This window comes from Electrophorus electricus, chromosome 8 (assembly GCF_013358815.1).
Source record: "Electrophorus electricus isolate fEleEle1 chromosome 8, fEleEle1.pri, whole genome shotgun sequence".
NCBI classification, from domain to species: domain Eukaryota; kingdom Metazoa; phylum Chordata; class Actinopteri; order Gymnotiformes; family Gymnotidae; genus Electrophorus; species Electrophorus electricus.
Window position 1 is genome coordinate 15,557,272 of NC_049542.1, and position 144,179 is coordinate 15,701,450.

The following is a 144,179-nucleotide window of genomic DNA, read 5'->3' on the forward strand; positions in this document are numbered from 1 at the left end:
CCAAATCCACTGTATGGTAAACCTTTCACCTCATAGCTTTAGCTGAGCTCTAGGTCCTAAATATGTTCCATATAAACATAGGAGTCATACAGTGTGCTATCCCTCAGAAAAGTGGCCTCTGTATCTGTGTTCTTCTGATGCAATGGTCACAAAAAAGAATGTAACTCATCAATTCAAGATAGTGGGGTCTCCCCACAGACTAGCTGTCTTGTGCATTACAGTGGTGGTGTCCAATATCCCACTCACAATAAGACTCATATTTCATCTGGCCAAAATCCATCCTTGGTTAATGGTATCTCTAGTATCTCTACACTACAGCAAGACAAAGAAGGATCTTCCCACCAATAAAAATCCTGCAGAGGACATCCTCTGGAGTGGTATCCCCTAGCAGAGGAACACATAGCAGCTTCTGAGGGGCCTCGGGGGCCCCTTGCTCTCACTCTGCCTGTGACCTGTAATCCCAACAGTGCTAGCACAGCCATGCTGGGAGAATAATGTCACCACTGCCTTCTGCCAAGGCCCCTTTGAATTTAGTGTGGCCCTTCTTCATGCAGCTCCACAGCCTGAAACAAACGCTTGACCATGGGTGATAGAGTTGCTCAGCTGACTCCAGGCTTCTTCTTCAGTCTGTGGGTGACTTACACAAATTAACCTGTGTTGTTTTCTTATTGGTCATCCAAAGACTTTGGTGTGGATTATGAGACCTATCTTACTGAGTTCCCCAGATGATACGCATACCAATTGGCTTTGTAATTTGGAGTAGTGTGGATGGGTTAATAGGCATTTATTGCAGAGGTTTGGAGGCCAGTGTGTGTGTGAGCATGCCAACTGCAGTTGTTGTGACTTGTGCTTTGTTTCCACCATGTCTAATGAATTATAGGAAAATTTAGCAATGAACTGGATGACCAAACTGGCAGTGTGTGGAGGTCAGATTTCACCCAAACTTGCCCAGACTTGTCCAGTTGAATTGATGCTCAAATGAGCATCTAGCATACAGTGCAGAACTCAACACAAAGGGCATGGTAATGAAACAGCTCAAATACTGTGCACACAGACTCATTCACTTTTGCGGCACAAATACTCTGTTCCAAAGTACTATTGTAATTTTAAAGTGCAAGAGAGTTTTCATTGAGCTCAAACCTGGCAAATATTTATCATGCAACAGTATTACTCTACAGTGCACCATCATAAATGATTTATAAGTGTTTAGAAATGTCTCCATGGTACTATAGCACAACTGCAATAAGAAGTTATACATGTCATATGAGTGTAATGTAAGACTTCATCCACACAGCATGCAGACAGAGGATGATTTGTGAATGGTTTTCAGGCTGAGAAAAAAGAAGGAGGTTTTACTGATGGGAAAGTGGCTGTTTGGCTGTGCCTCTATAGCCCGGGAGCAGAGAAGACTGGATGGTGACTGTCTGTGGCTGGATTGGCCAGAGAACCCACAGAAAAGCTTTTCTTTAACCTGCACCACTCTCTTTTGTGCATGGCCACTACCTTGCTGAGCTGGACAATGGAGGAGCCATTGGAAACTGAGCCATGCTTCTGAGCTGCCTGGGGGCCATTACAGCACTACTGTAGCTCCCTCATCAGATCCCCATTCTTATTCAAATGTCTCAGCCCATCTCAATGGGCCACTAGAAGCAGCCACTGCATACCAACAGTAAATGAGAGTGTGGTTTAAACGTGTGTGCTCAGTCTTTCTTCTGTTCTCTTTCTCTCCTTCATTCTATCTTTCTACTCTCTTTCTTTCTTTATTGAAAGTCTAATTATAGTTAAGATGAATAGATTTATTTATCTAATTCTTCTTGATACTGCTATTAACCATAATATAGGCCAGTCCCTCAGAGTAATTGCCGTGTTTTTATAAAAATGTAATTTACAAATTACAAAGGTAAGAGACATTGTGGAAATGAGGCAACATGGAGTGGGGGTGGGGGTTATCGAGAGTAATGAGTCTTTCTTGAGTCCTCTTGGGAATGCCAAGATGTCTCATCAAAGAGATGACAGGAGATCTCATTATGCAGATAACCTGTTTTTATACTACAATTGTATCTAATGGAGAGATAAATCTATTCATATTCAAATGCTGCCCTGGCTGATTGGCTGAGTTCCTCCCTAAATAGAGCCATGGAGAAGAAGAGGAGTTCTATGGATGTAACAGAGATTGTTTCATGTCTCTTCGGGTGTGTGGATTGTGCAGCAGCTAAAAGAAAGACCACCACCTCACTACCTCCTCATGGTAACCTCATTGTGAGCTCATTGCACCTCACAGCACATCACTGCCACATGACTGCACCTAACTGCCACCTCACAGCCACCTCACTGCCACAGTAAGACTGCTGAGTGTGAGGTGATACTTCCCACATTACAAATTAAATGTTGTAAAATGTCATTTGAAGCTGGTGAGGAAGGTATCACAAGACAAGCATGAAAGTGTGAAACACACTGTGTCCAGTGCAAAAACACACAGCTCTGTTAAGTGAACATTGCCTATCAACTTCAAAGCCTGCAGACACCAATTAGCCACAACAAATGTCAGGAAAGTCTTCTAATCTGTTTGCTTGGTGTGTTTGCTTTCACCGCAAAGGAAAGAAAAAGAAAAAGAAAAACACTGTATTTATTTTGGGATTTTTTTTCCTTCTTTTTTTAATGCAGTCATTTTGTGGACATTTTGTACATGACAGTATATTATACAGTACAGTGCAATCTTACACATCTCTCAGCAGGAAAAGCTGACATGCAGCAATTAATGAACTGCACTGCTATTTGGAGCAGGACATTTGCATAACTGTACTAGGGCACTGAGCTTCACCCAACCTCCAACCCCTTCACTGACACCTATTTTTCTCATAAGTCCTTCTTTGTGTCTAACCCCTTATCCCTGGGAAGCCCCTACTGATGAGTGCGTGTCTTGCAGCTGTGGGTCAGGAAGCTTTGCAGTACCTTAATTGGGACTGTAGTGCATGTGGGATAAAGAAGGGCCTCGACTAATGAAGATACTGCATGCTTGTGTGTACAAAAGACCTGAACTGAGGCTGTCACAAAGGGGAAGGATTGGAAGTGCTAGGAACTGATACTGTAGGCAAACAGAGGGTAGAAAGCAAGGGAGTGAGAGAGAAACAGACAAAGAGAAAAAAAAAGAGAGACAGAGAAAGACCACAACAGAGGAGAATGACATGGAGTTGGTGGTGTATGAGAGTCTCTCAGGGATTTCTCCCAAAGTGCTGAGCTGGAGAAAGTGTGTGTTCTGGGAAAACGCTGAGTACTCTGGTGTGTGTGTTTATTGTATGTGATGCTAATCATGTAGTTCACACATGGAAGGGAGAGGCATGGGATGTGGGAAAAACATGACCCACAAATAGGGGTGTCTAGTGAATACGCTGTTAGCCATTTCTATAGACCACTTCCAGGAACACCTAACATTTCTATTCAATCTAAGTGAGTGTAAGGATATCTTTACTCATTAAGAAGCAATGAAAATATTGCTTGTCCTAATCCTTTTTAGTCTATGCTGTATGTGTGATTCATACAATTTTTAATGATTTAGTACTAGTTGTATCAACATAATTTTGTGTAGCCACAAAACTGGATATCTTTATAAAATTGGACATCTTTATATATCAGTGAAAATACAAGCTGAATTCCAGCTAAATGCATTGATGTTTTTGTTTTAGTTTGTTTTGTTTTCTTAATTTTAGTAAAATGAATGGAATGACTGCATTAACGAGAAAAATTAGACAGTTCCTCCTTTCAGTATTTGTAAATATTATTGTAAAGTCTGCTTTGAAGAACTGCTCTGGTACACATGGATCATTTGTTTTTTGTCATCCTACTTTGTTTGCATTAATAATGAAAATTGCAGTAGATCATAGTTTTAGAAAAATTCCTCTCAAACTCAAGGGTCTAAAGTGAGGCCCTGTGCGTCCATTTCCCTCAGCCGTCTTTGTGTCACCGGCCTGACCTGCGGTGGTCCTTCCATGACTGTAAATGTCCCGGGTCTTGCACAGTCCACAATCCACCTCTCGCTAACTATGGATCCCTGATTCCAGTCCCCTCGAGGGCTGGCTGGGACATGCTAGTGGACCCATAAATGACCACAGCACCTCTATGGCCTATTAGCCAATGCCCAGATGCTGAGATACTGTGATGCTGAGGTCATGGGTCCCAATGACCTGTCATTCTGCTCTACATATTGGAGGGAGGGAGAGTATGATCAATTTAACCCAACACAGTCATTATTCCACAAATTCAATAATAATGTATAATCCATTTTGGATTAAACAAAACAAAGTTTTGTTCTTCCTGTTTTCCCCTCTATAGTCACATTCTTAGATTTCCTTCCTTCCAGAGCTCTTGTTATATTTTATGCATGTTTAATTTATTGAATGCCTATTGTCTTAATTCACCAAATTAAAAAAATCTAGAAGCAAGGCAGAAGAAATGCAGACACGATCTCTAAGGGAGCACCTCAGTTTTGGACCTGTAAAATGATCCTTGAGTTCCACTCTTTGTTATTCCCGAGTGTTTACTAAACCCTTCTTTTGGCTCAATGGACCTGGCCCAACAGACCTGATGTGTGGAGAGACAGAGTGAGGTTTATGTGTAGCTCTATGGGAGGCCCAGGGAATTGCATTCTGCCAATATGAACCAGATGTGATGGCAAGGCTGTTCAAAGACTTCACAGCCATATAAGCCGAATGCAAGGGGCATAACATGAGGAAGCCAAGAACACATAGAGGAGCTGACCTAGAAAATCACCTAAGACCCAAAAACAGAAGCTTATGCCCTCATCCTCCCCATCTGTCCAAATGCTTACATCACCAAGACACGATGCAATGAATCAAATTTGGAGAGTTTTGGGTAATCTACCATGCAATGCTGCACTTTGAAAGTAAACTCGGTCATGTTGGATGCAGACCATAGCTCATATTTCACTTCAGTTTATGCGGGCTATGCTCTCAGGCCCATCAGGAAACATATCCTAACACCCATCTAACTCGGCGCCAGACGAGATTCTGATTTGGAGAGAAGACAGTGTTTGTCTGTGTGACTCACCTTAACTGCACCATATTGCTATATTCACATGGTACCACAGTTCTGGAATTACTTCTATCATAATTAACTCATAGATGGCTTGAGAGAAAGAAAGGAGGTGTGTTAATAAATGAATCAGCACTACATAAATGAAGACCCTTTTCCATGAGAGAAAATGAGGTGCAGTAGCAAGGTTAGAAACGCTACTTGTTACGCATTGATTTAGCCTGTCTGCTCTTTGGCACCTCCTCCTCTTCACACACACACACACACACACACACACACATGCACATACACCTTCTGGCTCTGTTTAAGGTAGTCTGCTGCTCTATTTGAGGCTCATATCTGGTACCCAGTTCATTCCCAAGGTGAGCAGTAAATATTCAAGTCCATTCTCACCATCCACCAGGACTCCGGTGGGTGGATCCCAGCTGCTGCCCCGTCATTGAGTGTGCTCAATGGGACCTGACAGCCTTTACTGAGCCCCTTTTAAAGAGAACAGGGGCCTGATCCGTCCCCTCAGTTAACCAGGGGACCTTTTGTTTGCTTTTGTCCACTTAACACCGTTGCCACTCAGGCACAGTACCTATGTAGCTTCCAGTTCCTTTTGCTCAGCTGTGTGAAATCTGTTACACTTGATCAACTACAGAAATAATCTAGTGAACCTCCCAGTCTGAGGTGCATGCCCTAATTACATTTAAGCAGCACTGACGTATCCTGCCTCCTCCTTTACAAGGGTTGACATGGGCAGCCAAGAGTAGGCAGGCTCACATGTACAGGACTGTGCTGTCCTTGTCCAGTGACCGTGGGAAAGGTGGTGTGTAGACCAGGCTCCAGGCATGCCAGTTTCCCACATTGGGAGCTGCCGAAGAGCTGCTTACCTCCCTCTGCATTTGGAGCTGATAGTTGAGAACTGAGAGTGTCTGGGGATCACACACACAGGAGGAGTAGCTCAGGCATGCCATAACCAAGGGTAACAACATGAGCAGGACCCTCTGGGTAAGCGGTGGTTAGAGCTCGGGAGGGGCTCAGAGTTCCATATGTTCTTTATAATAGCAGGTGTACATGCTACGGCATTCTGCTTGTGGCAAGCACCTTTCTTGTCTGCCTACAGATGTGAATCATAAATAGAAAACAGAATAAATCATCCTAAGATAGGGCATGGGGACGTGGGCAGAGGGGACAGTAATGGGGAACAAGCCCAATCAACGGTGTTTAGCAGGAAGGCAAAGAGGCAACAGTGTGGGGATTACAGAGGTTTATTTCTAAGGGAAATAAATTTATTTGACCTTGTCAGCGAGCATTTTCCACTGATCACAAGCCTGAAAGCAGCCTCAGCGGCACCGAGCTGAGCTTTTAACCAGAGCTCTGTCCATGGAGTGACCACACACAGCAGCACACATGATGTAGCTCTCACACTCAGCAGCATGGAGGCTGCACTGCAGTTTGGCAAACAAGGCAGAAAGAATCCACATGGAAACTGTATAGAGCTGTACTGTACAGCCACTGACTTCTCACCAGGCTTTCATTTGCCTGTCTCACTCTGTCCATTTGTGACAGAGTAAACACAAATGTTTCTGTTAACATGAGGGCCTTTTTCCCAAAATGCCTTCTTTTATTCCGTTTTAGGAGCCAGCTGCTAGACTAGGGTGTGATCCCGAGAGATCATTCAACTGTGCTAAAGCATCATGTGATTTGTGTGTGTGGGAATAACATCCCTCCAACTGATGTTTACTGCTTCTTAAAATGTTTCTTCTTAAGATTGCCAAGATAAGACTCTCTGCTTTGACACTGCCAGTTTTACCTTTCATCCTGAGAGTCCGATTACAAGGGAAAACCTATGACATTGTGGTGTGCACTAGCCATGTTATCCACAGTAATATTTTTAACAACACACTAAAATCCACCTGTGAGTGTTCTACTTTTATTTTGATCCATAATGGTTGCTCTGCATTACTGTTAGACTCGTGATGTAGCCACATATTGGATCCCTTATATGTGAACGCACACTCACAATCAAAAACGGTCATCTGCTAAAGCTGCTTGAGGCTTTGCTAGTCTAGCCAACCCAGTCACATGTCTCCTAAACCCTTTTTATGATTGGCCAAACCAATGGGGCCCGAGAATCAATAACGCTGGCTCCTATTCAGTTAGGGTGGCAGCAGCCCCAGTTGAGACCACGCCTGCTCTGTGCCCCTTTCCCACAACCTCCAGGCACCTCCAAGGAAGTCACCCGTTCCTAAATGCGCCTCCTTAATCAAAGCCTGAATGCAGAAGTTGTCCTGGAGGCCGGCTGCCGCGGGTACAGCATTAGCAGAGCACATGCCCACACTTTCAGCCCCCTCCCTCCAACAATGAGGCCCATTGTGTGGCTCCCGGGCTGTCCTCTTGCATTTGGGATGCGTCTGCAGCAATGAGACAATACAGGAGATATGGCTTGGGGCCCTGGAGGGACAGCCGCCCCTAATGAGCACTGCTGAGCCAGAAAGGAGATCGGTCTGAGGCCAGATACCAGTCCACATGCATACAACACAACAACACAGGAGAATATTTGGACTGGGTTAAAAAAAAAAGCCCCCTTTCCTTTGATCTCCATAGCCATACTGTATTACATCAGCTGCCAAAACAGCATGTGGGAGGCCATTTGGGAACCCTAGAGCCTATTTGTGGAGGCCCCATACTATAAACTGCTGAGGACTGCTTTGCTGTTGTGTGTTAATTCTGTGGGTTTATGGTAACTGATACAAGCTGTACTGTTTAAATGTTATGAATATGATATATTAGAAAGATTGTTTGTGTTATATGAGCTACAAGACAGATAATGTCTGTTACTTTATTCCATCAGTAGTGAATTGTTTCACCACATCTTTTTTTTTAATGACATGCTTTTACAAGCCAAAACTGGACTGATTCCTTCTTTACTGGTTAAATCAGACTGTTTCCTTCCTTACTGTTTAAACTGGACTAATTATTTTCTTACTGTTTAAACTGTTACCTTTTCTTTCTTCTCTTTACTTAATGTTCTTTTAAACAAATGAAGGAAAACATAAATATTAAACAATATTTTCTTTATTACAAACTAAATAGATTTTTATAGATAATATTTATAAAATAATATCTCTTGCTGTTTTTCAATGTTTTATTTTCTTTTTTGTGTTTCTTTTTTTCCCAGGAGATTGATGGCCCATGTCCAATATGCACACATCATGTTGTAATCTGTAAACCCTGTTCAGTATACCTTATTCTGGCAATGGAAGTGTCACTGTCCAGGGATTCCCTGGTTGCTAAAACACAATAATGTGAACTCGATTTCTTTATCTGAATAATAGCTGTGGAAATGGAACAGCAGTTAGATGACATTTTTGTCTGTCTGTATTAATTCAGTTTTTATTGGATAACAAACATTACCTGGGTTAGTAAGCAGATAAAGTGCATATTGAAATTCAATATATTGCCTATTACTTTGTTTGTTTGCTATATATATAGCACCTTTCTCATACCCTAGGTCACTTATTGCCAACATTACTGCATGTCAGAAAATAGGCATGGCTCTGATTATTGTTTTGGAAACAAAATTCTGTTTTTCATTGTCTCAGCCAAGATGTTCTAATAATAACAACAGCCTGAGACTAAATTTGCTTTTCACTGTCATTGGTGCTCTCAGTCAACTACTAAATAAAATGAACTTTTTTGTGAGGTAAACATTCTGCCTGACAATTTCTGTGACACCTGCCCTTCTACCACTTAAAGACAAGACACTGCTGCCTCTAGAAATAGTGTCCCTGTTTATAAAATATAATAGTGCTCCAAATAGTAAATAAAAAAGCTGAGTGCTGCAAGATCTAGTGCTATTCTCATCTGTCTTAGTAATTCTTGTTTTCCTGGCTGTGGTTGGAAGTAAATTCTTACCCTCTGAAGTCTGAAAACAACAGCTCAAGGATTTTAATAGTCCCCAATTTATTCTGTTTTTATTTTGTTTGGTCGTCCTCCTGGTGGAGTAGCTGTAAGACATTAGCCGCGGTCTCAGACCTGCATCCGCCATTACAGCTGGCACGTGTAATAACAGCACATCCGGTTCCAGCCTGCCTTACCACAGCCTTCATAAGTATGCACTGAGTCAGCAGAAACTGGATTAGCATTGACCTGCCAAACCTTGCTATCTAGCTTTGTTTTGATCAAACTCTCTTAGAGAGCAGCAGCGTTATATGTGCCCTGCTGTTTTATTTGCTGTGTCCTTGTCTGCCTATAGCTGCGGAAAGCTGTTTCTACCCTCTAGATCAGGATGCCTTCCCCTCACTGTGGTACTGTGTCACTGTAGCAGTTTACAGTGTGTCACGACAGAAGTGTTAATGCAGAGGGGGACTCTACTTCACAAGGCTTAAACCCCCATGCTAAAGTAGAGTCATGGCCTCTTTCCACTTTCCTACTCTGCATTATTATCCTGTGTGTCAGGCTGGTTAAGGGGGTGGTGGGGAGGTTATCCTCTCCAGGGGGGGTTGGGGGCTTTGTGCCATGGGTACGGTGGTGGCTCCTTCCTCCCTATTCTGCTTGCAGGCCATTTTTATTGAAATGGAGGCCATCTATCAGAGCACTGAGAGCCTCTATTCAGCATCTCAGAAAGGCTGTGACACAGGCAGACCTGACAGGGGGACATGCCCAAACACGCACACAGCAGATGGGTTAAAGAAAGAACAGGAGCTGGCCATCAGTGGGCACCCAGAACCAGCTAACCTCCTCCTGCAAGAGACAGCTTTATGCTAATTTCCACACCGAGTCATTTGCCATCAGAACTCCCATTTTTGTGGCAGATTGGCACTGGTAGCATAGGTCCAACATCCCCCCTCCCCCCAAAAGATTATCATGAAATGATCACCTGGCAACAGCTTGCTGCTGGAGCAGTCACTAACAATAGCCATATACCATAGTGTTTGTAACTAGTAGCATGTCACCTCCAGTGTGTTAAGGCTAAATGTTTTTACAAAGAATTGTAACCACTCATATCACATCATTCTGGATGTCTGTTGCCTATGATTGTTGTAGAGAGCTGATCTCTGAGATTGTGATAGTCATGCTGTCTGAACTTCCATCTGCACTTCTATCAGACTCATAGTGAAGAACACAGTCCCACTTCAGCCATACGTGTAGTATTTGTACACAAGGAGACTCTCATTAGCATGCTGTGTAACTGCAAACCATCAGTGCCAAACTGTTAAGACTGGCAACTCTCTGTTTATATGCCACTGAGGCATACACCACTTAAAGTGATTGAGCTTTTCATATGTGCCCACAGAGATAAGATCTATGGTCTCCTGGTGTAACATTGAGAACAAGACAGAGAAAGGCTGAGTGATGGTCTGTGTGTGTGTGTGTGTGTGTGTGTGTGTGTGTGTGTGTGTGTGTGTGTGTGTGTGTGTGTGTGGTTGCATCAAACTCAGGGATAAACAAAGGAAGCTTGGCTTGGACAGCTCCAGGCAAGCCATCTGCCACAGTCTGAGGGAGGCTGATATTGTCTGTGGTGGAGGAATGTTCAGACAGCCTGATGAAGTCTTGAACAATTCCTTCAGGGATGTCACTATGGCCAAGGGGGTCAATATTGCAGAGATGCATTGCCACTGTCAATTCCCCTGGGTTATTTCACTACAAACTGAATGTGGATCATTTCAGATGCTCTGATGTCTCACTGCACTTTCAGTTGGCCCATTCCTTTGGGCTTGCTTTGTGCACAAGGGACACGACATACTGGATCAGCCGTGAGCATGAGGAATGTAGTTTTCAGGTCCTTTATGAAATGGGCCTCTGCTACCAATTTCATATGAAAGAAACTGAGGAATTAATCCTCTTAAGCCTGAAGTCAGGACTTGTTTGAAAGTGCCTTTCTTGCCTAATGGCTTTTGCTTCCTCTGAGCTCCTTATCCTTGGCCTACTTGTACAGGATGGGAGGGTTCTTGATGTCAAATGATGTGTTACTGAGTGTACTCTGTCAGATGTTTCTGCAGGCACTGCCAGCACTTCTAATGTTCCAGTGAACGATCAGCTTCTCTGTTGGAGGCACAGTGGGGTCCACTGACAAATTTAAAGCCTTGCTTTCAGCTAAAAGAGCGGGAACTTTCATTCAAACTGGACGACAAAGGCATACCCTGGGGCTGTGATAGAGCTCTGAGAGACCGCAGTTGAGTAGAGCTCCTTGTAATGCATGCTTGCTAAGAGAACGACCTCTGACCCTCTCAGCAGGTGTGTGCGCTTGAGCTTTTAAAGGAGTTGAGCTCTCCCTGGCCCCTAGAGTGCGCTGGGTGGGGCAACTGAGAGGGGCAGATGTTGTATGGGGAAGCCCCTGGGGGAGCGTGTGCCACTGCTCCAGAGGGCAATACAATGGAGTGGGGCTCTCACAAAACCCATGAACAACACACAGCTCTGTCGCCATGGTGACTTGTTGCTGTGACAGCAGCACTGAATGAATGAATGAATGGTGGTATCTATAGCCTGAATGCTCCCAGGATTTCAGTTCCACCCCCTTTGAATAGGATCTCTCAGAACAGGTCAAAACTGGACCCTTTGTTTAGCTTATTGTTTACAAGACAAACAGTCATGCTTCAATCATTTGAGGTTGAATCGTGAACTCATCAGTTTGACTAGCTAAATTTGAGTTTTGTCACAAGAAACACTAACATTAGGTATTGTTTATCTACATATTAGTCCACAGAAAAGCTTGCGTGGTATATTTCTATATTTTAGCTCTGTGTTTTCAGGCTGGCATTTGGTATGGAGAGACATCAGTCAGGTCCCCCTGCTTCTTTGCAGAAAGCAGGGTGATCAGCAGGGGTTAGGGTTAGCGGCTCCACAGAGTTCACCGCTGCTCCCACAAGCAGCCAGTGTCCGCTGCCTAGTGACTGGCACACATTGACAGAGAGGTCACAGAAGGCACTGGCCAGGAGTTTCTCTGTCACCAGTCTGCACTCTCTCACTTCACTGGCAGGGGCGGTGAGGTCAGGAGGTTTTGGGGGAATAGGGGTGGCACAGACACAAAACAAGGGTAAAAGACACGATGTGTCGCACATGCAGTGTGCCAAAGGAAATTTGCTGTGCAATGTGAGATTTCACCAATGTGACATTCTCCTGCCACTGCACTGGACAACCAGAAATCAGCAACTAATTGGTGATCTGCCTAAGTGTGTATAAGTGGACATCAGGTAGTCATTATCATGTTTTCATGTGAAACATGGTTAAAGTAACATCAACTGAATTATGCATTGAATTATGCATTGAATTATGCGACACCGCCCATAATTCAATACCATAATTCAAAACTCAAAGAGGTGCTCAGAGCATTGGTATTGTCCAAACTGACCTTCATAAATCAATAAACTGGATGAGCTAACCAAATTTTAATGTGTAAAATTACTATCTGGCTAGGAACCATCTCCACAAACCCACAGAGAACATGTGTGCCTGGGTAAATTCAACATGTTTTATTAGAAAGTTTGAAACCATACAGTATGGGTTGAAAAGTGAGGGCAGGGGATGAAAGTAATTAGAGTATTAATCATTCCTGCTGCAGAAAACTTGCAGTCTACACTGCAGCACAAGGTTTAAAACTCCAGAAGGATCTGTGAACATTGGGTATCTGGAGCATGGTCAGTACCACACCAGTCCATTCAAGTTTATTAATTACCAGAGGGCTGTGGAACACTTGTTAATGCACTGGGAGGAGTAGTGTCATTCTAGCTTCATATGCAATTGTTACTTTAGGCCATGTTTTAGATTCCATGGAGAATCAGGGGAAGACATGAATGTTTGCATTCAATAAACAAAATGTGGCAGGAGGAATAGTCAGGCATCCCATACAAACAAAATTCCTGCACTCCTCTTATGAAGTGGCTAGCTTGTCCTCTTTCTCCTATTCACTCTCAGAATCAATGTTCAGGATAGAAAAACAAGTAAGAAAAGGAGTACTCCCCCAGTAAAAATAGATGGCTGGGTGGGGTCATGGACATTCCAGGAAAGGCAGTAAATTGTGGAGGGAAAGGAAAAAACACTGCCCTGAAGACATCTCCCCATCTTTCTCAGTCTGTGGACAGATGCCATTGTTCTGAGCACCAGGCCTTTGCCCAGGATCTCGTCACAGCCGCAGTGGGGTGCTCACAGGGGCCGCTTGTGTTGTGTCTGTCAGCCACACTGAGACACAAGAGCGGGGCCTCTCTGGCCAGGTCATAGGTGAGCCACAGAGGCCAGAAAAGCTTCAGCTGGGCCTAACGAATGCAGACAAGCTGAAATCTTGAACTCCAGCCAGAGAGTGAAAGCCCAGGTCAGGTCAGGCTTATTGCCCCAGAATTAACTAGCTGACCTTTTCCAATGAGTTCACTAGGATCACTTTCAAGATTTCCACCTCAAGAGTGAAGGACGTACAGCAGAGAGAGAAATAGAAAGGGTGAGAAATAGAGAGAGAAGAGAGAGAGATGCAGCTGTTACGATGGTGTCCTGCTGAGCGATGCCATGGAGAAGATGAGAGAAGTCTAAACCTTCATCTCTGTGAACCAGCAGGCTCCTGTCCCTTAAAAGACTGCAGTGTCAAATGGAACCTGATCACACTGACCCTTTCATGCTGACAGATGCTTTTGGACAACGCGCAGTTTAGGAAGCATATAGATTTCGCATGGTCTCAGGTGTCTGCTCTGGTCATTTGAGCTGCAGGTTTATGTGCTTGGTCAGATTGGAGAATGACACAACTTTGATTCACCATATAATTTGTTTTACATGCCAAGTCATAGATGGAAGCCTTTTTGGCAGCACTGCCTGGTTTCAGGGTGGCCCCTTGGTGTGACTTCACAGTATTTCTTAAGAGCATTCAAAGGTTTTTGTCTTATGCCTGAACTGTAAAATAAATCCAGGGAAAGCCTTCCAGCAAAGACAGGCCATCATTTCAGTATCTGTAAAAGTTTAGATTTGATCCAAGACAAAAGGCATCAGTGGAAGATTTGAAGCAGTTACTGCTTCATCTGCTGAACAAAATTTCCATTCCAAATAACTCCAGGCTGCCTGATGATGTTTTTCCCCTAAATATCACTATTTGACATGAAAGTCTGAATTTTCAAGAAGCAGTTTCTCGCTGAGAGCTACTTACTAGTTACTAATGTGCTCAGTGTGTTTCAGCTGTAGCATATCTCTGAATTGGTGACTGAGCGACATCGTCAGTGTTGACAATCGAGACAGGCCAGAGGTCAGAAGGCCCCTTTGTATTAGTTACCAAATGGCAGCTGCAGCCAGTGGCTTTGTTCTATGAGATGCTGCTAGACCATTTTATGAACTTTAAACTCACTCCTACACTGCCAATGGAAAGTAACCCTCTTGATTTATATAGAACCAGAATACACATTTCCAATCAACACAGGCTGATATGTTATAAACAAGCTTAATCCATTGATTAAGGAACTTGGACTTAGGGGATCACTTATTCTGATCAGAAAGTAATTTTTTATCCATTACAGCCTGAAGACCTGGATAGTGTGTTGTCCCAGTACTCAAAGCTGGTACTGGAGGTCACAGCACTGCACAACATAGGCAAGGCAAGGAAAGGCAAGGTGACTGTTTAAAGTTAAAGTGTTGAGTAAAAGGGAAGACACTGAACTGTGTTAAACATTAAAATGTTCGAAATAAAGCAACATGTCTCATTATCCTCTCTTGCTCTTAAATGTTTTTGCCATGGCCACTGCTGTTATTGTCCACTTTTTAAGGAACATCCAGAGATTCTGAATGCCATATTCATAGCTTTTATATGATGGATTTTGAAGAAACTGGGAAAGAAAATGGCACAGTTTTGAAATCCTTCACAATTTTTCCTTGTAAATAATTTTAAAACAAGCCAGTATGTCCAAATAAATCCTCTTCCTCTTGTTTTTCATCTGAGGCCAACACAAACACAGAGCTCTTATCTCCATCATGGTCAAGCCATTGGGATTTGGGAGGAGGCTCTGCTTCCTAGCCAGGAGCTGTCTGATTAGCAGGACACGGCTGTCCTCCTCTGATATCCTAGCGCTGTTCTGAGAGAAAAGATGAAAATCTGTCCTATCCGGTTGGAGGCACACAGCCAAGAAGAGGCCACAGGTCAGGGCATCCATGGGAAGCTCCTCGGGGCATGCTCGTTATCAACCTGTCCAGATCCTGCTCCACTGACCCTCAATGTGAACACATCCACATCTGCAGGAAGAATCCTGATCACAGCATTCCACATTGATCAGACACATTCCACCTTCAACCCACCTTAACCTCTCCAAAACACAGGAAATGGATGGGTCTGTGATGTCAGAAAAACTTCCTCATGTGCTTCCTATTTCCAACATGTGCAATATCAACTGATTGGACAGAAACTCCCAGATAACTGCCGAAAAATTTAGAAAGTTTCTCTTTTTTTGATGTGGCCAGCTGTCTGTGTACAAAGCTTTTTTCTGCTGCTGATTCCCACCACTCTTTGCGGCTGCTTTCTAGACAGCACCAAGAGAATAATTTATCACATTGTTGCTGCTTCTTGGTCTGCTCAGGCCAGGCTGCTAAACATATTTGCTTAGAGAATAAATTTTGCACTGCAGATCCCTAGCGTGTCCTCGAGGAGACTCTTTATGGCTCTGCAGTCATCAGTGGAGAACTGAACTTCTCCCAGTTTTCTTTGTTCACCAAAGTGCTTGCATTAAAACCTGACCCAGTGACCCTAAGGCACCAAGCTATAGAACATCAGCAGCAGAGGCATTTGAACAATACCACAGAAAGATGACTAAAACATCCAAGATAGCTGTGTTTGTCAAGCTCTGTGTTCATCCGTCCAGCCTTGGTATTGTGTCCCAGTATTTGAGGCTACATTTCCTCCTGAATGTAACATCATTGTGGTATTCAGTGGTCTCTAATCGAGCACAGTAGTGCTAGGAGCCTTTTTTTTTTTTTTTTACAATACTAATGCAAGCTTAGCAGTAAAACCTGTGCTAACTGTTCCCATGCATTTAGTTGAAGTGATATTTTATAATAGACATCCCAGGACATAAAGCATAGTTTGTACTGTGAAATGTGGTAGGCAAGATGACAAATAGATCTTGTCATGGCATGGTCCCCTGTCCATGACTCCTCCCCATGTCAAAGTAATGTCCTGTTGGTGTTTGCCTGTGTGTTTGCCTGTGTGTGTGTTTATCTACCTGACTATGCCTCTCCTTGTTACTCGATTATGTGTTACACCTGTTTCTTGTCATTAGCATGTATATTTAAGTGTTTGTTAGTAAATCAGTCATTGTTGGTGTTTGGCCCATGTATGCTTTGCTTCAGCTAACCATAGTTGCCTACTTTGTTTTGTGTTGTGCACGTCCAGTGATTATCTTTCATCTTGTGTGTTAATGAACGTTTATCATGTCCTGGCTCATCTCAGTATCCTGCCTCCCATCACAGATCTGAGGCCAGTTTCCCAAAAGCATCTTAGTGTTAAGATCATCATAAGAGAGAGAGGGAGTGTTTAGGGTAATACTCACTCATCCATTTAAAGGTTATCTTTGTGTTGTGATGCTTTTGGGAAACAGTCCTGACCTGTAATGTGTTTACACATACACTTCTTTGGAAAGAAACTGTATCATGTTCTCCATTAGAGAAATAACAAATTTCTTCATGGATGAGCATTTTCAAATCAAACACATTCCTTCATCCTCTAGGTTTTGACTCAGCCTGTGATGGGTTCTGAGAGCCTTGCTGGTGCACTGATAACTAACCTTACAGATCACAGGCCTAGCCGTTCCTGGAGATCTCTGACTTGAGGAAGTCCTACTATGTTCTTGTCGTTCACAGGCGTGGAGAGTAATGGGGGTCTGGTGTAGCTGGTTGCCTCCTCCACATTTCCACTCCCTGCTCCCTGGGTGGGACTCCCTCAGGGTCACACGAAATCACATACACCATCTCTCACACAGAGTGTTAGCATTGTTCTGCGGTCCCGCTAACCGTGAACTCTGACTTGACTGAGTAGGTCCAGCAGAATGGAGAAGGCCTGCAGATTCTGCTGATTGGTTGCATTAATAAGGAAGAAACTTGTCTGAGGATGTTTCACTTGGATCTGTGCCATGGGAGATATGAATCTGCCTCTCTTAGGGTAGGAAATGAAAAATTGCCCTTTAAACACTTAAGTGCACTGATTAATCAGCTCAAAATTGCAAGAAAGATCAAAATTGGAGGCAAGCTCTTGTTGGAATGTCAGCAATTTCTAAAATGGAAAAGCACTTTCAGATAAACAAATGGCAACCATGAATTGTTGGTTGTGTAGTACTAACCCCAGCCTTTCAATAGCCTGAAAAAAGTTAACAGATGTGGTGTTATCTGAGTTCAGTGGAGATACCAGTCCATCCTGCAGGATGCATGTGTATTGGTGTATAGAGGGCACGTTTACCCAGCACTGCTGAGGAGAGCTGTGTTTATGCTGGGGGCCAGCTCGGGGCCAAGGCAAACAGGGGAGCTGGGTTTTGACTCTCAGAGTCACATTATGAGTCACTTTTTCCACTTGATAGTGGCAAAGCAAACGGAGCAGCACTGCTGGATGCGGAGATAACTGCATTGCACAGGATGTGCTTCTGTGGATCGTCCAGGGGACTTTTTCCCCCTTGTTCTTTTTCCACTGGTTTGTCTAATAAAAGTCCCACTGCTGTTATTCTTAATCACATTAATTTTTAATCACAAAGAAGATCTTGGTTCGTTTCTTTATGTTTTCTGCTGTTCTTGTTCTTCCCCTTATGTTTTCTAAGTTTCTGTTTCAGCAACTCATTTAGACTTATTGTGGTCCCATATATCTGAATCTGATTAGAACTGTGTCCAGCTCCTACTTACTAATCTGGTTCTCAGCTTCATGTATCATTTCAGAACATCTCAGGCCAGGCCCCACTGTCTTCTATGCTACATTCATGGTCACTGGGTAAGTGTCCTAACATCACAGTTCCATAAACAATGCAGCATAAATCTTCCGTAATGGCTGCTGGGACACAGTCAGAGAAAGTTAGTAAATGCACGGCTGCTGTTAGCCACACCTCACCACCCACCCCCTGTGCAGGGCAGATTGTGAGCAGATGCCTGGCCAAGCTGATAAGGGCATGGAGCCTCTGGATCAGACCAGCTTCCTGCCCAAAAGTATCAGCTCATCAGTTTCAGTCACAGAGCAGTGAATATTTAGTTTTGCTCTTTTTTCTGCCACTGTTTGTTCTTCCCATACATCAGCAGCAAGCGGTGAGGACTCACTGATGTGCTCCAATGTGTTGTTTAGTTCATAACATGTGTTTATGATTATTTAGAGTGGTTACTGTGCATTTTAAATCTTAAGCTTTCAGAGAAAACAGTTAGCTAATATCAACTTTCCTGGCCCTGAAGATATTGGGTTAATATGAAGAGATCTGATTGGCTACTATGAAGATTGCAGTCTCAGAAATGTTATCTTCATAAGATAATGCCATCTGCTGTTTGTTGTGACACTGGAAAAGAATGAGGCTCCTCTTATCTTGCTTCTACATGGCTCACAAGCATAATTATCTTTTGTTTCCTGGCAACAGCAAGTGAAGAGCCGGCGAGACTCTCACTTTACCTGGATTCTCACACCTCATGCTCCCTGTGTAAGCAGGTGTGGCCATGAACTGGGCGTGGCTGTGGGGCTGTTCCTCACTGGCAGTGGCTCAGTTGACACTTGAAGTTGTGAGGATCCCTAGCATCTCCCATTGCAGTATAGATACACGACCCACTGGAGTCATTATTACTATACTTCCACTTGGCATCACTACAACATGCACATTGTAATTGTCTCTTGAACACCACCCATTAAAAAAAAAAATTACAACATTATTTACCTTGACTGCATTTACATTTTTTTGGTTAAAAAAAAATATTAGACCCAGGTTTTGGTTAATATTAGACCCAGTTTGATGTGGTTATGATTTCCCAATCTTAAAGATGATTTACATCTTTAAGATCCATTTACATTTGCAATTAAACTGTTACTTTTTGTTGTCATGCATGCCTGTTTAATTAAAGCATAATTTAGTGACCACAAATAAATCTGCAGCTATTTAAACAGGCAATATCTCAAAGGAAAAGCCAACACAAGTACCCAGTCTTAGCTGTAGCATCACACTGAGAGCACTAATAGCTAAGATACCAGTATTCATGGACTGGGTGTGGTTAGCAATGCGCCTGTAGTTTTCCTCCTGGGTTCATATACAGCAAACCAAAGTCAGTGACCAAGATGAGGTCCAAGGGGAAATGACTGGTTTTCTGTCTCATCGGTCAGTACTCTCTGGTCCTGGACCATGGCAGGGATTTAAAGATGAATTTCAGCTCTTAATGATCTAACTATATGAATTCACATATATGAATAAGACCAAGGACCTCTTTTCTGATCCTCTAGATGACAGTCTGACTATCTGACTAATACAATACAGTAAAGTACAACAACAATAACAATAATTATCGTGAACACATTACCTATCACCAAATTCTTAATTTTTTATTTTTTGCAAAAATGTTAACAATAGAATGGTAAACTCTCTTCAAAAGCAATGTTAAAAGGCTGTGGTGCTTCTTCTCTGTGGGATCAGACAGCAGGTGAGAAGCTTTCCATTTCCCGCCACCTCTCTGCCTGCTCCTTTGTTCTCTGGAATGGGATCGTGACCTAGGCTCTCTCCCAGAGTGCCTGGGCGTGCTTCAATGATTTGATCCTCTGGACACAATGTCTTCTGTTGTTTGGCAAACATTAATTGTGGACTAGGAGCAGTAGCACATTGTGTTGTGTGAAGGTATTTGGTATCACCTAGGGAGATCTGGTCAATGCAGTGCATTCAGAATGGGCTACCTGAAAGAACTTTGAGCATTGGCAGATTGTGTTTTACCTGCAGAGCAGATACAGCATAAGCAGTACATTATATAAAATGTAGCCATAACATGCCATAGTAATGACTTCTTAGTCACTGCCTAATGTAGTCATAAATTCTTATTTGCAGAGTCAACTTTGGAAGGCTTTGTGTGAAAGATTAACTTGAACTGTACGATCTGACCTGACCCCTGGTTCTGGCGCATTTTGGGCAAGGGTGAAGTTTAAAGTGTGTGTGTGTGTGTGTGTGTGTGTGTGTGTGCGTGTGTGTGTGTGTGTGTGTGTGTGTGTGTGTGTGTGTGTGTGTGTGTGAGAGAGAGAGAGAGAGAGAGAGAGAGAGAGAGAGAGAGAGAGAGAGAGAGTTTGTTAGTGTGTATGTGTGGATGCACATACATGCATGTTTGAATGTGAGTGTGTGTGTGTGGCAGGAGGATCAGTGACACTCTCTGCATTGAGGCATGCTGTGTCTCTGTGTTATATGTTTATGATTGGCCCTGTCTTTCTGGCCTGTGGGTGACGATCGTGATGCTCAGCTGGAACAAATGGCTTATTTAATAGCAGGGAAAGCAAAGAAGAACTGTAGATGTACTGAACATGTCCAAGGAGGACATTTCTCATGCTCAGTAATGTGCGAAACCATTATACAGGCTTTAGAGAAGCATAATCCAGTCTCTTCATGGACACCAAGGCCAGTCTGTAAAAATGACAGCAAATTGCATCTGTAGATGACTGGACATCTAAGCTCCAGAGCAGATCTGTGCACTCTCCAGTCATCTGAAAGAGCTGAGATGGAGAGATTGTGCTGATCACTGAGACATTCTCAGGGCCGTTCCTCTCCAGGGAGATGCTTGCGTCACTTCGGAGGTCTCTGCTCTGTCATTACAGTCACAGAGATGCACAATAGGTCAGGGAGATGAGATAACATTGTCTTCCTGCAAGCCGCAGGTGGGAAGCTCAACAAGGCATTATTGGGCGTTCTGGTCCCAGGGTATAACATTGCTCCTATCCCCAAAGGTTCTGCCCTACCATCTGCTTGTGCTCTCTCTCTCTCTCTCTCTCTCTCTCTCTCTCTCTCTCTCTCTCTCTCTTTGTCTGTTTGTCTCGAGGTCTGGCTCTCTCTGGCGCTCTCTCTCGAGGTTTTTCTCTTCTAAGAGTTGCTCTCAGTCATACTGTTGAATACACACCCATGCAGCTGGCCTTCCCACACATCCAGAGACACCTAAATACTGAGACACAGATGAATGCTGCGTTCCCCTCAGATGGAGCACTCTCTCGGACGTATCCTCACCCCTCACTCTGTGTGAACCCTCGCTATAAATATACGCAAAGAAAAAGAAAGGCAAAAAGATAACAAAACTTATAGCACTTCTGAAACTTATAGCACGTTGAATTCCAAAAACAGTTATTATAACCATGCAATGTCACAAGAGGTTAAAGCCTATTATTGTAGCTTGACCTGTTTTAGTATTTGTGTTACAAATACTGACTGTGACATAGGCAAAGTGGAGTAGAATAGAGGGCTAATTAAAGGCTCTAACAATATCTCAGATGGATTACATTACTGCAGGATACATGAAAACTTTAAAAGGAAAAAAAAGACTTCATAAACTATGGAATATGAGAAAGATCAAGAAAATCTGACATTTTGTGAAAGATCACAGTGATTTCCCATTGTAAGAGCAGTTCCATCCTTCATATGCCCTCTTCCGCCTTCCCACACACTCACTGTGACACAGTCAAAAGGAGATTGTAATGACCACAATCTCTCTACAGTGATGTCAGTGATGTTCCTTCCTTCATTTTAACTGTCATCAATCATTACCTACAGAGGTATCTTCCATTTCAAAGCTCCTCTTCATGCTAGAACAATGGTCTGATTGAAAAACAATTAGCAGAGATAGTGACAGCTTGGCACAGTCTCGTGCTAAGAGGAAAATGGGATAGTGAGAAAACTGCAGTAGGATAAGTGTCAGAATTAATACCATAATGGACAAAACCAGTTAGAGATGGTGAGGACAGGGACCACCTCAAAACAAAATAGAATTACTTTTTGGACACGTAAGACAGATTTACAAGGAATTTGACTTGGCCATTGCTAACAGTACACATGAAAGTCAGATTTTAAATAGTAAATAACAAGAATATGTCACAAGATGTAAATAGTTCAGTTAGAAGTTCAGTTCAGTTAGTATAGTAAAGCAGCCTGAGAAAACAACTTCTCTACTAAGACCTCCCTGAGTAAAGAGGCATGAGAAACAGTCAAAGAGACATAGCCTGGCTTGGAAATGAAGGAAGATAGTAGTACCTACCATATCCAGGTCGTCTATATGGACTGTGTTATCATGCTTGTCACTCAGCATGATTTACAGGCTGAGGTGCAATAGCACCCTGCTTTGAGGGGTCACCCTGTCACGGATTGGAACTGTAATGCAGGCAGGATGGCTCAGGATTGACCCCGCTCATGAACCGCATCATACACACCATGCCAAGACCTCTGGCCCATGTTCTTCTTTGATCTTGTGCCAAAGCGTCAGCTCAGCAATGCCCCTCTCGCACACGTGTGAGCCATCACTCTGGGCGGACGGACGGAAGGCTCACCAGGCATATTAAATTAAGGCCTGCTGCCATGTGTGCAACTTCAGAGGAGCAGGGTGTTTCGGCCTCACCCTAACAGGCAGGATAAAACACTGTTAGCTTCCTTTGGAGATAAGGCAGGGATGCCAACAGCAGCTTTAAATATAAAGCATTTGGCTAACAAGTTTCAGAAGGAATGTACTTCCCTTGAAATCCCACTAGCCAAAGATTTTCCTCATCATACTTTTAACTGACTTCCTTCGTGGGTTTCAGATAAAAGTTCTCTTCCTGAGCTGATCATTTAATTAAGTTTTAAAAGTTTTCATTTCCTCTTAAGACTTAAAATCCTGAATGCAATTAATTTCTTACAAAAACCACCTCACATCATACAGTATAATAAAAATGTAGTTATAGAGAAGTTTGTATATCTTAAATCACAGATTAAAAAAACAACAAAAACAGATTTCCTGAAAGCATGCTGTAAGCAGCTAGAACATGACATACAGCCATCATCTGGCCATCAAACTCCAAAAATAACCAACAGCATCATAACTGCAGCTTTACAAACTTCACTCATGTGGCCAACTCTTGCTCTATGGCTCCACAGAAAGCAAACTACATCTGGAGAAGCATTCAGAATCATTTAAGCTGAAGCTGCTGACCTCATGCTACTACATGTGGTGCATTTGTCAGTAACAGACAACCTGAGCCACGGAGCCTGACCTCTGTGCTCTTAGCTAACATGCTTGGAGACTCTAATTATCAGCATATCACCCTTTCTGAAGCGTATCACCATATATCCCAGCTTGCCCCAATGTCCCCTCCTCTGCCTTCATTCAGTAACACCCATAGCATAGAGTGAAGGTACTCTGGGTGCATGCTTATCTCTGGTAGCAACGCTGGGGGGTGGAGGGGTGAGGTGGGGGGGGGGGGGCGTTAATGGTTTAAGCAGATGGGGGGGGTGACCACACTCTGACCGAGCAAGCCCCCAGAGCCCCTAAAGACCTGCAGTTAGAAAATAAACCAAAAGACATGGTGATCAACATGGGCAAAAGTCATTAAAGCACATTCAGTCTGCACCAAGCTCTTGCTTTCTTGGGGCAGGCTACAATATGCTGTAGCCTTGTGCTGTATTTTGAACTATAAACATGGACCAGCTGGTATTTGGATAAATGTTGTCCATCAAGTTCTGAATGCAATACTCCATATGTCATAGAACAAGGGAGTGTGTACTTTAATAGGTTTATTTCACATTAAGTATTAAAATATTCTAACATTTGCAACAGACCTAATTTGTGGAAATGTGTAGATCCACAGAACAATAAAAACCCTGCCTTATAAATGATAAACAGAAATATCTACCAACATTCAACATTCTCCTATTAGTTAAAATTGTTTGTATATCAATAGGATTATAACCAGGGATATGAAGCAGGTGATGAAAGTACACATATTACTGCACTATGGTCAGAGACAGCAGCTGACAGAAATCTAGTGTTGTTTGACATAGTACAAGTTTGCTTGTTTGATTAAAGGTTGTTAATCCTATCAGAAGGATAAAAATAGAGAGAAGAGCATCTGTCTGATAGCCCCTGCAAGTGGCAATTGTCACACAAGCTGTGCTGGTTGCCACACTCTAAACAATGGCTTTCAACAGTCTGCATGAGTTAATGTGCTGCTTATCCAAATTCCCACTGTCCACAGTTGGACCACAGCTCCTGACACATAATAAGTATTAATCAATTTCAGTCTGATAAATATGAGCAATTTAAAGGCCAACTCAGGCTTACATTACACTAAAGTATTTGCACTGTACATCTTACAACAAGAGCTGTGATTCTTTACTTTATTTTTTATTCCTTGCCACTGGCAGTAACTTTGAGCGACTGCAGTGACAGACTTCTGAAGACAGCCAGGTTTATGGAAGGACATTATCTACCATTTAAAGCCTCAATGCTGCTCAGCCATGCCGCTGGAAAACAGTTTGCATGTGTCTGACATCTCTTAACAAACAGAGGGGTAGAGGGCTTAGTATACCCCCATGACCTCTCACACTGCTGGCACCCCACTGAGCACCATAAGGCCTCTGTTTTGCTTGCTGCTATTACCCTCTTGGAGATGGCCCTTTAAAAGCTGAGCAAACAGAGCAGCTACCCCCCTGAATTAACAACTTACCCATCCAATAATGAAGCCACCAATGGGACAAAATTACAAGCACACTCCATGCACTCATAGTATAAATGCATAAGTGAAGCTAGCACTAAATGACTGTAATTGTTGAAGTGGTGACACAGGCCAAAAAGGTGCACTAATGGTAGGAGCTGTCTGCAATGCTTTGGCAGGTCCAGGTTTGCGTGAGGACAACTGGGTGAATATGCTCTGGGCAGCATAACCAGATGCTGGTGCCAGGGGAATACTTCAATGCTGGGCTTTCTTTGAACCACATCTCCCTCAGCCTGATGATATGGAGCCAGTTCACATGGCTCTTTGTGATGGGTCACTTCAGCTTGGCCCCTACACAAATGCACTCTTCCACCTTTTGGGAATGGTGCCAAGTGTGATTTTTTTGGTTTTTTGGAAAGGATATGGACTGACTCCCCTGGCACTATAGCAGAACACCCTCAGTGCCCTCTCCTCTCCTCTCCTCTCCTCTCCTCTCCTCTCCTCTCCTCTCCTCTCACCACCTCAGGGACTGAGTGGTCAAAACAGCGGAGGCAGATATATTTCTTGCTGAAAGGGTCTGTAAAGTTTCAGCAGAGCATGACAGAGTTTGCTTAGTTGAGATTTAGAGCTCGAAAGCCAGTAAGTCAACAAATGAATTTGCTGCAAAGCTACTTCTGGGTTTATGTCTCTATTCTCATTATCTTCCAAAAAGTGGAGAGTGGAGATAGAGATTAGATAACAACTGAAGAACATCAACCTAATCTTGAGAATAAGATGTGTGGTAGCAATGTTTAAGGCTTTGAAAGCTCACAGATCAGTCATATTTAGCTACATACTGCTTTTACCACATAGTGAACCACTTCATACTAATAGATCAAAATGAATGATGTCATTAAATGTTTGCGTTTAAAAGACCCAACTTTCATTTTATAATATAATTTTTGTGACATTGTAGCTGACAGCAACTGTTTTTATCATAAGATACATTGTTACATCACAGGTTTGAGGGTTTTTTGAGGGTTGTATGTGTTCTTATCACTGTGCCAAAAGGCTACATCTATGTTAATTTTTTGCTCTGCCCTTCAAAAGAAAAAGAAAGGGAAAGTTTCATACCTAATGAATTCATACTTCTGTGTGAATAACTGAGAGAAATAGCAAGGAGTGCTCTGAGATTGCTCATTTATATGAATTCTTTATTCTTGACAGGAAATGGCTAAACTACTAAAGATAAAATAGCCAGAGACCCATACAAGTCTTACCACCGCTTTATGACAATGAAGTATTAAAACACCAGCATCCTTCTATGTACAAAAAGCCTTTGATGTCCTTTCATGTATGCCGACTAGGACTTCATCGGTGGAAGCCAGAGCTGTGTTTATGAGCACTTATAAAACTATAGGGATTACTATGTATGGTGAAGTTTACAAGCTGTCCAACTGTTTAACAGTCTCTCAATTGTACACAGTTTTCACACAATATAAATGAGCCAGTGAATATAAGAGTATAACAAGAACTAAAAGAGCAATAGCCAATAAGTTCAGTGGGCATATATCCTTCCGTAAATATCTGTATTATGTGACTTAATATGCCTTTTCAATAATGGACAAATGGTTGGTTTTAACAAATAAAAGGAAAAAAAATTGTCAGAGTTATAATGTGACTAGTATGAACATGAATTTTGCCACATATCCTACTCTGTTCACAGAAAGGAACTCATACCCACATATAGTCCAGCAGTGTAATAAGTATGGCTAAGGGCAAACATTTAATAGTTTATTGCACAGACTGTTAAAATTACATTGTTCTACTTATTCACAAATTCCCTAGAGCTAAATTCTTTGTATCAAAGGGACTCCCTTGTATTTTTTTGCACCCCAGTCACAGGATTCATAAGTGATGGTGTAATTAAAGAACACTCCTCCCAAGTTCCTCTCATGGCCTTGTTCCATCCTTAAAGGAAACCTCCATCACAAACAACTCATATGTGATCAATCTGTGACATCAGTGACTTTCAAGGATTATTTTATTATGAACTTCTATAATTATTATTCTGCTTTAACTGTCTTCTGTCAACTTATTGGTATACCTATACTGTACTTCAGTGAAAGGTTTTCTGGGTTACCTTCAATGCCAGTCTCACAGGAAACCCCTATCTTAAATGAACAGTGCCATGCAGCTTCTGGACCTTTTGAGTCTGTAACTGTTATTGTGTCTTTTACTTTTGCTTTGAATTTCACATTAGTACAATACAGAACATCACTTGGCGAGTCAAGACAGAAGCCCTTGATTTTTTGTTGCAAGGAGGAACTGCAAGGAGAGCATTCATTGCTATTTTTCTCTGTGGGCTCTTCCGCAGACACATGATGGGTTCTGGTCTCTCTGGCTGGTGAGCAGTTGGGGAATGAAGTAACCTGTCAAGCTCTAGGGCCCTGGCTGTAAACAAACAGTGGCACAGGGGCATTCAGTCGAAATGTGACTGTGACTGATGGCTTAGCGTCTGGCCAGCATCACTGGAAAGAGAGAGTGCTCTGCAGAGACTTAACAAAGAGCTCATTTTGGGAGAATAAAAGAATAAACCTGTGCCAGGAGCAGCAACAGAGGAGATGGAGAGATTAAAATTGTATGAATCAAGGCTGCCTCTGAAGTGAGAATGATGATCATAAATAGTTCAGTGAGAGCCTTATACTGACTTAAAAGTAATGGATTTGATCTGCTAGAACTGCTAAAAGAGAAGCAAAATACATGATCTACTGCTGGGCTGAGGCTACATCTGCTCCTGTTCTGCATGCCAGAGCCAGAGTTAGTGTGGCGGCTGTGTGAACTTTGCATATGCCACAGGCTGTTGGCATGGGGCAGCCAATAAGAAAGTGCACAGTCATGCTCAAACCGAGCAGCTGTGCACAGTCTTAGAGCCAATATGACAGCCATCTGGACATACTTACCCTATCAATGTGCTGCTTGGCCTGAGGGAGCATGTGCATACATATTAGCATGTCAAAGTCTGCATGTGCATGTGTGTGTGAGTGCACATGCCTATGTGTATCACTGGTCATAAGTTACAGCAAAGATAACTGATCTGAGAATGTTTCAAATAATGCAGAGGCACACATTTGAAATAATGCCCTAATGCATGACATCATAAACATGTCAAATCTATCATTGGATAACATACCATTACAGCTCCATTTCATTTCCTGTGCTGTGTGCCTTGTGCCAGGTACACACTATCACAATATCCTCTGCTCTGCTCTTGCTTCACAAATAAGGGCCTGGGATGTCATTTTCCCCAACAAGGGTCTCATACCTATCTTCATTCTCTGCACACTGGGGCTCCTTTGAACAAGCTGTTCTGTGGTCTCTGTGAGCCACTGTGGGAACATCCACCCAGGGCACCATCGGGTGGCCCTTTCAGCAGTGATGCGGTGGCCCCGTCCCCCTCCACGCCATATGGCGCTCCATTCAGCAGACGCTGGGAACGCCGCATCTCCCAGCATCATTATGTAAATGGAGACACAGAGAGTGCAGGGCTTCATCACTCAGATATAGTTTCATTGCTACATGCTGGTGCCTATGGCAGGCAATGGACTGCAGCCAAATGACCTAACAGTGCATTCAGGGCCATTTAAAAATGGAGACCCCAGCATGGAGCACTGAGCAGAGGCCTATGCTTCTTGTCTGGACTCCTAGACACCCCTGGGAATGAATGAGCTGTGAACCCACATACAGGCACTATGACATCAACATCAGCATTGGGCTTGTTGGAAATGAGCGAGTGTCTCCCCAGTGTGTGAGGTCATCTGATTGCATTCAGCATGTATTCTTCCTCGTCTACCCCCTTAGTCAAGTCTTTCTCAGTTGCATATTTCCCAGCCAGCTGTAATTTCTTTTCCTCCTTAAAATGCTTGGCAAGGTATTAATTCCCAGTTCTGCGCTGATTGTACACAATCCCCAGAATCTTTAATTGTGCAAGGACAAAACATGTGATTAATATTTGGTTGCTCTCTCATCTTTCAACGATTTGACATTTGTTTGCGGAATTGAACCTTCGCCGCCATCGCTGTTCCGCTCGGCCCGCTGGGAGTATCAGTGACCCTGAGCACTAGGCCTGCGGCTCCCTCCCCCATGTCTCCCTGCTTCTGCGGGTCATGGGTGAGTTCATATGAAACCCGGCTCATTTGAACGGGAGCCAGCATGTCGGGTGCGGATGTATATGGCTGCCCAGATAAATAACAACATCAGGGCCCTGTTTGTTTGTCAGGGAGTCTGGTGTGCAAAGCGTGGGCTGAGTTGTGGTGATGTCCTAGCACAGATAAGGGCAGCATGATGGAGAGGGGGCTGATCAGCTCCATCAGGTGGAAATGTCAGCTGTCATAGACCACTGGCCTGCTGTTATTACCATACTTCTACGTGGGCAAATTTCAATAGGAGAGTGCCACTACTGGATGATGGGGTTGTGAATACCATAAGGGTAAGTTCATAAAAATAAAATAGTAATTTTTGAGTCCATATGTGGAATAGGTATCCTCACACACACACAAAAAAAAGGTGCAGTGTCTAAAGGAAGCAGTTCCTATAGTTAAAAAGGTTTATCATGCCATGATGTGTTTGAGAGCTGCTCGTTTGTATGCATTTTGCATAAAAGTGGACGTTGGTTGCCCTCTACTGGTGATACATAAAAAGGTTCTCTGATTAGGTAAGACTGATTAGAATAGCACTGAATTTCACAGATGCACTAACATTCTGTCTGAAGGTTTGCATATGATTATTACAATACTGACTGAATCTTTAATGACCTCCTTTATCCTGCAAGCACATAATGCTAGCAAACATCTACAGATTCTTTCATGCATACATCTTTGTTATATTGGTGTTTGTATATTCACCAAATATACACTTCTCTGACTATCTCAGTAATATTCTCATATCCGGCTTATTTCAAAGAGTATTGTAATACCAATATACATGCAACTCACTGACAACACCAGACACTGAGGAGTATGTCTGTGACTGACAGGGATGGAAGCATCTGGAAGACCCCCTTAGGAGCCCCTCACTATAGATCTGCCTGAGGCGAGGCCACAGTGTCACTACCACAGCATTTCCAATTGCCACAGCTGGATAACTTTCTCTCACCTGTCGACAATGCTGGACAGGATATGGCTGCCGGAAATTAAAGGCCAGTAGAGCAGTATGAAAGCTGAGCTGGGCGGAAGGGCTTCACAGACAATTAGTATGCCATACATCTCAATGAGCTCCACAGGTTCATGTTAAAGGATTGCCTTGACTAGAGTCATACAAGCCAAGACAGTTACTTTCCTTTGCTGGTTTTACTGGGAAGAGTTCTAGATGCAAGAGTTTTGCACAGTGAAGAAACAGGTAGTTTTCTTCAATAGTCTGTCAGTAATGGAATCTAAAGTATTTTACATAGTATATTATGATGGGACACTAGGAGTTCTCTAAGGTCTTAAAACATCTAAAAGTACCTATCTTAATGAGAATAGAATAGAATAGAATAGAATAGAATAGAATAGAATAGAATAGAATAGAAAATTACTTCAGGAACTGTAGTTTGACTTTTTTCTATTTACCCTTACCCCCACCCTGAGGTATAGTATGATTGTCACAGTTTGCGATTCTGTGAGGTCAGAAACATAATTTGATGTTTTGCTGCACATTAAGCATGAATAGTGTGCATAATATATACATAACCATAGCCTTAATTACATGCTGAGTGAATAGTTAATAGTTGTTTGTTTGGGTATTAGGAGTTGTCTGCATAGAATGGATATGGTGAGCTCTTCTCTGCAGGTGTGTGTCCATTGGCCATGTGCCATAATGGGAGAGTTTATGAGCTCTGGAAAATCTGGGCTCTGTGCCAGGGCAAACATTAGGATGATTAGCCCTGTGGATGTCAGACATGTTAACCTATATTGTTTAATTCCTGCAATTGAATTATAAGCAACTTCTGATATCATTAATAACAATTCATTTTCATATTTCAGTTATCTCTGAAATGTAATTTCCTATGTTGCTCAAAGTTTTGAAACATTCTTGGAAGTGATACAAAGACTATAATGCTCAGATATTGTTCTGTTTTTGCTTTTTGTCAATATTTTCACACAGTCCCCTCTGGGATGTGACTGCAGGACTGCTCCAGAATGGCAACTCTGATGAGGACACAACTCCTGGCAGCAACTGTAATCAAACAGCAAGACTGAGGAGTGTGTGTGTGTGTGTGTGTGTGTGTGTGTGTGTGTGTGTGTGTGTGTGTGTGTGAGAGAGAGAGAGAGAGAGAGAAAGAGAGAGAGAGAGAGAGAGAGAGAGAGAGAGAGAGAGAGAGAGAGAGAGAGAGAGAAGAGACAGAAAGTGCAGAAACAGAATAAAAGAAGAGAGATCCTCGTTAATCATGTTGGGAAGAGCAGCCATCCAGGCACACACACACACACAAACAAATAAACAAACACACACATACACACACACACACACGCGCTCGCATGACGCACGTACACGCGTGCACACACATGCACACACACACACACACACACATACGACAGGCACTTCACTGCACTTTCTGTATCCACAGGTGATGGGTAATGCTCAAAATATTCTTTCTACATTCCATTGAATGCGGACAATTCTGTGAGCTGAATTACATCATCCAGTATGTATTGTACATCTTTATAATTTATGAGAGACCATGTTTTATTCATAGACAATATATGTTCTACAAGTGGTGTGTATTTATTTTAACAGATAAATGCAGTGCACGTGCTCTGGTGGTGATGGGGTAAAGCCAAGCATTCTGCTGCTGTAAGCAGATGCAGGTCCAGCTCTGTCACAGTGTGCAAAGACAGGTGGGATTTGCAAAGAGCTGGCAAAATTCTGATGAGAAAGCAAACCAGACTCTCACATGTGCCTTCTGATCCCTGGGATTTGTGGCTAATGGTTCACGGCCGTGAAACGGTATATGGCTCTCTGCATGTCTCGCTTAGCGCTGACCCTCTCTTAGCACCTGTGAGCACTTTATGCTCTTCTGTGAGTCCACAATAGCTGAACAGGGTGCCCCAAAATCTCAGTGTCTTCTTTCAGTAATAGGCTGGTGTATGCTGGCACCTTAAAGGACTGATGAGCATTCAGCACTGGAGTAGCAGTGGCTGTGAGAGCCTCATCACTCTCCATTATCATCTTAAGGAGCAGTGATGGCTCATTAGCCATTATATGCCTCTCCATTTCCTGGGCTGTGATGTATGCAAAGGAGTTTAACCTAATATCTAATAAGAAATCTAATAAGAAAAAAACAATAATAAAATTGAATGCGTCTAATGAAATGAATGCAATGAAATTAATTATCTCTAAAGTTGCATGCAAGCATGATTTTGACTAATGCCTTTATGCTGCAGATGCTAACTTTGTCCAGGAAAGGCCACAGCAATATAGTCATCAATCAAATATGCAGTCTATCAGGGGCCTGAGTGTGTGTGTGTGTGCCTGTGTGTGACTGCACGTGTGTGCGTGTGGGTGTGTGTTTAGGAGAGACTTGGATCAGACAACAGTCCACTTCATCCTCCTGATCACAGCAAAGCCCCAGGGCTCACGTGGTGCTGCTGCCCCTTTTAAATGCCATCTGTGTTCCAAACCAGGCTCTGCTAAAGAGCTGATCAATACACAGTGACCTGAGTCGCACGCAACAAGATGACATAACGGGTAAGAAACGCAGCATGACTGCAGACACAATCAAAGCAAATCAGCTCATTCTGTCATGTAGGAGCAATAGCAGCAGTCGTTTATAGTTAAATTACCTGCTTTGCATAGGACCTGGGTTATGCATGACTCTTTTTTAGTTTAGTTTTAGTTCATAATGAATGCAGTGGGGATATTTACATATTTATTATAGGAAATAGTGTTCCACATGGTGGATTGTAAGTGAAACTGAAGTACAGTGGTCTTGTCCCTCTCTTTTTCTGATTCTCTCTCTCTTTCCCCCTCTCTCTGTCTCTCATGCTCTCTTTCACAGTCTGGATTCTGGACCGATTAATGTTTAATTATGTTCGATGTTGCTGTTCTGAAAGTAATGAGAATGCTATAACAGTTCCAGTGATTCTTGTAGGTTCTCATCATTACATGCAGAATGTCTTATACAGTTTGCACTCATTTATAGACAGGCTTAAAACATGCAGAGGGAATAGTAGTTAAAATACATTTTACACTTTACTGACAAGTGTCATTTTCCAACTCATTTAGCCTTTTATGCAAAGGAACTGGAGAAGAGAATGAGCAAATTTGTATGTCAATAAAAAGCTAAATGCAAATGCCAGCCTGTACAGACTCAGGTGGAAAATTATTAGAAGCTCATAGCTTCGGAATCTGAATTTGGGCCCTCAGTTATAGTGAGATCCATGCAAGACCTCCTCTTCCTCCTCCTCTTCCTCTTCCCATGACTCTGCTGGAGTGGAGAGGCAGTGTATAAGTCCACCTGGGGTGGTTAGGATTTTTGTGCGTAGTGCTCTTTACTGAAGTGTCTCAGATAGAACAAGCTTGAGGTCTGTGAAAATAATCCTGCCAATGCAAAGGATGGCTGCCTGGATTCTGATATCAACACAGTTTACATGGTCACCTTTATCCTGCTCTGCCAATATGACATGTGATTCATTATGTTATGCTTCTCTGGGTTTGATAGATATGGCTTTGATAGTCATGATCCTAGCCTGCTAGGCCATGTTCATTAAAGAAGATATTAGGCACCATAAAGCTTGTTATTAACGCACAATGCATTTCAAAGAACAGTTTCCATCTTAAAATATCTGTGATGAATGAAGCTTTTCTGTGGCCAAACATGAATCGATTTTGTTACCACTGAATACTAGAGGCTTTGTTGATTTAGAATTGCAATGACTGCCTTGATATATAGAGTGGATGTAGAACACACCAAACAATGAATCCTGCCATCAGTCCTTTTGATTCTAAATGTGTTAATGGAACATGCAGATTGAAAGGACATGCAAGTAAAAATAATTTAATTATAGTAATGTAATTCATCTAATCATATTCCAGTGCTCAAGACTTATTGCATTGCATTATATTAGTTATATTACATGCTGTAAAAATCCCTCAATTATATTTTTCACTTTTTAGCACAAGAAGCTCATGTTTAGCATAAGAAGTTCAAGAAATCATAATAGTCCCTCATCTACAAATGAAGGTTTCTCTCTATATTCTTAAAATGTTGTGATCATAAACATTTTCATCTCTCCACATCACTCATCTGTGCCTGTACAACACACTTTCAATGTATGTTCATTACAGTTCTGCTCATATTTGGTGCTGGAGGTGATGCGTTTCCCTAACTTGCAGTTTGAGGTCTCATGTCCTGGTGAGCTCTGTCCAGGATCAAGCATAATCCTGAAAAGAAAGACCTTCTCAAAGAGCTGTCAAGAATAAGTCCAGGAGACAAGTCCTGGAGTGTGGTGACATCCCCAGCCAGATCCAAGACCGACCTTGGGGCTATTAAGAAATCTACAAAATGGAAAAAAGACAGAATATGAATGATGGGCTTTCAGAAGTACACAGTTCACTTGATTGCTAGCAGATGTTCTCAGACCTGTGTGCACCACTTTAGATTAGAACAATCGCTGCTCTCGCTTTATGCCATGTGTCCAAGCAAGGCAGTCAACAGAGTGAGTCATTCAAACACAGGGGACTTGTTTCTATATTCCAGGGTGCAAAATAAAAGCCTTTAATTTAGCATAGGGAAAATCTTATTTCTTATTTTGTAGAAGGAAAATCATTCTGATTTTCTGATTTGAGCTTAAGAGAAATAGGCGCTTATTTCAAAACTTAGAAACAGAATACACAATAATGCATGCCATGTGTGTGAATCTAATGAAGCTGAGGCACATCAATATTTCAAAGAGACTTCTTCTAATTTCTCCTGAGGTTTTTCTTTTTTTTAAGTTCCTTTTCTTCTTCCAAAAAGTATCCACTTAGGAAGAGGAGGCGATAACAAGTGTGAAGACTTAATAACTCACCCTGTCCTCTGAGAGAGAGCCCATTTATCAGGCCATACATAAGAAATGTCCCCAGTGCCGACAGTTACACAAACAAGCAGTTACAATAAGGGGGGAGGGGGGTTAATGTGACAACCATACATGTGACAATTCATTTAGTGAAAGAACAATGGCTTTCCCTTGAGACCAGTCCTAGTGATGTGCATTCATACTAAATTTTTACAGACACCAGATTATTGTTTGTAATCTTTTCCATGTGGAATTCTCAGTGGGTAGAAGGACCAGCAGAGAGTGAGGGTGCAACAGCCAGACACAGTTGGTAGGCCATTACGCTGGTATATCTGGTGTGACCTGGCTGACCCAGTGCCATCAGCGTGATTGCTCCAGAGTTAATTGTCTTTGACACCTAAATGATTGCTGCACAAGCGCTAATGTTCTTTTTTGCCTCTACCAAGGTTCGAAATCAATTTTCTTTGTGACCGGGATGACAGGATAGCCTTCCGTTTCAAACTCCACTTTACTAAGTCAGACATCATCTGCAACTCCTTCACAGGGAACTGCTGGGGGCAGGAAAAGAGCTCTAGTAACTTCCACTTCAGCACCGACGAGCCATTCCAGGTGAACACAAACTGACATGCTCACCACAAAAGATTCTGGTATTTACTTGGGCCTTACAGAGACTGAACAGTCTCCCCACATCCCCCCTCCAAACAGGTTGAAATTTACTCAAACAATGATTACTTCCACATTTACTTTGCTGACACATTTCTACTAGAGCATGTAACCAGCCTGCAAAGCCCTCTGGAAAGAAGTGTCAGCAAGCTTTTGTCTATTTATCATGGGTTATTGTCTATTTTTGCATTTCCTGTTGATAATTCTGCTGCCAGTAATGATAATTATCTTCTTGGATCAAATTTTGCCTTGTTAGTCTTGTTTATTTAAATGTCATATTCCAACAAAAATAATTGCTGAATAAATGGGATTGCTTGGAGAAATTCCGAAAACATGGGTTAGGAAAATCCTAAATGAATAGGAATAGGAATAATGACTACCTCAGACTTTTGTCCATATCACTGAATGCAATTAACACATTAGTGTTGGTGTTAAATTGGTGTGAAAACATTTTACAAGTGCTATAGTGGAATAACACCCATCAAGCATCCATATCATAGTACCAAAGGGAAAAGAAAACTAATTATGAATGATACAACAACAAATAAACACTTTCACAAACACTTGTGCATTTTGAAGTGTAGAAAATCTTCTTTTTATGGAAATGTCCAATCCACATTATCAACTTATCACCCAAGTATTTTGACGCTCAGAATGGTCAAACACAATGCTAAAGAAAGGACAAGTTTCATTCAGGGATTTCCTTCAGTACTACGTAACCTCAGAATTCACACCAGCGCATCCGTACTTGTGCACTGAAAGAAACTGACACATAAAAATAATATAAAACATAATAGAAGCAATTAATAATTTTATAACTTGTAATTATTGTTGTTTTGCAGTTGTTAGTTGTCACGGTACGGCCCCTCCCCACTCAAATGTGTGTGTGTGTGTGTGTGTGAGTGTCTGTATTGCTACGCCCTCTCGTGTCGTTCACCTGATCCTTGTTGTGTGTAATTGTCATGCGTGTATATAAGTCTCGTATGGTCAAAGTTGTCAGTGTTTGGCCCAAGTAGTGTGTTTTGAGTTGTGAATGTTACATTTAAATTAAAATATATGTTTCTGTTCAACGTGTCCCCGCATCCCATTTAACTCTTCAACGTTACACAAACACCCACCGACCGAGGATGCCTGGGAAAGGCAAGAAGAAGAAGGGGAGGAAAGGAAGTCAACGCCCTCCCACAGCACGTGCAGCGAAGTATCCCGTGTTCTTGGGCACCCTCCTGACTCCAGGTGCGGAAGCAGGGGAGTCATATGGAACCCCGGCGGGCGACCGGGACTGGTATAACGTGTACCAGTCCTCGGAGTTGGACTATGTGGACTCCTACTGTCCAGCAGAGAGACCTTCCCTCATCCTGGCCTCGCTTTAAGGAGCCACAAGGAGGCAGGAACCCGCTGAACGATTTTGGGTGAGGCCCTGTGCATGGTCCGGGATCGGACATTGCGGAGTCCTATGGAGACCAGCCGGACCATGAGGACCGGCACTCAAAGATGGACTCTGCTGGGTCCTACGACCCCTGCCTGGATGATTATCGGGGCTACACAGATTATGGAGAGACAAGGGAATGTAGCGACGTCTGTCTGCAGTCGGATATGGGTTCTGATCGTGAAGAGGACCCTTATAGGTATCTTTCCACCCACAGTGGCGCCAAAAGCTCCAAGAGCTATGAGCCTCCAGCACCTAAGGCACCGCCCAGGGTATGCTGCCCAGGAGCAAGCAGGCTGCCCCAGATGGCTAGCAGGGAGGCATCCTCGTCAGAGAAGGACAGTCCTCCGTCTAAGGTGAAGAGCCCCAGAGCGCATGGGGGTGGGGGGTGGGGGGGGTGTAAGGTACGGTACGGTCCCTCCCCCGCAAACACGTGTGTCTGTATTGCTACGCCCTCTCGTGTCGTTCACCTGATCCTTGTTGTGTGTAATTGTCATGTGTGTATATAAGTCTCGTGTCGTATCGTCGAAGTTGTCGGTGTTTGACCCAAGTAGTGTGTTTTGAGTCGTGAATGTTTACATTAAAACGTATGATTTAGTTCAACGTGCCTCGTCCCCGCATTCTGTTTAACCCTTAACGTTACATTAGTAATGTGTGTTTATATATATATATATATATATATATATATATATATATAATTTTTTGAAATGCGTCAGTGTGATCAATTCAAGATTAACTACTTCATCTGCATATACTTTATAGCACATCGGTTTAGACTAAAGTAAGTAAATACATAATTGATAAATATCAATATGACTCACTTGCGCAATGACTAGTGTGAATAAGATTGCTGCTCCCAGAGTCACATGCGCATTTCCGCGTAAGGCACAGAGCTACCTCTCTTCAGCCAGTGGAGATTACCCGCTTAGAGAGAAATCATGTGTAATTCAATGCATGCTTCCATTCCGTGGGAGCAGGTGAAGAAGGAAGTCTAGTCTCTGGAGGCTACACAGAAAAAAGTGACACAGGATACGGATGTTATCGGAACTATTTTTCGCAACAATCGTGGTATGTGTTCACTTTCATAAACATTTATTGAAATTAGACATAAATGTGACTGCGACTCTGCTGCCATTTATTCCACAAATAAAATCACAAATTAAAACCACGAAAGTAGCTTAAAAAAAATTAATATCTAAGAAATTAGAGTATGTTTTGTATTTTAAGTGACTTTACGCAAACAGGCATCATGATGAGAAAATGTAGTTATTAAAAGCATTGTGAAGTACATGCTATAGTACTTAGTGCACCGCAGCCTGCTTGATACAATCACTGACATTCTCAATAAGCCTGCATTAAAACTCTAACAGGCAACATTATTTTTTTCCCCTAGGGTGACTGACTAAATTATGCAAAGATTCGAATTACTTCAGCTTTTTTGAGTGGATGCAAGTGAAATGACTGAATGCATCATTTACGTGGACTGCCACTAAGGAAACTCCGGCATCTTCGAATGTGAAGCCGTGGCAGTGTCGTCTCAGCGACTAACGAGCCAGAGCTCTCTGCTGAGTGATGTATAGAGCGGAGACCTTGACTCTCTCCACTGCCAAGCAGATTTTAAAACTCAAAGATGAATTTCTCTGAACTTCATCTCTCCGACTCGACACTGTCGGAGAACGGCTCTCTGGGGGGAGCTTGGGGCGACGAGCTGGCGAGACTGCTGCTGCTCACCATTCACGAGCCAAGCACGATCGCGCTGGCAACGATGTACTCAATGTCTTTCATCGTGGGCTTCGTAGGCAACATCCTGGCCATCCGCATGCTGGCCTGCCGCCGGAGTAGGCAGGCGCAGAGCGTGAGCGCCACCCGTAGCCTGCTAGTAAACCTAGCAGCGTGCGACCTGATGGTGGTGTGCGTGTGCATGCCCGTGACACTGGGCCACACCGTCTACACAGCGTGGGTGTATGGTGACGTGCTGTGCCGTGCGGTGCCCTTCGTGCAGGCGTTGTCCGTCTCTGCCAGTGTGCTCAGCCTCACTGTCATCAGTGTGAACAGGTACTACAGCGTCCACAGCCCACTCAACGCCCGCTCCTACTTCACCCGCCGGAGGATCTATGCCACCATTGGCGCTGTATGGGCCTTGAGCTCAGCTATCTGCATGCCGCTGCTCTTCATGGTCAAGCTGGATGAGATCCACCTGGGTGACATCGCCGTGCCCATCTGCCGAGAGCTGTGGCCGCACGCTAGACTGAAGCAGGTCTACAACGTTCTTCTCTTTGTGGTGCTCTACTGTGTGCCTGTGACTTTTAACCTTACCATCAGCTTCCTCACGGGCCAGAAGCTGTGGATGGCATCACAGCGCTTCAGCGACTTTGACCCGCACGGACAGGCCACGTATGCCTCGTGCCTCAAGACACGGAAGAATATCGCCAGGGTGGTGGTGGCGCTGGTGCTGCTGTTCGCCATCTCCTGGCTGCCCCTGTACGCTGCTGACATCCTGATTGACCGTGACACAGCCCCGCCCCCCTGGGTCCTGCAGGCCCGCCCATTCGCCCAGTGGCTGGGGCTCACCAACTCCAGCCTCAACCCCATCTGCTACTGTTTCCTGGGGGACCTACACCGCTCTGCCAAGGTTTTCAAAAGCAGGTACCAGCAGCGGATGCTCTCGCTCATCAGGACCTCCAGCTCCAGCAAGCTTTCCAGGCTGCTCTCCCTTAGGCAGCAGCCATCACGCCAGGCGCAAAGGGCAGAAGCCCAGGTGTCCGAGGAGACACTCTCAGACTGGTGCTCCCACACCAGCATAGGGGACTCCAGCCAGATGCTGTCCCTCCACAGCCTGTCAGACATAGTGGGCTCCAGAAGGACTCCTGATCTTCCTGGCCTGTAGACCAAGAACTCATGGTAAACCCAAGGACTCTGTGAATGTGTACAGCTAAGGGTCACTGATCTGCATTATATGCCATGAGGAATTGTGAAATTCGATCAGGGCTATGGCACAGGACATGGAGGAAGGCTCTGATATAAGCATGAAAGTTAGCTAAGAGATTTAGACAGTTAACTAAGACCACTGTCTATACTGTCTATTACTTTGTTTCTGACTCACAGCCTGATTGCTCAAAAATGGAAACCATAAGTCTGCAGTAGACAAGAAATGTGTTTTTGTGAATTGTAATGTAAGCTCATCATCCTGTGGTGCCACCACTGAGACAGCTGTGCATGAATCAGAAATTATGTCCAATCAAGACGAGCAGTATGTACACGGATTCCTAGTGAAAGCGCTGTAAAAGCCACCAGTGTAGTACTGCCCTACTGCAGTATTCCCTTCATTGTGTTTCCTCTGAGCTGGACACAAAATAAGTAGAAGTGGAAGTCAGTATTGGGTAATCAGTTTTTGATGTTTTACTGAGTGAAGTTCAATAGACAAAGCAGCAGAAGCAGAACATTCATGTGTTAAGCAACATTGCTTAGTCTACTCTGTTCATATTAGTCCCATTCAATTAAACTTATCATTGATTGTGATTACAGCATTTTCTACTTTGCATTAATAAAATAAAGGTCCATTAGACAATTTGAAGTAAATTACTGTATTGCAACAGATTATGATAGCTACAGCAGGAAAATAAAAAAAACTTGTCACATATGGGATAGAACATGTGTTTTCTCAGTGTCAGCATCCTCACAGTGTTTTCATGTGACAGCTTTTGTCAGCACAAGAAGTAAATGACATAATGAATTCTAGGGCTTGGATAGAGCATCACTGAGGTGCAAGATCGTTTCATGAAGATGGGCAAAGGATCAAAAAAGCTCAGGCTCTGATACGACTACACAAAGATCACAAAATACTGATTCTGCACCAAAGCATAGTGACACTTCAAGCGGCCAATCAAATATTCCTACAGTACAAAAATCTGGTGGAGAATAAACAGGAAATGATGCCTCTCAGAAAGCTCCCACACTCCTGTTTTTTTTTGTTTTCTTATATGCTGCAATTACACTTCATATTCATGATAATAATTTGTGATTAGAAAATGTAACACCTCAGTGACTCCACAGAATAGGATTTGATTGACCTATAATCTGGGTAAATTACATTTTTGGTGGAATATAGGACAAGAATCTGTCCTCTTCACCATTAGGACTAAACATCTCTAAATCAGATGACGCATTGCAAGGATCTGAGTATATTAAGCTGTGCTCCTTTATATATCCGATATGAACTGAACTCAGGAATACGTCATTCATGTGAACAAGGTGTTATGGTACATGTTCCAGAGAAACCAGCTCCATTAAGGAGGAGAAGAAAGTCCTCAGCAAGCCTGTCATTATGCAGACACCTGTATAGTGAGATGTATTTTAAATTAGGGCAAAACTGCACAAACTTGATGAAGGGTAAAGGGTAGCAGAACAAATTCAGCTTTTCCATCTTGTGAAAGCACCACCACAACAAATTTATTTCCTTTCAATTACCCAGTTAGCTGATTCCATCTACCTAGTCTTGGCAGAGTGCAAATGAAAGGTTTAGTCAAGCATATGAGGTTTTTTCTCCACCCTACTAAATGCCAAGCCATTCCTAATACAGACTGGATTAATGCGAGAAACAGAGCAGAACTGTGATTGATGTTTTTCTAGGGACATTTGGTAAAAACAGAGGTAAGCAGTACTGTGAAAATAAACTGGTATAAATTGAGTTTTTCTAGTCCTCTATTAGGACATCGACACAGAAGAATGACTACTTTAGGTTATTTTTGTTTCATTCATGTCAGAAATGTTTTGCTTTGGTGGGACATTCCTGGGGCTTGCCTTATCTCACCTATCTATGAAGGAATGAACTAATTGGATATAATTCCTCTCTCCCAAAGGGTGCTGTATGGTTTTAGGTAAAGGTCCATCCTTTTGCAGTTCATTTTGCCATATAGCCTAAAAGCCCTTTCACTTTGAGACAACACACATATTCAGACTGGTTGCATGGAATTATATGAAATTTAAAATGATCAGTTGTTCTAGTACAATTCTCTGTTCTCAGTTCTCTAAGTACAATATGCTGAAAAATTATGCTTGCCTAAGCAGCCTGTGCCGACAGGATGACAAGAACTATGCTGTGAGGCCCAATAGTGTCATGACATTGCAAAATAGCATTAACCTTTAACCAATCTTGTAAGGAGGTTGGAATAATGGGTAATATTGAAAATAAACCATAGAATGCACAGGTCCATCTAGAGATAAAGTTATGATTCTTACATCACCCTGCGCCATTAATTTGTGACCCTGGGTGCTCTGAGAGTGAGGCATGGAAGGGGTGATTTTTACAGGGACAGTACTGAGGGAGAGAGCCAGAGAGCACAAGCAGAGCTAAACCAGTGCCAAAGATACAGCAGATCAGCTGCATGTTCTTTCTTACTCCTCAGCTTCTCGCTGGCAACAGGTTTTAGCTTAATGCAGCACATTATCCATGCTCAGAAGTGTGAAGAGGTGATGTCCTAAGGATGAACAGCCCTTCATTATTGGTTATGACATCAGAGTAACACCGGCACAGTCCTTACCCCTCCCCCAAACCCAGGCCCCTCTGTTTCTCTGGTTTCTTCAGGTTATTTATATTCTAGTCCAAATGAAGTGGGGTGTTACCCCAGCCCTCAGTATTGTACAGCATCCAGTTCAACAGAATAATGAGAAAAGGAGGAATTGGAAAGCAGTGCATATAAAAAGTTTTTAAAAATGGCCCCGACAAAATTCTGATTGTGAATGAGTAATAGCATAAAATTATTTCTGATTGACTACACAAAATAGCTGATTATGTAATCAATTTAAAATATGTCTGCAGGTGTAAATGGTCATTAGTGACAGATGACATAGCTATTGCTGAATCTATGGTGATGGCTGAATCCTTTTAAGGGTTGACCGTACATATTTGGTTACTCATTTAAATGTCCGTTATGGCTTGTTTCAGTGGACGTCATATATCTCAATAAACAGATATTGCTTAATTATAGCTAATATATGAATTGTAATGTGATTTGTGAGCCAAGAAAATACCTTTATTTTCTTCAGAGCACCAAGTTACTTCCTCTTCAGATACTGAGTTAGGCAATGTGGTCGACCATGTGATTAGCATTAATATGCAATGTGCTCAGGCAAAGACAAATGAAAGCACATTACTACACATAATCAAATAAGTATAGCTGTGTACTCAAGTGCCAGTGGGGGTTTTTTTATGATGTGAGAGCAGTATTCGATTCTTGGTCATTACATAAGTCTAATTAAAATGGATTATATGGTGGATGATATATAGTCCATAAAATTAATAGTCATCTTGTTTAAACTCACTCATTTATTCACTCAATGCTTTCTAGTAAAAAATATTATAACATACAGAAATATTACAAACTGAACAGTCTGATTTTTTTTTTTAAAGCCTCAGAATGCAAAGCCACTGATCTGCTCACTGTATAATTACTGATATGAGAGTATGGAGAAGTCAAACTTCATCTCCTAGAGTAGAGTAAGGAACTTAGCATTCTTGTTTACTTTCCTTACATGTTTACCCAGAAGCTACATCCTCAGGATGAGAGAATTGGTAGTTTCTTTTGAAGCACTTGGAGGCTGTGTCGTATGACTCACTTTTAACCTTGACTCCATTTCCATTAACCCCAGCAGTGGAGGAATATAATGAAATATACATCACTGTGCAGAGTGTAATATGTTACCAGTGTTCAGGATTATAGCCTGCACATAAAACCTACATAGGTGTGTTATGTCCTCTGACCATGACTGAAAAACAGACTTTTGGTACAGGATGCTTAGATTTTGTGATTTCAAAGAGTAGAAAATGTTACTCTATATTTGAGTAAAGCATTGCATTAATGCCAGCAAAGAATCCCATTTACATCTACCGTAGGCCAGATATTCTGCAAACAAGATCATGTCGGATACAAGTGATTTCACCTTTGGTGAAACACTGTATCACCTGACAACTTCAGAAGAAGGAGATGAGATAAAGTCCCTAGAATCTCTGGATGGGCCCTATAACTTGATTCACTGGTTCACACCACATCAGTTCAACCTCACTAATCATCCCAAAATGGCAGCTCCAGTACTAATGGCTACAAATAGAAAACACCAATGTCATAGAGAAAGGAAAACTGAATGCAGAAGAACTGTCTGTAATTAGAGTGAACATTCCCCCCTAACCAATGCACTTACTGTACATCATCATAATGACCAGCCAGAGAAGAAAATCATTCAGGCAGTGGCAGTGGTTGCTCAGTGGTTAAGGTACTTGACTTGTACTTGACTCAATTGCTCAAGTTGTACTCAGTCATAATTGTAAGTCACTTTGTATAAAAGTGTCAGCTAAATGCAATAGTGTAAATTCAGTTTGATGATGCACCTGGACTAAAGGCTCACCTTGTCACCTTTCATTTACTGTGGTGTCTATCTTAAACACAAATCGCAGGCACAAATACAAGCTCTCCCACATGCTGTCTGTTCATGAGGAAACCAAAAGGGCAGAATTATGTAAGGACATTCTGCCCTTTCCTGTCACTTGTACTGATGGCGCTTCACTGTCATGGTTCCAGGCAGAGGGGCAGCTGACAACTTTTAGGACATTCATATCTTGAAATGCAATGACAGCAGCATCTAGAAAAAAAGAAAGTTCTGTATGTGCACAGGGGTCTCTAGACAGTGGAGTTTTGGCCCATGGCCCTCTGAGCAAGCAGCTCAGCTGTGACAGCATCTACCTGTCAGGAAGGCATGGCGGGAGGCTTGCCACGCATCTGCATCTGCATTTGGAGATCTGGCTCATTTCCTACAGATGAGAGAGGCCAGCTGGCTGTTCTCCAAAGCCTGGGTGAGTGGGTCAAGGGCAGCAGCACAGAGTGGCACTCACTAGAGAAGATATGGGCGGGTGGGTGTGCATGTGTCTGTGTGTGTGTGTGTGGGGGGGGGGGGTGTTAATGATGAGCTTCTGGTCTTCAGATTGATACACAGTGCACCATCTATCAGTCAGGGACTTCCTGGAAGTGCAGGCCTGCATCCTGTCCCAGGGAACACACACTAAAATTTCAGCTCAAACCTGAGACCATTAAAATTATTTGAAGACAAGTAGAGTGTGCCATTCTCAGATCCACTGGGGCAAAAAAAATGTTAACACCCCCTTAAATCTGTTCTTCCTGGTAGCTTGTGAAAGTGAAACTGTGGAAATCTACCAGGCCCCCTGCAGTCTTTAGAGCTGAGTCTAATCTAATAACAGAATACCATGGGTATAACACAGATCTCTCAGTCTAGCTACAATGCGTGCTGGCCTGATGCATCCATACCAAAAACACCTGCAGTTTTTCACTGACACTTCAGGTGTGGGTTCTTTCTTCTATAAATCTAGTGAATATTCATATTGCACATATTCAGTTTTCACTGTGCCACAAATTTTAGAACCCCTGCATTTAGTACTTCCTCCCTTTCCTAAGATGACAGCACTGATTCTTCATTCTTCATCTTGATGTACTAGGAAAAGACAGAACAGGGGACCAATTTAAAATCTCCTGGTGCTTCAAAGGGTTTATGATGTCATGGACCTTACAAGGTTCCCAAGGTAACAATAAAAAACACAGCCTGGGTAAAAACAGCCCACAACATGAAAGATCCAACATCACACATCAAAATGGGAATCGTGTTCTTTTCTCTATGACCATCCTTTTGTTTTTATATCAAACCATAGTGGAACCCTACAAAAGTCAAATGCGACCAAAGTAGTTTTTTGCAACAAACAACAAAGGTGGTGTTACCTTTAGCAAACTCCAGGAGCTTATGGCTCTTATGTTTCTGGGGTGGGAGGCAAAGTGGTAGCAGAGTTTGTTTTTTTTTCAGGCATGGTTTCCAAACTTAGTGAACCCAAGTTGCAGCAAACCTCTGCAACAGTCCGAGTGTGCAGAAATCCTTTTGGACTAGAATCAGTGGTTGAGAGCTGGAGCATTCAAGTATCATGACAAGCTTAAAGGTAAATGCAGCAGGCACATGCCTGAGAATGCCTCACTCTTACAGCCCTACAGTGGAGAGTTTCAGGTGTGTGGCTATGTTAGAAAATCATCGCCTGATTTATGAAGGTAAATGCACATTTTTCTCTTTGTAATCTGTGGTTTATTCCACATTGCTGGATGCATAAGAGTGTTCGGCTTGGGTGTCACCTTATATTTATACCACTTAACACTTCTTAACACTCAAGTGAAAAACAACAAAGACTTTTTCAGAGATTTTTTGCTTATCTATATCCAGGGTGTCAATGACCCTAGAGGGGCATTGTGTATATAATACATACACTGGCTACTTTGTTGAGTACACTTTGCAAGTACAGGATTGGACCCCATTTGCCATCAGAACGGCCTTAATTCTTCATGGCATGGATTCAACAAGGTGCTGAAAACATTCTTCAGAGATTGACATGATATCACAGTTACTGCAGATTTGTTGACTGCTCATCCATGATATAAATCTCTCATTCTACGATATCCCATAGGTGCTAGCTTTGTGACATGGTATGTTGTCCTGCTGAATAGTAGTGGCTACACTATGGTCATAAAGGAATAGGCATAGTAATAATACTCAGGTAGACTGTGGTGTTTAAATGATGTGGTGCACAACTAGCTGATTAGATATTTGCATTCACAAGCAATTGAACAGGTGTACCCTATAAAGTGATCAGTGAGAGTATGTCAAATGTTTTAAGTGTATGAATCAAAGACAAAGGATGTACTCCATTATTAAAAGTGTTGACTGAACACTGCTGCTGTGGTATATTCCAATTAAAATACTACAGCCCACAGGTAACAAATTCCAGATCTACTGTCTCCTGGCCAAAGAACCCTTGGGCAAGCAGCTCATATAGTTTATGATTCTTGCGCATTCCTGTGCGACCACATACATTTTTATTAAAGATAAACATATTTTGAATTACATCATCACGTTCCCCATTTCAATCTATTAGCATTTTTCATTAAAGAGCCATTAATAAATGATAAGCAGAACACAGAAGGAAACACCAATAGAGGAGGAATATTAGTGCTTGTCTTGGGAAGCATTTCCTCATTCATTAAGAACCATTCAAATGTCCTTGTGGTACTGAATGCATGTGTGAATGTGCATGTGTACATACGTGTGTAAGTGTTTGTGTGTGAGAGAGAGAAGATGACCGACAATCTTGATTCAATTAACAAGGCCCAAAGTACCAGCTGTGCATTATCATTTTGGTGTTCAAATGGATTAAAACGGTTCACGCCATTGGTTTTACCAATAAAGCCCTCTGGCCATTCTTCTGGGGTGCTGGGATCTTACGGGTTTGCTGTTTGGACATGGAGTCATAGGGATCTTTAACAAGGTTGCCCTTTTGTTGAGCAAAATTAAACAGTGTGAAGTGGTCCAGGTGTCATGAGCACCACAGACTAAAACAAAATCCCTGGCACAGGTCGTAGTGAAGTCTACAGATTAGCATTTGTCAGTCCCCTGTTAAACCAAATTGCATTTATATAGTGTAACTAGCTGCCTTGGCCCACTGCCAAAGCAATGCTTCCACACCCCAAAGTAAAGCAAGTGTTGGCATGTTTAAAAAGGGAAATACGGACATTTTTGACAAGCACAGAATTCATGTATGTTTAGGCATATATTTGTTATGAAGTAAGCGATAATGACCTTAATACAGCCTGTGGACCTGAACCCTTCCCTAAAGTCTGATTCAAATGCCATTGGCAATGTGTGCTTTCTCTTTCTCCCATTATCCTCAGTGCTTACATCTTGCTGCTGTCTGTGCATGATAAGAAGATTTGAAAATTATAACTTCCCTTCAGTTCACAGCAAAAGAAATGGGCAGTGTGTGGCAAGTCTATTGTGCAGCCTATGCAAAACTAATAAAACATTTATCTTAAGTCTTGAATGATAAAGAGGCTCTGTTAAAACAAGCAGAGATCAAACATCATGGAAGTTTCAAACACTCCATGGTTCCTGAAAACAGGCATGGATTCCTGGACGAAAAGCATCCGTCCCAGTTTTCTGAGTCTGGACTGACACGAGAACGCTAAATCAGCCCCGAATGTTCATTTCAAACTGGCTCATATAGCCAAACAAGGAAACATTTCCAATTGGACCCATAGTTTTCACTGATTTATGATTGCATGGAGAATAATCTGGGCTGCAGTGTCGGGTTGTCTTAACACCCCCGCGCCCACCTTTTTTTTGTTGTTGTTCATTTAAATATAGACACCTAAAGAAAGTCTTTGTGCTCTCCTTGACTGTGTACTGTGGCATGGAAGCATCTTGCCAAGGCTATGTCTGACCCTTCACCTATGGTTAGGTAAATGAGCACCAGCCACGTGGGTAGGCTGGGAACTGAGTACAGGCACTGAACTGCATGCTGGGGCTGCACAGAGGCCATGTCTGTCTCTGCCAGCCTCCCACCAGGACGCTTCCTACATTGACCTTTCATCCAGCCAAAACATGTCAAGCTCAGAGGCTGTCTGGGCAAGCAGGTCTACACGACAGCTTCTTCATCTAGGAGAACATGAAGGAAAACCTCCTACAGACAGATTAAGATGGCCAGAAACCAGAAGAAGGTTCTTATGGCTTCACTGGAAACAGAAGCTAAATGTTCCAATAGAGAATGCTCAGAACCTAGTTTAATCTGTCTGAGAAAACCACACCAACAGTGACAAGTCTTAAAAGTCACGTTTTCATAGTTGAGACTATCATTAGGTAAACAGTGTGACAGTTTGCTGGTCACAGGTGAGTGCTCTACTAAGCATTATAATTTAGCCAAAAAGTCAAGACTTCATTTATGTCTATGCACTTCAGATGCAGTACACAGCATGTCTTATTTCTGAACCAGCTGAGTGTTCATCTACTCCATATTTTGCATGCAAAGGCTGAGAGAACATTTCAAAGCAATCTGACTTAATAAGACCTATGGTAGCACCTGCTTTAGTGCAGCTGAAGACTAATACGAAAACAGACTTAGTGGCAAATAGCCTTTGCTGGATTTCTGGGCAATATGCTTCGCTGCCATCTAGTGGGGTTATTATGAAATACATCACCACAACATTATACAGATATAAATAATGGAACCAGTGACTCACTCATTGCTGCAAAATAATGGTCTGGTATCCACCACCTTTCTGAAATAGACATTAAAATCTTCATATACTGCCTAGTCATTTGTTAAAAGGTCAGAATGAAAACCAGAGAGTTTAAAGCTAGCCTTTATTTGAAGATGTTATATATTTACCCATGTAAAAGCAATCAATATAAGTGAGGAAAATATTTGATCTGATTCATTTTAAATCAGTGTCTTAAACTTTTCCCAACTCAGTTAATGAGATAAAGTCAGGATTTGTACCATGCACTGAGCTTTATTTATCCTCTTAAGATTGCCTAACAGAGTTTCATTTATTAAACTGTAATAAATATAAAGGAAAAAAACACAACCAAATGTAAAACTGTAATCAAGATAAGTCTTAGAGAATGTTTTAGTTTAGTTACAATCTGACAATGCTCAGAAGCACACCCCTTTTTTAAAATACAAACAGCAATTTCCCTTAAAACTTGGTTTCCCATGGAAACATAAATCCATTATGTCTGCTAAACATCTCAGGATAAATTATATATATTTTTAAAACTCACAGCAGTCACTAAAAGAACATGTATCTGTAATTCATCATCTTTCAATGCATACTGTGGCACGTATACAAAAGCACTGGGCAATATTTTACACAAACAATGCATACTATACAAATAAGTAATAAAAATGTGAAAAACAGCTAACTACTGATTTCTAGCCACAAAAAAATCCTAAGCTTACACAACACATACACCCTATTAAATTAACTTTCCTATCATTTAATGATGTTACTGTATCTTCTAAAAGGATCAAAATTAGACCCACTTAGCAAAAATACCTGTACTTTTTTTAAGTATGTGTAAACGCTTCATCCTCCTCTCTGCCAAAGGCACTGCTGGCACATGGTCAACCAGTATGGTGCCTCCCAGACCAGCTGATCATCACAATGTTGTCTGGGGCCACCTGGGGCCATCTGGGACTGTTTGGGTTAGGCACTCCAGCTTCCCATGTGCCACCACAGCCGGGAGCAAAAATACACGCACTCCTGTTTCTCATAAGCACGTGGAAATGTACACTATGAAAGGACTTGATGTGCAAAATGTAGCATGCAAAAACACCCTGATGACAACTGAAATTCTTTTCCAAAAGAAATAACCTCACATTTGCATATGCCCAAGTTCAAACATAGTTGATGCTACATAAAACATGCAGATACTCAAATTGGTAGATGTTTACGAGGTCGGACAGGTGTTTGTGCTTTAACCTTTGTCCTCAAATGTCTGCCTTCTAATCAGACTCACTCACACACTACTCAGTTGTTAAAGAGAATGCAAACCACAACTCATTGTTTATAAATGGAATGTCCACCAGAGCAAAAAACAAGTTTAACTTTGCCCACAACAGATCTTTCAAGAAATGCATATTTATAAATACAGGCCACAAGGCACACACACTAGCATCTATGAAGAGCTCCCGCAGCAGTGCCCTGCCAGGAAAACAGATGCTCAAACAAAGTGGAAAAGGATTTTTTTTTTTTTAAAGAATGAAACAAAATATGCCACAGTTGAACACGAGCTGCAGTCTGACAGCCTGTACACCAAACACTTTAAAGCCACGTCCTTTTGATGTTGATGAACACACAAAAAAAAACAAGAAACGGCAGGTCTAAAGTAACATTTGTTCACTACATGTAAGAGACAGAAATATCTAGAATGGAATGCTCATCAGCATTTTTGAGTAAATATCTGAAAATCCTTTTGAAACAGATATGTTTTAAACAAGGTCTCAAAAGTATGTTAACATTTGCATCCTGAGGTGAGTGAACAAACAAAAAATGTGGTGATGTCTCCATATAAATTACACTTGACCAGTGCAAAGAAAAATTAGATGTAAAAAGTAAAAAGCTAATTGACTGCTACAGGAGTGCAGGGAATCCTTCTGCAATGTAACAGGAAGCCATACAAAGTTTGCTCTTCCAAAATAGTAGCTATCGTAGCGCCTCTATATTTCACATTTAATAGCAAAAAAAATACAAAAATATCCTAAATATTCTATGTGCACTGCTCTAAAAGTGCAGTATATCTAGAAGATCTGCATAATTATTTTAACAGTAAGTATGAACTAGAATTAAATCTGCAAAAAGTAATTACAATAAAATTTAATACTTTACAAAAATTAAAAGCAAGACATTGTTACTACTGGCTGTGATTATCTATGATTACTTCAACCCATAGCATTATATAGTATTGCATGCTAACAGGAAACATTTTTGGAAGAGGAGAAAAAAAACAACTATGGATGTACTTCTCTATGTATGTGATTTCTATGTATGTAATTTCAATTTTGTCCCCTTGGTGCTTGTACAGTGTTCACAATGGTGCCCAAATCTGCTCCACTGCCTGCGTGATAAGAAGACAGATGGAGGGCGATCAGCGCATCCTACAGATTCCCTGTAAGAACCAAAAGAATTTATCCTCGATAAACCACAAAAAAATGTTGAACAGAAACAAATGTTTTTTTACTCATGTAAAAGTATACTGGGTTTAGAATATCCAAACAGTCTGAAGTCAGCTTCATAAAGCTTGTACAGTTCTCTCCGTGATTTGTATGGGATGTTAGCAAACCAATTCTCCTCCCAACTACTGACCGTCCTGTTATGATTGCCCCCTGGGAACTCCACGACATTGTCCACACGGAGGATCCGTAACAAATGCTCAGCATCCTCGTCCAACGTCTCCAGCTTTCCTACAAAGTCATAATTGATTTGGCAAGGGTGGCACAGGCGGTAGACCTGTCTCCAGTGCTCATTAAAGGGCATTTCCTTCTCAGTGTTAGCATCCAACAAATACTGGATGAAGTTTAAAAAGACTGGACGAACCCCAGCAGCAAAAGCTTCCACTGCCGAGGCCGGCGGCTTGGAATAGTTGCCATATCGTTTTAGCATGACAACAGCAAACCGCTTGTAGAAGTCTTCGTTCTCCTGCTCAAACTTGTTGCGGTAGGCCGATATAAGCCTTACAAAGGGGTCACGGACAAACAGGAACTTGGTGTACTTCTTCAACTTGATCTTCATCAGGTGACGTGAGAACTTGCCATAGCGCTTCCAGAATTTGTTGAAGGTGAAGTGCACACTGCCATTGTGGACAATCTGCTGGGGGATGTCCATCGGGTCCTGGTACGGTGCCCCGTCCACCAGCAAGCTCTCGCTCAGCACAATCAGAATGCGCTTCCAGTTGGTGCATGCCACCTTGGGCACATAACAATATATGATGCCGTGTCTGTCATCCACAATCAGGTGGTCAAGCTCCTTGTTAGGGATGTCATCGAATGTCCGGTTCTTCCCAGGGAAGTCCAGGCTGCTGTTACTCCTGCACATGTCATGAATAAGCTGCTTTCTGCTCTCCTGCCTCTGCTTCTTCTCTGCCGCTATCGGAGTCAGGTGGATCTTCCACTCACGTCGGGGGACAAACCTCTCCTCAGGTTTTTCCGAGGACTGGTTGCGGGTGTCTCCAGGTGGGGTCCCGCCCCTCACCTGCTCTGTTGGGTCAGCCGTGCCCTCCAAGAACTGATTCACGAATGCATCAATGTCAGACAGGAATGATCCTTCTTTGTCTTTGTCTGGTTTCCACTTTGGATTGGCGTGACCCTCCAGAGGGAGGTGGGAGGAATGGGGTCCAGAGATGGTTGTGTGCAGGTAAAAATTAGTGGCACCAACATCATCCCAATAGATGATTATCAGTAGGATCATGAAAACAGAGCCCAGGATTAAAAAGATGCGAAACAGCCTTGACTTGCCCATTTTGTCTGATTTGTAAAGGGGGGGGTCCATTCTCACATACGTTCCATATCACCATCAGTGAACTGTATATGGAGAAAGACACAGAGAGAGACATGGGGTTTCATTTAATATTAACTGTGTTTTCATTTAAATAATGTTCAATTTAAATACAAGCATGAATGTTGCATATACAAATTGGATGAGAGCCTAAGGTGATGAAAACTTATATTTAACTACGTAGGCCACAGTACTTACACAAGTCATAACAGACAAGGAAAGATTTCAAGTCAAACAGACAAAGTCACAGGCATCTGAGAGAAACCTGATTTAACAACTGTGACTGTGAATGCATTCATGGCAGGTTATGGTATGGTGGTGATACTTGAACAACATCTAATGCTAATAACTTCCACTTCTCGAAGGACTTCAAGAGTGACGAAATTACCGTTTACTTGTTCAATGCATTTCATCAGAAGAGAGCAAGAAAGTGACGTAGTGCAAATCCGTAACTGTAAGGCAAACTGAACTGTGTTCCTTTTTGTTAAGATTAGACTAGCAGAATAACTGCTGTAGCATGTGCTTCATGCTTTAAAATTACTACATAGCATGATCTTCACTGTTTGTGTACATACTACTATACTTAAAATTTACAGAATTTAGCAGACACCCTTATATAGCAGTACTTTGTCACCTCCATGGAACTTACCCTTATGCTAGCCCAACTATAGGAGTGAAGCTATGTATCTAAGCACCATCAAACAGACATCAAATAAGATCCTATTTAAAATAGATGCAACATTTTAGATACTTTACTGGTAACACCATGAGTAGTTTCGGCGGGAGTGAACAGTGCTACTTGCTTAAATGAAAAGGGAAACGTTTACCACTATAGCCACGCTTAGAATTTTTGTTTTTACGCTTATACGTTTTTTGGTTTTGTATATACCTGTAAAGCCGGACAAACAGGAAACAGATCACACAGTATTCTATAAATTAACTAGCTAATGCCTACAAATAGACAGTACGCAACAACAGTGATCTAGAAGCCTAAATATATCAAGTTTATTGGGTCACATCTCACCGATTATAATATGACAGTCTACACTAAAGATATGCTAAAACCACGACGGAGAGATAATACATAAGATCACAGATTTATAGAAACCTGACCGAAGGGCTATTGTGATGTTGACGGTCTGACCAGCATCACTCTGGGCATTTGCGCTATTATTTTCCGCAAAATGAATTTTGGTCATAGCCTACAGCTAGCCAGTCTATCCCTAAGACGCATATTCAACATTAAACTAACATTAGAAAATTAGGGATGATCACGACAACCATCAGTGCACGGTGTTATACTTCATGTGCAAGGCTACCCAATAATTCTACCGAATACAATGTAGCTCTTTGACACAGTCTCTTACAGAGGGACTTAGCGAGGTTCGAGCTTATTCGCGAAAACTAACATTAACCTTAAACATTTTCGACACTTGAATAGTGATTACCGGTCTACAACACAGCGATGTCGTCTTTATTTAATAACGAACATATGAACCTAAATTATATTTATCAAGTAATATTACTCACACGTTTCAGAAGCACTTTTTCCTCGCTGGAAGTCACTCCAACACAAGGCAAGTTGCGATGTCCGCTGCGCTTTTGAATTTCACGTCAAGCACAAATAGCTCCTTTTACTATTCAAGTTGTATGGTATGTACATTAGAATAAATAACATATTTAAATATGGCTGAGGAAAGGCTCACCTCGCCTTATGAATTATTTTCTCCACCCAGACAGCCTCAGCTAAAAAAAAGGATGTACGACCGCGGTTTGACACCCAACCAAAGGCACAAGCGGTCGAGAAAATATGATATCGCGAGATTTCTGTAGCCGCTGTATTCATTAGCTGTCTACAGCGAATAGCCTAAATATTCAAAAACAATCCCTCAAACCATTTTAGCGACAGAATTTAGCTTTTTGATCAAAAGGTTTATGGTTTAAATGACGGGAACATAACCAAAGAGCAATTATAGAAGCGGTACTGTATGCGTATCATTTTTGTACAGGGCAGTATCCGTGGTGGTGTACTTCGTTTTGTAATTTACTGTGTAAACTAAAATTATAAACTAGTACCAACATATTGTCCCCATGTTTTATATAAATATTGGTTGTCTGAAACGAGCTTTCGTGAAAAAGGGTCTAAAGCAGGAGTCCGTGGTAGCTCAGTGGTTAAGGTACTTGACTTGTAATTGGAAGGTTGCTGGTTCATGCCCCACCACTACCAGATTGCTACCATTGGGTCCCTGAGCAAGACCCTTAAGCCTCAATCTCTCAAGTTGTACTCAGTCATACTTGTAAGCTGCTTTGGATAAAAGTGTCAGGTAAATGAGTGTCCAATTCTGGTCCTGGTGAGCAGGTGTGTTTAAGAATACACCCCTATCCCAGGTGAGCTACTGAAAATAGAACAATCATTGATTATAGCTACAGCATTGCACCAAATCATGCTGCTGTTATATGCATTAATTGAAGTCTTTACAAGATAGAATAACATGCTAATTTTAATTAAATTAACTGCCATGAGGCAAATGCAAGAGCAACCACTTAATTCCATTTTAGTCTATCACTTCAGTGAGGTGAAATCAAAATCTCTACTCTGAAGCAATGGTGTGAAAGAAGACATTGAACAACAATGTTAAACATGGCATACATTTGGATCACAGAAAGGCTCATGTCCGTGGTATTAAAAGAAAGAACTTAACCATGCTTCAAAAGAGCAAGGTATTTATGAACCCTGCCATGGATCAAGCAAAACATCCAAGAGCTTGACATGACCACTCAACTCATTGGTTACACAAACATTCCAAAAAATAAAATTCAGTTAAGAAAGTGAAAAACACCCACCAGAGTTAAATTTGTTTTTTTACTTTATTACCTTGCTGTGCATTTAATATCAGGTAATCTGAATGGAGGAGGATATAGCCCACTGTAGTGCACGTTAGAGTACGTGTTAACCTTACGGAAAAAAGCCACTGGGCAGGAAGTGTCGTCCTTCCATGCTGAGATGTGAAACCAATATGTAGCCTGCTGTGTCATGGTAAGAGCTTTTGGCCGAGGTAAATGTTCAACTAAAAAGGAAAGAGCCAGAGGGTAGAGCTGTTGGGTGCTGGCCGGGGGTATGGTGGCTGGGTGACCGGGGGTGGTTCCCAGAGCTGGGTAAGGAGACGAAAGCAACAACGGCCAACAGTGGCACCAAAATTCTCCCTCCACAGCAACCAGTATTAAAAGGCACTTGGCTGGATGGTAACAAGGAATATGCTGGAGATGCCCAATTTGTTCTCCAACAAAATGCAACCACACTCCTTGATAAAGCAGTTCTGAGAAAAGGGACAAACAGAAGAAAGAAATTCATTATCAGTACTGAGATGACACAGCAAAGGTCTCAGCTCTAAGACAGTGAAAATTCACTACCTGCTATTGCGACTACAGATCTCCGATTGGAATGATTTCTTCATTGATGAAAAACTCAATGGTCTCCTCTTCCCAGTCATCTACATTGCTGTCCAGATCGTCAGTGTCCACACCTATCAAAATGTATACCCACATGACTCTATACCAGACAGGTTATAGGCCAATGTGACCCAATTTCACCTTTTAACACCCAAAACTCTACAGATTCTTCTCATATCTGAAGAACATGCTTTGCCTCCACATTGCACCCAAGACAGATGTACCATGTCCCAAGGACCAATGCTGTCCCACTTTACCTCATTTCCCCCATCTACTGAGAAATATCACCTCCCAACAATGGTGTCAGTAAGGAAGGTGGCAAATGGTGGGAGCCAGCACACATTAGTTAACTCTTGTTCAATGCATCAGCATTTGCAGACACATAAATGATGACCATAAATACATGCAAGAGCTGTGCAGTTTTCATACAGTAAAAAGAAACAGAAAGGAAATACTATTCATATCCCAAATGACAACAGTCGGTTATAAATAAGTTCAGAATGTTCTGCATAAATCAATGTTATGGGTTGGTTTGGCTCACAGAAAAGAATTCCTGTTGGCCTAGACATCAGGTTATATTTAAATCATGTGTAAAGTATAGCCCCATTAAATTCCCTTCACTTATTTGCTTGGAACCTTGCTTGTGCTAGATGATGAGAAAAAGTTTTAGGATACACCTATGGTTAGGACATACCTCCTCTGAGTTCAAGGCGGAGAGGTCTCTGCTCCTGATACATCTTCATGGCACTCTCACGGTACTTGCGATACTCCTCCATCATTGTGCGTCTCTTGTCGACCAGTTCCTGCAATACATGGCAATCTGAAGTGAATATGCAGATTCCAAATAACCACGTTAACCCCCATCCTCCAAAAAGAATAGGAACTAAACCTGACCTTCGAAGCCTTGGACTGGCTGAGTCGATCTTTCTGCTCAAAGATCTTGGAGTACTTCTTCAGGTCCTTCTTGATGGCCTGGGGAGATTAGAGAAAGAGCAGAGCTGAGTGCTTGTCTGTTTGGAGTTCTAGATGTTGGAGCTCCAGAGCCAATCTGCATGCATTCCTTCATCACCTTTATCTGCTCCTGGGACAGGAGTGAGGGGGGGCGGGGCCTCCAGAGGAGCTGGCAGAATCGGTCTTTGTTGTTCTTCTGTAGCAAGCGGCCCTGGAATGTCCACAGCCAGTAGGCATTGTCCACCTGGATGAACGAACATCAGCATTTAGTAATAGGGCACATACCTGCAGTTAGGTTTTCTTGGCATTAACAGGTCATGCACGATAATTGGAGATGAATAATGACCTTGTGGCTCCACCAGGAGACAGAGGTCACAACAAATCTGCCAGTAGGGTCCCACTCCACATCTGAGGCCATGTAATGCTCAGCAATGTTCATCATAGTGCAGTCAGAGGTGTCCACAAATGCCAGTGCACCATTCATGCTGTCATCACAAAACAGAAATGGGTGAAAAGTAAAGGGTAAACCTAAATGTGTTTCCATAAATAAGCACTCTTTCAGAGTACAAACCTCCTCAGTCCAGCAAGAACGAGGAACTGGCCCTGAGGGCTCCAGAAGATGCTGTTTGCTTGCTGTTTGTCAAACATTTCTAAAAACCACAACAACAACATTGTGAGGCTTTCTACTGTACTTAAACACTTTTAACAAAAATAGAGTGTAGTTAAAGGAAATTAAAATGCAGTAGTGTGTAAACATATCAAAAAATACTCAACTGATCAAATCAATTTTGCCATTGCTCTTCACATGGTAAAAAGATGCATTGATCCTGGGGGATTCCCCATGGAGCACTGCAAACCTGCTCCCATTGGGTTCCCAGGCGAAGGCGATAATGCCCTCTGGAACATAGACATGAAGCATTAGACCAGATCAGGGATGGAAAAGAATCAGAAATTAAGTTCTGCATTTCTCCTTACCTTTCATCTCCACCACATCCACAGGAACCTGTTTCTCCCTCATTCTGAATATCTCAAAGTTTGTGACAATTCCCTGAAAGAAAAGTTAAGTGGAAAGGAAAAATAGATCTTTACCCAAAATTCAGGGAACATGCTGACATTTTAAACTATCTGGGGCATCGGGGCATTTCATACCTGTGTTCCTTTAGGGGTCCTGTCCACCTTGACACACAGATAATCCCCATTCTTCTGCCAGTGAAGCTTGCAGTCCACCACATTGAACAAATTTCGTACTCGAATTTCATTCCTTGATGGGAGCTGCATGAGGGTTACCCTTGCTGGGATATCTTTATCCTCAGGAACCCAGAAGGCAATGATGTTGTCACCAGGTGACCAGGAGAAATCCCTGCGCACACATTACACAATTTGTGTGCACTGATAATTGACATCTTTATTTCTGTTTAAACGTATGCCATTGACTGCACTGTTGTGTAAACAACACATTTTAGCTATACTGCAAAACCACTCATGCTAAAAAGGTATCATTTTTTAAATTCAGCACTTACTTAATTCCATTTATCTTCAAACTCTTCTTATCCAAAAGACCCATGGACTAGAAGCAAAAATAATTTACTCAGCATTTACTAAGATTAAGATTCCATTTATTGTCATTGCTATTAAATGCAGTCGTCACACACTGAATCATTTGTGAACAGTAAAATGAAATTCAATGTGTAAATAAGCCAGCTTAATTCTAAAGAATATATGATATCTTACAACTGTCTTAAAAACTTACTGGTGTCTCATAGATGCTGAGAGTGTCTTGAGTCATTCGAGCAAAGAACTTGCCATCTGGACTCCACCTTAAATTTCAATGGAAAATTTTAAAAGTGCCCAAGTTATCATAACTGAGTGCATAATTTAGAACTGCTCATGTTTTGCCTTCCACTCAAATCTTGCTTATCCATACTTACTTGAAGATTGGCCAATGGGCAGAGCTCTCACAATGGAAGCCTCTCTTCTTCTGCCCAGTCAAAACATCCCAAATGATGATGGCCTGTGGGTCATCTTTCGTATCCATGAGAGGGCTAAAGGTAACCACATACCTGCAAGATATTTGAGTAGGGGATTACTGGAACAACAAAGTTTAATATAATGCAATGGTAGACACAGGTCAAATTTATTTCCTTATATATACACATGCATGTCATTTTCATTTTGTTACTGTACTGAAATATTAATTCAGTACATTACCCAGAAACCAAAAGGGGGTTCACCAATTTATTCAGGTTCTTGCTGTTTTTTGCCCAAACGGAAAAGACAGACATTGTATGAATGTGAGGTGAAGATGAGATTAAGCAGTGAATTAATTTTATTTCTTATGCCAATAAACTACAAGTTCATGACCTTAACGTCTAAATGAATTTAAAAGTAGCCAAGTTTCCCTTTGCTGGTCCCTGGCAGATAAACCCAGTCATGATCACATTCTACCTTTGAATAAGTAAATTACACACAACAAAGAAATTTAAAAAAAATAAATAAAATAATTATTTTGCAATTTGTATGATATGCCCTTTGTGTGACAAAAGTAAACAGAATTTAATGACATTTGTTTATGAGCTTAAGTGACAATTTAATAGAAAATATGACTGCAAACAAAATTGACGGATCCACGTAAATAAATAAATAAAATCACAACCCTTCTAAAGCAGAACATTCACTTCAGGAGCAGTGTAGCTATACCAAGATTGATCGGTCTCTATGTGTGGCACTTTCCATACCTCTCACAGGGTGAGAAGTCAATAAGCTGAACTCCTTGGTGGCTGAACCTCTGAATCTGTTTGAACTTCTCACCGCCCCACAGGGCGATGCCTCTCTGATGAAACGTGGCCAGGTAAGTGCCTTTAGGAGACCATCGCACATATGTTTCTGTCCAGCGCTGAGAGACACACATGCACACAGATTAGACACATATGACCCTGAACACCACATCAGTATCATTTAGAGGGAGAGAAAAGTTAGGGAAAAAAAAAAAAAAACCCTCCTCACCGCTCTCTCTTCCACCTCAATAGGTTCCTTGACGTCATTGGAAAATATGCCAGTTTTTTCACCAGAATCATAGATCACACTGTACTGATCCCGACAGTCAGGGTCTTCCAACCAGTGGCGCAGATTTCCCTGAGCAGACAGCAGAAAGAGCACAGATTTAAAGCATGCATAATGACATGCATGGGGCAGTCAACTTCTAAGCTGAGAACCTGTATTGAGAAACATTTGACAACAGCTGTGCACTTGCTCACATTCACACATTTGCAGACATGCAGTGAAAACTGATGTCTTTGATGCTTGTAGAGGACAAATATTTATAGGCTGATTCAGCTTTTCTATGGTAATTGTCATATCAACAAGGCATGGCACAGAAAGTAAACTGGATAAGTATAGGCTACCACAGTTTAACCTGTGGCTTGTGACAATACACAGAAAAAATATGCTTCACAGCATGTTTACTGTTTTTTGTTTTTTTACATGTATAGTGGCTGTGCAAATATTATTGTTAGGAGCAAGCTCAACCTTACATTCTAAGACACATGTGTGTTTGAGAGAATTAAGCACTAGAAAGGGATGTAAACCTATGAAGTTCGAGCTTTAACATTGCCCAGGGGCCCAACAGTGGCAACTTGGCAGTGGTGGGGTTTGAACTAGGGACCTTCTGATTACAAGTCAAGTACCTTAACCACTGAGCTCCCACTGCCCTTATACTGGTCTACTGAGATATTCTGTAACAAATATTTAAAGTAAACAATCCACTAGGCAAGAGAAAAGAATATCGATTATCTGTACTGTCCGTTCTCTTGCTGAAAGACACTCACAAAATCTTTAAAAGGCTGCTTCTCAGGAGGTTCCCATTCATCACTGATTGTCATGTACCTGTAAAAAAGAGGGGGAAAATCAATGCAGTGTTTCCATGTGAAAACCTTAATACAATGCAGTAAATTCCCTGTAGGAAATTCTGTATTCATCTTAACATACTTGTCAAAATCAGTAAATAGGTTGACACGAAACGTATGCTGCTTATCCAACTTGTAGCCATCAGCATTCTTTACAGCTTCATGTGCATGACTTGGAATGGAATACTCCAGAAAAATGTACCTAAAAAGTGACATGGAGGGATGAGATACTCTACTCAGGTAGACGTTCAATATATAAAAAAAACATTCAAAAATGCCCGAGTTTAATTACCCCTTGGTCTTGCCATCAGCTTCTGGGTAAAATTCATTGGTTATTTTGCCAAATTTTGAGAAGATCTTGTGGATAACATTTTTTAGTTTTTCCAGACGATCTGGTCCTACTTGAGGGACATTGTCAACGACAATGACAGAGTCAATTCCATCAGCTTCTTGAGGTTTCTCTCTGAGAACATCTCCCAAAAGTTCTGCAGGTTGCAAAAATAATTCACAAATGTTAAGAAAAAATTCTGATTTTCAATGAGACAGGGATGTATGGCAGAAAGAATAAACAGTCCAACAAATATCACAAAGCAGCTGATACATTAAAGCACACACTGATGCAGTCTGCAAGTGCCCTGCTTTTAATTTATTGTCTGGTATTAATTGTATTGAAATAGAAAAATTATTAACATTTTAGAAGGTTAGAAGCTCAGTAACTGTATTCATCACGTAACAGAGAAAAAAAGTTTGAGTTGAGTCAGTTGTTGCTCATTCTGGCCATTTTACCACTAAATGGCTTGCAAGATAGGATAGGCATCTTCACCAACTGACGAGTCCCATATGCACGCCTTAGATATCCAAGCCTCTACCTAACCGTTAGCTAGCTAGCCTACTAGCTAAGCTAGGCTGCTAGCTAATTAGTCGCGCTAGCCTGATAGCTTTTGTCATCGCTTGCTAATATGCGTAGTTAGTTAACAAAGACAGCTAGGGTAGCGGGCTAGATATTTATACACCCGATTAGCCCAAAGTGGGTTTCTAAAATAAATATTCGATATACACTTGAAGGGAATCTCTGCGCGTACGTTATTTAACCTAACTAGCTAGCCAGCTGAGGTAACGCGCTGCTAAAGAATCAGCGGGGTAGCGTATCTAGCTAACCTAGAAACAGTCCAGTCTTACCTCTGTGGCCTAACTATGGCCTAGATAACGAGCAGAATAAAATAATGACCGCGTTAGCTATGCTAGCTAGCTACTAAAGTATTGCAGCTGCAGTTTTATAACAGACCAAATGAGTGTTCAACCGAAAATATTTAGCAGTCTCATGCTGGTTGCGTAGTATAAACGGGCTTTTAAATCGTCCTGGTTCATGGTTGTAAGGCCTTGATGAAGCCGGCCAGTCTCCTAAAGCAGCCTACCCTGATCACTGATGTCATCTACGAAATCCTCCGGATCACTGAATGAAGGCTCTTCGCCTTCATCAAACTCAACCTCATTCTCCATTTCTTCCGTATCTCTCATCGAGAAGTCGTTTTGGACAACGAACGATTTGCCGTTAACTGTAATGGTCGTAATATAGAGATTTTTACTTGCAGGACCATGTGCAGAACACCCGGCGCTAACCACCTGGCAAAAAGAAAAGGAACAAGCCATGTGTACAAATCCGATTTCAGGCGGCCAACAATAAATAGCAATCAAAGCACATTTCTCAAATAAATTTGAAAAAAACAATATATGCCTTTTAAACATATTTAGAGAATACTTTATTACTCAATCATATAATTTACTTGGAAGAAAAAAAATATACATGTTAAAATCTTGAGCTAACCGTACTACCCCTTTTATGGAACTTGGTATTTCCCTGTGAAGGCTAGCTTCCGGCGCGAATGCGCGTGTCTGTTGCTATATCAAGTGCGTGCACAATAATCTGAGTAAAATGGGATTTGAAGATCTGGGAGTATTTCAGAAAGCGGGTTTAGCCACTAATTGGTATCTGTTAACTCGGAGTTCGTGGAAACTCAGCGTTTTCCGTTCAAAAACGGGCTCAGAATAGGCTGTGCAAGTTAGTTGCTACGGCAACTAACGCGGTGACGCTGACCCACCGTGTGCTCAAATTAAATGTCAGAACATGTTAGAAACGATTTAATGTTGTGACTCAAATGGTTTATTACAGTGAGCAATTATATCACATTATAAAGCGTGATTAGACTATGTTAATAGAAAATATGACTGCATGATTAAACAATTAGTTTTTTGAATGTTCTTCTTCACCATCGCATTTCACATGATACAGAACCGTGGTTTCGCCCTAGGTTTAACTACAAGTTGTGTGCACCGGTATTGTGATTATTTTTACTGAATTTTTTTACTACATTAAACTTTCTTTAACAGAGGGCAATAAACATAGATTAGCGCAGGGCATGTCCTTTTGACGTCGTTTGTTGGTCTATTAAAGCTTACGCAGACGTTTTCCTAGGCATAAATCTGTAGAATACAAGATTTCCATATAATTTTAATCATATTAAATAAACTTTAAAAAAACATGTGCAGTCCAGTTTAACACTGTTTTGTATTCTATATATTAAACACATATGGCCTGTTTCTGATAGCTGCTTAGCTCTAGGTTTTTGCTCTCCAGAATGCCTGTGTAATCTAATAAACTGAATACACAACACAAAATGTTGAAAACACAAGAAACCTTGCAAGTAGGGGGCTCTGCATAATTCTCACATTCTAAGATTTAAATCTACATGCAGTGCAGACATGACATTATCACCAGTGCCTTGAAAATGTGAAGATAGTAGTTTCTGAATGAGATTACCAGTGCTTTAACTCTACAAGTAACCAAAAATGCCTGTAGCTTGATGAAGAGACATTTAAAAGTTATAAACAGTGGCAAATATTTAACTTGATGCTTAATTGAGAGATAATACTCATTAATGACCTTCCTAGGTTTAGATACAAAGCGACTATTACATTGAAATTATATGGAAAATGTTGAGGAGTTATGTTATTCATATTCCTTGTTGAAAAGAATGTGCAATTTTAAAAGAACTATTTAGAACCAAAAGTGTTGGGGTACTCTGAGATTCTTCAATTAAAAAACAATGCTCAAACCTTCCCAGGGATGCTTTTTTGGACAATTTTATACACCGATGTAGTCCACTGTTAGATATTTAATAAGGATTTGGGTTATGTTTTTCAGAGGAAGACACGCAGATAACACATTGTTCTAAGCAGTCAGGAAGTCAGTGACTCATTTCACTTTAACGTGACTAAAGTTGTCTTTAAATACAATGAGTAAACTCTGAGAGGACCTAAAAAGATGAAACTATATGAAATTATAGTTTCCTTCCTGCTCCTCATAGACACCAATCATTTGCAAAATTTGTGGAATTAGCCTTCTTACTGTCATCTATAATCTATTCAATTATGCTTGAAAACAATTACTATACATTTTCTGTGCTGTCAACGTAGTTTACCCTTGGAATACACAGGCTACATTAAAACAGAAAATCATCGCAATTAACGCTAACTCAGATTTAAAAAGCAGAAAATAGCTGATACGTACTGAATTATTAAATGGGCTTTAGGATATATAATTCTGATGTTTTATGACTTCCTACTGACTGTCGTTCCTTTGCTAACGTTGGCTGTTACCTTTTAAAGTATATTACCTTGTAAAGTAGGTCTGCGTACGTAACGTGAATGTTAAAGTTCCGACAGAGCGCAATAAAAAGCTCTCAAGGTTTTTTTTTGAAGTTTTTACATGTGGAATCCTGTTATCAGCGATGGCTTTCGAAGTTAACCGTGAACGCGCTTGAGATAAATTCAGTCTACTCGGGGTCGGGGCTGACTGATTTCGATCCCTGTAATGCTATTGGAACCAGTAACTCTGTATATCGGATTGAGTTAGTTCAACTTAGAGTTCAAGGTTAAGTTGAAGGTTTGTTAAACTGGCTTTCTGGAATATCCCTCAGAGGTGCACAAAGCCGGATTTCTCAGTTAAGACAGATATATTAGGTTCAAAATGGAGGCTTCTTTCAACTCATACCCTATTGGATAGTAGAAATCCCGCTTTGTGAACGAGAGGTGGCAGACTGACAATGTTACAATTCTTTAACTGGTCATATTGCAGCATAGGTTAGTAAACCTAACACAGCTTCAAACCTTTTGCCGTATTTAGGCCAATGATTACGGTGTGAACAAAAAATTAAGTGAGCGTTTCAGTGCGGTTTTCCTGCTTCTTCACCAGATGGCACCTTTGCTCAAGAAACGGTTCAGTTGCTGTTTCTCACGCTTATGACAGAGCTTTATTTCCAAATAGTTCCACTGATAACATATGAGATACATTCCAGACTGATGTCTCCACTCTACCTAGCTATCCCCCACCTCCCCCTACAATAGCACGCTACAGCGTTGTTGTTGTGATTCTTCTTCTTCTTCTTCTTCTTCTTCTTCTTCTTCTTCTTCTTCTTCTTCTTCTTCTTCTTCTTCTTCTCGTCAGCTTAATGAGTGGTTTAGCAATTTGGTGGACATTCCCTGGCAGCTGCAGCTCACACGATTGTAATTCTCTAACTAAATTTCAGAGTTCACTATAAAGTAAAAGGAACGGCAGCCTAGAGGATATGCAGGGATAATAAGAGTCATGAGTTTAAATTTGTTGAAACAGTCTAGGCTCTGCCTGAAGAAAGCAGCAGTTGTGTCCTATGACATTTTCTTCCTCTACCTGCAGGGTTACAAGGAGTATTTAGTATCCATAGTTACATCAAATGTAGACATCATGGATGAAGGAAATAGAGATTAAAGCCACTGCTGAATTTCAAGAGCACCTAAATGAGGGTCTACATAAAGGGGAAGGGTTGCCATGTCTTCGTGGCCAAAAAACACCCCAAACAAACAAAAACGTAAAAGCCAAAAGACACTGATCCAAATAAACAAAATAACGTGATTCCTAGGAACACAGCTACCAAGTGGCTTTTCTTTTTAAAGTTTTTATTGGGTTGCTGCACACATTTTTTATATACATTTAAAATTTCAATCTGTGTTGGTAACATCGACACAGGAGTTTTTTTAAGAATACATCTTAGTGCTCTAGTTAAAATGACACTTGCTGAATGTAAGGTCCACTTTGGGGTGGGGTTGGGGGTTTTCCTGTGCCACTTAGTTCTTATATAGCCTTTGTTTGTTTTCTTCTGTTTGAACTTTGTACTTGGAGTTGTTCAGAGGAATTGCATGGACTCAACTCACTTGGAGCATAATCTTAAAAGAGCATAATTTCTATCGTATTTTTGTAGTTTACAGCAATAAAAATCAGAAGTGACACTACCATTATATGCCATCAAGTCTAAAAATATACAGATGTAGGACTTTGGTACAGGCTGTCAGAGTCCAATCAACATTACCATTATTAACATTGTATTTATACATTCCCTATATGCAGAACACCAGGAAAACAGTTAATCTGAAATGTTTGCAATTTGTACAGAGACTAGAAAAATGTGTAGACATATGGATGACCTTTAAAGTCACTCAGAAACAGTACAGTATCATAAAATGCTAAAGAGTGTAAGTAGATATCACCAGTGATAGCCATTGGTGATACTTAATAAAAACAAACAAAGATGTTAAGCCTAATACCCTTCTGAAACTGTAGACTGAAATTATATTTCTGGTTTAAATGTGTAATTCTTAGTTTGTAGTGAGACATTTTAGTATAATGTTTTTAAAGGAATTATGATTGAGTAGTTTTTGTTATCCTTTCAGTCCATGGAATAATAGTACTGTGTTTGTGAGCTACTTATTTGACATCTACATTTCTCTAAAAGTTTACTAAATTAGACATGTTACATTAATCACTCATTAAATGTAACCAAGCAGTTTTTCAATCCCAAAGGCATATTTAGAGGTCATAGAAAAAATAGGTGTTTCTCTAGACAGGCTGTGTGTGAATGAAAAGGAATCCAGCTTTTGCAGAGTAGTTTCCTCTGGCAAGAGATAGGTGTTTCCAGGAGTAACATCTTCGCCAGGAAAAGAAAACAACAGCCCGTGTTTACTGGCATGGGCCAAGACCACTCCCAGACAACACAGGCTTTTGTATCAAGGTCATATCATTAAAAGAGGGAGAGGGAAATGTTAATCATGCCAGAGTCACCATCTCTGCTGCTTTGTAACAGGAAAAGTAAACGTGTCCCGGGTTTACATTCTTTCCTTCAGCTAAGAGAGATGGGTCTATATAATCCATGCCCAGGGCATTGAGTGAAATGTTTAATAGAATTAGACATTTTTATAATGACTCACACTTTTAACGCAAGAATGCATCACAATATATGCGGTCACAGCATGATACCAGTGCGTGGAAAGCCATTTGAAGAAGTCTCGCCACCTCCGCTGGGTGCGTGACTCAGCAGAGGCTGACTGTGATGAAGGGAACGGAGCCACAGCAAAAGTCAGGCGCATGACAGATCCCTCAGCATTCATGAATGCCCCTGGGAGTTCACAGTGTACTGTCAACAAGGAAGCTTTGCAGCCCAGTAAATCAAATCATATTGCACCCAGAGAGCTGCTCCTGCACACTGGGAATCAGCAGATTTCCCCTGCTAGAGCTGTAGGGGGAAGGGCAGGGGGGCAGGCTCCACCCCTCTGAGATCGGAACAGTTTTCTATAACCCTCCTTAGACTGTTTCTGCTAGCTGCTTAGCTCTAGGTTTTCGCTCTCCAGAATGCCTGTGTAATCTAATAAACTGAATACACAACACAAAATGTTGAAAACACTAGAAAGCTTGCAAGTAGGGGGCTCTGCATAATTCTCACATTCTAAGATTTAAATCTACATGCAGTGCAGACATGACATTATCACCAGTGCCTTGAAAATGTGAAGATAGTGGTTTCTGAATGAGATTACCAGTGCTTTAACTCTACAAGTAACCAAAAATGCCTGTAGCTTGATGAAGAGACATTTAAAAGTTATAAACAGTGGCAAATATTTAAAATGGCTAGAAAAGTAATTATGTAATTCTATGTATAAATCATTTATACACATTTTGCATGAAACTTGATGCTTAATTGAGAGATAATACTCATTAATGACCTTCCTAGGTTTAGATACAAAGCGACTATTACATTGAAATTATATGGAAAATGTTGAGGAGTTATGTTATTCATATTCCTTGTTGAAAAAAATATGCAATTTTAAAAGAACTATTTAGAACCAAACGTGTTGGGGTGCTCTGAGATTCTTCAATTAAAAAACAATGCTCAAACCTTCCCAGGGATGCTTTTTTGGACAATTTTATACACCGATGTAGTCCACTGTTAGATATTTAATAAGGATTTGGGTTATGTTTTTCAGAGGAAGACACTCAGATAACACATTGTTCTAAGTCAGGAAGTCAGTGACTCATTTCACTTTAACGTGACTAAAGTTGTCTTTAAATACAATGAGTAAACTCTGAGAGGACCTGAAAAGATGAAACTATATGAAATTATAGTTTCCTTCCTGCTCCTCATAGACACACATATACAAAGTTCACTGATGGGCTCAGTGGTGTTTTTTAAATATTTCCATATTCATGTTTTACTGTCCTAACTTCAGTTTCACTAAGCACACAGTTTCACAGTGTCAATCCTCAGTTTGATCATTCTTTACATAGTGCTACAAGTCATTACAATGGGCTAAGAGTGCTCAGAGCAGTCTCTTTTCCAAACAGCTGATCGAGTCCATGTTACAAAAAGCTGTAATAATGCTTAATACAGCCATCATTACTTTTTTAATACAAATACATCTATCCATCTCAAAGTGGGTAAAATGATGTCCAGATGGCATCAGTTTCCATTCAGAGGGGTACAATTTCAGTGGCAAAGTTTCTGTCTGTCAAGGCTGGCAAGGTAGCACCATAGTCACTGCAGCATGATGTCCTTGAGGTTCTCCTGGAGGATGGTGTCTTTGACGGCATGGAAGACAAAGCGAATATTCTCTGTGTCGATGGCTGTGGTGAAGTGGTGGAAAAGGGGCTTGCTGCGGTTCCGCCGCTTGCGGTTGAAGCACTGCACCAGATAGGTCTTCACATCCTCCAGGCGGCGCGGGTCACCACGGAAGTCGGGGAAGTACTTGCTTATGCTGACCTTGGCCACCTTCTCCACCAGCAGGTCCATCTTGTTGAGGAACAGGATGATGGAAACGTTGGAGAAGAGCTTGTTGTTGACGATGGTCTCAAAGACGTTCATGGACTCCACCAGGCGGTTGGTGCGGCGGTCCTCCATCAGAACCTGGTCGTACTCACTGGAGGAGACCATGAAGAGGATGGAGGTGATGCTGTCAAAGCACTGGAACCACTTCTGCCTCTGTGAGCGCTGCCCGCCCACGTCCACCATCTTGAAGGGGATCTTCTTGATGATGAAGTCATGTTCCACGATGCCTTTGGTAGCCTTCCTGGCCAGGAGGATGTCTTGACGGCTTGGGACATAATTCTTTTTAAAATACAAAGAAAAATAATTTAGCAAAAAAGGATTTAGTTAGTAATATTATTACATTAAAATTAGAAATAATGAACAAATAAATAATAGTTCAGCCAAAGTATCATTATACAGTATTCTTTTTAAAGAGATTGCAGGAAAACAGGCTAAAACCACATCACAAAATAGTCCACGCAGGGCTACATATTCTGAACCTATGGAATGAATACGTTGGTTGAGATATGCTACCCGCAGAAGTAATGTCCATCATGAATCTTAGCCCTTCTGCTAGCAGACCCTTGTAATCATGATAATATCTGTAATACTGTGGGCAAAATTCTGCTAGCCTCTCAGTGTTCTCTTGGTGGTCCCTTGGCCAGTTGTAGCACATAAATTTACACTTTACAAGACCTCGGCACTTTAACACTACAGCAAGACGAGATGGTCTTCCATGTAATTTCCATTAAAAAAGCCTCTCACATGACTCTTTTGGCATCAGGCTTGGTTTCCAATAAACAATAAACATCCAGCCCTCTTGCTTTTTAGCACTCATCCGAGACATGTTTTCTTAGCCAAGCTCTTGGCAACCCCAAGTCACAGTGACTAATCCTATTCACCAGTACACCATGAGAGGGCAAAGCTCTTCTTGGTCGTGCAGAGCCTACCACCCTGTTACTGCCATTCCGCCTAGTTGTGAAACAATCAGTACTACTACTGCTACATTAACAACAGGATTTGATGCTTCATTGGGGCCACCTAAACACAATGTATTTAATCACCTCAAAGTAATCAGATCTAAGATGAGATCCTGGTGGTGTCCATAAGTCATGGACTACAAATCCATAAATGTTTTCATTTGGATGTAAAAGGCAACTTGTCCCAAGCAGTGGACATACATAAAATGGCAGAATGATAATTTTGCTGATAGAAATTTTCAAATCAGAGAGCAGGATCTTTGTTAAATCCTAAGGAGAGGTCATCAGACAAAGGTGCTTTTGGAAGAGTAGTATAAATGATCCACCATAACACAGTTTAGTAGGAGATTGTGAAACAACTAAGAAGCAACTATTTTAAAAGTGTCATGACTCACCAGTTGCCCAATCCGATCCAAGTTGTCCAGGAAATACTTCACTGATTCACTCTATTAAAAAAAAGGAAAGTCACATGGTGCATTTTACAGCGCACGGCAGAATAGAGCATGTAAAACTGTTTAGATTTTTGGTTGTTTAGTTTTTGGCAGTTGCAGTTCAGTCTCATGTCATAATTTCACTAGCTGAAGCCAATTCATTCCCACATTTTACTAAAGCGATTGACTTTTGATATGGGGCAAAGCAAGGCAAGTTTATTTGTATAGCCATTTTCATTCACAGTGGCAATGTAAGTGTTTTACAGAGAAATAGAAGCAAATAATAAAGTTATTTACATCCTGAGATGTATGATCTTCAGTTATGTTTTTGCACAAACACCCCCCACCCCACCCCCCCAAGCCAAACAAACAAACAATCAAAACAGTTCAAGAACAATGGTTAACCAAAAGCAGCATGCATACACAGAAACAAGTTAAAATAATAGTCGTTCTTTCATTGTCCTTTATTTGCTAAACTCTCCTTTAAAATTCTCAGTAAAACAGAAAGAGTACATAATCAGGCATCCTAGAGCTGTTCTAATTTGGGAATGGAAAGTCTGGAACTAACAGGATGTTCCTATCTTTGTCTGAGAATAAGTCCAAATCCTCCACCAGCACAGTGCCCATCAGCAGAGGCTGGAATGAGAAGGCCCAAACATAAATGGACAAAGTACACCACCCCTTGAAGTGAGAATTGCTAAGCACGCTTCACTAGCATCTCATGCAGTGAAAAAGGCAGCATAAAAGGAATGTTTGGAATGAAATGTAAAACGGTTCTCTTAGATCTTCCTTGTAGCATGTTAACAGTTGGTTAAGTAGCACTTTTAAAATGGTTATGGTTTTCAGTTATTCTGTTTCTACATTACAGAACTTTATAACATATATAACTCAAATTAATCTTAAATGAAAACAGAAGGTTACTGTGAGACTGAGTGGCAATTAAATTGTATACCACTATCACAATAAATTGATACGTCTTCCTTTTGCAGTCATCACTGTGTCTCTGACGCTCTGATAGTTATGGTTTATAAAAAACAAAGGTTAAAGGTCCAGAGCATTAAAAAAGGCTGTGTGAAGAGACGTCTGAACAGTCTGTTCACACAGATAGCAGTCAGAACACTTCCAGCACTGGTATATTCCAAGAATCAATTAAACCTGTTGTACTCATAAGCTCTTATCTAGTGATAATTCAATTCTGTTGCTCAAGTCTGAGGTTTCCACAATTTTTTCACTATTTTTTGTTCAGAACGACATTAGACATTTGCCACAAATAAACAGAATTTCCAGAATTGGGCAAATACACAACCCTAATGAAATGAGTGCTGAGTCTTATTTCCTGACTTTTTTCTATTGAATGTGCTTTTGTGCTTTGGGTGGTAGATGTTCTGGCCTTGGAATTTCACTAGGCATTGTCTACGAGAGCCAGTTGTGTCCTGTAATGTGTGGGTGTGTGTGTGGGTGTGTGTGTGCGCGCACGTGCATATGTCACACACTGGCCGGTGTCCTGGGTCATACTCCCAACAGGAAACAGCTGTGGATGAAAACAGAGGATTGGCAGAACAGCGCCGCCCCTCTGTCATAGGCTGGGCCCACACCCCAACTTCACACGGACACATACATGCACACACACATGCAAACACTCCACCATCACCAGGGCCTAGTGCAACACATGCAGGATATCACGCATATATCTGAGAGCAGTGCCTGTTTATCAATTGCTCTTATCAGTTGCTCCTTGAAACGCACACGGAGAATAGAATCAGAGGGGCTGTCGACAGACGGTCACACCACAGAGTTGTGTTAGAGTTGAGGTCAAAGCCCACCAGTGCACTGGGTGGAGAGGGCTGTGACTCCCATTTGCTCCTCCCTTCAGCGATATAGTGACAACGAGAAGCACCACAAAGGGAGTTATGTCCAAACAGCTTGGAACACATTAAACTGTTCCTCCACATCATGAGAGATGGAAACAGAGAGAGAGAGAACCATACAAAGCACTCCAAGCTCCTCCTCCACCCTGTCTCCCTGGACTGACCTGGGCCTGGACATCATGCCTCATGTGTGGGAAAGAACGTGGCCATGGACGGTCCACAGATGGCAGCTGTAGCCTAGTGTGTATGACCTACGCCTACTGAGTGTTCCAGGAAGGACTGAAGGGGGAGGGCCCTTCAAGTCAAGAGGAGGTGGAAGCCTTGACCCCTCCCACCCCCACAGTGATCTGTATTGCTGTAGTTTATTCTGACCCCTTCAAGATAAACAGGGCACGGAGTGTCCATTGAAATGCAATCCAATTAAAAGTCCTCCCCCATGACCCACACAGCCTATATACAGACCTGTCTTGATGCCGCAAGACAGCTGGAGGGAAAAGGCTTTGAAGCAAACATATTCAGCACTCTGGAAAAAAATGAACAGTGAGGTTTCATGACTAAGATGAGAGTAAAATCCTCATTTTCACAATCTCAGTTTCAGTCATACACAGTGCCAGCTGTTTTTCGGGAAAATGAAAAACATATTTGAGATGCAGGGAATTTACAGTTCAAATAATGTGTACATCTTGCTGGACTTTCACAAGTCATTTGACAATAATATATCACTAGGGTGCTATCCCATCTGAATCACATCCAATTCTCATACAAGGACACCAATAAAAAACCTAACTTCAAGTCCACCATTAGGATATATCCCATCCAGTTCTCTGGACTTGAAACAAAATTTTATAGACTCGAACAGTCTTCGCAGACCAATAATAGTTTTGCTGGCCACAACTTCAAATAACTTTATAATCTTTTCAAAATATGGCAGTGATTGGCCAACTGAAAGCTCTCCTTTGTGGCCTGGTCCAGAGAGCAAGGCAGCGTCTCTTTTGTAGTGGCAATGTCTGCTTCTGATAGAATGTAAATAATCTTCATGCAAAAAAAAAAAAAACATGACTTGATTTCCCAACTCTTTGGAGAGAGATTAATTGTTTGTCTTGGACAGAAGAGGAGAAGACCTATTAATCCCCTACACAGAGTTCACCAGGCACCTTAACCAGAGCGTCTAGCACTGCAGGCCCATCCAACTGTGTTGACTTTGCTGTAACTGGAAACCCTGGGCTTTGATCTTTCCTGGATAGTCTTGTGCTGTGTTTTTCCAATGGCAGACCAGTAGAAAGAAAATAGATGAGTATTGAGGAGTTCTTCAAACATATCTGGGACTTGCACAATGTCTGAAACATGTAAACAATCGCATAGGAAATGTTACTGGTGTAACAATCATGTCAGCACCATGTACCCAAATATTAGATATAAGCAAGAATCACAAATTGTTATTGTGAATGAAAGGAAAGACACTTAAAGCTGCAACTGGGATTTTCTGATAGAGTGTGAGTTACAGAGTTACATCTAACTCACCTGCACCATTCTAGTCCTAATGGTGGCAGCATCCCCTAATCCAATACTTCTCATCTTAAATGTGCCATGGCAAGTTTGTTTGTATTAACAGAAATCTCTGTTCATTTAACACTGAATTTATTTGTAGCCAATTTGCATTTCCCAATTATGTCTTTGCATGTCAGTGTTGAAGGGAAGAAGTTAACATCTCTCATTCATGTTTTCTGCCACATCCTTGTTGAGGTACAGGGCTGACAGGAACAGACTCTCAGGAGACAGCTCAAAGTGCTCATATCCACTACATGATCATGCAGACAAGCAGCTTGACTGTCAGGCATGTACATTCGATCAGCTGCATCCCCCTTGGACTGCATCCTCCACTACAGCTGAAGCACACAGCTGGTGAGTAAGAGATGGGTGAGCATGCCCATCCAGGATGCCTTGGTCAGGCAGGGTTATGCTCCAGCAGTGTTCCAGGCTGACAGGTGTGCCTGCTTTCCTGTCTCACTGCCACTGTCTTTCATGCAGGTCTCATCTGCCCTGGAGTGCCAATGGCCCCTTGACAGGGCATCAGAAGCTCAGACAGTTGTGTGTGGCCCTCTCAGCTCCAGGACCCAGCATCACCATAAAGAGCAGTGGCACATGGCACAGCATTACCAGAGGAAAAGACATAACACTCATCTTCAGTGGCACCATCTCATCCCCTTCGCCTAATGCAAGCATGCTCAGCTTTGCACCTGGAGATCTACTGCCCTGCAGATTTAACTCCAACATGTCTAGCTCCAATATCCACATCCTACTGAAGGTCTTGATTAAATGGGTCAGGTGTGCAAGGTGACAGGTGGAGCAAAACGGCAGGCTGTTAGATTTCCAGGAATGGGACTAGGTATGCCTGGACTAAAGCATGAATGACATTGACCTACAGTGACTCATACACTAACCAGATGTGTGTCGGAGGAGACATCCATACCAGACAGCGTTTGTGGAATGTCTGTGACTTGTGTCAGCATCTATCACTGGCCAACAAAGTCCAGAATGAGTTACGAACTAATCACAGCCCCCCAACCCCCCGACCCGCCAGAGGCTCTAAGATGTCCTCTCATTTGTAATCCAGAGGCTCTAAGATGTCCTCTCATTTGTAATCAAGCTGGAGAAGTATGTGTTGGCAAAGACCAACCAGGGATATGGCCTGTGTCAGACTGTGCTGTCCCTGTAGAGCACTGTAGGTGACCCACCTGACTCCCCCTGCTATTGTGCCTGCACTGGCCAGATTCTCCACCTCAATCTTAGCCTGGGCCCTGACAGTGGCCCCTGTGGGGCATTAACTGCAGACAGGCCTGGAAACAAATCATCGACGGCTGGAACAAAATACCGGCGAGAGACAGAGAGAGCGAGCAAATGAGAGAAAAAACAGAGCAAAAACAACAACGATGGATGAAGTTTTTGACAAAAGCGAAACATCCAAGGACACGGCTGCCTGCAAAAACTCAATCTTCCTCTTTTGCTCAGTGCTCCACAGTCTTGGAACTTATGCTGAGAAAACAACCCATTTGCCATCTCCACCAGCGCTTTTAACTAAATATCAATCACTAATCCTCTTGCTTTATCCCCAGATGCTTTTCAACAGACATGAAAGGAGCAGTAAAGTAGGGCCCAAGGTTTGATGGAGGCAGAGCCAGGAATCATGGGGACAGCCTCCATGGGTCCTAAGTAATCCTGAGTAATCCTGAGTCCTGAGTAATCTTGAGTCCTGAGTAAACATGAGTAATGCAATCTCAAAAACTCTGGAATGCAGACTTCGATTAAGTGCATGTCGTCCCATAAAAAGGAAGGCACAAGTCAGAGGCAATTTTACAATCTGTTTTACAATTACTGCAGCTCAGTGATGCCGGATGTTTTTTACTTTACAATTATTTATTCATTTACTTTGTGATATTGTATAGTTTATATTTTATTGTTCATCCTTATTTTGTTGTACATTTTTACTTCCATCTCTAATTGTCATCCTTATTCGCTTTGCTCTCAATATTTTTGTATAGCAACCCTGGGTATCTTAAATGGTACTTATAAATACATTTGTACTACTACTACTACTACTACTACTACTACTACTGTAGATTAAGTCTGAACTACGGGGTAACAAAACAAAGCTAAACTATTCCAAATAAATATCCAGATAAATCTCAAAGCACCTAGTCTTTGGCCAAGTGCCTCTTACAAGGAACGGAAGCAATTGAGAGCACACAGGCAGTGTCAGCCAGGGCATCTTCATGCTGAAAACCACAAAGCTGATCATTTTTGGCCCCTGTATGACAGAAGGGCAGTGCAGACTGCAATCATAGTTATGGTAACACTTGATTTGGAGACTAATGATATAACCATGGCAGCAAAATGTCCAGGCCTGCTGTTAGCCTCCTGTACTACCCTGTCTGTGAGGCACTGTTATGTTCCATAAGCACTAGAAAAGGATTAGGAAAGGCTATGGGAAATAAGAGAAAAACCATTGAACATAACATATAAACCATCAAGCAGCAATCTGATACCTTCAGTTGAAATAAACATGGCTAATCATTTTCCCTAACTCATTGGCTTCCTCTGTAAGCTGCCCTGAGACAAGTTATCCAGGCCAAAGTCAACACAAGTTCTACATCCTTTACACGCATTCACTCAACATTAAAACATCAATCCTGTTTACATTTTAGCCAAGGTATTTAAACAAATAATGCCCCAAAAGCAGCTAGACAAATTGCACCCAGATTAAGTTTGGTAATTAACTGTGACTCCCCATGACCCCTGCATGACCCTCGCATCTGGGCTCCTTTCTGTTTAACACTGTAATGGCAGCTCCAGAGAGAGAGAAACAGTGGCTTGTGGTCAGCCACAGCTGAGGGAGGCTGGCTCAGCTGGATAAAAACGTCTGGCTCTTTTCCGGGGTGGAGCAGTTCTCCTCTCCCTGACCTTGTGCTTCCTTAGAGGTGGAGAAGCAACAATGGGACATTATTTACAGTGGCTTCAGTCACGAGAGAAAGGCAAGGAACTGGCAAGGGACGGCCCCTCAGCCCCTAGAAGTTTAAGATTCTCCGCTTACTGCTTATTACACACACACACAAACACACACACACACACACACACACACACACACACACACACACACTGATGGATTTCCTTTAATTACAGAGTGTGTTAAAACCCGGCTGCTATTGACTCCGTATGCTCTGCTCCAGTGGTCAGTAATAGTGCCACATCCTCCAGAGAGGAATACAAACAAAGTTCAATACGCCCTGCATATTGACACAAGTGTGATGGCTTCGCAGAGCCAGCAGTGTGCGACGTTACACAACAGCTCATCAGAAAAACAAGGCAATCTGTGCAACAGTGACCAGTGACAGCTACCCACGGGGGACGGAGGGCTTCGCCGCAAACATGGCAACAACAGCACGGAAGGAGCAAGGCTGGCAGGAGCACCAGTGTCCCATTAGACTGGCTTCCTGGCAGGAGTATGGCCTCTCCAGGGCACTTCTGGGCTGGCCACCAGGGCCCAGAGCTACAGCTCCTTTGGAATGCAAGCTCCACTGCTTATCGCTCTGCTCCGCAGAGGAGTGTCGACTTCCTGCTGCAGGCCACCGCTCACAGCTTGATCTGTACACAAACACACCCTCCTGCTGGATGCGTTCTTTCTGTTTACTTTGGATCATCCACCTAACCAGATCAAACAGGTCACACTTTTGCAGAGTGAGAGAGAAAAAGAGAGAAAGCAGAGTGAGAGAAGGAGAGAGAGAGAAAAAAGAGAGACCAATAAAGAGAAAAGTTAATCAGTTTTAGTATGGATACTAGGAGGCAATTAAATCTATCACACCTCACTTTTCCTGAGCATCAGGAGCAAGTGTGATATCTTGGCACATCGGGAGATTCAAAGTGATTCTTTTGAAACCAGCCTTTATCTAATATATAAGGGGATGTCTACAGGCACTCTGCTCATCTTCAGTTGTGAAGAATTTCCTATGCATCCCCTCATCATCGATCTCTTCACTGGAAAGCTGGATAATGCTCAGCTGTGGGGTGATGGAGGGGAATCCATCTTGGGGTTGCATGGTGAAAAAGCACTTGGAGGAACTCGATTCCTTCCTGTGCTTAGTGAGGTTGATGAAAACTTCAAGAATGAAAACTTCTGCTTCCCTGTGTTCCTACGTTAGCATCTGTCCTGAGAGAAAGTTTACATGTTTTTCAGAATTCTATAGATAGCCATTTAGTGAGCTGGGCCTCTCACACTACAAGCCAACACCATCAGCCACAACACTGAGTGACCGTAATCCTTTTTGGATTGTCCCTCTGTTTGAGCTATGCCCTCACACTCTCTTTACACACTCTGACAAAGGGCGGCCCATTCAGTTGTTCCCCAGTGTTTCACTCTCTGGCTCTCTCTCTCTCTCCTCCTCACCATCTCTGTCTTCACAGTTGCTTTCACTGGTGAAAGTGTGTTCCTCTGTGGCCAAGATGGCCTCCTCCCACTGAAACCCAGCTGGGTCAGTATACTTAAACTACATTTACCAGGAAAAAGACTGACACTCCACAAACATATCTTTACCTTTTAAAACCTGAATGGGGCATAAAATGCCAAGACATGAGTGAAGTTCAGTGCAACAATTCCAGTCATCACTACCTGTTAAGGGAGGTAGAGAACAAATAGCACTAGTAAGACAAGCAAATGCTGATGAATTAGAGGTCCCAGGTAAAATCATCAACTTACTGATTGTGTCTTTTAATCCTATGAATCACCTAAAGGAGAGCATTAAGTGGCCCATGACTAATACAGCTATGAGGAAGGAAAGAAGAGATCACTCCTTCTGTAAAAAATAAAATCAAAAGTAATCTGTAAAAAGGAATAGTTTCTTTCCCAGTGCAAGCTGTTATCAGATCAGTAATGTAGGTTTATGCTGCTAGGAGGCATTTAAATTAATTATTAGTCATGAAATATCGGAAATCTTGACATGCACGATCATAAATGTCCAGAGCCAAAAGAATGTCTGGGGATGTGCAACTGCCAGTGCAGGCAAAACTTGACCATTAGCACTTACAAAACTTCCCAGAAGAGCCTTTACAACAATCATACATTGTATTATCACACTAGAAACAATCATTCCACTGTATTATCACACTAGAAAAAATAACTAATTTTTATACTGGATATTAACAGTAAACCATTTTTAAGCATGTGTACCCAAGCAAAAACCAAGCTTCTCACAAGTCTGCACCATGGCTACATGCCAAAGTGGTTTTCTGGAGGCGGCCATGTCAAATTTCAACAAAGCAGCATTACAGACTTCCTGCCCGTGAACTCCCCAAAGCCTTTAAGCAAAGCTGCATTCACATCCAATCACAACATGACCAGAATGCCTTTCCTGCTAATACCAAGCTAATGATTTTGGCTGGCTAACTGAGAATAAATGACATCTGTTTGGAAGGGTCTTTCACATCTTAGTGACAAGCCTCTATTGTTCTGAGGCTATTTTAATTCTAGAATTGAGCTGTCTAGAATTTGAATTTCCATCATGAATAAAAGGGAAAAGACTTGGCCTTCTGAACCACACCAAGAGAAGCCACACATCCTTAATTAGCAGTCAAGAGAATAATTCCAAGAATTATAAATCTTGCACTCCCATATTGCTAGCAAATGTTGTACTAAATCCTAAACCTCCCTCAACTCATAACACGTGGTGCACCTTATCAGTAGACCTTGAGGTAATGGTGTAAGAAGTCAGAATGCGGTCCAGGTCAGGTTACGCATAGGCAGAGCGTCAGTTCCCACACCCTCATGGCCTGTGCCAGTGCTTACTCTAGTGGGGATTTACTGATGGACTCCAGCTAAGCCTTCTGTATGCTGCAGGACTTCCTCCAGCCAACAATAATGCTCTCTGGATGCAGGGGTGGAGGCCAGGCCAAGTCCTTCATGGAGAGAGGAGCTGCTTTCCCCTTATACAGTCTATCTAATGCCAGCTCCCAGCTGACTGGCCAGTTCTGCTGACTGGTTTTAGAACATATGGGACTTATAGGGTGCTGCTCCAGGATTGTAGTAGGCCATTGTTCTTCAGACCCCTGCAACCACCCTGCCAGCCTCCAGCTTTCTGCACAAGCAGGATAACACAAAGATGTGTCCATCCAGAAGGTAGAGTCTGAGCTGCATGGCAATGGCACATCAGGGAGTGGCCATGTCAAGCAAAGGAAAACACCAGTGTCCACACAAACATGGCCTTGTCTGCGAGAACGGTGCAGGAAACCCAAAGAACAGAACCGACGGTCTCTGCTCCAGCTGACAAAAGGGATGTGAGCTCAGTGTGCCGACAGCCTGACTGACTGACCACGGTAACATCCTCCCACTCACTATGACCCCAGACGTTCCAATAACAAGAACCCCCTCACACTACATAGAGGACAATAGAACTGGAGCAAGCAGCCTCTGACCCAGCTGCCCAGCTCCACGGTGCGCCTTTCAGAGGCTCAGCACATTCACGCAAGTCACATTATGTATATAATAACTTTGACCATTGTATATGGATACAAAGAACAGGGAAACAAAAGCCTGCTTTTTTCCCTGGGGTCATAATATGAAATAGAAAAAAAAAAAAATCCAGTACATCTAACAATAAATTTCCTGGCAAATGTATGCTAGAATGAATTTATACACTTATCTCTTTTCAAGCTTGATTTGAAGCTAGACAGAAAACTAATATGGTTTAATGGGCTAGTAAATCAAATACTTATACACGTATACACTCCTATACCAGCTGCAAGATGAAGAATAGAGTGGTTCTTCATGTCACTCTGAGAAGGTTCTGTCAAAGTAGCAGAAGAGAGAGGCTGAGTGATTAACAGCAGCACCTAATTCTGGTCTGTCTGAAGATTAAGATTAAGGGCAAATTCTTTTATCTGATGGAGATGTTCTCACACATCAAGGGCTGTCTGAATTGATTTTGTATGTAACAGATTTGACTGAGCAGTGGGGATGATAAAGATGAATGTATTGGTGAGGGGGACAGGAAGTGATTAGAGGAGAAGCATTCTACAACATTTCTCTAATACCAGTTTGTGTCTTTCCATCAAAGTGTGGCTCTACCAATTCTTTTCCCTCCTCTGTAAGGCTTCGATCTGCATATCTGGGTCATCTTATGGAAATCCATACATTGGTGTCATGCTCCCAGAAAGCAGTACCAAGCAAATAAGATCTCTGTCCTCACTTGAGACAGACTTTTTGTCAACAGGTGGGCTTTGTTTGAGAACCCTGACTACAAAGATCATTTAACTTTGTGGACAACTGAGCTCTTGGCTTTTTTTCCTTCTTGGCCTTCATTCTGCTCCACTGACCTAGTTTGGCAGTGGTGAATAGTTCATAATTATCTGCGAGACATTTGGAGGGCCAGGCATAGGGCATGCACCCCTCCAGCGCCAGGCACAGCAGTTTAAGACTCTGAAGACCCTCATCTCAGCCTAATCAAGCAGCTTTTTGTGCACTGAACATGGAACACATCAATTAGTCAGGCTTCTCCCTGCTTTTTGCACTATGCACTTTTAATTAAGGATAGTAGCACATGGTTTTAATAGTTTCCCCCCCCCCCAAATCTTTTTTTTCCAAAAAGTGTGGCACCTTACATTTATAGTGCTTCCTCTTTGGCTACCATTGAAATCCTTCCATTTAGTCTGTGCACAAACAATGTTTCCTTTATTAGTGACATTTGTCTCTATCAGATTTATTGTTTTATAATTTGCCACTAAAGACCACAATTAAGGAAACATATTTCCCCTCATTTTTCAGGGCATAAAAATGGTTTTACCCCCAATATTTACAATGTTCATCCAAAGCAAAAACAAAACATATTTAACCAGGTTTCTGCTCTGTGAAAATCAATGCATGAATTTGAAGGTGCTGGTATGTCCATTTCTTTAGCAGTGAACTGAGTATCAGGAAAACTTGGCTGACAATTTCCACATGCATTCCCCTAACATTACCTCTTAGGCATAAGAAGGCTACTGTTGAATGTTCTGGAAACATCAATTGTGCCTGAATGTTTATAGCATGTTTTTTCCTTTTTGTACAGCACTGTACAAAATGGTTTAAGAACAAAAACATTCTGGGAACATTTATAATGGCCAGTTGCACTTTAAAAATATGCTAAAAGGATGCTCAAAAAACAATGCAAGCAGAATGCTTATCAGTAAAAACTTAAGAACTTTTATCAAGGATATGGAATGTTATATGAATGTTCCATTAACATTATGTTCAGGATGTTTCCCCCATTTTTGTGAGAACCTTCCCTGTTAGCTCTGAACCTGCTGATGTTTTTAAATAACAGAGAGAAGTTATAAGTGTTTGATTTTTCCTTCTATAACTGTTTTTTTTCCTTCAAATAAACTGTTTGCACAGACAGTTCATGACACACCCTCAGTCACCCATTCATGTTATTGAACACACTCTCCTAGACTAAACATGAAGGTTTGAGACACTCCCATATGCAGGCTCAGAGGGTATGGCTTGTCAGACCCTGGGCCCTCTGATGAAGCACACTCACCAGTTGGAACTCGCTCCTACGCCCATATGCCTGCTGAATGCCTGAGTCGCCCCACAGTGCCTGCAAGGCGGGCACGTATAGCTGGAAGGTGCAGGGCTCCACCGGTGAGCCCGCCTTGTTCTCGAATGACATCACAAACATGCCATGCTTCTCGTTCTCCGAGTTCTGCCAGGGAACTCCCAGCTTGTCCCGGGCATCCACCAGAACTCGCATGCCCTGAAAGAAAGCAGTAAAGGACAAATAAAAGAGGCAGAATTTCATATACATTAGCTATCGATTAGTCATGACCGCTCATCGATGACACACCTCTCAGATAGTAGTCCTGGCCTAAGATATAAAACATGAATTGATAATGACTTTGGCTCCACTGTTAGTTTGCCATAGGTTAGAGAAAATGAACTTTTGAGTGTAGGTTTAAATGAACTAAAACATAAAACTAAACATAAATGAACTTTTTAGTGTAGGTTTAACTTACAGAAACTTCACTGAGGTTATTCATTTGGAAGCATGAACAATACCTGTTATGAAAGCAAATCAGAACTAAAAGTCTAAATAAATAAAGTGTAAGCCAAAAAGTGCAGACTAATCTAGCATTTCTTGTCTGTATGGAAAACACAGGCTGAAACAAGGCTTTTCTGAGCCAGCAAGAAGAGTCTCCACTGACGCCTCTGGGGGTAAGGGAATTCAATGAAGCTAGAATTCATAGATGAGGATCCTCTGTCCCATCCAAACACAACATGTAGCACGAGCAGTGCTGTAGGACCCTCCACTAAAGTATGGAGTCTGGAACCCCAGAATTATCAAGAGGCCTTCACGTGGAACTTTAAGCCATGCACTCCTCTCAATTATAATTGTATCACCATCCAACTAGGCCATTTTTTCCAGAACTGAAGCTCTCTTAGGTGACATACTAGATCAACATCCACATGTTAAAAGTCCCACAAGGAGGTCTCTATTTCTTTTCTTTATTTCCTCCTTTTATTTTGCTAGGCTACATCAACAAGAGTGTCGCTTCGATATGCCTGGTGCAGCTGTATGGGATGGTAATTAGAGCTCTGTGCCAGTTCATGTCTGGGAAGCGGAAAAGTGCTTTGAGTACTACAAAGGGATCTGCTTCAGCAAACACCCGGCAGAATACGTCCCACACACACCCAAGTCACCGCGGGCTAATGGGGCAGGGCGTGATGTCTGCTGAGCCCTTTATTCCATCCACATGGGTGAGGGATCTGCCTAATAACATACAAGGGGTGCACTGTCAAACATATAATCCAGGAGGGAGCTACAGGAAATGAATGTGGAACAGGGCCTGCTGGGTTTGGTTGTCCATGTAACTCCCCTACACCTGGCCTTAACATCCTCTTGGTCACTCAGCAGTTTACCACTAAAGTAAACAGTTGCTCATGCCTAAGACCTGCCTACCAACACTGTTTAATGCTCATAATAGAGATGGCACTGATACCATGTATCAGGTCAGGTCAGAAAAGCCAGACATATATAAGGGGAAAAAAATTAAGGAAACCAATTTGATAGCAACAAATCCAGTCTGGAAATAGTTCTGCAGTGCTTTGCAGCAATGCTATGCAGGTAACATGATAACAGCAAGGTTCATTTGACCACAGTTGTTTATACACAGCTACGGAGTTTAACTGTAGAGTTTTCTTCATATTAAATAATTAAAGCTATGTTCATTGCTCAAATGTAAATATCCAGACACTTGCACACATGATGACCTGCACTGCTATCATATAAGGTTAGCCTAGGGTGGGGGAACAGGTTATCTGCCTTCTATTGAGAGCATTTAAACAAGACAAAATAGTGTCTTGGCACTGTTCACCACCACGGATCCATGACCAACAGTGAATTATTTATTTACAATTCTTTAAAAAAACAAAAACAAATGATGTTTCAAGTTTGGCTGTGAAGTAAAAGAAAGTTCAGGATTAAGGAAATGAGACAGCAACAGAAAGCTGACAAACAGCTGGAGAGGAGAAAGAATAAATAGTAAAGCAAAGCACTACTTCATGAAGTTAATTACTTTATTATGTCAGTGTATTCAATCCATATGTGCATTTATGTGTGTGCCTGGGGTAAGTACAGTACAGCTGAGAACCAAGCAGGTGATGACCAAGGTAATAAATAACATCTCACTGAGATGCTGTATGACAATGGAAGGGATTTTTTTTTTATTTGTCATTTCCATGCATATCTTTAAAGATATAGTATATATAAATACAATATATCTTACACAAAAAAGAAATCTCCAACAATCTAAATTTCATCCACACAACTGGACCACAGCTCACAGTGTTTTTTAATGGAAATAGTGTTTTTTAATGGAAAAAAATATTGGTTTGGTATCAATATCGTGTGATATTCAAATACAAAATTTCAATATCAGATCAGTACAGAAAAACTGGTATTGTGCCATATCTAGCTCTTAATGATGAGCTTGGACAAGGCCCTGTCAACTGTCATGGCATCTTCCTGTAGGAGACTCTCTGTCTCTCTCTCTGGCTCTATTTGGACAGCCAAGAGGCTCCCCCAATCCCAAACCCATCCATTTCTGACCCCTCACCTCTTTCCAGCAAGCATAATCTGGGAAAGGATGCGTCCCCTCTCCTCATGGGCTGCCCCCCACCAATATAGACAGAGAGGAGAGAGCTAGTGGGAAACTGAAATAATGAGAGAGAGAGAGAGAGAGAGAGAGAGAGAGAGAGAGAGAGAGAGAGAGAGAGAGAAGGCTGAATTATCACACCATAGAGGTCAATATCTCCTCAAATTCTGGCTTGCTCCCAAAAATAGCTCCAGAACCCACCAAAACCTCACTTAACCACAAGGAGAGCTCCTAGTGTTTCTGTGAACGCTCAACAAAACAAGACTCCACCACTTGTTTTGAATGGCGGCGTGCAAGTTGACTTTTAGGCTGCATTTGAAAAACTCCACTAGGACATTACAGCCACATCCCTCCATTCCACTCACATCATAAAAGCCCACACTAGACACCATGTAATGTGCTGTATCAAGCAGTCTTTATTGCTCCTTGGCAAAGCGGGGATTCCCCAGAGAGTAGCAGACATACAAAGATGTGTGCCATGTCCAACGACCACTGACACTCTCTGGAGGCCCCTTAAAAGAGCCGGAGCCGGAGCCGGAGCCGGAGGAAAGGGTCGTCCACATATCTGATTAGCGTTACAACATATCAGTAGCTGTAATTTGGGCCACAACGTATTTGTGCAGTGTAAGCAGATGGTGAGACCCAGCAACTGCTCTCAGTCTTCCTGCTACTGATCAACCACAGCTTTAAACCATGACTCCTCACCCGTCAACAAGCTGCTGACACAGAAGGTGGCTTTGGCCCCGAAGCATAGGATTTATCACACCGGAAGATGGGCTCACAATACATCGCTCCCAGTGGTCACCCAGTAAACCACTTACTGCACACTCCCACCAGATTCTCAGAAACGGGAGCGGAATGCAGTCCTCTCTAGGTTAGGCTGGTTTCTGTAACACTGCAGTGGGTCACTCAGTCAACAAGTTTCAGTGGTTATCAGTTCCTCAAAGACCACTGAATTCAGTACAAGTTCATCACAGAGTTGAGAGCCCAACAGTGATTCTTTGAGTACTCTGTTCATGCTGAAAAAAGGCAGAGAAACTTGCCCAGCCTACCCTCTGGGGTTTCTGATTCCATTGCCGTCACCATTTCTCCAGACGTGCTGAAAGCCGATGATGCCCATTGTCCACTCACTCATTCACTCACACGCATTCACCTCAGAACGTCTCAAAAACATGACATTCCCAGTCTGAGTTACATGCCAAAAATATTTTCTCAGGCTTGTAGCAAACAGAGGAAGTGTAGCCCTGCCAGTTATCCAGCCTTGCACAGAAGAGCACAGAGATGAAGAGCAGCTTTGCGATATGATCGTATTCTATCTTAGAGAGAAGAGGGAGAGGGGTGAGGGACTAAACTGAGGTTAGATCTAATCAACAAGCAGATAACAGTCAGTGTCAGGTCACTCTTTAGTAGACCCCAATAAAAGAACTTCCTGCAGAGCCTCAGAAGGGCCTCACCCAGGGAGCGGACACATGACATCTGATAGGGATGCGTTTCCCGATATAACACAAGAGTCATTTCTAAAACTTTATGAGCCAAAAATGAAAAAACGAAGTAAAGAACCCTGCACAGATAATGCCTGGACCATGACACAGAATGCTGTTTAGAATAGTTGAGGATGTTTTATTGGCCTGCAGGAACATCTCCAAAGTCTCAATGGAAAGAAGAGTGATAATGTCTGAAATCCCAGGTGGTTTGGTAGAATCAGAGAAGGGAGAGAGAGAGAGAGAGAGAGAGAGAGAGAGAGAGAGAGAGAGAGAGAGTGTATGTGTATGTGTGTGTGTGTGTGAGAGAGAGAGAGAGAGAGAGAGAGAGAGAGAGAGAGAGAGAGAGAGAGAGACAGAAACAAAGAAAGATTGGACATTTGCCTGTCTAATGTAGCTGAACTGAAGATAAGGATATCTACAAAACCTCTAATAAGCTGGTCAGCATGTAGGTTTCACTCATGCCATAACTACCCTGCAGGCCTGTCTGTTCAAACATTCTACTTTAGCATACAGTCAGGAGCACAACTGCAACATGGAAAACATGGTACAGGGGGTTTTCATAGTTGACTCTCTGGCACTCAACCATGTCTCGTTGGCATCAGGAACAGCCCTCAGCAAGGGTAGGTGTAGGACGATAATAAACAGACAAGGGGGAATGATGAAACCATTAAATAGCTTTATTTGGAGCATCCTGTGTGTGTGTATGTGCGTGTGTGTGTGTGTGTGTGTGTGTGTGTGTGTGTGTGTGTGTGTGTGTGTGTGTGTATGTATGTATGTATGTATGTGAGGGCACTGTGGAGAGACATTTCCTCTAGCTCTATAGCTGAACGCGCTGGTACTGATAGGCTGCTGGGACTATCAGCGTGGACTCATCCCAGGATGACCTTGTCTAGAGCACCGGCACAGATGGCCCCCCTCCTTCCACCCATACTCAGAAGCCCACATGGCCTCATGCAGCACCTCACACCTAAGAAAGGGCTTTCTCCATTCCTGCACATTAATCTACAGAAACTGTTTACCTTAATGAGGAAGCCTTTGTTTGACTCATTTTAGCCTACAGTCCTGGATAGTATCAGCCAGTGCTTTCTCTCTCACAAACAGGGACCTAGAACAATTTTCTGACAGCTATTAGCTGTTTATACATTGAGGTGAGCCCATGGTGAAGATCACTTTTGCATGGATATGGACAGGATCACTAGTATATTACCAGTGTTCAAAGCTTTATTTTGGTACCACTGAACACTTTAGAGAAGTCAGAGAACCATGTAGACAGTGCCAACATTCAGTCTGGTGTGTATCCCCAATTCACAGATGGGATGTTAATAATTCTGACAAATTCTTAAGTCTGTCCTGTGGGGTATTAGGCATATAATAGAACAAAAAATGCACAGAAAACACACACAGTGCATGGAGACTGGCAGGGCTACGAAGCACAGAAACACATTCATTGTCCTCCTTTGAGCCCTACTGAAAGCCTCTTCCCTCCACTAGTGTCGCTCACCTACTGAAAGTGAACCAGCATGACCGCAGCACACCTGCGCTCACTGGCCGGATCCCAGGATCCTTTCCACAGAGCTAGTTCTCAGTTGCAGACCTCCATTTCTGGATCCACCCTGGATGTGCAAGGGCTATCATGGTCACGTTCCACAGAGTCATCCATTTCACGTGCCCCATTCTGGCCAAGGTAATGTTAACACTAACATGCTAAGGCTAATGTTAACACATCCAGGGCTATAGAGATCAGAAGGCTATGGTATATGACTTGGCACTATACTGCTGACACTGGACCGTTTGGCTTATATGGTAAGCAGCCACCAGAGTAAAGACACAGATCTGCTTCGTCCTCAAAGTTATGGATGAGATAACAAAACCAGGGCTATATCCCCATTGAGAGAAGCAGAAGCATAATCTTCCAGAGAAAGGTTATTCTTTGTGCCACATGTACCACATGTACCACATGGACATGTTTTTTCTCAAAATTGATCAAATAGATAATAAAAGACAATTTTACTCAATATTTTACTCAATAAGACAACTTCAATATTTTGCCACTCCAACGTATGAATGGTGAAGAGCAAAGGACACATCTGTTAAGACAACCGCTCAGAATGCACACAAGGCCAAGTCAGACAACATGAAGTTGGCATCAGATCAGTGCTCTCCCATGAATCATTCTCTGTCACGCTGATGGAAAAGAAGGGAACATCTGCCCCACTATCGTTAACTACCAGTGGAAGACTAGAGGACTCTAGACTAGAGGACACATTGATCTGACTGACAAGTGAACAGCAGCTGTAGGAGTGAGTCGGGGGGGGATGTGTGAATGTGAGGAAATGCAAGAGACATGCTCAAAGAATTCAAAGCACAAAGCTATTTTTTTCTGCTAATTACAAGAGCAGGGATTCCTTTATCCCCTCCCTTTCAGCAAGGGTAAATGTGAATGTGGAAAACAGAATATCTCTATTACACAAATCATACAGTTGGGGCCTCTTATTCTATATCTCGATTTCCTCCCAACTGCCTACACACACACACACTTTTTTTTACCCTTCCCGTTACTATAGACAGTGAGTCAGTCTCTGTTGTTAAACACAAAAGCATTTTGAGCAGCACACACTCACAGGGGAAAAGACCCAGCAATAATACCATCAGCTCATGGGACAGGCAGACAACTAAAACCAGCATTACTGTGACTAACAGGACACACTTGGGCATGGAGATTAGACTGACAAATGTGTGAAAATGTGCTTACATTAGACAGCTGCCTCCACCAACCTGACCCATCATGCTATAATCAGCTCCTTTCAGTCAACTTAGACCATGAAGAAAAGAGAGAGAGAGAGAGAGAGAGAGAGAGAGAGAGAGAGAGAGAGAGAGAGAGAGAGAGAGAGAGACTACACTCCTGCATCATTTGAATTATTTGAGTTATTTGAGTTATTGATTGCTGATTTATCAAAACAAAATTTTAACCTTAACTGAAAACCTAACTTGCATTGTGGCTATATAAATCATAATGCATGGTCCATTAAGGTCTAAAAAAATGTTTTTTTAGACCACTTCACATCAAGCAATAATTAGTTACAAGTAGGGACTTTGTGCACTTTTGTTAGCTGACAACAGGTCTAAAGTAAGGCCTGTCTCTGGAAGCTATCTTGGAAATGGCAAATCCGTTCCAGCAAGGAACTTTGGAAGGTTCAATGAAATGAGTTAGCTAGGCACATTTCATAAACACAACCTATCTATCTACAATGGACTTGTGACATGGGCATACTTAGCACATTACTTCCCCAGGATGCTGTCAGGACTTATCTATTATATAGCCTCTAAGGTCAACACTCATACAAAGGGGAGGACGGGGATGTCTGGAAAGTTACATTACTTAACATAAGATGTACAAGAGGAATTATTTTCAAAGAGAAACATTTTAAAAACCTTATACAAAACTGATAAAAACTTACCTTGATTATATTCTCAAAGATGGTATCCCTAAAATCCAGTAGTGCTTTCTGGTCGAACTCCTTACCGTGGATAATCCTCATTTGTTTCAGAAAAGTTGACTTGCCGCTTTCTCCGGCTCCAAGCAACAGTATCTTTACTAAACGACGGATTGACCGTCTCTCGCGTGCAAGCATAGCATCGATTTCACGACTCCTTCGTTTTGCCTCTCGTTCATGGTTCACGTCTCGATCTTGGACTCGATCTTTGCTGTTACTCCTCTCATGGCTGGCTTCGGCAGGGAGCAAACACCGGCTGAGGGTGCGCACCACGCCAGCCATAGTTTTCAATTAGATAAAAACGATCAGTTTAAGCTACCACCTCCTATTCATTAATGTTGTGTCGTTATCTTCTTTTTCTGAGAGCTTCACAGACCTGGTGAAGGCAATGACCTTTGAATCTACTTGTCATCCATAGCACAGCGCAAAACATTTGTCTCAACTACAATCTACCCACTGCATGTCAAGACAATACTGAGAAACTCAGCTAAATAGAAAAAAAAAAGAAGAATACACGCAAAAACACCAGATCTAAAAATTATAGAAATATTATTCAAAACACTGATGAGAGGCGTAAAATGTTTTCGCAAAACCACAGCTATGAATCTGAACAACAAACGTTTACACTGGTATCAGTATGCCTCTCAAACAGAACTGTTCACAGAAATGACTCCAAAATAACTCCCCCATTAATTATAATTGTTTCCGGTAAAGGTATTTTCTTTACCTTTCCTATCTTCCAGATAACGTTTACCAAACAAGACTAGCTTTCTGATTTCCCAAAGTTAGCATTCGGGGCGTGAGACCGTCCATCCATTCTTCAGCGCTCAAACTTTGTACGACAAGCCCCCTGCCTCAGTCGTGCTTGGGACCTGTTAATGTATACATACGCAGGCCTTTAGGGGGCGTCCGTGTTCATCGACAAGGAGAAGGCAAGCATCAAGCAAACGAGGCTGTTTCAGAGCAGGAGTGCCCCTTGCTGTCCCCCGTGCTCGGATCGGACAGTAGCACTCTGTAAACATTTCTCAGTGAAAACAACGGCGGACAGTTGTTGACTAATCTCCACATTAAATAACTGTGGGGAGTATGTGAAAATGAAGAAAAAGTTATATAAAGTTATAATAACCGTATGTATTACATGTATCATAATAATTATTATACTTTTTGTAATATATAAAATAGTAATTGTTATACCATTGTATATTGTTATAACATTGTATGTTTTCATTGTAATAGTATCATGACAAGCACACAGATCCAGAAGAGGGAGATGCTTAACATGAGCGTTTAGTTTGGCAATCCAATAATCAAAGACAGATTTAATTTAGCTGCTCTTTCAATAGAGGGCAGTGTTAGACTGTGCTCATGTTCTTCCGCACCTCTCAAAAGCCTTTCTTTTCATACTGATTCTTTATAAAGAGATTAATTCATACAGCCATCAACAAAAGGCATTGTTTAATGTCTTAAGCAAAATGATTCTGAAACAGCTTTCCAATACAGTGGTAAATGAGAATGGAACGCCCGTGGGGTTTTAATTTGTGTCACATTTCCCACAGTCATCTCATATTATCATTGAGTTGTACAGATGCAATACTGAAAATTCAGCTTCTCAGCATACAGTACAAAACTCTGTCAAAAGAGCCCTGAATTTAAAAAGTGAATGCTAAAAGAGCAAGATATGTGTAGTTGACCCCATTCCATTAAAATATATCTTTAAATCCACTTTAGCATACAAAAGAGTTAGCTAAATCCCCCCCCCCCCCCCCCCCCCACACACACACAACTGCCTACCAAATAGATTATTAGGTAGCATTTATATGTTAGAAAACAAGTATTTTAGGATTACTGGCAAGCCGACGTCGATTTTTAATGCTATTTATTAAGTTGATGTGTACAAGGAAAACATTTAATGGAAAAGCTTTCAAGTTGATTTTCAAGCAGGAGGTTAATTGGTCCAGGTTCAGGGAAGAAAGATGAAATCAGCACACTGCAGAGCATGAGTATGAAGTGCCATCCAGAGGGCAACCCAGCCATGATTGCACACTTTGATCACCAATTCAAAAACGCAAAATACAAGCCACCATCCTTCAGGGTGGCACAAAGTGAAATTGCTCTCGTGAGTATGTGATGGATGCAGTCTTGGGCTGAATGGCACAAAGGCAGCACCCTGAACAATGCCAGTAATATCTGCATACTTTAGACTGATAAGAGAAAAAAATAACTGAGGAGAGGATCATGTACTGGTTGCCAGCAACATGCCCTGGGCTTGGATTGACTGCTCACAGGATCCCATCACTCTGATCAGTGACAGAAGTAAATTTTAAAAAAAAAACAACAACTTGATTTGTGAGAATGTTTTCTTGTTCTGAATAAACCCTTGTCCTATACTTCTCTTTAAAATAGTGTAACTATCTTTTTAACTATCTTAAAATACGTTTTTTCCCACTGTTTTTCAAATTCTTTCAAACTGTCTTTCAAACTATCTTTCTGAGTGTGTTTTCACTGGAAGCATAACATGATAGAGAGTCAGTTCATTTGAGCATTAAAATAACTATTAAGCATGATAAGTAATTGATGTAAGGCATTTTCATAGGTAATGAAATTTCATTTATGTGCTGCCCCCTTTTTTCTAATTACTTATGGACCCGAGTAACTTGGAGATGCACAAACATTTCCTTGGCAAGGGATACAAAAAGAAACAAGCATGCAATTTAAAACTTTGTCCGACCAAATGAATAATTAAGAGATAGCACTAAACAAAACCCCAACAGGCATGTGGTGTCCCTGGATGGTAGCAGAAATCAAAACACTCTTGTTGAAACATCTAATTATGCTTTACTAACAATAAACCAAGTAAATAATTCAACCCCCATCACAACTTAATCCCATTATGTAGAGCTATAATCTAAAAACATTATGAACATATCCAATCAGTCTTAGAGATGGAGATTCATGCTCATGACCCAAAATGCTTAGTTATTTATTAAGAAATATTGTTCATTCAGCTCCAGCTGTCAACATGCTAATATCAAGACAAATGCACTTTTGGCAGAGATAGAGAGAGCAAAACAGTCTGCTAGAAAGAGAAAGAGAAATGGTAGGGGAGCTCAGATAACTGAATAAAACTGCAATAACAAAAATGCACACTATTGAAATAGACCAAACACTTCTAATAGAATCTATTACCATCTTTTCTATGCCTGAACAACTGTGGGAGAGGTCAAGATTCTCATGTCGTTAATGAGTCTTTCATCAAAAATATCCCAACTGGGAGATGTGAACAAGACAGTGCTACTACTGCCTCCACTCAACTGAACACATTACCCTGTGAAGGCAAGGCTGACACACAAAGTTTCCACTTCTCCAATCAAAGAAATGATCTAGAAAATGTATTTTCATCAAAGTCAGTAACAATGCTTCACATCCCAGTGTAAAAAAGAAATGTATTTAACCCCAATTTAGCAAACAACTGGATGAAAGCAGGTTGCTACTGTCCATGAAGGGAGAGACTCCAGATGAGCTGGCTCTTATCGTCTGTGATGTTGTGGGCAAGACAGGACTGTTGCTCAGAAACATCATAGTGTGCCACAAGAGGCACAGATGGTGATTGCTATGCAGAAATCCTGACGTCTGTCACACAGACAAACACACATACACACACACACACACACACACACACACACACACACTCTCTCTCTCTCTCTCTCTCTCTCTCTCTCTCTCTCTCTCTCTCTCTCTCTCTTTGATGGAGTGTATATTATGACATTTCAGCTCCTACACTCATTGCAGATTTGACTGACGGATTCAGGGATCGTCGCATTTAACAGACTGGCAAGCCATCTGCCATGGCAAAGCAGCTCTTGGATGGTTTATGCTGTGCTTCCTGTTGTGAGTGGCTATAAGAAACAAAAAAGGACAAATTCACATACAGCAGTTCAGACAATTTTTCCAAAAGACCAGCCTTGTTTGTTGAACTGCAGATTCCACTTAACCTCTTCAACTGCAGAATTACTATTTAATCAAAGTACATATTATTCTGTAGCTACTTATTCAGTAAAAAGCAAAACATCAAAACTGAAACTAATATGAAAGGTATGTTGTTACACCAGCAAGGAACCCGAACTTACAGCAAAGTCCTTGAACTATGCTGATGATGCGGGTTGAGCAGTTTGAACAATGCTCTGAACTCTGCATAGCAGAACAGTACCTCAATATTCTCTCTCCAATACCTTAGTTATTCTTGCTGCTGTCTAGAACTGTACGCCTGTACCACTCTGCATGCTAGGTGTTCACACTTCTGTTGTCCCATCAGCCCAAGCTGTACATCATTTGTGCATGCACCAGAGAGTAAACTGGACTTTCCACTATGCAAAATACAAGACATCCAAGAAGCAACGCACGCTGTTTTGTTTACTTACTCTGCTGGCTTCATGTCAAGATGTGTATGTAATGCTGCATTCAACACAGAATCACTTTCAGTGGAAAACTAGGATGTATGCAGTCTCAACCGAGTGTGTGTAGTGAATGTCTGTGTTTTGGTTAAAAGTGAGACCCAGGAGCTCTCAGACTGATATTTCCAATCACTATGGAAACTTGGGTTTACCGTAAGAGACTGGCGTCTGCAGTGACGCTACTCTGAGAGGAACTGTCGCCACCACAGACATCAACCTGTCTATGGCCGTCACCAACCAACTGAAATTTCCACTGCTTGGCTCGTGACACACTCAGTTCACGATGTCTTCTTTTTTTGGTCCCAGTCTTTGTGTGCTATTTCAGTTTTAATCTCTGAAAAATGAAAATGAGAGTTGTCTCATCAGCAATAGTGACACTGAGCATAAAACTGAGCTCTGGTAGAAAGAAGAGCTAGACTTGCTTTGAGTACAACTGCATCTCAGAGGCAAACTCATGAACTGCTGCAGTGCAATTACAGGAAACAGTAATGATCTTCTAAAGGTCATTTAATGTGAAATAACATACATCACTTGTGTTAGTAGACACATTTGTACTTTCAGAAATAATCCAACTCCTCTCACTTTTTCTATATCTCAGACATCACTACTTTAGCTACTCAGAGAGACTTTGGCAAAGAGGGTTATGGTTCTATACAATCAATAGAAACTATATTAAACAAAACTAATTTTTGTCTGTACCAGAAAGTAATTTGCTTACAATAAATATAATTCAAATACACACATACTACATATACATTCAATGACTTCTTGTCATGATGCACAAATAATCTCTAGTAAGTTTGCATAACAGTAATAAGAAAATAAGGTGATGCATCAATTCAGGATAGTACATAAGAGGAAAAAGAATATATATATATATTCTTTTTCCTCTTATGTAGAGAGAGAGAGAGAGAGAGAGAGAGAGAGAAACCTTCTAATGTACAATTCCGATGCTGAATATATAAACCCTCTATGTACTATTTAGAGTTGATGCAACACTTATTTTCATATTAGAGGGGACATTTTGCTTTCAGAGCTAAATATACCAAGAACTTCTTGGTGACAGTTCCCTTTTTGGCAGACTATTAAACAGTTCTATACCCAGAACAAATGTCTCACAAGTCACTACCATAATCGTATGAACTTAATGCCATGTGCCTCCAACTGCATTACTAATTCACCAGCAAACAATTTTGTAGCATCTTTAACTAGCAGTCATTCACCAACATATTTTGTACATATTACAGCAAAAGAAACGGTGCATTTTCTCTAGTGTACTGTAGCCTGGAAATCAATATACTGGTAAGACAAAAACAGGGTAAAATAAAATCTGTTCTATTTCAATATTTATAGAAATTGCAATGATAAAGGCTTTACATTCATTAACAATTATCAACATCAATCTTGTTTATGGTTATTCAAAATGATGTAGGACAACTGCAGTGAATATTCACAGGAGAAATCATCATTGGAATCCAACAATCCTACAAGAGCAATGGACTGTGGCTTACTGGGTAGTACCAATGACTATTACAATGCCAGTGACAACACATCTGGAGAATTATATATCTGGAGCTAAAGATGAGTACTTCCACCTCTGAGAGAGATCTCATTCCTGGACTGTTTTTTTTTTTTTTTTATTCACTCCAGAGCAACTACATATATCAGCACCATTTCCTGTCCCCATGTCATTGATGTTTACCAGTAATTCCACCGGTGCTGCAAACACCCACCGAGTGTCAGTGTGAGATGCATGCCTGTAGAAGTGCTACAAAGCAGAGCATGTCCTTGCTTGCACATGGGTGAGGTCACACCCAACGGCCTACAGCAGGTCTTGTTCCACCCAAACTGTTTTCTTCTGCTCCTCAAAGATCTTGTCTTTGATGACCCGCAGTAGGTCCTCCACTCCGCTCCAGGAGTCGGGCTCCACGGTCGCATAAAGGCATGGCAGTGCCTCCAGCTCCTTCTCCTTGGCACGGCACATCTTGAGGAAGTCTTCCTCCGAGTCCACTTTGAGTGGTAGCCTCCTGCAGGAAGTATCACACACAGCACATCATCGCATTCAAACGAGCTATCTGCAACAACCACACAGCATGACTGTCTGCTACAGCTGTGAATAGCATGATTAAGAGCTAAAGAAAAAGTAAAGTAGACAAAATTGAGCTCTACATGATGTACATAAATCTGACAGAGGCTGGGAGCTTGGCAGACTGCTTACTTTAATTTCTTGATGTTCCTCTCACAAATTTTGATGAAGATAATGATGGGGTAGATTTCTCTCCTGAGCAAATCTTTGGCACAGTTCAGATCTGCTTCCAGCAGACAGTGTTTATTCTGCAACGCAACAGAACATTAGAAAACATGTACCAGAGCTGCACAACTTGATACTTCTTTGAAGCAATCTGAACTGCAATCTAATGCTAAATGAATTCTTAATGAGAGGAATACCCAGACTTCAGGATGGAAAAAAGGAATATTTGAATGTGGTTTTTTTTTTCACTCTGTTTTGTTCTTTAGTGAACACAAGTCTGGCAGTGTTGTAAATGGTACTCCTGCATCCCCTTTCCTGACCCATTTACAAGTGAGGCATGAAAATGAGTTCTCTGACCACCTGTCCACAGACCCCAAAGAGCATGCTGGCTCTGAGGGCATCCAGGGTACCCCTTTCTGTCTCTTTAGTTCGCTCTACCTCATTATCTCTCTCTCTCTTTCTCTCCTTCTCTCTCTAATGTGAATTGTCCTTTTCACATCTGCAGAGAGCACTTTCTTTCTTAAGACCCACATTTCTCTACCACCTCCTCCACATAAAGGCTGAGACTCCTTCACGGGGAGTGAAGATTAGAGTGGATCTCTGAGAATTAGGTCTCAGTGACAGAGAATAATTGTCACCAGAGAGCTCCGGGTCAGTGAGCAGACTGCTGGAAAAGGCTAGAGCTCATGACACGGCATCACTTCTAAATGAGACACACCACTGCTGAGGGAGCAGTGTAAAGAAAACTGATGATATTCTTACTTAGAAAAAGAGAAATGGAGCTCACCAAAAGGGAAGAAATTTCCCAATTGTCAACACAAAAATTTGGGAAGAGCATTTTATTTACCTTAATGGCAACGGCTTCGATGTTTTCTGGGGTGACGCACTCATACGTGCTGGCCTGCTTTTCCTTGGAGTAGATGATGGGCTCTATCTTCTGCTTCATGAGAAACTCGTCTTTTGTCAGGATGTCTGAAACCATGACAATTTGCATAAACAGGTTGACTTTCAAACAGCGGAATATGAAGGGCAGAAAAACATTCTCGTCACAATAAATAACCCATTAAAAATTGAGGTTCTGCCATTTTTTTGCAGGATATCTCAAGTATTCTTTGTGATAAATTTTGAATATCATCTTTTAGTTTCTTCTGACAGTCTGGCTTGAACAAGTAACTGCCTACAATACAACAGCCTGTTTATTGTTAAAGGTCAAATTGTAAATATATTTACCAATTTAATATATGCCTGCTTTTGCATATGCCATTATCCTTTAATCATTTACTGCCTATATACTCTTACACTGTTGTACTTTGAATTTTGCTGAATGTGGTTTAACTGTTACTAAAATGATATTTTCCCCGTACTTTTTCTTGGGCAGGGAATCTGCTGGAGAATATGCACTCTAACGCAGTGCATCAGCAGAGAGTTCATCATAAACCCATTCCTTTCAAGGTCTGTTAGAGTGGACGGTTTTCTTTCTACAGTTTACCAATGAAGGTTGAGAAAACTAAGGCCCTGTGAACTTGGCTTATGATCAAAACTTTCCATCTAGGTAATGAGAAGTTATAGACAGAACAAGTGTTAGCAACAAGATGTGAATTTTGCATGGATGCATCAGGTCAAGGGTTCACAGAAAGTTTTTGCTTGCTACTAAAATTGCTATTTTAATTCTGCCGATGCACGATTCGTGTTGATTGGAAATCATCTCACCCATTGTGTGTGCCATGATTTAATAACGCATGAAAGCTTTTAGAGCCAGTGTGATAAAGTGTGCACTCGGGAAAAGAAAACAACTTTTCTAAACTAACTTAAAACTTAAATTGCTAACATTGTTTCATTGACCAAAAAGACAAAGGCAGCTGGTCTGTAACCAGTTCTGCAGTACATTTTTAAGCTCTGAAGATTGGTTTCTTGCCTACATTTTTCTCTTCTGTGGTGAACTCCCTCTTGAAAGCGCATTCCAAATCCAAGCCAACATGACACAGGTTATTTATTTATTTGTTTGTATTTTATGTATCTGACCAATATCTAAGAGCATCAGCTATTGTTCCTATTTATTCAGCACACATTTGTGTAGTAATTATGTTAGTATATTTAATTATTTTTATTGTTATTAATTTTATTATTTTCCACAGTTATCTTAGGCATGTCTTGTTCATCATGGCTAACCTGGTTTGCAGATGTTGAACTCCATGGCCCCCCCAGAGTTGAGGAATTTCTGAATGATGGTCTTCGCCAAGATGTTGGGAGAGAAGAGCACAGGGCGCTTGCGTGGGCAGTGGTGCGGGGTCACTGGACTGTATGGGATCAGGTTCAGGTCACTCTTATTCAGGTCACTCTCTGAGTCCAGGATATCTAAAACATTACCACAGAGACATGGTGTTCAAACTCCTCAGGGACAGTTACAGACATGCTTAAACCAAAACCACTAAGGTAAAATCAACAAACTAAGAGTCATTATGCAAATTAGACTAGCATTGTCTCATTTGCATAATGACCTAACTAGCTCCCATCAATTTTCCTTTATTGTTAACAGTGTTAGTGCAGCCTCCAGAGCTCCATCCATGAACAAATCCATTGTTGTCTATACATCAAAAAGCTATTGTGTGAGCTTTGTGAAGTGGCAGTAGGGTTGTTACTCTCACCCTCTGGCTTCATCGTTTCAAAGCCTGACCTGGGAAGAGATGATGGATTGCCTGCATTGACGATGCGGACTCGATCGTTGCTGTCCATCCTTTTGTACTTGTTATCTACCCTGCTGACAAACTGACACCAAGAAAATCTCTTAATCCCAGCACCCAATGGCCGTGGTCTCTTGCAATCTAAGTCAGGCCAGAGGGGGAGCATTACCTGCAGGATCTGACAGATGAAGATGCTGGCTCTGGACAAGCGTGGGCTGGACTTGGGGTCCATTGGTGGAGTGGCTTCCTCAGGCTGCAATGTGCTCTGAGGACACAAATGAAAGCAGGCGAACCTCTGTCATTCTGGCTGCACTGGGATTCACTCTTGGCTGCACTGTGTTGTGCTGGTTTTGCAGAAGTTGCATGTAAGCATGGCCACTGTATGCGAGCGCAGCTGGTCAAGTAGCAAACTAACCCGCAGCCCCCGAAAGCCATCAGCTTCTTCTCGGCCACCGCGACACATTAACTTCTGGATTTTTACCAGGAGGAGCTGCTGGGCCCTGGGGAGAGGGAGCAACCATCAGTTTACACCACAGCTCTCAATATCATACACACACACACACACACACACACACACACACACACACACACACACACACACAGATTCCTAAAGGCTAATGCTCTTCAGCAGACTTCTTCAACCTCTTCTTCAAAAAGCAGTCAATCCAAGGAAAATCAAGATTTTTCTCACTTCAAATAATGAACATAAAGTCCTATTTCCTGTTCTTTTTCTTTTAGGACCATGAAAGGACAAGGCCATTTGAAACCAGGACTGACCTGCTATAGCTGGGTATGGTGCCCTTCTCCAGATCCTTGTCAGTGAGTGAGTCCACACGTGCACACAGCCACTCACAGCGACCAAGGTGCCTGGTGTGCAGCACGTGGAGTACCTCGTCACAATGCACACTCAGAGAGCAGCTGTCGAGTTGGCCCGAGATGTTAAGGTTCACCCGGATGTAGAATGAATCGCCCGACACCACTCTGCCCTCCTCCATGTCCTTCTGCAGCCGCCTGTAGCCTGGAGACACAAGAGTGGAGGTCACGCTGACACCTGGAAGTGAACACTGCCATGTCTCCCGCCACATGTCTGACAGTTCACGGCAGGGCGAGAGCTACCCTGGGTACACAGTTCTGGCATATATAATCTAACACAGTGATACTTTTCAGTAGAGAATACTGCTCTCAGGCCTATGGCAATCAGCAGACATACACACAGATGAGAGTGTCTGAACGACAGCCATCCATAAACCAGACCAAAGCCCAGCCTTGTCGTTAAAGTTTGTAAATAGACTACTAAGCAGGGAGGGAGGTGTTGGGGTCTATAAAGTGGCCTAGAACACATCATAATAACTGTCACCCAATCTAAGCTTCTAAGCCCTACATGTCAGGTGTGGCCAGTCTCACCCTCAAAGTTGCATCTATAGTGAAGCTGGACCATGCCGGTGCATCTCTGCAGTGTCCAGTGAGCTTCTTCCTGTGTGCAAGTGTCCAGAGGCACGCTTTGCATCTCACCCCGGATACAGCCCTTCAGCTGGCAACAGTGAAAAAGGAGACTTCAGAATCACTGAGAAAGTGAAAGGAGGGGGTGGGGGAATAAGGGGGAACACACTGCTGCTAGAGTGTTTGGAGCATGTTATGTCTAACACAAGCTGCCAAATCACCATTAAAAGGTGGTGTCCCATTCTTAGGCCAGCCCTCTCTGTGCTGGAGCCGGGGAGGACAAAGGACACAAAGATGCCGCTGTCATTGCCCCCAATAAGAGTAATGTCTGACAGCAGAGAGTCTCCAGGGAGAGAGAGATCCTGCACGGGCCGCAAAGTACTGGAGCGTGCACAGGATGTAAGGGAGGGACGGAAGGGCCTGGTGACAGGGGGAGATGGACAGAGAGGACCAGCACATGAGAAGAGGAATATTTCATCAGTTATAGGACAAAACTATGACCAAGAGATAATCAGCCACCAGTGGAGGACTTTGATTTTGACATGTCCACCCAGTGGATGTGCATGATGGTAGGCATAGAGCCATGGTGGATCACCTCTCCAGTGAAAACTTTCTGAAGATGTTGTTGACTTGCTCCAGGTCATAGGAATCCATGCCCTCAGACTGATGAGAGGATGAGGAGGAGTGGATGGATGGAGGGCCATATGAGACCGTGTCCGTATCATCTGTGGCAGAGAGCAGGAAGATGTGAGGCGAACAATGTGAATTATTGATACAGTGATTCATATTTGCAAAGATTCATTTAACAATCTGTTTACCAATATCTACGTAGTCCCCATCGGAGTCCACCGAATCTCGGCTGAAATGGGATGGCAGTACAAATTGTATTAATTATCCATTCACAACATGCTTCAGAACTGTGATACTTATAATTCCACCACATTCCCACTCAGAAGAGAAAAGTACTGCACTCTTCAGTACCATTTGGGCACAAACTCGTGCTCTCCCTCCTTTGTTCTTCTGAGGATGGAGGCCTTTTCTGGAGGTTCAGCAGCTGTGGACATAATACTGTCATTCCGGAAACGGGCCTGCAGACCGACAGTGAATAAACACAGTTGGTGAAAGAGGCCTTTAAATACAGCAGTAAATTGCAATGTAACACTCAGACTGAGCTTCTTTTTGCTGAACACTTCCTCTCCATTCAACAGAGTAACTTACATATGGGCCAAAAGCTGAACTCGTCATTACAGGGCTGGCGTCAGCGCTCACAGCATCGGACAGGTCCCCATTGGCATGTGGCACAGCTGCAGAGAAGGGAAAAGGAAGTCAGTGTGGTCTGTGCTCTGTTCAGTCTGACATGCAAGACTGTCGAAGATGAACAGTAACTCTACCTTGAAAATCCAATGATTTGGGTGGAGAGATTGGTGATTTCGCTCTTATCTGGGGAGGGTATGGGAACTGCGTCAAAAACACAAAATCCTGGTCGAATCAGGGACAAGAAAGGACTGAATGATTAAACGTGATGTTTCAGTGAGGCTTACCCCTTTGAGGTTTGGTCTGCGCTTGAATTTGACATCACTCGGGGCAGGACGAAACATGTCTTCATGGGCCTCCTCCTCAGAGTCCTCAGATGGCCCCTCCATCTTGGTGCCTTGAGACTCAAAGTGCTGAAATATGATTGTCTGAGGAAGGTCTCGGGGCAAACTCTAAGAACAACATGAGAACACACAGTAGCACCAATGCTCAATTGACATGCTGCAAGAAGAACTAGGTGTTGAATATTCACCAAAGACTGTTGTATTTTAAACAGTAAATATTATAATAGAAACAAATATGTATATAGGAAAAGGAAATTGATTTTCTAGGTGGACAAACCAAAATCATACTGTTTCTCTGGAAACTTTTTGTACTTCACCACAAATTTTCAGATTTCAGATTTCCATACCTGGTTAGGGTCAAAACCATTTTCCTTTGAAAGACGCCTCAGCTTGGACTCCAAGTTAACTATCTTAACATCTTTGCGCATTATATCAATGTACAGCTCATCACTCTTCTCCTCCAGCTCCCGTATTTGCTTACGGTACTTGTCTTTATCAATGAGACATTGAGACACCTGGTTCTGGGCTTCATCTCTTGCCTTAAAAGCCTGTGAGGCACAAGCACCAATATCATAGTTATTGTTTCTGTCATTAAATATTCATAATCCCATTATCCAAATGTCCCTAAATACTATTACTGAAATAATGCACCCGACCTGGTCCCGCTCACGTTCCACCTCCTCAAGTTGAACCATGATGGTGTTCATACGGTTCTTATACATCTCACAATCCTTTACCAGAGTGGAGCACTTCAGTTCAAGGTCCTCCTTCTCCTCAAGGTACTGTGGATTAGAGAAAACATTCTTAATCTCAGTGACCGAGGGCACAGAGGAGGTCTGCACCAGTGAGATTAACTTAAAGCACAGCACAGCACAGCCCTGCACCAGTGATGCCTTCCACCTTCAGACTAGAACTGATGGGTCTCTAGTGGCTTTAAACTTATACTTTTATCTTTTATAAGGGCTTCAGTCAGGGTGTGAGAGTGTGAGAAGTGCTTAGTGCTACTTCAGTCTACGGGAAGTCTTCATGAGTATCTCTTCAGCCGAATTTTGACACATTTCAGATGCCAGCACAAAACCACTGTTAATTACAGATGCTGCAAATTACAGCAGCCAGTCTTCATCAGGCTCTATCACATTTGGCAGTGTGAAGAATTTAAAGGCAGTCTACATAAAAATCAGATAGTGGAACATATTTTGTACACATATAATCGCCTGCAAGAACAAAATCACATGCCATTCAGGATGCTGTCAAGAAAACTCATACAGAAATCCACAGGATATGACACAATAACAACCAATGTAGCCTAGGGACCTTAGACATTATACAAACTGAGTCATCCCAGCACAGAACTGACCTAAATAAATAGTGAAGCAACGAAAAAGAACTGAAAGTCGGTGGCTGGAACACAGCCAGCTGTCACCTTGTCTCTGAGTTCCTCTGCCTGCCGTACTTCTTCATGCAGGTTGTAGAGTCGGTTGACCAGTTCTTGTCGATCTTCCAGAGCCTCCTGTCGGTCATGCTCCAGAATGTCTCGCAGGGCCTTGTCCGAGTCCGTCAGGGGCCCAGGCTGTACATGCCAAAATAACAAAAGCAAAATGTTCAGTGACAAACACTTAAACACTTACATTACCAGAAAGTCCAAAATTGCTCTGGATTCATTCTGGAGACTTACAATACTATTTATGTTCCACTGTTGTAAAGTGTAGGGTAAGGCTGACCTGTATGATTGACTGCAGCTCCTGGAGGTGAATCTTCAGAACTTCGTTTTCTCGCTCCAGCTCATAGATCTGTTCTTTGCGAGGCCGGTTCTCAATATCATTCTTCAGTTTCAGAGACTGTCTCCTCTCCATTTTACACTCCTCCTCCACCTTGTTCAGCTTGTGCTTCAGCTGGTCAATCTGAAGGAGAAACAAAAATAAAACTGGCAACATCTGTTGTGTTCAAAAACACTGACCATAGGCTGGTCATGTTACCACATCTGGGCCTGAAGAGCATGATCAAGATGACTAAGGCACCACACTTGACAAAGCAACTGATAACAGTGAACCCAGTAATAGAGTGGCCCCAAACATTAAGTCAAGTAATCATGTTTTGAATTTGAGTGTGATCCATAACCCTTCTGCGCCCTCTGACCTCCAGCTGCAGGTCCCTGCTCCTCATGACGGCCATGTTCTTCTCCTCACTGAGCTGGGCATAGCGCATGGCAAGCTGGTAGTTGTCATCCTTGACCTTAATGAGCTCATCATTGCAGTTGTTGCGCTCTTCCTTCATCTTGTTGTAGCGCTCCTGGAAGGTGCGCAGCTCCTGGTTAGCCAGGCGAAGCTTCTTTTGCTCATCCTCCAGTGTGCGCTGCTTGGCCATCATGTCCACCCGCTGCACGTCCTTCACCTTGGCCTGCTGCTGCAGTTTCATCACCTCATTCATCAGGAACTGAGTGAGGCCCTCATGACCCTCTTCCACTGCCAAGGAGCAAAAACTATGACTCAAGACATCATCCAAAATTAATATCCACTGCACACCCAAGGCAAGGTAAGCAATGACACAAGGCTTGCTGAGAAAAGGTTTTCAAAGGCAATAATGCCCAAAGTTACTTTTAATACTTTTAATGAATGAATGTCAGTGCATTAGAGTTATGAAAACTGGATCATACTAACTGGACTGTAATAACTGGTCATACTAACTGATTAGTACTAATTCTTTTTCACTGATAAGCACATTAACATTCTGTGTGGGAACTGCTTGTTAAACAGAATTAGGACCAGCTACTTATGTGATCTCCACTTTTAGTAACTCACCTACTATAGAAGCACAGCGGCGAGTAGGCTCCTTGCCTGTCACCATTTTGTACAAATCAGGGTAGTATAACTCCAGGCTTTCCAGGAAGACCACGTAGCCCCGTTCACCTTTGGTGTGAAGGATATCCAATAGCCGACCTGAAACAAACAGTTCATTTCACTGGCCCTGAAGCTTTGAATTCCTGGATTTGCTGTGAATAATAGCACCAGAGTGTATTTAACTCTAAATGATAGAGTTAAAAGAATCTGGTCAATATGCCAGCATGCAGAAAAACTGCAGTCCCTCTTGAAACAGTGCAAAGTCATTGTAAATAGAATCAGGCCTAAACAACAGTTTTGCTATGCTTCATTGTGACAGACAAAACAGTGTTAAAAAGTCCTTGGGCCAAATCTTCCAATGTGTCTGTGGCCATACATAAGCTGAAAAATGACAGAGAGGTTCAGGAAGGAGTCTGTAGAATAAACAAAAAACAAAACAAAACAAAGGAGTCACAGCTGCAGCTCATGGGATTAAAAGCCTCCATTCATCATCCTATTACACAACTGGAACAACACAGTGAGAGATGTGGTGACTGAGTAACTGATTAATGGTATGATTTGCATGTAAATATTTTCTGCACAGAATTTGCATTTTCATATTCCATAGTGTTTAGTCTTTCTGTCACTGCAGCCTAGACGGGGTGAGTGAGTGCACATGTATGAGGGGGGTCCAGCTATGTAAAACAGATACAAACAGATATAATGTGCAAACAGTAGGATGTGAAACAACAGTCCCACACCTGTACTGAACCAAAACGCAGCACACATGATGTCACATGCAAACACACACATGCAAACTCACACACATAGGTACACATCCACAAGCACACATATACACCCCCCCCCCCCAACACACACGTAGATGTGCACAAACTCACAGTACCTGCACGGTTAGTCTTTGTCTCCAGCAGTAGAGAGTGTAGCACCTCATCTTCATCCTGCTCATCGATGGCCTTACACTGTCTTAGATAAGACGTCAGCTTGCAGGGGTTAATGTAGCGGCATAGAATGTACCGGTTCTTTTCCACATTGTCCCACTGAGCCTCCTCATCATCTACAACATTTTCAGATGCTCCGTTCTCCATGTCTGAGGGGGCCTGAAGCAGAAATACCCATGCTAGAATTCTGAGACTTCATACACAATACATGGAGCACTACTAATCAAGTTTTCACACAGAACATGGAGAGAGGAATATCCTTTCTCCAGGCGCCATTGTGTTTATGCACCTGTTTTATATTATAGCCAAGGGAGGAGTAATTTTAGGACAATATACACTGATAGGTATAATCATTAAAAATGCCATAATGTTAAATTATGGCACAAACAATAAACAATCATTAGATTTTCATCCAGTTAAAATTCTGTAAAGATTTTTAAACAGTTTTGTTCAGACAATGGCATGGGAAACATGAATTTCCTGTAAAGACACATGATCATTATAAATTTTGAAAAGACATTTAATGGGTTACATGCAGTCCTTCTGATTATGTTATGCATATTTATGAAGCAATGATGCTATCTCTCAATGTAAATTTGAGAGGAATATGAATAATATAAACTAACTACAAGTGCAACTGCAAGACTTTTATACCAATATATATTTAAATGTCATAGCAATATATATAGATTAAATGGAAATTCTAAGCAACAGGCTTCTTTTCTTTGTTTTTATTCCAAATGTATTCTACTGTCTAGTATATCAGGGTTACAGGCCCCATAATAACTGCTGCAAGTTCCTACTGTCTCATCGGATGGTGCAATCAGTCCATCTCACGCAAGAGGCATGAATACAGAGTGTGGAAGGAAAGCGTGGTCATCTGCCACCATAACCTCCTAAACATGTCAGAGCACTCATGAGTGGTGGGGCACAAGGTGTTCTGTGAACTCGCCGGATGATTTGAATAGCCACAGGCTACAGGTAAAACATGATCAAAATACAAAGGTAGTTAACCTTTATCAGCCTCCGAGCCTTCATGGAACATATTCCAGAATGAATGCTGAGACAGAGGTCACAGTGGATTGTGGATAGTGGCAGTAAGAACAGGGCTGCTGAGATTTCCACATTAGTCGGAGGCTACTACATGTCTGCAAGAAATGGTTCAGTTTGCAAAAATTCAGCAGTTTAGATTTTAAAACATTACTTTAGGTGAGAAAAAAAGGGTTTGGACAGCTCATGCAATGTCTATGATCAGTGATGCTTTTTATTTTTCACTTTATGAAAGGTCTGCTTCTCTGCAAATATCTTTGGAAGTGCATCACTTTGTATTAATTGCAAGGCTTATTCCTCAAATGACAAGGGAGGAAAAGCAATCAAAGTCCACAAATTCACTCACTCAAATCCATCCCAGGGTCACTGCACAAGGCAGAGGACCAGAGGTCCCAGAACTGAAGGGACTTTTATACATTACCTGTATACACTAGCCCATGGAGCACTGATGACCTGACCAAGTTATGCATCCACCAGCAAAATGACAAAATGAGTTTAAATACAATGCCCCTCTGTCCATGATGGTAATTCAATACTTATACTGGTTGCTAAGGAAGCATGCTAATGTGCATTACTGTAATGTATGGGAATTAGTCATCTTAAGCTATTTTACTTTGGCCTGTGTCTGGGCAGTAAGCAGCCCGGGCATGCAGGCTAGTCACCTGTAGCTACATAATCCCTGCATTGTCTCTCTGCACCACTTTGCAAATTACATCTTATCTGATAACATCCATATACCTCCACACATTTTTTGCATGTTTTTCTTGCTGTTCTTTCATTCATCATTGCCTCATACACTACTCTAAATCTGATAAAGCCCATGAGTCAGGTAAATGTTGAGAAGATGTTTGGCATTTCACCCTCTCTCCCTTAGGTCAGACTGCAAGGTAATCGACCAATGATGTGTTCCTAACACTCTCCTGCTCTGTAATTCCATAATGAGTTGGCACATGTTGGATTGAGATTGTGGACAGATTTGACATGCATCTACTTGAGCATTATAGGATGCTTGCACAGAGGGTCATCCCCTTTGCAGTCCCTGTACACTGAACAAATGAGGGTCATCCCCTTTGCAGTCCCTGAACAGACAAATACACTGAACAGACAAGGCAGCTTGCAAGCTAGCAACCAGCCAGTCATGCCTCCTGCTGTTTTACAGGCTCAGATCCTCTGGTGCTCTTGGGCATGGCAACCACAGGCCTAGTAGTGAGGGGAGGGGGATGCATGAGGGTAAATCAAAAAGCAGTGAAATAAAATCTGCGGATTTAGAAATGGTGCCTATGCACCTCATGCATTCCGCACAGCAGAGCAAGGATTCCACTCCTCTCTGGTTTCTGGTTTGGGTGAGGACTGGAAAGAATCAGTGGGGTTTTTCCCTCTGTGACCAGGCTCTTGCTGGAGTAAATGACATGCCCGGGTGTCAGAGGTCTACACAGGCTTCTGTGTGTTGGATGGGACATGACTCAGCCAACTCATTCATCAGGAGTACTCACATGTAACTGTCACACTCATATGTGGACAGGCGTACAAAACACATTTGGCTTGTCCACACCCCCATCTTACAATACAACCCTAACCAAGTTTCCTCTGAGCTTATTTTGGAGTAGGTGACTAATTTCTTTACTTCCTCATTTTGGTAGCAGATGTTTAGTCCCACCTCTTCAAGTGAAAAACTCAGGGCAAAGAGGTCAAATCTCTCAGATCCTGTGCACATTTAAAGAGCTATTCAATAGAATAGGCCACAACATCAAAATTACATAGAATAGGCCACAACATCAAAATTACATTTCAAAACTGTGAAGAAGCAGTTTGTACAGCATCCTCCAGAAACTGGCAACAATGGGGGACAATGATTAAAATGGAAAGTGATTTCAGTGTCTTAAATCCAGCTAGTTAAAAGCTGTCTTTTCTATGGAGCTGAATTGTCACAATTTCAGTTTTTTTTGTTTACAGACACAAACATATAGGCATATTTCACAAATACTCTACACAAACAAGCAACAGATCTCATTTGTGTTGCAGTTGATCTAACAGAGAAACATGTAGTGTACAAAGCAAGTCCAAACTTGGCCTCTTCCTTCTCTCCCTCTTCCTTTGCATTATGAGGGAGTCACACCTAAAGCCTGATCCTGTTTCACCACTGTTTCGTCTGTTTCTCCCCTGGGGACTGGGACTGAAACTGTTCCTCACTCATGCTGGAGAGCAGTGGCAGATCAAGAGGGCGGAAGTGCTTACCACGTGCTCCCGCCACCCGATCTGATTTTAGAACAACCACGAACCAACAGTGCGTCTCCAGCCAATAGGCTGCAGCTCTGCTCCTCCAGACTACCAGTTCAGAGGAACTGTGGTAAGCTGTTTTGTGTGAAAGTGAAACGCAGCATGAAGCAGTTCATTGGGTCCACAGCCACACTCCTACTACTGCACAAGCTTCAGCCCACTGAGAACTTTATCAGCTGCTTCAGAATAGTGCAGCTCAGCGATAAGGGTCCCAAATACTAGCAAACATGGAAAACAATCTGCAGTGATGTGATGACTCATTGTGTGTCATGAATACACAGCAAAAAAGTTTGCAACAGACTGAAGTAGATAATTTACAAAGATCATTTTACATAACCTAAACTTTCCTAAACATATAGAAAACCAGCACAACATAAGGGGAAAAAAAAAAATATTTTACTCAGCAGCAATGGTGTCCTTGTATGATCTCCCAGGTGTCCTAGACAAGAGTCAAATGCTGGGGTTTCAGAGTTGAATCATGGTATGATTTGCAGGATATTCCTACCCCCCTCACAATCTCATACTTTGTGTAAACAACTGTAGTTCAGACACTGAGCTTGTTATACATGGTATTTGCGTTTTACAACATGAGACAGGTGGGGATATGTAAAAATGCCTGGACATTATGCTAGGTATAAGTTTAAAGATCAGTTTAAAAGAGTCACATCACACCAGTGTTTATTCAGTATTTGAACTGAAGTGCTAGAACATCTACAAAGGCAAGTCCCCAGTGCTGAATAAACACAGTATTCATTTTTGGCCAGGTGGCCTGGATCTAAAACACTGTATCTGCTTATTCCTGGGGATTTTGCTGTGCAGTAGATCATGAAGTTAAAAAGTACATTTTTAAGTGCAAGTAATGGGGACTGTAGATTTATCTTTGCATATTATATTTTTATTACTTCATTTGGCTAATTCTCTCAAATTCATTTTATTAAATGAACCTTTGATAATACTTCTTGAGCACATCAAAAAGGTTTCCCTTAAATGTGTAATATTGATACTATAATATCACCACTCCAAAATATCAGTGTGCAATGTGTTTGTTGACCATTCTGAATTGACTTTCACTGACAGACATGGAAATAACTGACTTTGATCACAAAAAACATGATCAAACATTGGCATGAGACAGCTTTGATTAAAACTGAATATTATTAACATAGGGGGACACATAGCTGATAGGAATGCATAACTGCCCAAAGTGATTCACAATCCACCCACTGGTTAACGGTGTTTAAAGGAACCAGACAATTAAAAATGTGATGCAATCACTGGCAAGCTAAAACCAAATTCATTCAACATAACAGTTCCACCTTTGTCAAGCATAACAGCAGGTGCAAAGGTTATGGATGTAAGAACCTTGGCCTGCTATGGACCTGATAGGGGAGAATATGTAAATATGAGAATATGTCGCACTTCTATTATTCATTCTTAAATCTCCATAATAGTGTAAGATTTCAAGCTTAAAGCCAAAACCAAGCACTTCTCACAGGCCTTTAATCTCATTTTTGTGTCAATAAGGTATCATCTATTTATCTTTGACTCTTAATCCACATTAATCCATATTACCCACTTTCATATACATGCAAGATTAATGTAATTCAATATCTCTATGGACAACGAGTTTGTTTTTCCATGTGAACTGCCTGGATTATTCCTCTGTATTGTCTGGGTTTTGGGAAAAAAAACAGCAACCATAAAAATAATCAATATACTATATACTGGATGTGTTTTATTAAATGCCCATGACAATTATCAATAAAATGTAAATGCAGGTTTCGTTTATAGATGGCAGGAGATTGCTAGTTTTTCCTGCTTGATTTAAAGCTATATGGCACACTTCCCAAATTCAGCCCCACAGGAATGCAGTAGCACACAGTTCAGTCATTTGTTACAAATATAATCAACTTGATCTGTGCATTAGAGCAAGTAGAACTCCAGACTATGCACTGCTGCAACCGTCAAGAGTCTGAGAGCCATTGTTTTATTGGATATTCAATACAGAGCAAAAGGTAAAAGGTTCTAGATTGTTTCTGAGGTATCTCATAAAGACATTATTTTACCTCTGATAAAGAAGCTAACATGATTACACAGCAAAAAAAAAACAAAAAAACAACAACAACATCTGGATACAAACCAGACATTAGAACATTCAACATTTCTTGACCAACAAGTTTGCAGTGTAATCTCCACAAATGTGAGAGGATGTGCTCTTTCACTCCCATTGAAAGGTGCCAATTGCACCAGAATATCCCTTGGAGTGTGCAAGTTTACTGCAGAGAAAGCAATGAACCTTCAAAGAATAGACCAAACTTCCTGACATCCCACTGAGCTGCTATTTTGAACTACTTCCAAAGCTGGGAACTTAATCTGTGCTTGGGTACAACAGCAAATCCAAGCAAAATGGTATCAGTCACAAGGGAGGAGTGGGGCATCTTACAAAAGACAAGTTTTAAATTGAATTCGTATGTTCTGGAGCTTTTCATAGATTTTTAAAGGGGGAGAGTATGACGTGCTGTTCAATTTGTTAAACAAAGTTGAGGTCCAAAAATGAACAGAACTGGGCAACTGTTTTGTATTCACAGAGGGTCCTTGTCTGACACACTACTGGCTATTCAAATGACATTTCCATTAACCCACTGCACTCTCACAGCCAGAGAGACTGGCCGAAGGGCGCAACTTAAGTGCACAGCTCGTGTGTGTGTAGGGGGGGTTGTGGGTGTGGGTGTGGGTGTAGGTGCCGCAGTGTTGCTCCTCTTATTGCACTTGCTGCATGCATGATGCCCTAACCAGGCCCTCTGTGTGAAAGCAGAACTTTACATATATTATTTTGTTCTGTTTTCTTGCAATCATCATGGCAAAGATGCCCATACATGGGGATAAGAGCTTTATCAAAGGGTTGTATTCACTTCTGAATCACGTCTGCTCTTATTTATCAAGGTCAATCCTCTTTCCTCTTCAGTGCCCAATTGGCAAGCAAGCGTGCTAATGCAAATCAAAGCAGCAAATGTGATTATTACACAAAAAATAGTCAACACATAAATGATAGACAGGGAAGATAATAGTGGAGCAAAATCAGCATCACAAAATAATTGTTTTAAGGTTCTGTGTACCCAGTGCGATGCCCTTTTAGCTTCTGGTTTCACGAGAAATTGCAAAGCGAATTCTGATGTAATATTTGGCAGAAGAGATAACTTTCAAAGACAGTTTTAAGTCTCTGAGACTGCCTCCTATTTTCCTATCTCATTTCAAGTTGCTTTCCTGTGTTAGATGTGACATTAGGACTGCAACTCATTTAAACGCAGCTTATCAAATTGCACCATCTAGAAATAAGGATTTCTAAATTTGTGACAGTGAGCAGAATGAATATTAATGAAACCACTACAGTTCTCCACAGGCTTGGGAGAAAAACCAGGAAGTGGACAAGGGCCCTTTATTCTCAGTTTTGTGGTGGTTTTAAAGGGAAAGAAAAGTCTTTAGGTTGTGCATGAACACAAACACTTTCAAGACACTTTCAAAACTACTGTGCAAATGCACTGGTATCAATGCAATGAGAGGATCTGATCATCACGAGTTAAAATGATTCAGCAACATGCCTCTCTATGCCTGGACATTTTCATACTAATTTGCCATAGTAATTTGTAAAAATGGCAAAGCTGTTCAACATGATTCATTTGATCTGTGATTATGCAGACTTCATGTTCAAGTATTTCCTGTCCTAACACATTCCATCCAGCTCATCATCAGACCCTGCGTGGATTGGGGTGTGCAAGAAAGGCTCCAAGCAGTGTAGACTGGAATGCACTATCAACAAATTGATTAGTCTGCTGCTAAAGAACCACAGAACAATCAGGAGACAAATATTTCCTGATGTTTAAATAGATGTATACATAAGCCCATTAAGAAATCAAGATCATCCTTTTCACATGCTGCTGAAGAAATCTAAAGATTCAAGAGTTTAATTAATGATGCATTTATGTTGTTGCAGCTTCAGCTTCGAACACATTTTCAAAGGTAGGAATGAGCCTTACAGATCGAAGCCTGACCGCAAAAAATGTCCTGAATTCACCCAAAGCGGCCTGAATTCAATCAGTTTAAATTTAATAAATTTAACTTTCATCCATTTGTCAGCTGCTCAGCTTAGAGTCATGTTACTGGCTCTTGTATTAGAGGTAATAATGGATCTTGGCTAGACACCTTGCAGACACCCCTTTTCACATTATTTACGAAGCTAATAAATTCGCGTGCCTCGCATTTTATGACGGAACTCTAAGCACACGTTTAGTTCTGCATTCGTGAAAAATCGGTGAATTTTATCTTCAAGGGACCATGTCAAAACAGCGCAGCTCCAACTGAGAAGACAGGTGACACGCTGCTAAGGACCTTTGAACAACATTTTAGATTGCGTGCTGTCACCTTGCCTCAAACGCAGCCTAACAGTAATAATTATGATGTTACAATACTTACGTCAAACAGCTCAACTGATACAATAAAGAATATCACAAACGTCGCATGTCAAGCTACTCCAAAACTCATCCTAGTTTTGTAAAGTTTTCTGATAAGCCCGACATCTCAGAGAGATCAGCTTTTACTTTTTTACTTTTACTTAAGCGGAGATGTTTGCATAAATAATGATTTTGACGCCTGATTGGAAATGTAATACCTTGATTTACCTGTAGAAGATCACTTCTTGGATTTCAACAGGACACGCACATTCCGAATGTTAAAATAGCTAACACTGAAGCAGAGGAGCGCATGCCGGACAGATCACTTAAAGTTCGACCTGACAGAAAGGAACTGTGACTACTAGTCACTCGAAGGATGAGGGTTAATAGGCGGAGTTATACGTGTGAAGCGCGTTTGATACTTGATAATGCAGTGTTGGGTATACAGAAGCAATTACATAAAATTTGAAACTATATTACATTACATCCCTGTACACTTCTGGATATATTGCAAAATATTGATGGACTGGGGTGGGGGTATGAAAATGCAATTTCACGCAAAAAGATGTTACGGGGTTATTTTCCAAATTTTCCTGTTACCTAAATAGTATATGGATATATATATATATATATATATATATATATATATATATATATATATATATATAATATATATATATATATATATAGAGAGAGAGAGAGAGAGAGAGAGAGAGAGAGAGAGAGAGAGAGAGAGAGAGAGAGAGAGAGAGAGAGAAATCATAGAGAGCGAAGTAGAGATCGTAGAGAGAGAGAAGTTAATGTACCTACTGTTTAAGTGAAACAAGATTAAAACAAGTGTGTGTGTAATTGTGTGTGTGTGTGTGTGTGTGTGTGTACACGTTTTAATCTTATTTCACCTAAACAGTAGGTACTTTAACTTCTTTCTCTACCCATACATTTATGTAATTTATATAAATTCATATGCAGTTCATGTCCTGCTACTGTAACACTGCAGTTTCCTTAGTATCAGTAAAGTTCTTTCTTTTCAATCTAACTCTATGTATGTATGTATGTATGTATGTATGTATGTATGTATGTATGTAAAAACCTGATCCATGATGCCTGAATTAAGAGTTATTCTAAAGAACTTAATAAGTGAACGTTCTGAGCCTTTCAATGATTTTTGACAGAATGCTTTCTTCTAGGCAGTATCAGCCTGATACTACAGTAATAAAAGTCTTATTGGCATAATTTGAGGAAACTTTGTGTTGCTGCATTGAATTTCATGTTTACTAAAACAATACCTTTATAGTGATCATAGCTATTTGTGTTTATTCACAGTCAAGAGCCTTGAAGCAATTTTTGTAAATCTATTGACATGTAACAGTTATAAATCTATTGGCATGTTCTGTTTTTATTGCAATAAAATTTAGTTTGAGATGTTTTCATTATACAGAAGTTAAATGATCATCTATAGGAAGAGAAAATTTCTGACTCATTCAAAATGAGAAAACTTTGAATGGGTTTCTAATTAAGCATAAAATCATTATTCACTAGTAAAAAGCTCTGTGTAATACAATAATATTATGTAAAATTGACATGATAGCATACAATAAAAAAAATCTATTTATGGGTATTGGCCACTTTTCCCGTTTAAATAAATAAATAAAATAAAATAAAAATAAAACCTGAATTAAATCATTTGCCGTGATGTCATAAAGATTACCTTAACTCAGTGCAGGCAAATTCTGTGTGCAAATGAAAATTCCACATCTATTTGCTTCTTTCACACATTAGATCACATTGCAAAGGTTTCTCTGGGAGACCCAGATCAAGGCTGAAAGATAATGTTAAACCACTGAATACTGTGATTCTAAAGTTTGTAATAAAGGACATCACTAATGTACAGGAATCTTCTGATCTGTTTCTCTGAAATTTGGAGGAATATTTAAAGATACAATCAATGAATTTCCAATGACATTACAATCCCACTTTAGATGTCTGAATGAAGAGAGGTCAAGCCTTGGTTGAAAGTATTCACTGATGTCAGGCACAGTTCACTCTTAGGGCATAACTATAACCAGTAAGTTATCACTGATGAGAGGAGATGAACAGGGACTGCACGCAAAGGGCTGTTCTCGGCTACAGTTCTCAGCATATAGGATTGTGACTAAACAGTGCTACACAACACATCCAACAGGAAGTCAGACCATTAGCCAAAGTTAAAGCTACTGCCCTCTAGTGGTCAAACAAGATAATTAGAGTAGAATATCCCAGATCAAGGTTTAAAGTTTTATCAAAGTTAACTCTGTTGGACAAAAAAGAATAGCCTGTATAGCTTTCAATCTGTGTGTCTCACTTTATGAAGGTTCCATATAATTATTGAAACTACTACTTCCTTTTTTATTGTTATGCATATAAGTGATGTTTTTAGTTGTCTAGTATTGTCCTTGAATACTAGAACAATATGAACTTAACTGAAGCATATGATTTCAAATAATCATAAAATACAAGAACTGTTAGCAACATGGTATCAGGTATTAGCAGAAGAGTGCCAAAAAAAGAAGGGAGAAAGCGAGAGACAGGCAGACAGAAAGAGAGGGAGAGGAGAGACGGTGAATTACACTTGTGTCCCACAGAACTCTAGCTCTGAAAGGTCCTTGAGAAATCAAAGCTAGAAGAGACAGGGGAGACTTCTGGAAGTCCACCAGGTTGGCAAGAGAGAGAGAGAGAGAGAGAGAGAGAGAGGAGTGGGAAACAGAGAGAGAGAACAAGCAACATTTTCAGCAATATGGCATGGCGCAAATGAGCACAGTTCTCATGCCGCATGCAGCCATCCCTTGGCTCTCTCTCTGTGGCTCTAGGAGCAGCCTGGCTAGTTGCAGACAGTTGCAGACTGGACAAGCATGAACTCACCTGTAATTGGACAAGGCAGAACTCAGCAAACACAGACAGAGAAGTCTGTGCCCACACGTTCCCTCCTCCTTCATCCACTGCAGCCTAGCACACGTGTGCAGCCCAGAACAGCCATCACAGATACAACCTCTCACCACCCAAAACCCAAAGCCCCAAATCACTCCTTTTCACACAAAACAATATACACATTAAGGATGTTGTGTTGGATGAAATCTATGTTAATGATATGTACTATTTTAAGAAACATGCATTTGTTCACTCCACTTAACTCAATCCCAGCAGCACAGATTGCCATTCCATTGAAATACACCACGTCCCCCAACCCCCCAAATATCAGTACTATTTTCAAAAAGCAGTTTTATTTAAAAATCAGTATTGATGTCCTCTATGTGAGTAATGAATTATGGATGTCTGATTAGGGAGGCAGTATGAACGAAAGACACTGAACATTCTGAACCATTATTCCCAATCAAGACTGCAAGTCCTAAAAAATCATTTACCTTCCTGAAATATGCAGTGAAGTGTTTAAAATCAGCCTCCCTGCTCTTCTGCTTTGATTTTCCTTGCTCTTTGTGTGATTTAATTTTTCAGTATACAGTAGTCATGTTCATCAATGTCTATACACTATAGTGCTCTGGACTCTGGAGCCAATTCTATAACCATCTACTGAGCGAAAATATCAATGAACTTGTAGACAGAAGCAAATGTCCTGTTACTGAGTACAATAAAAATAATTAGAAAAGTCAAATTGCTTGGTTTGAAATTTGTTCCATTATTCAGTCTATTAGTTTCATAAAATCCCCAAATTTTTCATTGTCTAGATTAATTGTGTATCCTGATGATACTTCAATAATTGCAATAACTGCCTTTAATATGCATTCAAAGTCCATAAATGAAAGTCTGTTAGAAGAGTTGTTCATTTTTAAGAGTCATATCTACTATGACTGAGCACCACTTAGTACAAGGGGCTACTCTCAAATATCCACTGACATTTCATTCAGAAGAACACAGTAAGAGAGGCCATGAGGTCCTATCTTTAACTCTTCTAAATAATCTAAGGTACTTAAAGGGTGAACTTGTCCTTGTCCTTCATTACAATAATCTACTCAGAGCAGCACTTCACAAAGGATCACCCAATTCAATATTAATACATTAGTTAAGTGCCATCGATTTATCTAATAATAACAGAACAGAATATGCAGATTACTGTCAGCTTTATTCTTGATTAAACTTAATGAAAATGAGCCCACATTGTACCTAATGTCACCTTTAATCTGTTTCTGTCTGTGCATTGCTCATTGCTTTGGACTAGACAAAACATTGACAGATTGCACTGACATAACCTGATGATATTAGTTAAAATGGGACCGATATGGTAACCAATGCTTAAGTATGAGTGAAGGTAAGATCCTGTGGAAAGCCCAAATTGAGATACAGAACTATTACTGACACCAGAAATGAAAACCAGCAAGTGTTCATAATTAGGGGCTACTTCACATTATTTTAATTTAATATAACTGCAAGACTATAATGACATTAGTCCCTGAACCTTAAATGAATAAGGCAATTGTACCTGACATTAAATGTGTTAAAAGGAAACATTTCTTAATAGCATGTCATTATATTTGAAATAAAGCATCTCATTTCAAAACAGCTTGTGGATAGGGTCTCAGAGGCTCAGAAGCCTACATATGACTCCAGTAGCTGGGGGAACAAGGGTTTAGCAGACTTGAATAAATTAGATAAGCTGAAATGTGGCACAGAGAGCTCGGTGCTGTGCTTCTGCAATGGAACGTGACTCACACCATGTTCCATCAGTGAGAGACAGGGCTTTCTTTTGAAGACCTGCTGGTGACAAATGATCCAGGCCTACTATGCTGCAGAAATGATAATAAGGGCTTTCATCATTCAGTGCTAACAAGATGCTGAAAAGCAACACCAAAACACAGCATGGAGTTAAAGGAGGGCCATGAAAATTGAACATAGATCTGGTAAATAATAGCTATGACCCCTGGAATTTTACCTTCAAGGCATTATTCTAGAACTTCAGACTGCTGAATAACAGTGGATTGCCTTACAACAAAACAAACAGTTGAATAAGAGCATAGGGGAATACCGATTGTTTGTGCAATCATATCCTTGCCTGATGATGACAGTGATAACAAACATGAATAGGCTTTCTGGTAATAGTGGCATTCAATTGCATTAATTTAGGTGTTAAAGATAAAACTATTATATACAAATACTGTAAACTCCCACATTAAGGTTTAAATATCACAGTGGCCCCAGAATCAGTAAAGGTTACAAGTATTTTTTGCAAGATTATGGGGAAATGGGAGTTGTCTGGAGAGATTGTAATAATTACATCTGTATTTTACAACTATTATTTCACATTTCTTTTATGTATATTTCATATTCCCAAAATGCTACATAAATAATTCAACAAGTTGTACCACCACTAATTATTCATTTAAAATGAACTGTGACACAGTTCCCCGGTATGTAAGAAGCCTTGGTGGAGGACTCCACATCCCAGAATCCCCAGGAACCAATTGATTACATCACATTCATCTTCCCCTACACCTGTTTCTTATCAGAAAGTACATAAATACCTACCAGTTTGTCTAGCTCACTGTAAAATATTGCCACTTAGTTTCCAAGTGCTTACTGAGCGTGTTCTTGTATTCTGTCTTTCCGTGTATTTATTGTATTGTCTACATTTTCGGTTTTTGCCATTTTGGATTGCACCTCTGTTTTTTGACAACCTGAGTTCTCCCTTCTGTCACTCTGGTTTCTGAGTCTTTTATAGCGTTTACTACTATGGCTCTGGATCTCTTTTGGCTTACTGTCTAAACCTTTATAATAAAAATAACTGTTCCACCTATTCTGCAAGCATCTATTAACGCAATGCATTACAGAAATAGAATAATCCAAACCACATACTGATCAGAGGAAAACTGTAAATCAAAAATAAGATGCACATTAAATCAATTCAGGCCTTAGTGACTGAATGCTTATGGGAACAGAACTGTAAAACTGATGTGAGGTTGTCAGAATGTTCAAAAGCATCACATCAACCCTAACCTTAAATTATAAGTTTATTTTATAAGTGTATAATTACAAACTTCATCCAATGTGTTGGCATGCACAAGTTGTCAGCCTACGCCATTCATCATTAGACAGTTTTTGTCCACAGGATTACTGCCGACTGGATATGTGGTGGGTATTTACACTGGTTGGTAACAGTATTAACTCTGTATGTTCAGGTGGTACCAGTTCATCAGGCATTGCTATTTTTATGTGGTATCGTCACTGTTTGGTGGAGAATGGTCAACCACCAAAAAAAACTCCCTCAGTGAGTAGAAGTCCTGTGGTCAGAAACTAGGTCTAGAGAACAATGACAATGGGCTTTAAGATCCAATTGTACTCCTACAAGAGTTTGTTTTAGTCCTTATAGTTTGCGCCTATTCTTAGACAACTGATGCGACATGTGAAATCTTTGCCTATATTTTCATTTCAGTCTATTTATTGTTGACCATATGGTGAAAGAAATAGTTGTTATTTTTGGTCTATCTCTTCTGGTACCATGTGCTCTATTTCTTCAGCCTTTACTTCCATTGCTGTCAAAACTGTACTATACACATGGCCTTTCACAAAGTAGATACTTATGCAAATTTGTAATGAAATATAGCTTGGGATGTTGAACCGTGATGCTCTTTTAATTTATTCAGAATGAACACTGTGCCAGATGTAGGGATGTGAGCACAACACTCAGCCAAATGTCACTGCCAAACTGCATTAGAAATTGAAAGCTAAAACTGTGCCAGCAATTTTTCAGATTTGGTGTATGGTCTGGAACTTGAGTTACATAATTTGATAATTGTGCTCAGGGTTCGAATTTTCATGTGTAAACAATGAAGGGAAATTATCAAAGGAACAGAAACAAACAACCCACTTGAACAGAGAATCAGCTTTCCTGCAAAGCTTTCGTCAGACAAAACAAGGAATATTCCAGACCTTATAAGAGATTCGGTGGTAGTAACTAAAAACTCAGATCTGTTGTGACAAGACCTTTAATTTCACCTTGAGTGTGATATCTCTACCGTAACAAAACTATCTGCGGCACACACAGGAGTTCCCATGGTTCATCTCTCCCCATTACGGAAGGCGTCCCTGCCCTGCATCGGCAAGACTTCAGCTTCTCAAGGTGAGTGTTGTCATGCTGTCCCCCCTTCGTTCTCTTTCTGCCTGGCGATGAACCAAATGGAAGTATGCTTTTCATATTTCACAGAGAGAAAGAGGGGGGGATAAGAGAGAGAAAACAACTTCATTCCTGGCACAAAAAACTATTTTAGCAGCCAAACAGTAGAGCATCTTCTCTGGAATGTAATTACGCACACTATATCAATGTTTGCACATTTGAATCAAAGTGAATATGTTATGATTATAGAAGACTAATTAGATGCTTGCTTGCCTCATGTATAATTTCTCATGAGGCAAGGGAATAAAGTTTTTTAGTACTGCATGGAATTTGTAGAACTTTGGCCTACAAATTGACACAGACTCACACTTATCATAAACATATTTGTACGTAAGCTCTTGAGTCATCTGCCTCTAGGTGAGCTTTAATTACATTCATTTTAGCTCTGTGCACGAAAATTAATTAAGAGTTAATTAATTAAGAAAATGTTTCTCAATTAAAGCTGATGTTTGCATGTAAATTGATTTTAGCAGCTGGAGAAAGCCTGGTGGCACGTTCATGCTTACGGAAACCCTTCGGTAAGAGATCACTGTTGCAGTAAAGTAAAACACCACTACGCCCAGCTCTTAGCTCTGCTATACTCTCTGCGCAGAGAAGTCAAGCAGCAGCACCCCATTGCTTCTGTGAACTACGCATCCACCTGCCACATGTGACTTATATCTGATCTTAAACCTCACTGACGCACACAGTGACGACCCCTCCATACCCCATAAACAACAAGATGCACACGATAGATGCACAGCTTTAGCCGTCAAACACCGATTTACATTTTGAAAGCCAATACTACGTCCACTTTGATTTATGTTGCGGAGGGCTAAAGAACCAGGGCATTGATGCGGTAAAGACAGGCATGGTAAAGTGACATGCGGCTGCTGTCAAGAGTGCTTTTCCGAGGCTTTCTACTTCTGACTTAATTATACTTCAGTGGACCTCGGCTGATAAGTTCCAATTCTCTGGACAGGCAGCCAAAACATGCACGTTATGAATTTCATCTGCGGCAAGTGAAACTGGTGGGAGACTTCTGCACATCTCCATGGCGAGGGGCGGGTCATTCGCAGGTGCACATACACTCATTTAGAGCGCAAACATGGAGGCGCACCTGAGGGGAAGGCGGTAAGCAACAGACTGCAACTGCCCTGTCAGAGTATCTGTTGGGGTGGTTGGATTTATTTAAACGGGGTGAGACACAGCGAGTGACCTTCTTCATGCCAGCCAGGTGTGTCAGAGGCAAGCGTTCCAGTGAGAATAACTCCTCTTTCTTCTCGCGTTTTCTGTAACCGAGAATGGAGTTCAGAGAGGTCTCCAGGAGCCACAGACAATTACAGCACAGAATCTAAATGTATTCTTCTTTCGCTTTCCCCTCATTCACAAAACGGACGGGCTGAAAACCAAGTGCCCAATCATATTTTTCCTAAACAGAACCAACTGTAATGCCAGACTTGATGAGGTCATAGGGCCAGGAGTCCAACGGTCCAACACAACGCACATACTCATGCACTCCTACACTCCTATGTAGTGTACAATTCCAGCTAGATCAGTAGCTTATTTTGTTCTGCTCGGGACAAAGTTTCACAATCCAATGTCCTTGTAGAACCTAAGCTTTAGTGTAGTAACATTCACAGCCACTCTTGCAACACTTCCCATCTGAAGGAACCTGCACATGCACTCCTTACAAAATGGAATGGTAGGTTACTCTTTGGATGCAATTTCTCCCAAGTGCCAAAGAGGGCACTGTGGGGCTACGATTCGTCCAAGTGTAAAGAGAGACATCGTATCAAGTAAGGAAAATTAATTTAGTATGCATTAGTTTAACAACATATTTAACAAAGAAATAATCGTTTTCATATTCCTATATACATTAAAGTTATTTCTTTCTTCAAATGAAACAATTTATATGTTAAGTCTGAAGTTATGAATAAAATAAAGGCAAATAATGATGAGTTCTCTATAAGCCTCATTACTTTGCACATATATAGTAAAATACCAGCATGACCCCCTGTTCGTGTAGCATATTCTGCTGTGTTTACACCCACATGTTCAGGTGGAATAACCAGCCTTCTTGATAAGACAGAAACTGCACCAACTAATTTCAACTTAAATGCCTTCATTATGGAAATTACTTTTGATAAAACACAGAAAACTTTTTCAGCCTTGTTTAGAGTCATGTGTCTTAGATTCACCCCAAGATCCCCCCCCCCCTCCATCCCAAAACAAAAAACAACAACAACAAAAAAGCACATATAGTCTCAAACTAAATAAATAAATAGTATACCATTGTGCAAGCCATGTGTGGCTCTGCTGGAGGACCGGTTGTACTGAGTCCCGAATGGTGAGTAGCTCTCAGCAGGGGCTTTCTGCTCTGCCTAGAGAATGGATTCTTTGCATCTGCTTGGATTTTTTATGAACCACACTGAGTGTTGGCAAGGAGACAAGGCAGTCAAGCCCTCTAATGAGTAATAGGGTCTGTTTATCAGAGCTCCAGATGAATGCAGATGGGTAGCTGCTGTTTTTAAAATAGGAATGTAAATGCATGAGTGAGTACACACACACACACACACACACACACACACACACGTTTCCTGAAACCTTACAATTGTTCTCAGAAAAGTCTAGTAGTTCACACTATGCCTCCTGTCAGGCAATGAGGACATTGGATCGTTGAATAAACAGGAAACAGAATCTCCACTGTGCATGATATTTATTTTAAAAAGATGGTTGGGAAATCAGTTTCCCAACATCCCTCACTTAAGGCAATCCAGATGCCCTTTTTTTTTAGAGTGAATGCAGAGAAACACTGCTCAGCACTCCTCTGTTCCCTCCCTATCTTGATCACGCTGATGAACAATATTAACATTCAACAGTTGGCACGCTTAAGTAGAGTGCTTTTCCTTTTCATTTCATTATTTTTCTAAACTAATAACACACTACCATAGATGATTTGTCTTTCTAAAGCAGGTCTGCACTTCTCCACCTTAAGGATTTACAGCTGCCAGGCTTCTGTAAGATGGACATGACTCCTGAATCTGGCTGGTATTATCTCATTTCCCTGATATTCCCCTAGCACAGCGACAACAGAGCTTGGCGTGCTCAATGTCTCCCTTTCAACCGATGGCCCCTCAGTTGCTGTGTCATTGGCAGTCCACTTCACATAAGGGGGTTGAAAAATGATTTATTGGCCCCTGTCAAAAAGAGGTAGCCCAGCACGTCTCTAGACACCACAGTGCTCATGAAGATATAGCTATGGACATGTTCAACGGGGACGAGCTCTGACAGGCCTGAGGGCTGTTCAGCAGTACTGTGCATGTACAACCCTCTTGTGCAAGCTGTGATACTGTGAAGTCATGTGAATGCCGGGACACCAGTAAACACCACAACAATGGGGTTTAAAGGTATTACATTGCCAGAAACACGCCAGGAAATGTTTTAATTGATGAATTTGTTCCTGACAGTCAGGTTTAAGGTGAATTCAAATAGAAATGGTGAGTGTGTTGTGTTGGAACATCAGCCCCTGGTGTGACACAAACAGTCATTTGAAAGTAATGGAAGATGATGGGTGGGTGGCTAGAGTCATGTGTGCATTAACAATCACTGCCCCGACATAAACATGGTAGAGGAGCACTAGATGACATGCTCTTTGGGTTAGGTATGGAGATTAGCACTTTGTTATCGTATCTGCCGTCTGTTCATCATGAGCCACTTTGATAATCCTGAATATTCGAGTAAGATAAACAACATTGCTCTGTACCATGCACTAATGAATTACCCTGACACCACAGCCTGATAAAAAAGATCGTCGTGTCTTTTTTCCTGCTACACATTCAGGTAAACAGCAGGATCTTTCTTTAGCCTACAGGCTTTCAGCAGCAGCAGCTCTTCTAGCAAGTTTGTTTATAGGATGATGAAAAAATATATTTGCACCAAGAAGCCCACAAATAACTTATGATGTCAGCCTTTCTGTCATGCTATTTGGGTATGCCAGTAATAACTTTGTAGCTTTAATGGTTAAGATGGGTGCAATTATAGCAAATTCTTCTGTGCCAGACAGAAATAAATGTGTACAGAAACTATTGTAATTGTGTAATTAATAATAATTTTAGTAATTTTAGTAGTCAGAAGTGTTGTGCATATTTCTTTTTGTATGTAAATTCAGTGTCATTTTCCCAACCACAAGAATCTATTCTTCATATCATACAGTGGTGCAGCACTCTGAGGTTAAACACATTATGCAATAATGTCGTAAATTATTTGTTTTGTGTACATGGTCGATCAAGGTTTCTCGCTTCAGACCGGAAACATCATTTTAACAGAACATTAGAGCCTAAATAATGTATATACATAATTCATAGCGGACGAATGCACCCAACTTTTTCATTGGGTTAGAGTCGAATTCAAGATGTTTAAGCTGGAATGCTTTTTTTCGGCGCTCTTATCCCAACAATGAAATATAGAGGTACTGGGGTTCACTAGGTAATGTGTTCACATATGTCTGAAGTACTCATTCTTGGCAGTTTCTCCTATTATTGAATTTGACGACTGACAACATGCAGAGTCAGCGTTGGAGGTGACGTGTGGCCATATGGTCTATGATTCTTTTTCTTGCCATTTATCAACATTTGAATAATGACACATCACGTTTCAATGTTTCTGGTGGTATTATTTTACAACTCACGTGAGGAGCGGCGGTTTTATTTACACGTGCATTAGTCTCCCGCTGACGTCCGTTAAGAGTAAGTAGCCAATGAGTCTGGAGCGGGGCGGAGGAGCAGGCTGATGTTGATCTAGGAGGAAGTTGGTAAAGCAGCGAACCTGTATTCGAGTTTAAGCGCGCATCTATGCTGCTCACGCAGTTTCTTAAATCGTTTTCTTAGAAGAACAGCAATCGCTTGCAATGACATTAACAAATTAAGCCTGGATGTTCGCGTTGCGTAGCGATCTATTTCTACAACAAGTTATTCATCGGTAAACCGTGTAAGGCTGCCTTTTATTTTCCACCGTGGACAAATCTAATTGTTCTACTATTAAACAGAACACACCGAGAAAAAGTCGGCTCGGAAAATTTTGGAAAACGACCTCGTCATTTATTAAATAGTTAATGTTTAAGTATATTCATTTTACGACCGACGAGGGAGTAGGTGAAACTCAGCAGCCTGCGTAATCCGATAGATGGGTAGGCAACTATGTGTTAGTGTTTAGTGGCGGCGAGTCCTTTCAACGTGTTGAAATAGACAAGCGTTTCTAGAAAGAAGAAAAAAACAAAAAACAAAAACAAAAAAAAACCAAACAAACTTAAACCTTACGATAAGCAAGTGGAGATACAAAGTAAAAAAGGGATCTGGCTTCTGAGGACCTTGCCAATAATGATTTTCTTTGATGACTGGATGTAAGGGGACTTTACGTGTGCATTATTTTAGACTCCTGGATAGAACGGACTGCATAACTTTTCCATTGGTTGATAAATAAGAAAAAAAAAAACATAAACTCGGGAATGCCAAAGTTCTAAATCTAGAGGAAAACAAATGGATCAGGATGCCCGCTAGATTTAGGTGTCATATAACCCACATCTAATCGACTACGCTGAAAACAGCCGTGCTGAAGCTTGTCCTGTGAAAACAGGGCAGTTTGACGCTTCCGTTAGGATTCAGTCAGAGCACTAAAATAACAGGTAGGCTGTATAGAAGAAAAGCCGTTTAGGATATTGCGATTCTTGGATCTTTAAAATAATTTGAAGGAAAACAGATGCCGACAATCTGACTAACCCCGGGTTTTACTACCAGGAACTATCGAACTACAGCGCCAACATTTGCGAACAAACAATGCTGTTTTTGTTGTATGCTGTTGCCTGATGTGAGTGGTAGTACCACTCGGTTTGAAGCGAGTTCCAGTTAGGAATAGTTTTGTTCTTGCCAGCACGACACCGTGTAATGAGTCAGTAGAGAGACAGAGACACATGTACGGGAGTCACAGTTCAGACTTCACAATGGGTGTCCGTTCAATTATTCGAGGTCCGTTAACTTCATCCGAAATTAGTGAGGGAAACGCATTTACAAAAGAGTTGGCAGGTCTCTTCAAGGGGCAGCATCTGAAGCGATGGAAAGAAGAAGTAGAGCGCCGTGGTGAGCCGGGTGGCGCCAGCTCTCTCCACGACTGGAAGACCTGCTCAGCCAAAGCCGAGACCGAGAGTCACCGCGCTCCTTCTCAAAAATTCACTAAAAAGATCTGTAACGCGTCGGCTTATGGGATCAAGAATATTACCACATACGATGACAAAATGATCACTCCAAATATTAAAAGAAGTTCTTCCGTGAAAAATTGCATCTGGAATGAAAGGAGAAAGTTTGTATTATGTGCTTGGTGTTGGTGGGCGTTCTTCTGTCTACACATCCACGTGCTGAAAGCTGTCGCACAAGGTAAGAAAATAGGCTACGTGTAAAAACGTATGTGTAAACAGTGGCGCTTTTATTCACTTGTTTGACTGTAAGAGTATTGTAAATAAGGTGCGATGGAAAAACGTGATTATACAGAATTCAAACAACGCTTGCCTTCTGGACCCTATGACAAATGGGGACTATCTGTCGACGTAGTCGGGCTGTCGTCTGTACCACTCACTTGATTTCAATAATAATGGCAAAGCGAACTCTGGCATTGACATGGGGGCTCTAAGGTTTGGATGTTAATGCACAAAAGAAAGTCATTAGGTAAGCCTGCCAGCGCTCCACTGATGCCTCTCCTGGTCACAGATGGCACTTGCATTATGTGCCTTCCACGACCACTCTATTATTGCTTTGAATTCAGTGGTGTGGCAAGATGCTCTGGGGAAAAAAAGTTTAGCAGTTGGGACGATGAAGTTTCCTTACAGATATGCTGACCAATGTTCCAGCATAAATGACTGCGGCTAATTAAGTAGAGGTTTTATTTGCTAAAATGTAGAATGTCTATGTTATGGGGAAAATACCTTTACTATGCCAATGAAATGCTTTCCAGTTGGATTTTCTCCACAAGTTTGCATCAGAAATTTGATTGGATTTATTTCACAGAAAAAAAAGCATGATGTGATAATCTTCAAATAAGACATGTGTTGAATTGATCAGCCCTGCATAAGTATTGATGGCAGGCTTTTTGATTCCTCTGTCAAGTGGTTTTAATGAACATAATCAGAACAGTGCAGTGTATTAAATGAATTTATATAATTCCCTCAATATTGCACAGATTAGAGGCATTTTTGTCTGGTAATCTAAGGATAAATGTTCAAAAATAAGATACTTGAATTTTTATGAATAGGAAGCCACATCCAACCCAGAGCGATCTCCTCCCACCATATATGTATTTTTATCACTTGAGATGTGTCATTTGCATTTTTGAAGACAAAAGAAAATGAGTATCAGTGATTATCCATTTAAGGAGATTCTCAATAAAACTCACAAACCTTGCAGCCTCACATTAAGCCCTAAACAGATGGGTCCGAGGTCTTGGGAATGTTTTGCCTCACAAATACTGGGATTATATGTGCACTTTATTTTGGTTAAGATGTGTATGATGCAAAGGCAAGAGAGGATTGGTAGACCGTTGCCTCATTTTGAAACAAGTTAATGGGTAATTGCAGAATTGCATATCTAGCATAACAGTTAACTTCCAAACAACTTCTTTGCAGCTGGGTCTGTGGGAAATCGCAGTCTACAATGTTTTAATATTTTAATAATGACAGGGATTACTCAGCATTATATGATCTAAGATCGAACATCTAAGAGTGTTACTTCAATGTCAGTGGCGATTTTGAACTTTAGAGCACTCCATCTTTTGAAGCAAGATATTATAGCCAAAAGCTTGTGTTAAAAAATTATAGAAATCTAAAAATTGAATTTCAGGGTAAAATTTAAAATCTTCTGGTATCACTGTAAACACTTAAAGATAGCAGTTATTAAAGGATTTTAAAAAGGTTAGGTGTTGGAATTTTTCAATGTTGGTCTCACTGCAAAACAAAAATGGGTTTGGAATTTAGCACAGATCCACTCTGTACATTGGTAGTATGACCTTTAGATGGTGATAAATAACATGGTGTCCTATCGTGGGTCATATCAGTTTTCTATATGCTACAGGTATTCATATTTCTGTATTTGTTACAATGTTTTTAACACAAGTTTGAGAGTGAGTTGAAATAATAACCTTTTGTAATAATAGTCTTTTGTTTGTGTCCTTTGTGAATGCTTTCAGTGCTCCAAAGTCTACACCCATCTCCGCAGTGCTTACTGATTAACTTTGAACACTGAGAAGCAGACCTTGGGATTCCTCACAGAATAATGTATAGGCTTCATTTCACCTTGTGAAAAACAAGTCAGTGTTAATAGGTTTAAAGCTTTACATTTCTTTTATGGAGAGGTACTTATGCTAGGCTAGATATTGTGCCATCTTAGTTAACAGCTTATATATTTATTTTCTAAAGGTGGTGGAAGAGTGATGTGCATGTGATGTCAGACAACTCACAACTCCTGGGTCAAGGTTTTAGATAGTTGGAGAGCTCCCAGCAGTGTTCTGGGAATGGGATAGTTGTTATTGATTCAAGTCAACGAGCCAGCAGTGTTATCAAGGCTTGTATACTGGGATACGACTGACATTTTAACCTCTGCTTCATCCACTATAAGAATAAAAGCCTCTGTTTTTTGCAACACAGTCTCTCACAATCCATTAAATTTGCATTGGTGTTTTTCAATTAAATGGAATATGGCGGAGACCAATTGCTGAGTACATGCTGCGAGTTCATGCAAGAGGAGGGCCTGTGGGCTGGGGACAGCACTGCTGCTGGTATGTGAAATAGGGATACATTCAGTCATTCATAGGAGCTGATTTCCACACTTTCATGAGGGGACAACTTTACTAGTGCTTGATATTCTTTAGGCTGTATAGATAGTTAGAGAGACAGACCATGGCAGAAAATGAGCGAGGTCAGTGTTATTTAAGATGCACAAATCACAACTGGGCATCCTAACTAATGGCATCTGTGCCTGTAATAATAATGACTAATAGTGTTGGTGCGCATTGTGTGCGTAAGCGTGGTTTCTTCCATCTTTAAGTGCTACTGCAAGGCACTTCTTCAGCTGGCTGTATTACACAACTCATTGCTGACTATGTACCTTTGCTTGTCATTGCCACATCATCTGGGCAATCAGTTTCCTACATGCACTTCTGGATTGTTTTCTTTTTCTTTCTTTTTAAAAAAAATATGCTGTAATATGTCAGAAACATTTGCTTACATTCTGGAATTTGATCATTTTTTTCATTGGAACAACTGCATGTAATTTTTTGGACTGCCGTTCTTTAGACCATTTGATTTGTAGTCGGGTGTTCAAGCGTGGGCCCTTAGAACCATATCTAATTGATTTGTGTGGACAAAGGATGCATGTGCATGTGATTTCTCAGGTGCACTGTTGCAATTAAGGATGTTACATAATTCATGTCAAAGATGAAATATGGTTTCCTATCTACTACATTAAAATGATGAGCAAGACCCTTCAGAATGCAAATTCATACCAAAGTTCTTTTATATTAGAATCTGGTTTCATCCTTTGTATTTCCTGTAAAATGAATTTAATCTTTTTTTTTTTTTTTACATTTTTGTTTAGGTTTATGAAATTAATGATTTAATAATTTATGAAATTAAGTGGCTGGCCTTTTTTCTTTCTTGGTTCTGTTTGATGAAACTTTGATGGTATTTTCATTTTACTGTGGACTGACTTGATTGCTGCAACCAGATGACACGTTAGCCTCACAGTCCTGGTGCAAATAGTTGTAGAAGAGTAAAGAAAAATTACTCATAAAATGCTTATTATAATTTACAATTTGCATAAAAAAACCTTTTGTGAGAGTCTAGATCATTTCACAATAATCACACACACGATGCACACATCATACCGCTCAAAAGCTCGTCACAGATGGCTAATAGGTTCACTTCTGAGCTATCAGAGGTATGAACAGGTATGAGCAAGGACTTTCATTCACCAAAATGTTAGACATTTTCACCATAACAAAAAATGGGCACCTCTAGGCACTTAACAAAGAACGAGCCACTGTGCTGTTAACAAGCTATGTGAACCATCACATGCTCATGACAGATTGAGTGATTGTAAATGAGCAATTGGTTCTGAATAGGTTTTTAAGAAGACGGAAAAAATCAATAATTTAATCAACCTTAAAGTGTCCTGTCAAAGCATTCACCAATCTTTTTTAATGCCATAGAGCAGAAGAAGGCCCAAATGATCAGTGTTATCATATATCCTGTCTTTGCTGAATCTCCTGAGCAATTTGTCAGCTAACATACTAAACGTTTTCTGTAGTCCATTTGAAATACATTATTGTTTTGAAGTACTTTTATGTAAACATAGCTGAGTAGTGTTTATGAAATATATGTTTGCAGTTTGGAGTGGAAATGTCCCCAACAAGAGTGTAGTGGAGTATCAGGAGAGCCTCTTCCCTGGAACATGCTTGACCACTAGACTAATGGGCTTCCTGGTCACAGACGGTACCGTGGCATTCATTGGACATGATCAGAGCCCTAGGGAGCAGGACTCATGCCATGGGCTCATTTTAAAGGAATATATGGGGGCAGTGCAAGAATAATCCCCTCAGATTGCCTGCAGGTGCTGATGGGGAATGCATGCGTTGCCCTCCAGCCAGGTAGCAGGCTGAGAACTTTGTCAACACTGAACTTTTAGATCTAAATACCCTGAGACTTGTCTTGCCTGCTGTTTTGCTTCCACTTTCCCATTTGACATGTAGCTATTACAGTTCAGACCTTGCCCCAGTGAAACATGCTTGCTAGATTGACTTGTTGATTGTAGGTTAACTCAGTCCATGGTAGTTCTACTACCAGATGTGAGATACTACGTGTGGTGACTTCTCAAAGGACACATGACTATGATATGTTTTAAGTTTTAAAAAATTACATATTAATAAACATACACAAGAAATAGATGACAGTTTCTCAATTCCAAACTTTCTGGTTTTATCTTCTGCCAAATAGACTAGTCTTGAGAAGGGTTTAGTGATTATCTGATGAGTTGAATCAGATGTGCACAGAAATCTCTGAGTTTGCAGCACAGGTAATGGAGCTTTGCTGCAAAGCAAACATATCCGTAAGTATTTATTTGCTCTTTGGGTTAAAAATTAAAAAATGGACCTTGTGATTCATGTTGGTTATATGCAGCACAATGTTATCATGTCTTTGCAATATTGCCCAACATGTAGAGACCTTTGCTCTTTCATAGTACAAGGCAGGAAAATAAATCACAGTTGTAATGTTTTGCTAGTTTTCCATACAGGGTGCCTGTTATTGATCACAAAAGCTAAATCTCTATTTCCACCCTCCACAATTCTTTTCCTGTAGTTTACAGATACATACTCTAACTGGGCACTGATATAAATGTTTAAATATTACCCATAACAGATATTTTCTAACTTTCCCTGTCAGGCTGGACAATATGATAAAATATGATCATGATATTTTTTCCCCATTTTGATCAATATCAACATTTAACACAATATATAATTTGATAATGCTGCCTGCTTGAAGAGTATCCTACTAAGGACTGAAGCATAAGGAAACCAGAAGTTCATTAGTTTAGAATATTTTAGAATATAATTCTAACTTTAGAATATAATTTATTTGCAAAAATAGAATAATATAAACATCTAACTGTAAAGATGCTTTATTGGCCTTAAACTTTATTTTAACAACATAAAGTAATATTAAAAATTTACTCGCTGTATATATCGCAAATTATTTAAAGATATTGAACACTGAAAATATAAACACTGTAAACCAGTCATTATGCTACATATATCATTAAAAATTGTTATATCATTAAAACTTTTTGTTATATAGCTTTTCTTGTGCGGTAATGGACGCAAAAGATGACACAGCGTATTGTTTTGGGACAACCCCACTAGCGCTGCTAAAATGTGAAGGGACTAAAGTGGGCCACATTTTCACATTGTGGGTATGATCGCTGTGGACAAGATTTATTTTGATTTGGTTTGCACCTACTTACGACATATTTTGCAGACAGTCCTAATCTGTGCGTCATCGCTTTTCTGATATCCAAACCTCTTCCATATAACTGATGTGTCGTAACTTTTTGTCAACAATTTCCTTAGCTTTGGAAGATCTTGCGGGTTCACTTTCACTTTCACTTTAGTGTTTAATTTTTTCCTTGTTTTCAGTTTTCTTCAGCACTGGCAGCTCAAACAATGCTTTGAGATAGGAATAGACGCATACAAGCCAAAAAAGCTAGACTGATTGGCTGTTGTTGCGTTTACTTCAGTTTGTTACTTCTGTGTGATAAACTGATGCATATAACCTTACAGAGTCAAAAATTTAGAAGTGAAAAATGTATCGACATACATTTTTTATCACAATCCTGTTTCGAGATTGTTTTATTTCTCACCACTTTGTCCCTGTTTAAATGACAGTAAGTGGAAGCAATTTTCCACTGCAGCCTAATCTGTGCAGTCACACCGATAACTAACCACATGAAAGAATGTTTCCATTGAACATGGATCCATTAATCCCAGCGTGAGAACGGGGTTTTGCTTTCACATTATCTAACATGCTCGTTATCTACTGTAGTTGTTTGTTGTCCAGCGGTGCAAGAGGTCAGTGTGGAATCTGGCTGAGAGACAGGAAACACCTGTTGAAGCTCTCTCCTGCCTTCCACAGAAGCATGCTGATAAATGAGATGAAACCCAGTGTCGGTTTTAGCACTGGAATCACATTAAAAGCTGATTTAGTTTTTTGAATGGTGGAATTCCAGGGAGCGGTTATGGTCTTAGGCTTTCAAGTTGCTATATGAGAAAGACAGGCCATAAATACTCAACACCCTGCCAAATGCTCTGGCTCAGAGTGGAATAAATATTTCACACATTCAGCATATTCCTCTGCTCCTGGATCAGTGGCATTGCAATCTTTGCTTCCCCCTTTAAAATATGACCCCAGGGCTCTTGAGGTAATCTGTCATCTGTACCCAGTTGAAATGACAGTGTCATTTACATCTCTGCAATCCTCCTATGCAAACACATGCTGTGCCTAGAATCCCAACATGCAGAGATTTGTCAGAGATTTGCACAGATGATCTAAACCAGCATAAGCCAGACTCCAGCAGAGCACTTTTAAAGTGGAAACCACTAAAGCACCCAGCTTTACAGCTTGATGTTATCAAAAGAGAGATGTTCCTTTGGGTGGAGGGGACATGGAGTAGTATGATAGTAGGCAGCTGAAGAGGGCCGTTGGAGAAGTGGCTTTTCTTGAAGCCATGGCAGCATTTTTCACTTGAGGAAGTTTGTCATTTGAATGGGCATGCTCCACTCTCTTTGTCCTTTGCTGTAGCCATGGAGCGGTACTGTGTGATGTTTGAAAGGGAGTTATATGGTACTCTCAAAATTGGTCTAATTTCCAGTTTTCCAAAACTCAGAAGACTATCAAAGTCAGGCACCTTTATTAAGCATTCTTCAGGCTGTGAACAACGCTGAGTAAACAACTCCGCTTCTTTCCCACATTTTAGCTTAAGCAGGCTGCTTTGATTCCTGAGCAACTGAATTGATACAGGTGGCTACTATATGAGCCTGTGCATTCTGTTGTGTCTCTTTATCTGGGAGGTAGAGCATTTGGAGCCTGAACTGAGGTCTATGAGTATAGACAGGCACTACATATGGGGCAGGTAGTTATACTGTAGTTTGACGACTATGCCATATAAAAGTGAGGAGAACTGGTTAATTGGGTCTGTTAAATGATTAGATGCAGCCCAGTATTATTTCTATAGGCTGGATTTTGATTTCAGCAACTGCAGGAGGACCTTTCCACATTGGCTTTCTATCACAGATGCTTTTTTTTTTTTTTTCCGAGCATCTTTGAACGTCTGCTATGGAAAAACAAGTATCAAAAATAGGAACTTGAGCTGGAACAGGCAGACATTTTTAGGTTTTTAAGGAAAACCTTTAGCCGATGACATATCCAGAAATATGATGGAAAAGCCAACGTAATTATCCTATAACCAATAAAGTGAAACTGTGTCAAACAATGACAGAATGAACCGTCTCCTTGAGACAGTAAATTCCTGACTTTCACCAGGCCTATCTTTGGTCCTGCAGTTTGGAGTGGAAACAAATATTTTGTCAAGCAGGCGATGCATTAAATTCCACTGTTTCCCTCTATTGCTCAGGAACAGAGAGACTGCAGTTGAAGGACGATGACTTCACTAATGATCTCTCCTCTCATAAAAGTCAGCCTGCAGCTCTTTGGGCGTTGTCAGCGACACCATATGAAAATTAGGCTGATACACTCTGATGGTGGGGGGAGGGGGGCAGGGGGTTGTGGACTTCCTGGCAGCTGCATTGTGTGTAGGAGCAGTGCTGCAGCAGGTGGCTGATTTGTGACCGGTGTGCCACGTCTCATGACCTTTCATGAACCCAATGATGTCACGGAGCCTTCAGAGTCTGTGAGGGACTGAATTTTCATTTATTCATTTACATTCCAATAAGCTCCTTGACCAAGAGCCTGCTGTCATACCACTTGACTTTTTCACACAATAACATATAAACATGGAGAATATGCAGGAACATAGGCAATCCCCTGGATCTCTTTTGTCGATACATGTAATAACAAACGGCTGTTTGAACTCAAATGTTTTTGACATTTTAAAACATGCACTAATTTTCTGAGAGACTATAATATATATCAAATGTATCTTGCAAACTTCTTCTTTCTTTTCACAAATGCCATTGGATAGCAGCTTGGGTGTGATATTTTAGAGAAAGATTTTTCACTGAGGAACTTTAATGCCATTGATTGAAGTGACAGAGTCTGGTGAGGTATTGCTTAGTGAGCTGTTTTTTAATTCCAAGTCTCATCCATATATTAGCACTTATTGGCAGGGGCATGATGATCATCTTAATCATGGCCATTGGAAGATGTAATTGCATTCTCTTAATGTGCAAAAAATGGCAATTGACCTCTTTTCTTCATGCCTCACTGCCTGAGTAAGGTGAGCTGTGGTTTTTGGTGTTGGCTGTCAAGCCCTTGTCACTGAAATGTTAACATGGCTTAATAAACATTCTGAAGACCCCATTAATTGATGTTTCCATTAGCAATTATGGCTGCTAATGGTTTACAGGCCAACCATCTGAATGATCTCATAATCAGAACATGGCAGAGAAAACTGAAGGCTGTGCTCCTGCTGTACCTTGCAGGATCCATGGGTCAGAAGCATGCAGCTGGATCAAATCCATGTTTGTTTAGCACAGACATAATTGTTCATTCACCAATCACTGTGCCCCATGACTTGGGCTTTTTGGACTATAAGCCACAGGAGGAACATGATTGGACCTGATTACTATGATTTTGAAAAATTCAAACAAAGGCAAAGTGTATGTGCACTTAGTATGCATGTTCAGTATGCATGCTGGCACCCTTAGTGTAATGCATTATGAAAAAATGGAACAAGCAAGAATAATAATTGGCACTGTGAAACTGGCAGCTATGACCAAACCTGGACTGACCAAAATAACAACAGCAAACCTCTGACAGACTGATTTTGCTTAGAGCAGCCCCCAAGTGGGAATTTGAATATGTGCATTAGAAAGAAATCAAACTGATATTCACATCAAATAAACCTGAAAATGCCCATGACTGATTGAGCAATCAGCAAAATGAAAATTCCTCTAATGACAGACAGTCAGATGGTGGTGGAGCGATGGAAGGAGTGCCCTGTGGCTAATCTGTTGCGTTTGTACCAAGGTAAATGGCTCACAGTCACCTAAAATAACAAGGTCAATTAAACTCAGTAGACAAGCTGATTAAGCCTGAGCATGGAATTAATGATGAGAGACTGGGCAGGTGGGGTGTGATGGGCAGAGGTGGGCACGGGGGGGGGGGGGGGGGGGGGGGGGGTGCAGGAGTGTGCTAAGCACAGGCTAGCACTAGTGTGTGCTGGGCAGAAGTGGGTGCAGGCATGTGCTTGGTAGAGACATGCACAGGTGTTTGCTGGGCACAGGCATGCAGTGGCATGTGTTGGGAAGAGGTGGGGGCTGGTGTGTGCTGGGTAAAAGTTGGGGCTGGTGTGTGCTGGGTAGGGGCGGGCACGCTCGGTTTGGCCACGCGGTCCTCCTTCATGCTGATGAGACAGGGCGAGCATGCCCGGCTGGAATGATGAGGCCAGAGCAGAGCCGTTGGCCCATTATGCAGGCTTAATGGCATTGCTGTTGTCAGTAGCAATGCATCTTAGGGCGATGAGACCATACTCCCTCACATCTTCAGGCATTCACTGTGCCAGTGTTGCCCTCGGTCTGCATCTGGTGCAGATGTTTGTGTGTGTGTGTTTTGGTTTTTTTCTTTTTTATTCCTTCTTTTCTTTCTGTCTTGATTTATTTTAAACCTGTGCACCAGGGGCTGGAGTGAGTGTAGCCCACTGAATAGTTGAGAGCCAGGCACTTCACAGGGCCATGGGAGATGGCCTTGAGACAGCACAGCTCTGCTGTAGGTCAGCAACAGGGAGCTGGGCAGGAACAGGGAGCTGTGGCCTCTTCTCTTCCAGTTCTTGTCCACAACATATAACCAACGGGAGCAAAATCCTGGTCTCAGAGCTGCTCTCAGCATAAATTGTGTTTTATTTAATTTTTTTGTGTACAAGAGAATGGAGGTGGCTTCCTATTGTGATTGAAGACAGGGGGGGTTATCATTGACAAGCAGCCCTTTATGCCCTGCTTTAATTGAAGAGGTTTGTTGCTCCAAGGTCATGGAAGGAACTGGAGAAGCGTAGCCTTTAGTGATAAGCAGCCATTTGTTTCTCTCATACTGTTGCTAAGATGAATACCTTTAGCCCCAAGAAGCTGTGCAACAGTGTAGAACAATCTCGCTGCTGTTCAAAAGTGCTGTGGTTTCCTCAGACTACTATAGGTAGTTATGCCGTCTGTGTCGGTTGTATTGGCTCGAGCTCTTCCATGAAGTAATGTAAATGGAAACAAGGTTGTTACCCAGTAATGAAAATAATGATGTGAGCTGGGTCTTTGTGGAGTTTTCAAAGCCTGTTCTTTAATTGAATGACTTGAGGAGCGGATTCAGGAAACTACTGGATGGTGCTGGGTGTTGTAGTCTGACTGGGGGAGGAGGCAGGACTTGGGAGTGCTAAGCGATGAAAAGGAGAGGATGTGTAGAATGTGAGAGGTGACACGTCTGATAACCTATAAATAATGTGCCTGCGAGAGGGAGCTGGCAGACACATGGCGAGGCAAGGAACTCCTGGGAGGGGTGGTGGGATATAGGGAGAGAGAGAGATAGAGATAGAGATGTTGCAGTTGTTTTTCTCACCAAGACAGATGTGCTGAGGGACTGGGGGTCACATTTATCTCCATCTACCCTCTCTGAGGATGGGCCCACCTCCAGCAGCCCTGTAGGTGGGATACTGATGCAGGAGCAAGCTGTTAACCGAACCACTCCCATCAGGGTGTTGTGAAATTTGCGTGCTCCTCTAAATATGAATGTGTATGTGTGCAGTGGGGAGGCAGGGCCTTTGGACCAGTGTGATGACATTTCACCAGGCTGCATGCGCTATGCCTTCTAACGTCTGCAGGGATGGCCTGGCACTAACTCTGGTGTGCGCATTGGAAAACCTGACGTAAATGGGAGAAGCTGGCCATCACTACAGCAGCCAGCTGTCTTAGCCAGCGGCTAGGGTTGAGCTTTGGATTGGCAGTGTTTCACTAAAAGTAATAATATCCAGGGGCAAAGGTTTGTGCAGTTTGAGTGTGAGCCTTATTATGTGGTTTTGCCCTGCGGTCTTGATATGTGAGTGCTATTTGGTAAAAAAAAATAAACGTACATGTCTTAATAAAATGGCAACACTGACACATTATGGAGAGAAAGTGTTGCAATTAATGTGTGTGTGTGTGTGTGTGTGTGTGTGTGTGTGTGTGTGTGTGTGTGTGTGTGTGTGTGTGTGTGAGAGAGAGAGAGAGAGAGAGAGAGAGAGAGAGAGAGAGAGAGAGAGAGAGAGAGAGAGAGAGAGTGAGTGAGTGAGTGAGTTTAGGGTTGGAAAAGCAAAGGCAACACAGACATACATGTCAGCATATAAGTACTGAAGCCACTGAAATGAGACCCAGAGTGGTATTTCAAAGCCAACAGACTAAAGTAAATATAGTATTTCTACAAAATTGGCTGCTTGATGGATTAACAAATTGCTACCTTATGGCTTACTAACCTTCTGGCTATTTGAGTTTATCAGCGCATGTGAGAGCCTAGGCCTTTGCTCATTGATCTTCTTGATCCATCATGTCCCCTGCACCAGCTAACTCCCAGTTCCTACAATTAGTCTTCGTTCTTCTTAGTGCAGGTGAGCTCATTAGTGAAATAAGGCTGCATCATAGAGGGCTGCAGCTAACTATGCACCTCCACCCTCAGTGGATCTACACCCTAAATAGACCTCCACCCTCAGTGGACCTCCACTCTCAGTAGGGTGAATTTAGCCCTGCTGGTGCAAGGGGGAAAACAACATGTTGCAAATTTATATATAGCTTGAGATGAGCCTAAAACTCTGTAGGCTTCAGTTTATGAAGCATTGCCATATTTTTAGCAGTCCACTTTATCTGCACTTTTGGAATTGAGAAGCCTAGCCATGGGTAGGGTAATATCTTTCCACCTCTACAGTGATAAGAAACTCTTAAAGCCTTGCCTGTACTTCTTTCAATACTTACCTGTTCCATACTTCACTCTCCTTCACTGCGACATCACTTTGTATATCACTAAATGTGATGGCTGAGTAAATGCTGCTGAGCACTCTGTTATGGGACTCTGCCGTAAGTGTGTTTTATACGTTCTTCACCTCTCCTGCCCCTCATGTCAGACTGAAAAGGTTGTTCTGCTCTCCAGTGACTTCAGTGTTGTCATGGGGAGGGTGGGAAAACACAGGGAAAGGGCAATGGTTCCTTTGAAATGTTTGCACTCGCTATTGTCTTCGCTCTGTGATGTTCTGGCTGTAGTAGAGCTCTTCCAGGGATGCAGTAGCTTTTACAAACAGCCAGATCTGACTGTTTCTTGGCCACATTAATGGCCATTGTAAGTTATGCTCATCACACGTGTCACTTTTACTTCACTTCATTGTTTACTGACATAAAATACAATCGTCCTTAACACCGGCCTTAATTAGCGTGGCAGCCGTAGAATGAGTGCGTAGACATTTACAGCACTAAAATATCAGCGATGACGCAGCATGGGTTAGCCGCGACCTGCATGAACAGGCCACAAGTTCAGTGCCTCTTAAACCTAACCATTTACATTAGCCATCATGCTGGAACATTAATTTATAAAGCGCTTTAGCTCGTGTACGTACTGGAATGGCATAGCCCACAGTAAGTCTTAAATGCTCCGATGCAGTGACATTGCTTGTTTATCCCCTGGGCACAGGAGTCTAAAAGTAGCATCTAATTGAAGGGATGTCTACAACCTTGCCTATGGCCAGCTCAAGAGCACCGTGTCAAAGCTTGCAAGCCCTCTGAATGGTGTAATTAATCTGCTGCCATAGAAATCTGTTTATTATGGTGTCCTCATCTTCATAATGGTGGCAGATGCATTAAGTGAAGAGAGCTTGCAGAAGACTAGGCTCTGACATTGGTTTTAGCACTTTCATGCTTCTCTTACTGAATTAATCCCCTTGATAATTTATCAGTGTAACATCTAAAATATGTTGATTTGTTAATGCATTGTGTTTGTACTTCTCTAATGTAGATGCCTACATGTCTAAAGGTTCCTGGGTTATTACCGAGCATCTTGTTCCGTTTTAGTATCTAGTATCACCTTGCTTTGAGTAGAAACACCACTGTCTGTTTCTTGTTTTGGAAATGCTTTTTAGATAAAGGCATACCAGAGGTTTTACCTCCCAGGGATTAGATTTTTCCCCTATTCAGTTCACTTCTGAGTTGATCATTCAGGTGGAATGAGTGCAAACATGCTGAGTAAGAAATGTGGCAGAGCAATTGTTATCACAACTCCCCTTGCAAATGTAAAGAGAAAAGGCCTAGATGCCACCGAATACAGAGACCTCGCTGCAAGGCACTACGGTGCTCTGAGTAGCCGGGGATAATTCGCTGCTTGTTATCACATATGTATTTTAACCTCACATACTCTGCACCTTTCCACAGCTCAGCGACACACCCGAAGCTGCTCAGTGCTGCTGTGTGTTCTTTTCTGCACACGGCTCCATGTGTTCTTGCACTTATTGGTCAGTTTCTTTGGAGCAGGGGGGGCTGAGGGTGCATGGGTGTCATGGTCATTATGCTTGATGAGGTGTTTGTTGCCAGCACAAGCTCGTCAGCAGAGGGTGGCCAGCAGAGGGTGGCCAGCATCCTGCTGTGCGATATGGGCCTCACAGAGGGTCCTGCATATGCGCAGGTCCCACCAGTCCCGCCTTTGTTCTGCCCGGTGCGCCGGCTCCTCATTAGTGCTGTGCGCTCTGCATAGCTATTCAGTGGCCCTGGCCGTGCTAGCGAGCTCGCATGGTTATTTTCTCCCAACAATACTCGCATCACAAGGCTACAGCCTATTACACCACACTTAAGTTGTGACAAAACAGGTTTCAGATTTACCCACGCAAAAATGGAATGCAATCAGTGGCTTGACTGGCTGCCCTGACCTCTGAGATCTGAACCTGTGCAGAAGGACGCTGTCCAATCAATGTATTTTGAACTTGATACCACCAATTAAAATGAGTGATTGTTAGACACCTAATAATAGTTTGGAGTGCAGCAAGTAATTATGTTTGTGCATGTTTCTGGTTCATAAAAAAAGATGTCCAGTGGGCTCACTGCAGCTGCCAAGCAGCTGTGGGAAGAGCATTAAAATAAAAGTATATTCCTCTGTGAATGTTTGTTAACTGACACCATCCAAGCATGCATGGCTTAAATGGAAATTCTAATGTTTGTTTGGCCATGGTTCATTTTTATACTAGTAGTCATTTTTGATACTTTATGTAACTTTTCTCAGTGAGACTTCCAAAGGGAGTTTTGCCAGAGTTATATTATATTAGACTGCATGGTTTGTAGTCTCCATTTCCAGGTGATAGCATGTCAAGTACCGAAACATGTTACACTTCCAGATTGGTAAGCACCCTTTTGTTGAGAGGGGAGTGTTCAAATATAACGCAGCAATTGTTTTTTAGTGAACTAAACAACCACAAAGATGTAATGTATTGCCATGAGAAGGAATATGCTGTTGTTTATGCAAGCGTACTTCCAGCATTGAAAGCCAGCTCCACCAATCTGATTCACTCCACAGGAAATGGATGGTTATAGTTTTAAAGAACTTTTTCATGCAGAAAATGTTATGCTATTTTTGGTATAACACTGCATTATTATTTATTGTGTGCTGCATATCACAACAAGCTATTTGTTGATGCTGGTATTAATAGCATTAGTGAAACCATGCTTTAAATGACCCAGACCCCACAGTGCTCTCCATATTTCACAGCAAGGAGCAATCTTGCAGCTCATTAGTTTTGTTGCTTGTGTGTATTATCTCCAGCCGTGTCAGCCTACATCAGCAAAAAGGCCTCTGGTTTCCAGCAAATAATTATGTAATTAGATTAATGAATGGGCTTAAATGAGAAATAAGGATCAGGACAAGCAGATAAAGGTCTCATCAAGCTACAGGTTCTGTCACATTAAAGACCATCTCAAGTGCTTCCACTTATGTTGGCACTATGATTGGTTGATTAACTTGGGCACTTCACAGTTCTACAGCAGAAGACATTATAGTGAGTGAACAGTTAATGCTGTTTCCTGTCTCTAACCTGCTGTAACCCTGGCATCCTTTAGAATTAACTACCACTAGCCAAAAGTAGGCAACATTCAAGTTTCCAAGCTTGACAACTAAAGGATGGGGGATACCTTCTCAGTTTTGTTTTGCATTTATTGAGTCCCTTTTAAATGCCCTCCTTGATTATCTCACTGGAGCAAATGGAGCAGAATATGGAGATCTCCAGAGCTTGTAAATAGCTGTCTGTGAAAGGTGTCATGGCCTTGCTGAGAATCAAGAGCCTCAGCAACACACTCTTTACTTGTGCAAATGCTGAGATTTTATGCTGCTTGGTATGTGCTTGTGGAAGTGCTGAAGTATATGCATTTGAATGTAATTCCATCAAGATTCAAGGTCTTGTAAATGTTGCCCTGTTGCTGGCTCACAGTACCTGGGAGCACATGAATGCTGTATTCCACCATGCATATCATATAATGATTAGAATTTTCTGACTATGTTAGACATCACTCTGTCTATGGAGGCCTTTTGAGGCAGGAGAATTGGCAGGTGATGTTAAATGGAGAAGGATGCTCAGTATCTGAAAGGGATAACCATTTACTGTAGCCTGAATACAGATCGCATGTCTCCATGGACACAAGATATCAATACTAAAGATGTACTTTGGTGCAGAAAAAGCTATTTGTCTTGGGTTAATAGCTAATTCTACATTTTGAGATTTGACAATGGAGTCTATTATGTACCCCTCCCTGCCAGTGCAGTTGCAGTGGTGATAATACAAATCTGGGAGATGAATTCCATCAGTAAGGGGTGCTGGAGTGTACATCAGTGCTTTTGGTCGATGGATAGAACTTTTAGATAGAGGCTGTTGCAGCTGAGCAATGCTCAAACTTTATACTGCACTCTTCTATTACACTCTAGCCTTTGTTCATGAAAGGGGTACACCTTCAGATTATGTATAGTTTCATATATTGCAAAAAGTCATTATAAAAGCCTGTCTGAGGTTCTAATAGTCAAAGAAACCATAGACATTAGACACACAGGAGGAGCAGTGAAATGGTCATGGTTTGCCAGAAAAAATGATCAGCAAACAATACAAAGTCAGTGCCTCTGTTCATGCCTTCATGAGTTCTGCAAGAATATTTGAATTCACCACAATTCAACTGTGGAATTAATATAAGGCAGAAATCAGATTGT

General features: G+C 41.5%; 7 protein-coding genes across 12 annotated transcripts in view; 3 read left to right on the top strand and 4 right to left on the bottom strand.

The window, feature by feature from the left end:
- Positions 1-33,882: 33,882 nt before the first annotated feature.
- grifin (galectin-related inter-fiber protein) lies at positions 33,883-36,686 on the top strand. The gene is made up of 4 exons (XM_035529182.1): positions 33,883-34,067; positions 35,096-35,262; positions 35,359-35,455; positions 36,550-36,686. Exons 1-4 carry the CDS (start codon positions 33,971-33,973, stop codon positions 36,684-36,686), a joined length of 498 nt encoding a protein of 165 aa, XP_035385075.1. The 5' UTR covers positions 33,883-33,970.
- A 1,644-nt stretch (positions 36,687-38,330) lies between these two features.
- On the top strand, positions 38,331-40,339 carry LOC113575451 (QRFP-like peptide receptor). The gene has a single exon (XM_027006997.2). The coding sequence runs from the start codon at positions 38,373-38,375 to the stop codon at positions 39,627-39,629; it is 1,257 nt and encodes a 418-aa protein (XP_026862798.2). The 5' UTR covers positions 38,331-38,372; the 3' UTR covers positions 39,630-40,339.
- An 8,626-nt stretch (positions 40,340-48,965) lies between these two features.
- chst12a (carbohydrate (chondroitin 4) sulfotransferase 12a) lies at positions 48,966-54,443 on the bottom strand. 2 transcript variants are annotated; one of them, XM_027008048.2, is made up of 3 exons: positions 54,202-54,443; positions 51,484-52,697; positions 48,966-51,286 (listed from the first exon to the last, which is right to left on the bottom strand). In XM_027008048.2, the coding sequence occupies exons 2-3, from the start codon at positions 52,663-52,665 to the stop codon at positions 51,266-51,268; spliced, it is 1,203 nt and encodes a 400-aa protein (XP_026863849.2). In that variant the 5' UTR covers positions 52,666-52,697; positions 54,202-54,443; the 3' UTR covers positions 48,966-51,265. The 2 variants fall into 2 exon arrangements, with proteins under 2 accessions (XP_026863849.2, XP_026863773.2); XM_027007972.2 differs by having other exon boundaries at positions 48,966-52,697.
- A 1,077-nt stretch (positions 54,444-55,520) lies between these two features.
- eif3ba (eukaryotic translation initiation factor 3, subunit Ba) lies at positions 55,521-62,620 on the bottom strand. The gene is made up of 19 exons (XM_027000196.2): positions 62,390-62,620; positions 61,267-61,459; positions 61,057-61,176; positions 60,897-60,954; positions 60,076-60,204; positions 59,808-59,965; positions 59,001-59,132; positions 58,823-58,889; positions 58,593-58,639; positions 58,222-58,432; positions 58,048-58,120; positions 57,847-57,969; positions 57,644-57,722; positions 57,419-57,557; positions 57,191-57,316; positions 57,016-57,093; positions 56,816-56,924; positions 56,083-56,195; positions 55,521-55,988 (listed from the first exon to the last, which is right to left on the bottom strand). Exons 1-18 carry the CDS (start codon positions 62,490-62,492, stop codon positions 56,095-56,097), a joined length of 2,046 nt encoding a protein of 681 aa, XP_026855997.1. The 5' UTR covers positions 62,493-62,620; the 3' UTR covers positions 55,521-55,988; positions 56,083-56,094.
- Positions 62,621-68,152: 5,532 nt separating this feature from the next.
- On the bottom strand, positions 68,153-90,913 carry gna12a (guanine nucleotide binding protein (G protein) alpha 12a). 2 transcript variants are annotated; one of them, XM_027016300.2, is made up of 5 exons: positions 90,799-90,913; positions 90,036-90,447; positions 82,480-82,695; positions 70,515-70,565; positions 68,153-69,439 (listed from the first exon to the last, which is right to left on the bottom strand). In XM_027016300.2, the coding sequence occupies exons 2-5, from the start codon at positions 90,351-90,353 to the stop codon at positions 68,870-68,872; spliced, it is 1,155 nt and encodes a 384-aa protein (XP_026872101.2). In that variant the 5' UTR covers positions 90,354-90,447; positions 90,799-90,913; the 3' UTR covers positions 68,153-68,869. The 2 variants fall into 2 exon arrangements, with proteins under 2 accessions (XP_026872101.2, XP_026872917.2); XM_027017116.2 differs by lacking the exon at positions 90,036-90,447.
- A 4,098-nt stretch (positions 90,914-95,011) lies between these two features.
- card11 (caspase recruitment domain family, member 11) lies at positions 95,012-114,384 on the bottom strand. Of its 4 annotated transcripts, none has more exons than XM_027005246.2 (24): positions 114,271-114,384; positions 106,213-106,426; positions 105,291-105,428; positions 104,629-104,954; positions 104,214-104,393; positions 103,916-104,062; positions 103,149-103,274; positions 102,840-103,040; positions 102,436-102,600; positions 102,286-102,334; positions 102,113-102,198; positions 101,876-101,982; positions 101,713-101,753; positions 101,490-101,619; positions 101,116-101,314; positions 100,859-100,985; positions 100,232-100,472; positions 99,870-99,954; positions 99,624-99,719; positions 99,419-99,539; positions 98,943-99,128; positions 97,621-97,745; positions 96,741-96,856; positions 95,012-96,549 (listed from the first exon to the last, which is right to left on the bottom strand). In XM_027005246.2, the coding sequence occupies exons 2-24, from the start codon at positions 106,412-106,414 to the stop codon at positions 96,345-96,347; spliced, it is 3,399 nt and encodes a 1,132-aa protein (XP_026861047.2). In that variant the 5' UTR covers positions 106,415-106,426; positions 114,271-114,384; the 3' UTR covers positions 95,012-96,344. The 4 variants fall into 4 exon arrangements, with proteins under 4 accessions (XP_026861047.2, XP_026860802.2, XP_026860883.2 ...); XM_027005001.2 differs by having other exon boundaries at positions 102,286-102,352; XM_027005082.2 differs by having other exon boundaries at positions 102,286-102,352; positions 114,261-114,384.
- Positions 114,385-125,942: 11,558 nt separating this feature from the next.
- Positions 125,943-144,179, top strand: part of sdk1a (sidekick cell adhesion molecule 1a) — a 182,030-nt gene continuing 163,793 nt past the window's right edge. Inside the window, exon 1 of the mRNA XM_035528817.1 lies at positions 125,943-127,608. Within this exon, the coding sequence (XP_035384710.1) occupies positions 127,149-127,608 (460 nt within the window). The 5' untranslated portion in view covers positions 125,943-127,148. The remainder of the gene's footprint in view (positions 127,609-144,179) is intronic.

Coding starts and splice junctions, on each gene's coding strand:
- grifin (XM_035529182.1), top strand. CDS start 33,971: ATGCGTTTCCCTAACTTGCAGTTTGAGGTCTCATGTCCTGGTGAGCTC. Junction 35,263..35,358: donor GCACCGACGAGCCATTCCAG/GTGAACACAAAC, acceptor CCCTCCAAACAG/GTTGAAATTTACTCAAACAA. Junction 35,456..36,549: donor GCAAAGCCCTCTGGAAAGAA/GTGTCAGCAAGC, acceptor TCCTGACTCCAG/GTGCGGAAGCAGGGGAGTCA.
- LOC113575451 (XM_027006997.2), top strand. CDS start 38,373: ATGAATTTCTCTGAACTTCATCTCTCCGACTCGACACTGTCGGAGAAC.
- chst12a (XM_027007972.2), bottom strand. CDS start 52,665: ATGGACCCCCCCCTTTACAAATCAGACAAAATGGGCAAGTCAAGGCTG.
- eif3ba (XM_027000196.2), bottom strand. CDS start 62,492: ATGAGAGATACGGAAGAAATGGAGAATGAGGTTGAGTTTGATGAAGGC. Junction 61,177..61,266: donor GCTGATGGCAAGACCAAGGG/GTAATTAAACTC, acceptor GTCACTTTTTAG/GTACATTTTTCTGGAGTATT. Junction 57,970..58,047: donor GGATGTGGTGGAGATGAAAG/GTAAGGAGAAAT, acceptor TCTATGTTCCAG/AGGGCATTATCGCCTTCGCC.
- gna12a (XM_027016300.2), bottom strand. CDS start 90,353: ATGGCTGGCGTGGTGCGCACCCTCAGCCGGTGTTTGCTCCCTGCCGAA. Junction 82,696..90,035: donor TCTTTGAGAATATAATCAAG/GTAAGTTTTTAT, acceptor GCTTTCTTTCAG/GGCATGCGAGTTCTGGTGGA. Junction 69,440..70,514: donor TGGATCGGATTGGGCAACTG/GTGAGTCATGAC, acceptor TATTTTAAAAAG/AATTATGTCCCAAGCCGTCA.
- card11 (XM_027005001.2), bottom strand. CDS start 106,414: ATGGAGAACGGAGCATCTGAAAATGTTGTAGATGATGAGGAGGCTCAG. Junction 99,955..100,231: donor ACCATACCCAGCTATAGCAG/GTCAGTCCTGGT, acceptor CCCTCTCCCCAG/GGCCCAGCAGCTCCTCCTGG. Junction 96,857..97,620: donor TCGAAGCCGTTGCCATTAAG/GTAAATAAAATG, acceptor GTTGCGTTGCAG/AATAAACACTGTCTGCTGGA.